Source organism: Scomber scombrus, chromosome 16 (genome assembly GCF_963691925.1).
Source record: "Scomber scombrus chromosome 16, fScoSco1.1, whole genome shotgun sequence".
Classification (NCBI taxonomy): domain Eukaryota; kingdom Metazoa; phylum Chordata; class Actinopteri; order Scombriformes; family Scombridae; genus Scomber; species Scomber scombrus.
The window spans coordinates 5487100-5591649 of record NC_084985.1 but is presented as its reverse complement, the minus strand read 5'-3'; the positions used below and the strand labels follow the sequence as shown (position 1 = coordinate 5591649).

At 39.2% G+C, this 104550-nt stretch overlaps 3 protein-coding genes across 3 annotated transcripts; 2 read left to right on the top strand and 1 right to left on the bottom strand.

Moving 5' to 3' along the window:
* Positions 1-15372: 15372 nt before the first annotated feature.
* brd2a (bromodomain containing 2a) lies at positions 15373-28399 on the top strand. The gene is made up of 12 exons (XM_062436057.1): positions 15373-17547; positions 20831-21137; positions 21464-21601; positions 21996-22146; positions 22286-22485; positions 22617-23147; positions 23488-23616; positions 23806-23997; positions 24171-24433; positions 24638-24957; positions 25257-25385; positions 26075-28399. The coding sequence occupies exons 1-12, from the start codon at positions 17516-17518 to the stop codon at positions 26200-26202; spliced, it is 2520 nt and encodes an 839-aa protein (XP_062292041.1). The 5' UTR covers positions 15373-17515; the 3' UTR covers positions 26203-28399.
* Positions 28400-33129: 4730 nt separating this feature from the next.
* hsd17b8 (hydroxysteroid (17-beta) dehydrogenase 8) lies at positions 33130-38459 on the top strand. Its single transcript, XM_062436092.1, has 9 exons — positions 33130-33183; positions 34926-35128; positions 35218-35334; positions 36130-36225; positions 36713-36798; positions 36920-37004; positions 37397-37439; positions 38031-38105; positions 38194-38459. Exons 1-9 carry the CDS (start codon positions 33141-33143, stop codon positions 38211-38213), a joined length of 768 nt encoding a protein of 255 aa, XP_062292076.1. The 5' UTR covers positions 33130-33140; the 3' UTR covers positions 38214-38459.
* A 3958-nt stretch (positions 38460-42417) lies between these two features.
* Positions 42418-88301, bottom strand: col11a2 (collagen, type XI, alpha 2). Its single transcript, XM_062435386.1, has 68 exons — positions 88184-88301; positions 87180-87213; positions 81884-82016; positions 77676-77780; positions 74181-74346; positions 72506-72716; positions 72143-72305; positions 71747-71869; positions 69533-69646; positions 64396-64515; positions 62551-62754; positions 61676-61729; positions 61072-61113; positions 60825-60887; positions 60568-60642; positions 59327-59413; positions 58850-58906; positions 58396-58449; positions 58208-58261; positions 57762-57815; positions 57477-57530; positions 57197-57250; positions 57024-57068; positions 56326-56379; positions 55691-55735; positions 55468-55521; positions 55227-55271; positions 54798-54851; positions 54641-54685; positions 54350-54403; positions 54114-54158; positions 53827-53880; positions 53608-53715; positions 52620-52673; positions 52461-52514; positions 52179-52223; positions 51850-51903; positions 51355-51399; positions 51178-51231; positions 50914-50967; positions 50276-50329; positions 49836-50033; positions 49659-49712; positions 49258-49365; positions 49042-49149; positions 48693-48746; positions 48503-48556; positions 48130-48237; positions 47949-48002; positions 47713-47766; positions 47575-47628; positions 47398-47451; positions 47170-47277; positions 46937-46990; positions 46748-46801; positions 46599-46652; positions 46179-46232; positions 45795-45902; positions 45624-45677; positions 45349-45510; positions 45194-45247; positions 45013-45048; positions 44846-44899; positions 44462-44747; positions 44075-44187; positions 43644-43712; positions 43265-43498; positions 42418-42564 (listed from the first exon to the last, which is right to left on the bottom strand). The coding sequence occupies exons 1-68, from the start codon at positions 88299-88301 to the stop codon at positions 42418-42420; spliced, it is 5697 nt and encodes a 1898-aa protein (XP_062291370.1).
* Positions 88302-104550: the final 16249 nt, after the last annotated feature.

Here is a 104550-nt window from a genome sequence, read left to right as displayed (position 1 = left end):
AACTGAAAACAAAACTGTTTCTCCTCGTTCCTAAAAATAACTGACAATTCTGAGATTCAATCGGTATGTCTGGCACGCTGACTTATCAGTAAAACTTGGCTTCTTCCCATCAGCAATTGTGAGTTGCAAAGGCAAGAGGAAGAAAAGAAAGGTGGGAAGACAAATACCGAGAGCTGCCGCCATCTTACAGTGAAACCTGCAGCACCTAAACACAAAATGGCTGACAGTGTGCAAAGTAAAGTAGAAAGCGTAGCGCATCAAAGCAAATGAAAGACAACATAGTGACCCTGTGGCTGTATCTATCACTGTGGTGTATAAGGAAAGAACAATGTGCTTCCTCGAACCTCGGTGTGCACCTGTATTCTAAATACTGTATCTGTCTGTGTTTATATTTGGATGTGCTCACTGTAAGTTTTGCATAACCAGTTATGCACCATACCACTGCACCGCCACACTGCCAAGCTGTAAAGTCTCTTCTCCTAAATCAGCACCCTCTGTCAACAAAGATCAAGCTCAGGTTAGGCAATGTGTCAACATTTTGTCTAGACTTCTGTGACCAAAGTCACCTGTTTCAGACAGTGTAGGTGCTCATTGCTGCTGGATTACAAACATTTTTTAAGGTTTTATGTACAAGTATTTTCTTATCAGTGCCCAATGTTATTTTCTTTCTCTTTCTTTAATTCACATTCCACTAAGCAACTGTACTGACATGCAACTGCTCTGCAAGTGCATGTGCAAGTGTCTCTATAGAAATATGGGCATGATATGTTGACCCAAACTGCAGGAAGAAGCAGCATAATTCACACATTGGCATTGAAATATTACACTAACAACATATGCACCAGTGGTTATTCAATTACGAGTGAAATTCAAGAATTATTTGTCCCTTATGTAACTTTCTCTATTTTAGTTTTGCTGCACATATGCACGATACATAAAAGTTTCCAAATTCGGACCAACTCATTTCATGTCTTTACATCAACTGAGGGATCCTCCTCCGTGGGATAAAACTGCTGTTGTGCTTATGAAAGCTTTGCAAATTCCCCCGAATGACCTAATAAAATATGTAGCGGTCAAACTGAAAACAACATTGTTTCTCACTGTTCCTAAAAACCTCCCAGTCTGGATTTAGACGCTGTAGTTCCGGCACAGTGACTCATCAACAAAACTTGGCTGCTTCCCATCAGCCTTTCTAACCACTGCCTGTGTGTTAAAAAGGCAACAGGATGAAGGGAGAAACACTAATGCTGAGAGCTGCCGCCATCTTAGGGTGATACCTGCAGCGTCTAAACACAAAATGGGTGACAGCGTGCATGGTTAAAGGTTAAAAAAAACAAAAAGCACGGCGCACCAAAGCAAGACGTGACCCTGTGTATCTATCACTGTGTGGTGTAACGCCCTCAAACCTCAACCTGTACCTGCACCTATATACTAAATACTGTATCGGTCTAAGTGTATCTTTTGATGTGCAAGTGTTTGCCCAACCGGTTATGCACCATACCACAACACCACCAACACTGCCAGGCTGGAAAGTCCCCTCTCTTCTTTCTTTCTTTCACTTTCTCTAATGTGTTATCCATTGTGTAACCTGACTCAACCAGGCCACAGCCAAGCCCAAAGTCTTGTGACCGAAAGCATTTTGGTTTTTCACTCTCTTTCTCTTTTAGATTTGCAGTCACAAGAATATATTTGATAAGATTCAATACATCTGCCACACATATTGTTATATCACAAAAACAGGAATGTGTGCATGTTTCTTGTAATGTTTTTATGAACATTTAAGACATTTGAATGATAATTATATCCAGAAGACAAACAATCAAACAATCAGTGGTTGGTTTTAGTCTGGCATTCACCAAGAACATTTTGACAACGGATGTTGATGGAGTCCCACTGACTTTACTCACACTTGTGTCTTTTCAATAATAATAATTAACACAAAAATCCAATTAGAAATACCCCTCCCTCAAGAAACGGTGTCAGCAACTCCAAAGCTGGGGTGCCACTACAGAAAAGGCTTAACCTACACTCTGCAACAGCTAACAGGCGTGACCCTGGAGCTCAGATACCCAGGAATGAGTTAAAGGGTATAAATCTTTTTATCTCTAAGTCAGGACAACCATTTTAAAAATTGGTCCAGTTTTGAGGAAGAGAGCTTCACCCACAAGATTTCAAAGCTGGTCTTGAGCAAGACTTCAAGACACAAAAACAAACTGAAGTGAAAGGCAAAGGCATTTGATTTCTCTGTATGGACCGCTCCATAATGTTGTCAGACACTTATAATAACAATCTGAGCCTGTCAGTGGCAAAAACGAGCACTTCTAGTGGACGTATATTGACACTATTGCCCCAAAGGATTACACAGCAGGCTGTTATGCAGCTGCTGTCTGAAATGACCTAGCTGAATAATGGACTAATTCCAAAAATGGTTGTCCACATTAGTCACTTAGGCACAAAAAGTTCCCCTATTAGAGTTCACTATTCACTTTTCCACCTGTCTATATAAAGCTGTATAAGTCATGAGTAAGATTTTTAAATGTATTCCAAAAGAAATTAGTAATCAGTGCAGGGAGGTCTGGCTGCAGAGTTTTGCACAGTCTGAAGCTGAGCTGCAGCTTGGGCCCTGAGGCAGGTAAACAAGGTGTTACAAGAGTCCAGGCATGAGTAAATAAAAGCATGAACAGTAATATCTGTATGGCTGAAAGATAACATTGCTCTTGTTGGTAGAAACATGATTGTACCCGTTTTTTGTCAGTTATCCAAAGCTTAGCTCACTGTCAAAGATAACATCTAGGCTCTTGGCAGTGCAGTATTTGGGACAAGGGGACCGAGCAGTGGCTGGACTTGATTATGGAGGTGTTCAGGGCCGATCATAAGCACCTCTGTTTTGTTAAGTACAAAAGTTTTTTTTCTTTCATAATATCTTTTCCTTCCACCAAATCAGATTTTTCAGTGTCATAGGGCCAGCTATCCTGCAAATATCCACTCCACACACTTACATCTTATTCCCTACAACTGATTCAGTTCATGAGTCATGAAAACAGGCATCCCTTAATTAGGTCAGGTGCAAAAGAATCAAAATAGTGTGTTTTTTTAAACAAACAATAATTAATTACTGTGGATTAGATGCTGCATGTTCACAGCATTAAAATGAAACAGAGGTAAAGTCACGTTGGGAAGAAAAGGAGTCACTTGACCGGTTAGCGTCACTGTAACATCATACTTGCTTCTCTTCTCCTCTCTAAACCAAAAGTAATAAAGTAACTGATGCAGCACAAAGCACAACAGAAATGACACCAATGTAGCTTCTTTTCCACACCTCATCTCTTTTTGTTTGACAGGTGGTTGAAAAATGAACTCAATTAAGGACAAAATGGAAGAGAAGATATACTGTCTTGCTTTTTTTCCTGAGGTGATAGGAGCTGTGTATGTGTCCTCTGTGAGGGCAGTTTTAACTCAGCCAGTGAGAGGTTTTGTATTGTTTTATAGCAAGGTAAACCCCCGATTATTGTTTTGTGAATCCCCTGACTTTCCTTGGGGAGTGAAACATTTGCAACTCTTATTACGGCACAAGATTATTTCAAGTAGTTGATGTGTGGTTTCCTCGGTTAATGACAAAGAAAAAAACATCCCATGATTAGTTGAGGGAAGTCCCGGCTTGTGAACAAAGGTAACTCTAAAACACTGATCTGATGTCAGTTTTTGAGCTCGGAGAGAAAAGTTGCCGAGACAGAAACTGATCCTCTGTCAGTTAAAAAACAACAGGCTTTAAGGCGGTGTACCAGCGCCGCAGTCGGTTGTGTCTGGCATTTTTACCATCAGTCATGTGATTTCTTGGAATGAATCAAACTGGCACATTTGAAATCCCCTCACTGTTGCTAAAGTCCCAGCTAAAGGTGGAATCATTGGGCTTGACTGCCATCTAGAGCAACAAAACAGAAATGAATCCTCTGTGTTGAACCCCCCCCCCCCCCTCACATAGAAACCACAGTGGTTTGGTGAAGTGGTTATCAGCAGCAGTATTATGTAGAAGTGCTTTCAGTGCTTTGAACCCCTTATGTTCTAGGGCCATTTGTGATGTGCGTGACTATAGGAAAACCACAGTGTGTTAACAAAAACCACATGATGCAAAACCACTTACCCTAAGTTACTGGTATGTTGACAGAGACATCAATTCAACTGCACACTGTATTTTATTTTAGATTGCATGAATCACCAGACATATAAGGCATGTATATTTCAGCAGAAGGTTTGAAGAGACCGAAGCAGTGGATAGTAAATAGACAAAGTAACAGTGATTCTGAGATCTGAGCATTCATCAGGACAGTTAGGTGCCTCATGCTGGAGGGTGACATAATCTATTTAAGAGACCAGAGTTGTGATGAAGAATATTAGGGAGAGTAACAGCACTCCAAGTGCTTCTATGAGGCATTTTCACAGTGAAAGCCGGCAATCACGTGATTTCCTGTAATTTCTCAGTCTGGTGAATGGGCAACTGCAGGCTGACTACCATACTTCAACTAATTTCATATACAGGATAGTAAATAGACAAAGTAACAGTGATTCTGATATATAAGCTGTGATATATAAGTGTCTCAGGCAGGGGGGTTGATATCTACTTAAAACAGAGTTGTGATGAAGAGTATAAGGGAGAGCAACAGCACTCCAAGTGCTTCTGTGGGGCACTTTCACTGTGAAAGCCGGCAACCACGTGATTTCCTGTAACTCCTCTGGTCTGGTGAACAGGCAAGTTAGGCTGGCTGCCATAATTCTTGGCAAAAGATATGATAGAGTTCGAGCACCCCCAAGTGGGAGAACATTTTTTTTTTGAATGTGAAGAAACTTACAGACAAAACAACAAAATAAGATGTACTCAAAGACACCAAATATATTGGGAAATGTACATAAACTGATGCTTCATACATCTACAATATGGTATATTGTAAATGTCTTCTGCATTATTTTTTCCCCTCAAAATTCAGTATGACATATTGACTCATGTGATCTTTGGAAACGTTGGCATCTTCACTATATATAAGATAAAGCTGTCTGGTTTTGAGCAAACTTTGGCTGCACAGTCCTGTGAAGTTAAAGGGAAAATCAGTGTTCAAGACAAGTTTTAATAAAAAGCAATATAAACCATTTGATGTGGTACTGTTCCAGTGCCTGTATGCAAATCATGAACTTTTATCCAATTGCAGATTTTGAACGAGCGGTGGAATGTAACAAACTACATTTACTGAAGTACTATACTTAAATACAATTTTGACGCTTTCTGATAATTTATACTTCTACTACACGATATTTCAGAGGGAAGTATTGCACTTTTTGTTTCTCTACATTTTTAAGAGCTATTGTTACTAGTGGCAAAAAGATATGTGGCAGATATAGTGGCAGATAAGACAGGTAGTTTTTGAAAAAGTTTTAAAAGTTAAAACTGTTGACTCCCCACCTTTTTGACCTGTGACCCCTAACAAAAAAAAGCAGTTTAAGACTATTAATTTGCAGTTTCAGCAAAGAGTGATTTCCTCTCTAAACTTTTCATATGGTGCTATTTAAGTAACTGCTAAAGTTGTAAAGTTGTAAAGTTATCAAATCCTAATAAAGAATGTGGCAAAACATTTATGGATGAATCAACCATAAACAAAGTAACCAATTAATTTCAGTTAATTGACACCCATTATGCCACTGTGGCTAGCAGTAATAACAGCATGCATGCACAATCCACTGTTGCATCAGTCTCAGTTGTAGTTTATACCGTAGGCCATCATAATGTATATCTACTATGGGATGCATCCTTAAAATCATACAAAAGCAGATAAGCTGCAGTCCTAGCTCTGATTAACATAGTCCTTTTGTTTGTTGTTTTGTAGTCCAAAGGTGTTAATAGGCACACATTTCACAACAAAACAGCAGCACATTGCTTCTCAGTCACAGCGCACTGCTTCAAAACTATAATGCAAACAAGTGAGAACTCAGAACATAATTTGGACCAAAAGATAAGATTCGCTTTGGAGAAATGGGTGTCAGGTAGCAAAGGGGACACAAAACTTCACTGTTATGATTGTAAAGGTAAGAAACTAAATGTATTCTTTCTTCTTTCATTCATCTTTTTTTCTCCATTCCTTGTTTTAATATGTAGCCAGTACCCAAGGGTCTGAAACTCTATTGTTGCAGCAGCCGTCCACCCACCACTAAGGGGCACAGGCCTAAGGTCCTGAACCTTTGGGGGGGGCACTTCCCCTGGGTGATGGCTGTTTTGTACCACCAGAGGCAAAGAAACCAGCACTTGATGAGCCCAGAAGGGATGGTGTGAATGCTGGGGGTCCCTAGGCCTAAACCTGGAAGCTGTGGATCTGCTGAACATGCACTGCACACAATCTCTCATAAACTGAGACTGTTCAGCCTTACCCAGCACACTTGGAGAATCTGGAAGAGACGTCTGTGCCAACCAAATCTGCCCTCTTGACATCATGGCAGACGACATGACTGCACCAAAACTTGGAATGAGTGAAAAGGGCAGAGTCTGTCAGTCTCATGGTGCCCTGGTCCTCTGGATTAGCTGTCCTCCTGAAGGCTGCATTAGTGCATTCACAGAGCAGCTGCGTTGTAAGTGCGACAGGAACAGAAATGGGGTGCTGAGACTGAGAGTTGCCAGCCCCAACTCCATCCATTGGGGCAAGAGCCTCAACCGGAATATTGAGTCCCACAATCTTCGCTGCACTCATAACTTTGGAAAGGATGTCAAAGGCTGAGGGCTCACTATTACCATTCACCCATATTATTACATCCCCTCAAACTTAGAGGATCTGTGCTAATCTGACTCAGTAGTGCCATCAGACTTCTAAAAGGGGAGAGAGAGAATGTCTGGATTTTCGACATCCCCCTCTTTATAAGCAGGCAGCCTGTAAGGGGATGACTCTTTCGAGTGCCCAGGCTCTGATGTGGCTGTCATAGCAAGCCACTGGGCCTCCATCCTGCCCAATCAACTACTCCCTGTTATAACCTTAACAGTGCTTTGGCTCAGGTTTTAAAAGAAAATATAAGCAGCAGCAATAAACAAATAATGAATTCTTATTATCTGTGCAACTGGTTATTTTTTCTGTTAACTCCAATAATGCCATTGATGGTTATGATGTTGCTCTGAAACTTGACTGTCTGTCAATAATTAATTCTTTTGAATTAAATTGTCTAACCTTTTAATAAACAGTTTTTCCAGAATTTTAGAGAATTTAGCTACAGGCCTGTAATGAAGATATTTTTGTCCCCAGACTGATATATTGGGATAACTTTAGCAGCCACACCTGACACTGTGACCTGGAGGCAGATGTGAAGAAAACTGGCCATATGGGGCGCAGTTTGATGGTTGGAGGTCCTACCTCTACAAGCCGTAGCACCACTTCATACCGCAGCAAAAAAAATAAAAATAAGAAAGGGAAACCAATCTAAAAACAACACAACACACTATAATGTCCCCTGGTTTGTCCCAGTATGGTATCTCAGACCCACAAAGAGAGGAATAAAAAATTATAATTAGACATGATAAAATGCCCATTTCACTCACGTCACCTAAAGATACCAGCAGTTAAAGCAGAGTTACCAAAAAGTTAATATGCTTAAAAAGAGACACCACCTATATTTTAGTTATTGTGTCTTCAGTCGTGATTTCACTGTAATCTGTTAGTTGTTGCAATACCTAAACAAGACAATAGATGGCGCATTAAACACTATACACTGCTGTGATGAAGCATAACTTATTGAACTTCTTATTTTAATAATGAGATGTACTGTAATAGTCAAAATTACTTCCATCATTTCTTATCCTGCATTTATGCATTTTAGTTTTTTTACACTTCATAGTTGCCTTTTATAAAGTATTTTTAACACTTTATTATGTTATGTCTGGTCCAAACCCGAAAGTCTTGTGCACCGAGCTGCGCCCGTGGGAAAACTGAAGGATGCCAATGAGAGAGCAGCTTCAGGTCATGTGCTTGTCAGAAGTTTGAGGGCTTCCATTGATTCCCATTAGGCCAGCACCCCGCACACAGGAAGTACATATAGAAATTAATAAAATACCATTTGGAATCAATTTATAATGAATGCTGACAGGTGCTGAGAGACTAACAGGCGCATTTTACAAGCAAATCCTTTTTATTTCATAATTATTTTTAATTAATTATCTAATTAATTTATATTTAATATGTTTAAGTAGACTTTCTCTAGATATTTGGAGGGGGCGGCGCCCAAGCGCCCCACGCCCCACATTAACCAGCCGCCACTGCTGGTTCCCCATTAGGAGTAGCAGAAAGGGGGGAAATAAGTTCAGCATTTTGCTCATCAGCACTTCAGCAGGAACAGACATGCTGACTATTGCAGGGATTGAGACAGTAGTATTTGTCAGATGGGAGTTGGTTGTTGGAACAAAGTGAAATAGCATGAATACTCACAGTAAAACTGGATTTGGGGAGCATCAGTCTTTATTTTTTATGTACAGTTAGTATTTTTAGTTTAGTTTAGCTTAATTCAGCTTAGTTTAGTTTAGTCACTGAACTCAAAAACACATGTATAAATAAAATAAATAATCATATGTCCTTGTTATATGATATTATATGATATATAATAAAGCTGCCATGTCATGCCTTGCCTTGCCATGCCATGCCTTGCCTTGCCTTGCCTTGCCTCGCCTTGCCTCGCCTTGCCTTGTTCCTTGTTCCTTGTTCTTTATCCCCATTAGAATTAGTGACAAGCCAAAAGGGAAAAATAAAAGGAAAAATAAATTCAAGTAAGTAGAAGTAATAAATTACTTATTTGTGCAATTTATGAGAAAATGTTATTCAATCACATGTAAAACTGAGTACCACGAGGGATCACTTGGGCTTGTTTGTTTTACATAAAGTTAATTAGAAGCATAAGCACAGCACTATAATAGACCAAAATACATTGTTTCCACTAAGTATTACCCTATGGGATGAAATGTAATATGGATGTTGTAAGATTTGACTTTTACACGTCAAATGAACTGTATGTACAGTTATAATTTAATAAAAAACACTGCTGTTGTATGGAATAAAAAAATATTTGGTATTATCAAAGAATTCAATGGTTCAATTGATTCATATACGAGAACACAGAAATTAAATCTTAATCAAGCAATGCTGACTACCAAGATGTAGTAAATAAATATCCACATGAAAATGTGCATTACAGGCTACCATCAATCCAGCTGCTTTGATTACAGTGACCCGAATATAAACAGAGAATGGTTACATTACAGTAGTAATCCCATTAACAGCCCTGAAGCTGACTACAAAACCTTTTACATAACTTACATCAGCTGCATGCTTTACATCTTTTATCCCGTTGCTCCCAATAATATCCCATTAATATATAAACACACTACAAGTGCCATTTACTGTAAAGCATCTCTTCTTTTTCATCGTTTATCCTGCAACTTGATGTCCACCAGATGGCGACATAGCCCAATATATAATATAGTTCAATAACCTGTAGGGCAGTGGAGTGGCCACTAGATGGCACTTTATGCCTCAGTTTTACATCTGATTCGACATACATAACTTCTGCTAAGAATAAAAATTGTGTCCTTCATGTAGGGACATATTAAACAGTCAATGTAATGTGAGATCCTAATCTATACCATCTGGGCAGATGTTCTGTTACTATTTAGAACTAATCCCAAATCATTAGATCAACCCTAATTTATTGCAATCTTAATTCCTGGACAAGATTTCAGATTATCTCAGTTCTGGGAAGTAGTATTTGACACTGTCTGCTAAATCCTGATCCAATCAACAGCTACAACAGCAGGGTTAATGTACCTGGCTCGTAGTTTGTCTTAATGACTTTCAACTATGAGAAAGACAGCTGCATCAATTAGTTCCTCAGTGCTGACAATGAAATGTAATAATATAATAACATTTAATTTCCCAATGATAAGACAGAAGTACAAACCCAAAATTTAACATGTAAAATGTACCCCTAAAACAGAATGGCTTTACATTTCCTTTTTTACACTGTACATCAAAAAACAAGCCAGAAGCCAGTAGCTCTGGCCATTGAGGCCAGTCGATCAGGATAAAAACACACTGTGTCAGTTATGCGATTTGTTTGAGGTGGAAAGTGAGTCCCATTTTCTTTTGTACTGTACAAATTATGACGACTTCAGAGAGTTACTGTTCCATGAAGTCACTCGACAAAAACCTGAAATATTTTAGTATTCAGATGAGCAAAAACTAGAATGACTGTTTAATTTTGATGTATTTATGTCTGCTAACTTTGCTACTAAGCCTGAAAAGGTTTGTTTAATTTGTATTTATTTAGATTTTTCAGTAATACATAATAAATTAGAAGTTCTGTACCACGCAATGATGGTATGTGAAGGATGTTTTAGTTGTTTCCTTATTTTCTTTCTTTATTGTTTGACAATGTATATGCTGTACTCTGATCCTGGCTTGTGTGCATTTGTGTTGTCTTGTAAGCCTCTGCTTACAGACTTACATAATTCATTCATTCATTAATTCTCATTCATTCATATAAAGCTGCAAAAAATTTTAATGTACACAATATGCAACACATAATTGAAAGTGAAGTTTTAGTTTCAAAGGATTTGAGAAAAGGTGGTTTCGGGTCTGACTTCTCACATTATGTAAAATAAGTAATAAAATGGCACTGCATTTACACATGAATATTAAGAAAACTATAAACAGTCATGTTAGAAATGTAATTACATGAAGTATTCTAAATATGTGTAAAGAACAGTCATTTCTTCTTAATGTCATCGACTATAAGCTCTGGTTTCTTTCCAACTGTAAGAATGAATTAACTCACAGATAAGACAGGCTTCCAGTCAGTTACAGCGGTCACAGCCTTTCTAAAGTTTCTTTGATTATTTATTTTCATTGTTTTATGGAAGAGATAAATAGGCGAGGAGGCACAATGGGATGACAGGACAGACTTTCACACCTGAGCCTGGTTGTTTGTCTCGCCGCACTCTCTCTCTCTTCTCTCTCTCTTATCTTGTTGCTGCATTGCACTTGTTTGTGTCTCTTCCCTTTTCCCATACTTTCTTTCTTTTCCTTTCCAGCCTTTGTTGATGCTGTTTTGCTTTGTGTTTGCATATGTTAGTATAAACATGATACACATACAATATTTGTATGTATTTATGTGTTTAATGAACAATGGTAAACAAAAACATCATACTTCACCCCTTCAACAAATCTCGAATGGCTCAGAGACATATGCTACAAAAGAGATTACTTGTTGGATTAGGAAGCATGTTAATCTTATTTAATCTCATTTCATGTCAGTGATCATCTGTGCCAGCATTCAGATTTTCCTCTAGCTGGTTTGTTACACCCACAGTCATAAACACAATCATTTTAGAAATACTTAAAAAAAAACAAAAAAACACATTGTATAGATACAAATTAAAAAGGTCTTTTAGAATCTTAAGATTCTCTCCTTGCACCAAGACAAACTTCAGGAGGTGAAAGTCCATCTCCATTCAGATGGAAATATCTCACCTTGTAGTCCCTGCTCTCTTTGTTAAGAGTATAATGAAGTGTTCCTACTTAGCTTAACGCGTTAACAACTCATTTTGCATGACTGCATAATTAAACAGCTGTTGTTTTCCTAGACTGGGGTAGCTACCTTCTTTGAACCGTGCTGCACATGAGCTTTGGTGGTGAAATGGATCTCCACACTTTAGCTGTACAGTGCTTAAAGGAAGGTATCATTTCAAAATTAGATTAAAAAGTATATTAGAAGTATTGGATAACACATAACTAAAAAAAAGTTTCACTCAGTGTGTTATACTGTAATAAAATAAAAGTTTCAGAGACAATCAATCCCATTTATGATACCAACAAGAGACATGTTTAAATGAATCTACTGTTGTCTTTGATTCAAAACTTAAAGATCTTAGTCTCTCTGTGGCACAAATATCTGATTTATAGAGCAACACAGGAAATTGGCGCTGTTCTGCACATGCTACCACAGCACGCAGCAGTGTCCACTTTGTGAAAGGAAGCGATTCATCTGAATCCCAAAACACAAGCAGCAGTATGGGAGGGGGGCACTGCTGTCTTTATTTGATTGGTGTAAAAATCAAACAAGGTAGGGGAGTCAAATTATGTGACTTTGCATATTTACATTTTGCAATACTGCATGTAGTAAATACATCATGCTGCTTGTTTAATACTAAGTGGGGCTGTATATGCCGCAAATGACCTCATGTTGCTGTGTTGCTCAAGAAATATATTAATAAACTTTCATAAATTATGTTTTTCTCAGACAAAAGACTTGAATTTCTAGATATGTCTTTTACTATGTTAGCAAAATAGAGAGACATATGCAGCAAAAAACCCAACATAAACTAAGACAATACAGGTGTGTGTTTGAATAGAGTCCCAGAAAAAAACCCCACTATAATATATCAAGATGAAAATAACAGGGAATGGAAAGATCAGCATGCTAGTGGCACATACTGTGTTTCTACATACAAAACAGTCTTAAGACCAGCAATAATGGGAGCAGCACTATTGACTTAGTGAGTAAGTGGGTGGGTGGATGTCTGTGTGTGGGTGACATACAAGTGTGTGTGCTGGGAATTTTTTGGAGAGTTGTGTTGCTCGAAAGAAGACAACACAACAACATTACTGTACAGGAACCTTGCATGCACAGTGTTCCTCCACATCTGAAAGCGGCTGCTTGCGTCAGTTGTCAAAGAGACTGTTGTTGCTAAGCAAGGCTTGCCAACCATAGTGAGAGAAAGTGAATGAATGGACTGAGGCAGAATGTTGAATTTACGGAGTTACACAAATATGATAAACAAACAAAGTATGTAGCATAATGTTGATTTTGTTACATGTTCTATTTATCATAACTGGCCACTGCAAACAGCAAAAAATCAAAACCCAAAGTCTGTCCGTCAGTACTGAACTCTTGCTGGTAAAACTGTAGCAGCCAATGACTCAGGACTGAGGCGTTGTGAGGGAGAGAGCTTCCTTGGCAACCGTCTCTTGACTGATTTTCCTCATGTGACAAGCTGATGCAGCCAAGCACTGAGAAAAACAGAGAGAAGGATAAAGAGGGGGAGTGTGTGTGTGTGTGTGTATGCGTGTAAGAGAGAGAGAGAGCACCACTGATGAGTCAGAGGAGGCTGATTCTGACGTAACCACCAACCCCTCCCTCCTTCCACCTTCCCGGCCTACATTGCTGTTCCTCGATATTCAGGTTGGAGTTGGCCTGGGGAATAAAAACTGGTCCTCCACTAAATACAGCAGCTTAACACAACATATTGTGTATGTTATCGGTACAGAGACACTAAGACACTATGTTAAGCACACTGCAAATGCTTTTGTTTTCAGTGACAAAACTCCAACTTTTTAGGAACAATAACAATCAGGCTTTTATGCAGCAATGGTGAGGAGGAATATACATATACACATAGATTTTCCCCATATTCTTATGTTATTTATATTGTTGATATGTGAAATCTTTCCCAGGAAACTTCATCCCAACAACACCAACATGATCCAAAGATGATAGTGCTGAAATCATACAGTATATAACATATACAGAGCCAACCCTGCAATACATATAAAATCATCATGATAATGTACAGCCGTGGATTGCAAGTACAGTTTTTATGGCACACAGGATAAAATCGAATTGATGTTTAATTTCCAAAAAGAAAAAGAAAATTCTGATTGTGGTTTTCTGCAGATGTGCTATGGATTGAGCCCAGTTGTGCAATAAAATGAAGCACATACAAAACAAGATTAAACAAACGTGTCATTAAGCTTGTTTCAATGTGACCTTGCTCATAATCATATGTTTCTCATTCAAGTTATGCAGTTTGAGTCAATAATAATAAATCAATGTCACAGTGAAATCAAACAATAACCATTTGGAAGTATCCACTGTGCTTGAGTTTGGGCATTAAATATATTGTTTTTATTTCACAGTAATAAAACAGTAATAATAAAATCTGATTAAAATGACACATGAAAATGACACTGTATATTTATGCAGATCTCAGCCTAGAGTGGCCATCATTGTTGGTGAAGCTTACTGTCAAAGTGAAAGTGAAAAGAGAAATAAAACCTGGATTCTGCACTCCACATTTTATTTGTTAGTGTTTTGAATAAGATTTTATTTTATATACAAACACATTCAAGACGCTGACAGAATGTTGTCTAAATGAAATTTAATTTAAATAAATCGCCTACATCCACAATTTTGCATTAGTAACTGAACTAAAGCAATAAAGAATATTATTTTAACAGCATAGTTTTAAATTTAATTTGTCAAGGAGCCACAGAACTAGTCTACACCTGCATCTCTGTAAATTAGATTTCAGGGTCTTGATTTACAGTTTCTTGAGTGAACCTAATTAGAAATGTATGCTGCAATTTTGCCTGTCACCTCTAAACACAAAACTTTTTTTTCTTTCTTTGTGGCAGTGGATGATCATCCCAGTGTCTTTCCCTGTTTGAGTAATAATTATTAAAGTGCCCCTCCATTTAAAAAGTATGTTTTTCTTCTTGTTCCATCAGTTGGATTTTGAGCTTCACTGCGCCCAGAGTTTGACACTGCAAGGCTGTTTTAACATTCATCTGCTGAAGGTGGAAATATCCTCTGTGTCAAATGGAAACCTGACTTGAATAAGCTTTTTAAAGAGGATTTGTAACACCACAGTTAGTTTTGAAGACAAACCTGGTCCAAGATTCAATTTATACAAGTGTGATGTGGAAACTTGAAGCCTCCAGTGCACAAACATTGAACATATACTTTATAGTGAAGTTGGAGACATATTGTGTAAGGTAAACTTCTGACAGATTAAATATATTTACATCTTAATATATAAGTTTTTTACATTGTAATTATAGTTTTTTTGTTTGTGAGAAGACTATATCAGACACATATTATTGTTGTTCTAAGCAGTCATTTTAACTGGAAGTTTTTGTTTGATATTAGTAGACTATTTTCAAAAGAAAATATTTTTTTTGGAAATGAATTTTCTAAAATATAGATAGATAGATAGATAGATAGGTAGATAGATAGATAGATAGATAGATAGATAGATAGATAGATAGATAGATAGATAGATAGATAGATAGATAGATAGATAGATAGATAGATAGATAGATAATCATAGGTCCTGTGTGGTGTCAACTTGTTCCTGCTTTAACCTAAAAAACAATTACTCGCCAGTTGAATCCCACCTACTTCCCTCATAACAGTCAGCATTAATCATTGGGAACAAAAACAAACAAACACCGAAACTGCTCTCAGATCAGCCTCTATCACTCCCTGCTGCACAATGCGGTTTCACTGCTGGGACGCATGCGCACTGCTTCATGTTGCAACACAAACGCCAGAGCTTGTGTGTAGTCATCTTTAGGAGAAAACAGACATCTTTTATCTTTTACCCCCCTTTTTCTGAGACAAACTGAACCGCAAAGGATTATTACAAACCACGGACGGATTATAATAGAGGAAATTTGTGTGGGGAAAAAACCACCACAATCAATATAATACTAATAATCGCTTTTGTCACGTGATTGGAGTAGACCAATCGGAGCGAGCTGGAAAGCATGCTTCTTTGTTCGGATATTTTGCCAACTTTACCCCCAAAATCTGCCCCTGTTTTTCTGCAGAAATCACCCGATGTGGAGACAGAGGGGGTGTTTTTTTTTTTTAGGAGAAAAGGACAAACAGTGGATACTTTTCTTATGGCGTTTTGCTGCTCCTTTTTTTGCAGTATGCCACGTGTTCAGGGCTCATTTTCTTTTTCTTTTTTGTAAATCACATGACTATCCCTCCCTTCCCCTCCCCCCTCCACCCCGGCGGCGGGGAATGGGAGAAGAAGGCGGACATGTTTGAGGGGAAATGTGTTGGTGTTAAAAAGTATCGAGGTGGAAGACAAGAAGATTATGTGAAGACAGGTTTCTCGCTTTTTATCTTTTTGGGGATTTACCTTTTTATTTTTATATCTTTTACATTTTGTTTATATGAAGTTTTTTTTTTATGTCGAACATTGGAAATATTTATTTATTTATTTTTTAAATCAAAAAATGTGTTTAAGTGTGTTTTAAAGTTATCACACCCTTTTTTATTTATTAAGATTTAATAATGTTAGGGTGTAATTGTTAGTTTCCATCGTTTTATTTTGAGTGACATTGCAGAGGGGGATTTGTAACCTTGGTGTGGGGGATGGGCGCGTGTGGTTAGGTAACCTATTTTATGTGGTTGTTAAGTTTGTTAAATGTTGATTTTCAAGATAAGAAACCTTTGTTAAGATGTGTTATTTTGGTGGGTTTTTTGATAGGTTTTTATTGCTTTAGTTTTAATCTTATAGTCTCATTGGCTCTTTAGAGGTCAGGTATGATAAATGTAATTTCAAGCTCATAACACACCAACTTTCTTGTGTTTTCTCTTCTTTTTAATTTGTTAGTGTGATGTTTGATTAAGTCATTAAATGTAGTTTCAGGGCAGTGAGGGGGAAAAACTGCTGTGTCATTCAGTGGATTTGTGGATTTTTTTTTTTGAGGCCGTGCATGATGTTTTGATACTTTTGCGTTGTTGGTATAGTTAATTTAATATAGATTACAGTAGATTTAGTGAAAATTGTAAATTGTCTTTTATTCTGTTTGGATCTTTGCTTGTTTGTGAGGCGTGGAGGCCCTCTGGTTAGGACTGGATAGGTCCTCAAAATGTGGCCTTTTTTCCCTGCACTTCTGCATTTAACGTAGTGCATTCCGTGTACAAGCGACTTATGCAGCGTTTTGTAACGTTAGCTTGATGTTTTTTCTTGCGTACTTTAAATTATTCGACGATAACACTTTCGTGTCATTGTACTTAAAGATGGCGCCTCTTCTCAGACACAGAAATGCGGATGTTCGGGTAAGAAGAGAGCTCGTGGGGAGAGGCTCTTGCAGGGGATGCGCGTGACCCAGTGGAAGAACCAATAGGCTTCTTGGTATGCGCCCTGGAAGCCCGCGTTACAGCCCTTCTGGCCAATCACCGCCGTCGCTTAGAACACGTTGACGTAATGTAATATGATAAGGAGGAGGCTGACTCTTGTCCCTTCGTTGTTTGTGGCGGATTACACGGAGCAGCCAATCAGAGAGCGCGTTTCTGTGAGACTTAACAGACTCGGCCAATAGTATTGCGCAGTTTCCTTGACAGACAGCAAGAACTTGCGAATAGGTTGGCCCGAAACACAGTCACTGACGCGTCAGAGCGGCGGGGTGTGGTGACTTTGACGGACAGCGCAAGCAGCCAATAGGAACTCAGAAGGCGTGTACGTTCTGAGGTAGTCTATCCAATAAGGGGGACGGTTGGTGTATAAAAGAACGGGTGTAGTCGCATCGTCGCCATTTCAACGAAGCAGATTGAGGTAGTTTGCTACGGCGGGGAGCGGAGAAACCGGACGAACAGAGTCGGATCCTGGGTTGAGTCTAGCTAAAAAACAGAATCCGGATCCATCCCGATGGATATGGCTGTTAACCCGCTCCTTGACAGGTATCTACCGGTAAAATTGACTCTCAACTTTCCATCGGAGGGAATATTGTGAACAATTCTCATGTTTTTTTTTAAACAACCAAGATAACGTATTACTGGCAGCGGCGGTGTTTCGCTGTAATATTGAGTGACAGAGAGAGAATTGGACATTGAAGCAGTTTTGGTCAAGCGGAATTCATGTTGGTGGAATAATATTAAAATTAAAATATTTTGTGGGTTTGAAGCGAGTTGCGGCTGTTGTTCGTTTATTCGCCGGCGCCATCTTCGGAGCCTCTCAGCCGTTGGCCGCTCTCTCTCTCCCGCTGCCTGGCAGTTGGTGTTAGCCGCGTTAGCATTAGCTCTCCACACCTTCCTTCCTCTGTGTGTTTAGAAAATAGCCACAACACCTTTTCGCGTTTTAAAACTTGGTCTAAAATCTGATCTAAGCTGCCACAGGGTAATGTTATGTTAGCATGTAGCTTGTTGATGAGGAGGCAGCAGCAGATGTGTCCCTGCTTGTGTTTGCCGGGGTTTGTTATTGTAGCCATGTGACGGCCAGAGGAGGGTTGTATTGTGGGACTACATTGCATTACAGCTGCACTAATAATGCATTATTTATATATATCACTTGAGGGCTTCAGGAAAAGTTAAGACATTGCCATTAATTTCGCTCGATATACATCTGTGGTTAGTTTTGGGTTTTCCACGTGTGTTGGTGTTTCATTTGGTTGCTTGGTTACACAGCTCAATGTCACTCAACCTAAGCTAGGTAGCAGCAGGTTTTTACTTAAATCATAAAAACATAACTTCTGTATTTTTTATTTTCTTGCTCATTCATACCATACTTTATTACTTTTACCCCCCAATTTGTTAATCTGATTTACAGCTAATGTTTTTTGTTTTTTAGTGTTGTTAATGTTATGTACATGATTATTTTCCTTTCTTAATAATAAAGTACACTAACTGTCAAATGTGTTTCCAAAGGTTGTATCATTCAAAACAGCTTGCTTTATCATAAACAAGACAAATTGTTTATTACTATTAAATGTTTACAGTATTGTATACATACTTGCATTATGTAACATATTTTAAACTCTAGTAGCTTTAGCAGTAGCTAAGTTTCTTTACTATTATTTCTAAACAATTTTCTTCAGTATGCATGTGTAGAATAAGCCAGTGCTTACATGTAAAATATTAATTAGTGCACATAGTTGTTTAGTGTCTCATGGGACCCCCTTTTTATTAACAGCGTGATGCAAACACAGTAATACACAACACTATTTGCATCAGTTTCTTAAAACTCACAGCTCTGAATGTGCAGCTTTATTTGACTTCTGCTAGATGTAAACTATTTAAAGTTGGAAGGGGACATGAAGTAGCTAGTAGCTTTAGTGTTAGTTTTTCCCTCGTGGTTTTCCAACATATTACCCTAAATGTCCCCCTGTTAAATGTGTCAGTAGGCCAGCTGAGATGACTATGGTGAGTTCATACTGTTGACAAACTCAAAACATTACCTAACACCAGGAGTAGCAGCACCGGTATCTCAGTAGGGCATATCATTAAATCTGTTATTGCACATGATTAGATGCCCCCACCTTCATCAAAACAGCCGGATGACAAACGTGTTTTTGTGTGTCGGGTATCCCTGAGCATTTGTAGCATCGCAGCCATCCGGATCAAGTAACAAATGGTGCACTTCACACTTATGTAAAACAGGAACCTTTTCTCATTAGAAATTTGAACACTTTCGATGGCAAATGCCGCCCGTGAGGACGCATATATAGTTCAGGATAAGTATGAAACCAGTCTCGTCTCGCTGTAGTTCTCACTCAATGGTTTGTGGCTGTTCTACTTGGCTGAGTCCAGCTCGTGTGTTGTTGGAGGGGAGGGGTAGGGGTGCAGACAGACGTGTTGCTTCATAGTTGAAACCGCCCGCCAAGTGTCGCTACAGTGTCACTACAAATGTAGGTACAACAAAGCCGGTGAGATGGTCTGTAGATAAAGTAGAGTTAGTTTATAGTAAAGTTAATGTGGATTTAAACACCTGAGGAGACACCGATAGAAAACACAAGATTTTACTTTATTTTTTTCACCTTTAAAGGCACCAAGAATTTATGTTATATATATTTCTCTCATTAAATTTTAAACTTCTTCCATAATAGACTCAGCAACCTTGCAGTGTTTCCTATTCTTTACCCTGTGGCCTTGAAGGAGCGTTACCATGGCAGGATGGCAGTGACTGAGGTCATAGGGGACTCCCCTCTGCTGAATCAAGCAAATTAAGCCACATTCCTGGTCAGAGCGAGGTTTTAAAGGCCAACAACAGCTCTAGACCGCATAGATTAAAGTCTTTCTCACTCTAGCTGCAGAAATTACCTCTTTTTTATTTATAAGTTGCAGTAAAAGATGTGAAATGTCAAATGTGGATGACATCAAGTGGTGAGAGCATCAGCATGACATGAATATTCTGAAATTCTGAACATGTTGAGGACATTTCTGCTTTAACTCCAGAATAGTCCAGTCATTACTGAAGCATGGCAGCTGAAACTCCACCCACCATCCTTCAGGGAGAGCTACAGAGAAACGGGTGGAGTTTCGTTCTGTGTAAGCGGTGAGATGGACGTTAAAGAGGGAGGAAGTGGTGGTCACGTCCGTTCTCGTGGGAATGCGGAGTGCTGATTCGGCAGGCGTGTGATTTTCAAGTTGCACTGATGCGTGCTTGCTGAGTAATGTTTAGACCTGTCGTGCGTGCCTTGTTTGGGGGATTTACTATGTACTGTGTGTGTGTGTGTGTGTGGGGTAGAGGGATAGACAGGATAACACATAATGTAAGCCAACAAGGAAACACTTTCATATTAGGATGGCACAATAAAATAATAATTAGTTTCATGCAACCTGTAGAGACAGGACTAACATCTACCCCTTTTTAAAAAAATAAACAATGCCTCTTGACCACGCTCCACAGTAGCATCACAATAGTAGAAGCTGGAATAAATTGTAATAGAATAAAGTAATAAAGAGTTGAGCTGAGAGTTTGTGTAAAAGTGGTCATTGATACCTACTTTACTAAAATAGAAACTGAGCAAAACAAAGTGTTGCAATTTCTTCTTCATTCTGATTTGCTGCAGATGAGGTCAATGTACTTGCTTCTGTTGTTTGGGGTGGGTACATTCATGTTAAACAGATGGACAGTATTTTGGCTGTTTTTAAAGTCCATAATCTTACATTTTTATTGTGGTGATATTTTATTTTCTCACCACATGTCCGTCCAAATAGCTCATCATTTCACCTCTGCTCTCTACAGCTCCCATGTCGGGCTTGAGGTCGGGTTAATGGGAGTCTCGACGATGGATCAGGGTTCTGGCGCTGCCGGAAAACGCATCCGGAAACCTTCCCTGCTTTATGAGGGCTTTGAGAGTCCCGGGATGCAAGGCATTAATCAGATGAACCATTCAGGACCTCCGCAGCCCCTGGTGAAAGATCCCAGCCGACAGGGGAGGATGACGAACCAACTCCAGTTCCTACAGAAAGTCCTGCTCAAGTCATTGTGGAGGCACCACTTCGCGTGGCCCTTTCATGAACCCGTAGACACTGTCAAGCTCAGCCTTCCTGTGAGTGTGAATAACAGGAACTCAGATACACCCCCTTCCCCTTAGGGACTGTCCTTATGTCTGGAAACAGCCTCACTTTTCATAAATAGAGATGCCACCTAACTCAGTTTTAATGTGTCACTGCCTAAAGTAAGAGGGAGGGGTTGTCTTAGGTCACATTAAACTGATCAGGTGTTCGTCAAAAGCAAACTGTCAGCTTGTCAGATGTTTATTAGGTAACTTTAGGATGTTTCGTTACTAATAAAATGCTGTAATGAGTCAAAAAATTACCTTTAGGATGTAGTAGCCACTGTTTCTTGTCCTGAGAGTCTCTTGTCTCCTTCCAGGACTATTACAAGATCATCAAAATCCCCATGGACATGGGCACTATTAAGAAGAGACTAGAAAATAACTACTACCGCAGTGCCAGTGAATGCATGCAGGACTTCAACACCATGTTTACCAACTGCTACATTTATAACAAGGTAAGCCTGTGTGTGTCTGTATTTCTGAGATATTTTGAGTCTACTGGTGGCCTGAACACATGGCAAACATGATGCATCGTGTCCACAATACAGCCGATGTAAAAAGAAAAAAGAACAAAAAAAACCTAATGAGTGAAATCCTCGGGGAATCATCAAGAATCATTACGTTTCGTGACAGATGCTTTACTTAAAAATAGTGAAGTTAAATTGAAAATTATGATGAAATTGAAGCCATCATTGTGTGAGTTAAGCACATGAACACATTTGACAAACAAAAATATTCAGAATATTTAAAGTCGTTACTTCTATAAAACAAAATAATTCAGTTTATGCTGATATATCAGGTGATGAGACAAAATGTTTAATCATATTGTCTTACATTTCTCTTCTGCAGCCTACAGATGACATAGTGCTGATGGCGCAGTCTCTGGAGAAGGCGTTTCTGCAGAAAGTGGCTCAGATGCCCCAGGATGAGTTAGAGCTGGGCCCTCCCCCTCCACGGATTAAACCGGGCAAAGTAGGCAAAAAAGGCAGAGGAGGTGCAGGTGAGCACTGGCAGGCACAGACATGCAGAGTCTCTAATCATCATGCATACATGGCTGTTATTAAAAACATACACAAACACAAATCAATAATTTTATGAATGAATATTTATACATTCTATCCACTCCTGCTCTTTCCCAGTCTCTGGTGGAGTGACAACAGCTCATCAGGTCCCAGCAGTCTCCCAGTCAGCATACTCGCCCCCGACCCCAGAAACGCCTGACTCCATCCTCTCCACCCCACCACAGACGCTTCTGAGCAAGAGCCTGCCCATTACCCAAGCAACAGAACAGAGCACACCAACCATTACGGGTCTGCCTCCCACACAGCCCACCGCAAAGGTAAAGGCTGACATTAGGGAGACAAAATAAATTGGACGTTTACTTGGCTAAGAACTGGACAGATTTTGTGTAACTAGTCAGAATTTGTCAGTAAGTTCTCTGACTGACCTTCTTCTTCTCTTCAATCATAGAAAAAAGGTGTGAAGAGGAAAGCAGACACAACCACCCCGATAACCGTAGCCATGCCCATCATGAGTACCATGGGCGTCAGCGGCATCAGCCTGGGGATGGGCGGCGGGCACGACTCCCCACTCACCCTCACTTCTCTGGGGATGGACCACAGCTCCGTCATGGGGATGGGTCAAGGCCTCAGCCTCAGTCAGAGCATGGGGATGGGCATGGGGATGGGCATCGGCATGGGCATGGGCCGTGGGACAGTAATGATGAACACCAACGCAGCAGGAGGGGCCAGGAGAGGAGTGAGTGGACGGCCCATTAAGCCTCCTAAGAAGGATTTACCAGATTCCATTCTGCCCACACCGGTGCGCCGCAGCAAGCTGAGCCCCCAGCTGCGCTACTGCAGCGGCGTCCTGAAGGAGCTGCTGACCAAGAAGCACGCAGCCTACGCCTGGCCGTTCTACAAGCCCGTCGACGCCACAACGCTCGGTCTCCATGACTACCACGACATAATCAAACAGCCCATGGACCTCAGCACCATTAAGGTACATTTGACACAACAAAAGAGCAAAACTAAGCTCGGTGTTATCTGTTTTCTAATCCTGCTTCACAGGATTGTAGCTCCGTAAAATAACTTTTTTTGTAGTTTGAGAATAACACTGAAAACCACAAACAAGACTATAGACAAGTAATTCTTTCGTAAATATAAATATATGTGCAATGCCATCTTTTCACCTTTTATCTAAGGTGAATTATCTCCATCTACTGAGAGGCCTTGTGGCGTCTTCTAGATTTTATCTTGCTATTTAATCAAAACGGGTATTTTTTTTCAAAAAACATTTAAATATTTGACTAAAATCTCTTATTCTATTTTCTCGTCTCCAGCGGAAGATGGACAGCAGAGAGTATCGTGACTCCCAGCAGTTCTCTGCAGATGTCAGACTGATGTTCTCCAACTGCTACAAGTATAACCCCCCCGACCATGATGTCGTTGCCATGGCCCGAAAACTCCAGGTAACTTGTTTACTCCAGTAACTTAGAGTTCTTGTAGTTTTTGGTCAAAGCTAATTTAGTTGTATTGCTCGTTTCTCCTCTTTTCCCCTGAAATGAATCACTTTTTTTTCCAAAGAAGAATGAGCAGCACTGTTCTTGTTTTTTTCCCCATCTGATTCACTCCTGTGCTGTTTTTTTTTTCTCTTACAGGATGTTTTTGAGTTCTGTTTTGCTAAGATGCCAGACGAGCCCCCGGCACCGCCTAGCTCTTCATCCTCATCATCGTCGTCTTCGTCGTCATCCGAGAGTGAGCTAAGCAGCGAGAGCGAGGAGAGCGAGAGCAGCCCAAGCTCTGATTCTGAGGAGGAGAGGGCAAACCGGCTGGCAGAGCTGCAGGAACAGGTGTGTTATCTCTACTGCATGCAAACACAGATCAGGGCAGGAAGACAAAAATAAGAACAGATGCTCAAATATAAGTTAAAAGACATCCAGACCCTAGATGTGTTATCTTGTACCTTAAAGACTTCCCATTTATTCTTCCTCTCTGACCCATTCGTCTCTCTGTTTCCCTGCAGCTAAAAGCCGTACACGAGCAACTCACTGCACTCTCCCAGGGTCCCATCGTCAAACCCAAGAAAAAGAAGGAGAAGAAGGACAAGAAAAAGAAGAAGAAGGTGGAAAAAGAGAAGCACCGGAGGATAGAGGAGGAGATAACACCAGTCCGGCCTCCAAAACCCCCCAAAGTCACCAAGACTCCGAAAACAAAGAGCAACCGAGCAGCGGGCGTTCCTGTGGTGCCGACGAAGAAGGCGCCGAGCAAGAAAAACAACAAGAGCAAGTGAGTGCTGACACCTTCTGGACAGTGTTGGAAAATGCTAGTATGTGGTAGATGGAAGAACTCCTAAAGGTGCCTCAATAGCAAAAGTCAGGCAGATGACTTCAAGTTAAAAGATGTGAAGTATAGAAATTGGTATACCTGCTTATATAATTTGATTATACTTCACTCATTATCTAATTTTCTCTCTCTGTGTCCTTCCATCAGATCCAAAAAGGCCGGCATGATGTTTAACATGCCACAGGCGGTCCCCGAGCCCATAGTGCCTCACTTCGACTCCGACGAGGAGGAGGAAACGGCACCCATGTCTTACGACGAGAAGCGTCAGCTCAGCCTGGATATCAACAAGCTGCCCGGCGAGAAACTGGGCCGCGTCGTTTACATCATCCAGTCCCGTGAGCCGTCGCTACGAGACACCAACCCAGAGGAGATCGAGATAGACTTCGAGACGCTGAAACCCTCGACGCTGCGGGAGCTGGAGAGATACGTCATGACATGTCTGAGGAAGAAACCTCGAAAGCCGTATGGTAAGTAGAGAGTCTGTTGATCAGTGCTGCTTTACATCCATAATGTTTCATGAGTCGTGGTTTGGGGCTTTTGTTGTTACCTAATGTGGTGCCATTAGATTAAAATATAGATTATTTATAAATTCCTAGAAAAAAATAGAACCACACAGTCTGAGTCTTTGTGTAGTTTGGGGCGTCATAACTAATCAAAACACCAGTTACATTTACAGTTTAGTAGTAGGCTTGATGTATTAGGTGTAGGACTTTGACCTTGTTTACAGCACTCCCATCTAATTGATTTTTATGTGTCTGTTTTCAAGCGGCGAGTAAGAACAGTGCAGGCAAGTCCCGTGAAGAGCTCGCTCTGGAGAAACAGATGGAGCTGGAGAGAAGGCTGATGGACGTCAGTGGACAACTCAACTCTGGAAAGAAGCCCACTAAACCCAAACGTAAGTCCTCCACACTGCTCTCCGTACAACCGTTGAAGGAAGTAAGGAAGAAAAAAGGAAGAAAATATGTATATATTGATAGTAAAGCTGCAAGTTAGTATTAGTTGTTAAATGGATGGACAGAAAATTAACGCCCAAATATTTTGATTAATAATGGTTTTTAATAAATATATTTAAAGAAAAAAAAATTCAAAATCCCTCGGTTCAGCTTCTCAGACTCAGCATTTTCTGGTTTATTTAATCCTCTGAGGATTGACTGTGACATTTTACACAACTTTAGACCAAACAACAAATCTATTGACCAAGAAAATAGTCGACAGATTCATTGATTAAATGAAAATAGATGCAGCTCTAATTGACAATGTTCAGTAGTGTGTAGACTTTAAATTTAATGTGGAAGATTTAGATTATATCAGTAACTTGTTTTTTACCAAAGGGGCGATGATTAAACTTTTGTCATAGCATTCAAATCTCAAAATGTCCTTACCATACATTTTATTACATTGTAAGCTGTTAATTTAGTACAGCATCCATGCAGACAATCATTTCACAGTCTTGTAATAATAGTCTTAAAAATCTTTATATCGAACCATATTTAATTTATCTTCATGTTGTTAAATATTAAAAATTGCTTCCCTATCTCTTGTGCATCACATCATCCTAATTCTGTCTGTTTTGTTTCCTTTTAGAAGAGAAACCTGCAACGGAGGCTCACACCCAGCCGTCACGTCTCAGCGCCAGCAGTTCCTCCTCAGACTCCTCTTCGTCATCCTCTTCCTCCTCATCCTCAGACACAAGCGAATCAGACTCCGGCTGAGAGGCAGAGGGGTTTCTACGGAGAGAAAAAAGGGTTGTGTGACGGACCCTGTTGTGTATCGCTTCCCACCAAGTGGACTGAACTGTAGTAGAGCTACTGACGACGGAGCCGCAGGGCGGATCAGACGAGACCAGCGACTAAGCAGAACTGGTCCGACTCTACAATAAGTGTCGAACTAAGAAAGAAAGAAAGAGAGAGAGATGGGGCTTTCCCTGCGCTCTGCTGGCTCATCCATTTGTGTGACGGACATAGAACAGTTGAGGATGAATGGATGGAGAGGAGGAGACTCGTTGCAAAGTCCCGTCGTTCTCTGGAGGACTGTCCTCGTGGGGCGGAGCGAGGGACGCTCCATCTCCTGCAAATTAGAAAATTAAAAAAGGAGAAGAGTGACGCATGTGTTAGAGGGATAAGGGTGCTAGAACCAGAATCTGTCTTATTTCTGGAGATGATTTCCCTTCTTACCATGCTCCCTGTCTTTATGCTGTATAGTTATAAAGGTGTACAGTTATATAAATATCTATTTTCTTTTATAAAGAAGCATTTTATGGAGCAAATTTATTCCCTCATTCTGGGAAAGATTAACTGGTGTGGGCGGAGTTGTGTTTTAGTAGTTTTTTTTTGTTTTTTTTTCTCGAGTGACACAGAAAGTAGAGGGGAAACAAGTGTTCGTGTCTGTGTGTGTGTGTGAGTAAGTGAGTGTCTGTTTGTCTGTCTGTGTGTGTGTGTGTGTGTGTGTGTGTGTGTGTGTGTGTGTGTGTGTGTGTGTGTGTGTGTGTGTGTGTGTGTGTGTGTGTGTGTGTGTGTGTGTGTGTGTGTGTGTGTGTGTGTGTGTGTGTGAATGTGTCACGTACTGTATGTGTGTTTTGCATGCACATGTTGCGAGTGTTAGATCCGGCACCACAAGTGCAGCCTTGTGAGAGTTCCTCAAAAGTCTTGACGCAGGCGTTTTGGAAAAATCGTTCTGCACGCAGAAGCACCTTGGTTGAGTAGAAAACAGAATGCATGCAATACGGAGGAGCTGACGAACATTTGCATACTCGTGTGTACTACTTTACTGCATCCTTGTGTACTCATGTACTTCTATTTTTGAAAAGGGTCGGCCACTGTACAGAAATGTGACATACCGTAGTTCAGTTTCTAAGTTAATATTTCTGTTCCCATGTGTGCTGTCTTTTTTCCCCCCCCTTCCCCCCCCTTTTTTGTTTTGTTTCCATTTCCAATTTCTCTGTAAACATGTGTTGCTTTTTTTTTCTTCTTCTTCTCCTTGTGACCAATCTGCTAATAAATTGTGAGGACGTGTCTTGTCCGCTCACTCGTGCCCAAATAACATCTTGGTTCTTTTGATTTCTTTTGGGTTTTTTGTGTGTGTGTGTGTTCAGGTCTTGGTTTTTCAGTTTTTAGTCACAACACTTTTGACTAGACTTATTTTTAGTAGCGAAAAATTTGCCCGATCACGACTCATCACTTCTTAACACAACATAGTGTCACAATATCAAAAATTTACTTTAAAAGAGTTAAAGAATTTGGCCTTTTGAGATCTACGGCAGCTGAAAGTTGTATTTTCTGTGTTGAGATTAAGTTCATTTATTTGTGTGATTTAAAACATTAGAAGGTTGGGAAGGAAAAAAAAAAAAAGGCTTTTAAACATTTTAAATGGTGGGATCCAGCAGCCAGTTTAACCAGTAAACAGAAAAAGGTGGTTTAATGTAATGTTTGTTCTGGTGGTACTAAACAGATTTGTGGTTTAGAGTAAGGTGTGTATCGGTTGTTTTTAATTATTATTATTTTCTTTATAAATCATCTGTGGCTTGAGATTGGAGTATTGTGTTTTACTTTTGAAAGTGATTATTTATTTAGGAGGAATTTTTGACTGGAGAAACTTTTTTCATGATACTCAAATTAATCAAAAGCTTTCTAAAGTCAAGTCTACTCTTAAGAAATATGCACAGACTAACTGTCAGGATTGTAGTAGTGTACATATTTTACAGTCTCAATTTTCAAGCATGTTTTTTTTCCTTCAGTAATTTAGCACAACTTTTTTTTTTCTTTTCTTTTTTTGAGCTTCTGTTATGAGACAAAATTACTCCACAGAGTTTGTCAGTCTTACCTTTTTCTGAAGTTTGTCAGAAATCTAAATGCCTCTGTACTTGACTCCACTTCATCTGAACAAGTGTACATAAAATAAACTGAGAAATGTTCCATCTTTTCACCATGTGGCTATTTTAATTTACATATTCATTATTTTGGGATCACACAGAGCTCATTGAAGTCTTCAGTGAAAGGGTGAAAATACTACATACAGTAAACTGGAACTTTGTGTAAATAAATCTACAATATATAAATATGCAAAAGTTCCTGAGATTTACATACAGAATATACACATATACACAATTATAAACAATTAATGTTAGAAATTGTTAAAGCTGCAACACACGAGATATTAAGCTAAAAAGAAGTAACTGAGTTTGTGGTTATAATACCTAAACATGAACAGCTGATGCATCAATAACAAACACTGCAAAATGATGTAATGTGGTGATGGAAAACTAGAAGAAAAACATGATAAAATGTGCTAAATACACCCTTAAATAAAAAAAAAATCTGCCTCAGCACTTTCCTGTAGTGAAACAGATTGACAAACTGGTTTTAGGAAACCATGATGAGCATAAATAAATGATAAATATTCACTGCTGGATGAGCTTAAAACAGATCATTTACACTTCTTAGAGAGCGACTCACATGTATTAGAATTTTTGAGGAAACGAGAGGAAAAGATGCCAAATTTTCACTGCTGAGCTGCATCCTGATTCTCTGCTGCTAGTACGATACCAGTATAACCATTACACACATGATCCTTCCTTTAATACTTGCGAAACCTGACCTAACGTTCCTCCGTTTGATTAAAAACAGAACTACAGATGGGAACAGAAAATAGGATCAGCCTCTGTTTTTATGATCTGATGTCACATTTTAAATGAGCATTTAATAATAATTTAAATGTATAAAGATCCTTTGATATAATAATATAATAATAATGAGGTAAGAGACAGTTCTTTTGATCTTTAAGCATTTATATTCATACTTAAAATTTAAGTTTGCTTATATATTATTTTAGTAATATTGCTAAGGATAGGTATTTATGTAAGTGTGTACATATACATATATACACACTCTATGTATATATGTGTATGCTGGAAGTGGTACTGCTGTTCTTATAAGGTCAACAAAATGTCCTACATGGTTCAACTTTGTATCTGTTTGTATTGTTTTTAAAAGCCCCTTGAGGGGACGGGCATTGGATAATTAGCTGTAACTATAGATGCTGTGATGTATTGATTGCATTGGATAATTACTATGCAGTACTCTGTGTGTACTGTATGTGTAGCTACATAACAAATACACATTTTTTAAATGAATGAATGAATTCTGAATATCACATGAATGTAATTGTTAAATGTTTATACTGTTTAAATTGTATAGTTATGATGAAAGATGGATGCATTTTTAGGTATATTTGTGGTTTTACATGTATTCCAACAGGAGGAGTTTAGCTGCTGCAGGTTTTTTATACTTTGGTTGAGTGTGAGCGATCATTTTCCATTTTTTTAGCAAAATCAGACGAAGCAAAGTTAGAAGTTACTAAGCAACGAGATCAGATCAGTACAGTAAGTGAAAGTAAGTTGAAACACTGAGTCCTCCCTGCGCTGCAGATGAATGCAGGAGAGTTTAGCCAGAGGGGTTTTAGTTACAGCTGCAGTAGAAGCTACACAATTTCTGCTCCAGGTACTATTTATTCTTCTTCTTTTTATTCTTACATATATATATAAAAAATAAAAAAATAATCATAATATATATTCAAATATAATACATATACATATATAAAAATGATAATAATAATAATAATATATATACACATATATATAATACATATACATACTTAAAACATAATAATTATATATATTATTATTATTTTTTTTTTTATGTAAAGTTGGTATTTTTACAGCTCAGTATGGACAGTATATAAATATTTATAAGTATAATAAATATATAAATATACAGTAAACGGACTCAGCGGCCCTGCAGGTAAACGGAGGGCTTTGGCGCCGTCTTGTGGACAAACTGAGAACTACAACAAAAACCGTCATGGCAGGCAGCCACAAGATTTATAATAATAATAATAATAATAATAATAATAATAATAATAATAATAATAATAATAATTGTATGATGTAGTAATCATTAAAATGAGCAGTATATAAATATTTATAAGTATAATAAATATATATGAATATACAGTAAACGGCCTCAGTGGCCCTGCAGGTAAATGCAGGTCTTTGGCGCCATCGTGTGGACAAACTGAGAACTACAACAAAACTGAGCGCAACAAGAATTATCATTATTAAAATAATTAATCATAAATATAATGATAATTTATTAATAGTAATACTAAATAATAATAATAATAGTAGTAATATAATATAATAATATTATTACATAATAATAATAATTATTTGGTAAAAATTGAAATAATGATATTTATTAATAAATCTACTGAAAACAAGAATGAAACGAATAGGCTATAAATATAATATCATATTATATAATAAGTAACACATTAGTCATTGAACTCAAGCTAAACAACACAGTATATTACATCAACGGTCAATTCAACGGTCTCTTGAAGCCTGTAATCTACAATAATTAACAATATACATTCTAATAATTATCTATAACATGTTCACTTATTTATATTTCCACTCAAAGGGCTAGAAACAAATATAACTAACTTAATAATTTAATGTATAGACGGAGCATTTTTCCGTTGCCATGACACTACTAAAGTCCTATTGTGGCGCATGTAAACAAGCAACTTCCTGTACATCACTTCCTGTTGCTTGCTATTGGCTGAGGCTGCAATACCAACGCTAAATGAAAGAACTATGCCCCCTAGTGGCCTGGGAGTTCTAGCAGTAAATAAACAGTTCCTAGACAAAGGGTCTCTGGCGCCACCCTGTGGACAAACTGAGAACTGCAACAAAAACCGTCATGGCAGCCACAAGACTTATTATTATTATTATTATCATTATTATTACTATTGTTAGTAGTATTAATACTATTATAATAATAATTATTATTGTTTTATTTTTTAGTAATAACTAAAATGAGCAGCATATAAATATTTATAAATATAATAAATATATTAATATACAGTAAACGGACTCAGCGGCCCTGCAGGTAAACGCAGGTCTTTGGCGCCATCGTGTGGACAAACTGAGAACTACACCAAAACTGATGGCGGCAACAAGAATTATCATTATTAAAATAATGAATCATAAATAAAATGAAAATTAATTAATAGTATTACTAAATAATAATAATAATAATAATAGTAATATAATATACTATAATATAATATAATAATATTATAATATAATAATAATAATTATTTGGTAAAAATAGAAATAATGATATTTATTAATAAATCTACTGAAAACAAGAATGAAACGAATAGGCTATAATATAATATAATGTAATATAATATAATATAAGATAATATAATATATACAATACAGAATAGCTTGTCATACAAGTTAGCTTATCATGGCTAGGAGGACCAATCTAATCTCTATTTGTAGATTTACATGTAAGTATTCACGGGTAAGTATGATTCAAATTATGATACTGAATATGACAGAACTAATCAGGTAAGTGATGAGGTAAGTAACACATTAGTCACTGAACTCAAACTAAACAACACAGTATATTACATCAACGGTCAATTCAACGGTCTCTTGAAGCCTGTAATCTACAATAATTAAGAATATACATTTTAATAATTATCTATAACATGTTCACGTATTTATATTTCCACTCAAAGGGCTGGAAACAAATATAACTAACTTAATAATTTAATGTAAAGACGGAGCATTTTTCCGTTGCCATGACACTACTAAAGTCCTATTGTGGCGCATGTAAACAATCAACTTCCTGTACATCACTTCCTGTTGCTTGCTATTGGCTGAGGCTGCAATACCAACGCTAAATGAGAGAACTATGCCCCCTAGTGGCCTGGGAGTTCTAGCAGTAAATAAACAGTTCCAAGACAAAGGGTCTATGGCGCCACCCTGTGGACAAACTGAGAACTGCAACAAAAACCGTCATGGCAGCCACAAGACTTCTTCTTCTTCTTCTTCTTCTTCTTCTTCTTCTTCTTCTTCTTCTTCTTCTTCTTCTTCTTCTTCTTCTTCTTCTTCTTCTTCTTCTTCTTCTTCTTCTTCTTCTTCTTCTTCTTCTTCTTCTTCTTCTTCTTCTTCTTATTATTATTATTATCATTAGTAGTAGTAGTGGTAGTAATACTATTATAATAATAATAATTATTGTTTTATTTTTTAGTAATAGTTAAAATGAGCAGCATATAAATATTTATAAATATAATAAATATATTAATATACAGTAAACGGACCCAGCGGCCCTGCAGGTAAACGCAGGTCTTTGGCGCCATCGTGTGGAAAAACTGAGAACTACAACAAAAATAAAAACTGATGGCGGCAACAAGACTTATCATTATAAAAATAATTAATCATAAATAAAATGAAAATGAATTTATAGTATTACAAAATAATAATAATAATTATTATAATAATAATAATCACACAATAAAAATAATGATAGTGTTATTCATAATAATTATATAACAATAATAATAATAATAATAATAATAATTATTATTTGGTAAAAATAAAAATAAAAAAACAGAATGAAACGAAATGGGCTATAATACAATATAATATAATATAATATAATATAATATAATATAATATAATATAATATAATATAATATAATATAATATAATATAATATAATATAAAAGGTAAACGCCGTTCTTTGGCGCCCCCCTGTGGACAGACAATGGAACTACAACAACACTAAAAACCATCATGGCGGCCACCAGACTCATATCAAGGTTAACGCTGGTCACCGGTACGTTCATTTAAACACTTAAACACTAACATCTGTCTGGAGGAGGTTTATTTTTTACAGGTTGTGGTGTTTTATGTGACTCTTGTCGTCTTATTTGATCTAATTTTAAGCAACTAGTTAGCTCAGTTTGTTAACAGCTATAGTTTGAGTTCATAGTCCTGAATAACACTTCGGAAGTTTGGAAGTGAGTTTTTCCTAATAATTAACAACTAGTTAATGTTAAATGGGGTTTGGGGTTTGGTTTTAAGCTAGTTAAATCGTATCCTGGTCCGATATTATCAAACACCGTCATGGTCATTAAAATTACTGAGAAAAACAACAGTAAAAGTAACTTAAAGCTGCTGATAACACTTTGGCTCTCAGTCGTGTTAAAGGACAGCTTCACAGTTGTCCATATGAACAGTGAAAGAGATTTTCCTCTCTGTAATCATTCCTCCTGTTCATACGGACTGTTAAAAGATCTCCTTCAAATGTGCTTTCAATGTGAAGTGGCGGAGGACAAAATCCACAGTGTGTCCACACAGTCATTTAAAAGTAGATGTGAAGCTTATATATAGCTTCAGCAGTCTGAGTTAGTCATATCCAGTGATATCTGACACATTTACAATCTTTTTAGCTTCAGATTCCCTCTTTGTGTTTCCCTGATGAGCTGTGGTGGAAGTATAGTAACAAAAAGAGGGACTTTGGTACTAAAAACACTGTAACGTTGAAAGATATCTACTTGATTTGACTCATTTGGACTGCTGAAGATTCATATTAGCTTGAAATAAACCTTTAAATAAATAAATAAATACATTTTGTCCACCATCACTTATATTATAAGTGTATTATGAAGGGATCTTCTAATGGTCAGTATGAACAGGGAAGGGATTACAGGAAAAACTTGTTTCAATGTTCATTTGGGTTTCTGACTGTTGTTTTAAGACAGACTTGTCTCACATCTGAGAAACTGGAATCTCAAAATTTGGCGATTTCTTTCTGGGGCAAAAAAAGATGATTATTCAGTTATCAAAATAGCGTACCAATAATTTTCTATTGATCAGCTAATTGTTGCAGATCTAACTTAAACCTCTGAGCTGATGGGAAAAAACTAATCCCATGAAAATATCTGCAACCCAAGTAAGTGTCCTGTAGATCTGCAACAGTTAGTCCATCATTATTTGACCAGCAGAAAATTAATCACAAAAAACATTTTTTAAAAATAATTTTGAGTCATTTTTTAGTCTTGTGTTTCTGGCTTGTCCCGTTAGCCTGCTGATTAAGATGCACATTATATAACCACAACATCTGCACTTCAAATCCGGCTTCAGACCTTTATTGCATGCCTTCCCCTCCCTCCACCCCCCATCATTCTCTCCCCTAAACTCCTGGCATCTTTCCACTTCCCCCTTTCTCCTCCCCCCCCAAAAAAATATTTAAAAAATAAAAAAAGTCTCCAGTCCCAGCTTCTTAAATGTGGGTTATTTTGTCCTTTATGATAGTAAACTGCCACAAAAGGCCACAATTTTCTGAAATTTTATACACAAAAAAAACAACAACTAATTAATAAAGAAAATATTAATTGCAGCCCTAGTTTGCTTTAAAAAAAAGAAGTTTATCCTCTCTGATTGATCATCATCCCATCAAATATTAAAAGAAAACAAAAAAATATAAAGAAATAAAGCTGCAGCATTGTGGACTACATGTCCTCTTCTCTCTGCTCGGACCCTGCTGTGTCTTTATGCTGCTTTCTTCCCACCCAGGAGGGGGCAGTGGGATTGGACGGGCGGTATGCCAGCGTTTAGCCTCTGAGGGCGCCTCTGTGGTGGTTGCTGACATCAGCGAGGAGTCAGCCAATGAAACCCTGGGGAACCTGTCGACTGACCTCAGAGGGCAGGGTCACATGGCTGCCGTGGTGGACGTGTCGTCAAAAGAGAGTATAAAGAAGCTGGTCACAAGTATACAGGTGTGGTACAGATACTCAAAATGATCGACAGTTATCAATATATCTCTATCTCTTCTTCTAACAGTCATAATCCTCCTCTCCCTCTGCAGGCTCGTTACTTCCAGCCTCCCTCAGTGTGTGTGAATGCAGCGGGCATCACTCAGGACGACTTCCTGCTCAACATGGAGGAGGATCACTTTGACAAAGTCATCCAGGTCAACCTGAAGGTACAGAGCTGCTACACCTGTTTATCTCTGAATCCCCTCAACCCTCAGACCAGATGACTGTGGGAGGGAAACTACAAACTACAGCAAAATTTCTGCCTATTTTTCCACTTTTAACCTGTAACAAAGGAACACTTGCAACTAATGATTATTTTCACTATTGCAACTACGACAACTATTATTATTTTTCAATTAATCTATCAAATATTTTCTTGACTAATCAGTTAGTTGTTTGTTCTATAAAATGTCAAAAAATGGTGAAACACATCGATCTTAGTCGCCCCAAAGTTCAATATGACGTCCACAACAGTGCAAAGCTGTTTACTGTCAAATAAAAAAGCTGGAGAGACCCGAAAATATCAGTCAGAAAATGTGCACTTTTTTTTTTCCTTGACTGAAATGACTGAAACTATGAATCTATTATCAAAATATTCAGAGATTAATTTAATAGTTGCAGCTCTAGTGTAGTAATATCCTCCCTGCTTCAATCTTTACATACAATAGGGATGGAGCTGATTCCAAATATGATATTCAGAAAAGCACGAATTGTATTTCAGAAATGATTTGTTTTTGAGAGGGAAAAAAGAGACAAATATGAGACAAATAGTTTATTGATGAACACTTATTATAACATTTAAATATCCTAAAATTAGAAGCGTAATAAAAACAAAAGCAGGATTCTTACACCTATTTCCACTTTTATTCAAATTCAAATAGAGATAATTTTGCTGTGTCAACAAATACTGTGTGTGACAGTACCTTTTTATTTGCTCTTCTTTCCTCTTGTGTCTCTGTCAGGGTTCCTTTCTGGTCACTCAGGCTGTCGCTCAGGCTCTGGTGGCCTGTGGAGCACCAAAGGGATCCATCATCACTGTGGGGAGCATCGTGGGCAAGGTGAGACAGCAGCAGGCCTGTTTTTACTGTTTTTAAAAATGTAGCTGAGACTTTTAAGTTTTAATCAGAAACACATAACAGTAATACTCTATTGAAGAATAAGTCGTCTTTAGTGATGAGTTTGCTCAGATGGAGAGTTTTACTTCAGTGTAGTCCACATCCAAAAGCTTCATTTTCTTTTATAAATATTAGTGGTGAATAAAGTTAGTGGTGGCATTAAAGGACAATATTTATATATATTTTTAAGCTCACTGATTATTGTTTTCCAAGGAATCACATAAAAGATACACAGACATTCATCAAAACTTTATTCTTAAACAGATTATAAATATAAAAGCTGGTTTAAAAAAAAAATCTCAGGACGTAGTGAAGGATTTGTGGAGTTTTTAAAGCATCTGATGGTTTTGAGTTCTTGCTGTTGATTGAACTAAACATTTTCCTTGTTTATACGGTCTTATCCTTGTATCTGTGTCGTTAATGTTTGTAGGTGGGAAACGTCGGGCAGGTAAATTACGCCGCCTCTAAATCTGGAGTGGAGGGTTTAACTAGGACGGCAGCCAAAGAGCTCAGCAGGTCAGAAGATCCTGATGCACAAAAAAGACATGAAGACACATGGAGTTCATTTGATATTAATTACTCAGAAGGAGAAGAAAAAAGAGCAAACCCTTTCCTTGTTCCTTCTCTTGGCTTTCAGGTTTGGGATTCGGTGTAACTGTGTGCTGCCAGGTTTTATATCGACTCCGATGACGGATAAAGTACCGGAGAAGGTTATATACAAGGTACACACACACACACACACACACACACACACACACACACACACACACACACACACACACACACACACACACACACACACACACACACACACACACACACCTAATATTCTGCCCACTGAACACATTACAGTTTATATAATTTTTCAACTTTTCTTTGCTCTCATTTAAATAAAGTTTAAAATTTACAAACCACAATTTGTTATATTCTAGAAATTGTGACCTTGTTTTGTAGAAGGAAACATTAAAGGGTCTTTTCACCCAAAAAATAGAGTAGTTACTCTGTTGTTTCACTGGTAAACAAACGTGTGAGCGAGGAGAAAGAGCAGAGAGTTCAGGTATTTAATACTATAATAAAACTGTATTTTTCTTGTCATGTTGTGTGTATGTTTCAGATGAAGTCTTTAGTGCCTATGGGGAGGATGGGTGAGCCTGCAGGTCAGTAAAGACACATCATCATCACAGTTTACTGGAAATCTTTATTCTCTTTTTTCCCCCTCTGCTTTTATATCTTCTCTCTCTTTGTATCAGCTGCAGCCAAACCAGTTCCAAAAGATTTTCCTATCTCCTTTGATCATCTTTATGTCACTAAAGGATGGATTCACAATTCTGTCCTATAACAACAGTCTGGTGCCCAAATGAACACTGTTCTTCTTTCTGTAATCATTCCTCCTGTTCATACTGACAATTAACAGATCCCTCCTTAATGCACTGACAATGTAAGTGGTGGGATACAAAATCCACAGTCCTCCATCTGTGCAAAAATGCATTTAAAGGTTTATTTTAAGCTTATATGAGGCTTCAGCTGTCCAAAAAAGTATTTATTTAGTACTGCTGCAGTTGAACAGGATGTCCGAACAGACACAAAGAGGGTTTTTCTTTTTTCATACTTAAGCACATTTGGAGGAGATCTCAGTGTTCATTTGTGCACCTGACTCTTCGAGGCAGACTTGAAAAACAGGCTGTTAAGTAAAATATGGGGAAAGATGCATGTCTGACATTCTTGTTTCTTTTGGTGTTTTCCTCCAGAGGTCGCTGATGTCTGTGCCTTTCTAGCTTCAGATGATTCTCGATACATCACAGGAGTCAGTTTGGAAGTGACAGGTAAAAGAAAAACACTCCCTCACTTTTTGACCAAAACATATTTGTCTTCTCAGTACATATGAATGTGTAATCCGTCTCTTTCTACCAGGTGGACTTTTCATGGGCTGAATCAACGCCTGTCTCTTTGATAAAGACCAACAGGAGGCCAGTTTCTGCATTTAATTATTGAAGTGATTCTACTTTTTGTAGCTCCTCAGTCATGATTATGTTTTATAAATGTGGTTGTGAATATGTACCGTACAGCATGAAGCTAGGTTTTGTGCCAATAAACACCACAAGTGTTTGTAATTTTTATATACAGAATTTATTTTAATTTGTATCTATAAAACTAAATAAAAATCATGTTTACTTCTTCATTCTTCCATGATACCAGTGTCTCTCTTATCCATGTTTGGGGGAAGCAGGGAGTTGAACCACCTGCTCCAGATTAACAGACACTTTCAGAGATTTATGTTGACCACTCTGCCACATCACCACCAGAGCTGCTTCACCTTCTTGTTTGTTCTCTGAGAGCTTTTCATTGTTTTCTCTCTTATATTTAAAACCCAGCTTAAAAATGTAAAGACATAACCAGGATTTAAATCACCAAACTCCTGATCTCCAGATGTTACAGGTGCTTAACTCACCGAGCCACTGATTGTTTGACATTCAACAAACATTTCAATATTTCAAAATTCATCATTCTTGCTTTGTAAGTGCCGAGCTTTCTTCTGGCTGCTATGTAAAAACCAAAGTCATAAACACAGCAGCTTGTGTTTGTGCATTTCATGATAAACTGTAGGTTTGTGGTTACTGGTTGGTTTAAAATCCCGAAAACTGTGCAATAGATTATTTTTGCTGAGCCACCAAGTAAAACAACAGCTCAGTTTGTCATGTGTCACTTTTTCAAATAGTTTTAGGTTTTAAAAACAATCATTTAAAGTTGAAGGGGAAAAAACAACAATGTCACAGATGCCAAAATTCATAATTTAAACATGTTGAGGCGCTGCAAATAGCCAAACTAATGCCTCCCTAACACGTACAGCACCTGCTCATATACAACAGCAAACCTTTGTGTCTGTGCTATGAAACAAAAAAATACCATTAATCACTCCTTAATTTACTTTTGAAAACATAGTGAAACTCCAAGTGCTACAATATTAATGACATAGACCCAACACAGAAGCACTGGTGACTTTAACATTTAACTTTACTAGACAATTTTAGAGGGACAATTAATGGACTATGTCTTAAAAGGATTTTTTATTAATTATTCATTTACTTCTTTATACATTTTATCAAGCCATTGTAAACTACTTTTATTACTGCGAGTCTGGTCAATTTATTAAATATTTTTCTATAACTTAATTACTGCTCTTCTTTACACTGTGTAGCTTCTATTTTTGTATATTTTTTGTGCTGTGATGGACGAGTGAGAAACAAAAAATGTTTTTTATGTATGCAACTACAAAAATGACAAATAAATAAATCTTGAATCTTTACCACACAACATAAAGAAAATAAAAAGTAATGAGAAAGTAATAAGTAATAAGATGAAAAAGCCTTCTTGAATAGAAAGGTTTTAAGGCGTCTGTGCTGCGTTCAGGTGGTTACTGTAAAAGAGAGAAACAGCACCACTTTGTGGCCATTTAGAGTATTGCAAGGAGGATTCATGGGGTTTGGAAAAAAAACAAGAGTCAAGCAGCTCTTTAAAAAGATTATATATTACAGAAACAAGGATTTAAAAAAAATACTTACACACATCATAAAATAATACTTTTTTCTTTTTATCAGCACCATATTCTTATGTTGAAATGTTCGTCTTCAACACAATTAGAAACAAATATTTGAGGTCATTCTCTCGCTGAAGAATCTCAAGGGCAGATTTTTTTTATTTGAGGTTTTTGGCCATCCCGCCCAGTTTCCCTGCTATTTTTTTTTTGGAAAAAGAAAAAGAAATAAAAATAAACAAATAAATCCAGAGCCCTAGAATGACATCACCCCTTAATCTAATTGATTATTTCTAATCCCAAAGGTGGTTGATAGATTTCTTTCTTCCCTCTCACAACCTTTCTCCTCCCCGCTGTAGTCTCATAGATTTTTAGAAGATCAGATGTGTTAATACTTTTTTTAAAGCACCGTAATCTAGATGAACGCAGTAAAAAAAAAAAAATTTCTGTGATGCATTTCAAAGCCCGGCGAAGCAATGAAACCAACACACGCCAAGTCAAACAGTAGCAATGACAAGGAAGTGTGACAAAACTGGAGAGTCACCATTTAATCATTACAGTGGAAGCAAAATTTAACAGCACAGTACAGTTGGTGAAAACACTAAAAAAACAAAAAAAAGGGATATTACAAATAAAATATGGCCACAGATTCTTTGGTTGTACAAAAAGAGTTTGGACAGGGCGTAACTCAAGGCTGGCAGGTTGAGTTTAACATGCAAGCCTTCAAATGATAGCTACAGGAAATAAATACAAATGAAATATACCACATTTGAATGGAATATTTGGTGGTTGTTTTTTTTTTTAAAATCTCAAAGCACCCTGTTTGTTTTAAATAAATACAATAGAATATCACTATTTCTGTACAAATGAAATGTAATGCACATTTTCCCCAGTAAAAAGCTGTATGAAATTGTAAAAGAGACTAAAGAAAATGGAGGACTCTAAGTTAATACTAAAAATTTTTTTTATGCTTTGGTATAATTAGCACCTTGCCACACAGTTTTTATTTCAGTAACGCATGCATTTTTATTCACTGCTGCAAGAAAAAAAAAGGAGGAGGGAACTTTGAAACTCATATACATATTTAAACCCTGATGATGATGTTCTGTGCTTGGATGAAAAATCAGAAAATGTGTTCTGGATGGAAAACAAAAAGTACCCAAAAGAGAAAATACTGGACTGGTGTGTGTGGTAACGAGCCTGGCAGCACCAATTTCATAAGCACCAATAACATGCAAGTAGAATAACACAAAGTTCAGCATAGTTTACAACAACAATGGCTTATTCACGGGTCTAGGTTTAAACACGTCTTCTATCTTGCATCACTTGCAGGTTTTGTCCCAACATTCAGACTCCATTACCCTCAATTCAAAACACCAGATAGATTTTCATCATCAGTTTGAGCTGTTTATCACATTTTTAGATGGTTTTATTATAAGGTGGTCATGAAGAGGACATGACAAAGTAGAAAATTCACTCATAAAAAAAGACAAAAATAGATCAATGTATCAAGCAAGACCCAGCTGGTTTGGTCATTTCCCTCTTTTTATTCTGGGTATAAACTGGTGGCTTTAATTCTTTGGTTCCTTTTAATGTAATAAGAGCTGATAGCTACTCCGCGTTTACAATGTGAACAATGTGATCGACGGGTCACTACAAGTTCGTCCACTTCTTACAGAACAAGACGACCAGAGAAGTTAACCGTTAGGCCGCCATTTTCCAGTCTGATTTTGATGTTTGCTGTTTACTTCCTCAATCTATTCATGAAAAGAAGCTCTGTCTAGAAGGGATACGAAGTTGATTCAAACCTTCCAGTTCTCCAAAAAAACCTTTTTATCAGAGTGACTAAAGCTATAAACACCTTCCAGACACCAAAGCTTTGAACCAAAACTCATGATTGCAGGTAGCTATGCAGGAGCGTCTTGCACCTCTTGTCGGTCATAAAAGAGTGACCGCCAATCACGTTGCTCGCAGTGTAAACGTGTAATGAAAGAAATGGGAAACATATCAAAGTGTGACCCTTTGTTTAGGAGTAGGATGGAGCGGGAGGTAGAGCAGGTGAGATGAGTGGAAATAAAAGAGAGACAGCAGGGAGGAGTGAAGAGTGAGAGGGGGGGGGATCAGAGACGGGGGGGCTTCAGGCCTCAAGTTGCAGACTTGCTCTCTTTCTTAGGCCGGCCCCTTTAATGCTGGTAAAGAAAACACTGTTTTATTTTCCGAAGAACACTCTCTTCTGTTTTTTTTTTCTTCCTTTGTTGCGGTTGTGCGCCCAGTCGATGGTCTCCTCTCCGCGAGTTTTAAAAAAACAATTTCTCTCCTCTTTACTTTTTTTGACGTCCATGAATTGTCGGGAGGATGTTGCTTTCCCCAGGCACGTACTTGAGTGTGAGTGCGTGTTTGTCTCACAACAGCATCTGTGTGTGGAGGTGTGTGTGTCTGTGTGTGGGTATGTGTGTGTATGTGTGTGTTTCATATCATTTACAAGTTAATTTACAAATTACCGGGCTTGTATGTTTATCATGTGTGAGTGTGTCTCTAAGTGCATGTGTGTGAGTATTTGCATGTGTTGTTCTCTGCATGTTGTGTGTGTATGAGTGTGTTTTTTAGCCTTGGAAACAGACAGGTCCCACTTCAAAGCCAAACTGCTGGTTGCTCTCCCCAAAGTCTGACACCTTGATATCCAGCAGAGGAAGATGCTCCACTTGTGGTGAGTTGATCTCCAGGACTGTCCTGTCAAAGCCCTTACGATACTGCAGAGACACAGAGAGAAAAAAGACGTGTCAGATAATGGCATCAAGATAATTACAGGTGGAATGATTGAAAAAAGGTAGTTTAGAAGTAAAGTTAGTGTACAGGTAAAGTAGGGATTTCTTCACCCATTTCTAAGGTGAGTGAAGAAAGAAAAAAAGCCTGAAGAGATCAAAACTCCTGCATGATTGTCTCACAACAATGTATCCACTGTTTTACAGCCATAATAGTAGTGACAGAGTAGGCAACACCTGTCAATGTTTTTGTAATTACTCTCACTGCCAGAAGGGGGAGACAGAAGTCCCACACTGCAGTAAGCAACAACACGGGTAAAAATTAAAAGGTAGCTTCAGTGACAAAAAAACAGTGAGTTTTCAAGGGACCCAATCTAGGGTCAAAAATATTAACAATCAGTATACAAAGACTGAAGTTGCAGTGGTGTGGTTCCTGTGATTTGCAGCAAAAGGGGAGATGGCATTATATAGTTGTATATTTTGTCTACTTTAGAGCTGCAGCAATTAGTTAATTAATTTAAGTGAACAGATAGTTAATCTGCAACTATTTTAATAATCGATTAATCATGTCATTTTGAAGCAATTGATTACATTTTAAGATGACGATCTGCATGGGCTTAATATTAAATTTCCAGCTTTCCAGAGAGACTAATAACATAGGGTCTTCAGTTCATGTGTGTTAACTCACAGAGCAGCCGTCGACCAGGGCTTTGATGTAAGGGTTGGTCTCGTAGCTCAGCTCCTCATCGTTGGCACCCTGGAGGTGCAGCGCCCTCTCGTAGTTGTTGGCGCTTCGGTCGGACCAGGCCACTGAGCGGTGGCAGTGGTAGGTGAGGTTTTGACGGGCCTGGACGCTCAGGAGACGCAGGAAGCCCAGCTGAACCACGCCCACGGGATCGCCGTTAGAGTCCACATAGGAGAACTGGGAGGAGGAGGTGATAGAATGGGGTTTGGAGGGTTTTCAAAGCAAAAGGGGATGAGGAGGGAAAATAATGTGTGAATAAAAATAGAGGGTCCTCAACTAAAAACAGAAGATTGGCAACAACACATCACAGAGTGTTACTGACCTTACTGCCAGTGGCAAACTGACTGTACCAGGATCCTGGAGTCTCTTTGTCCCACGAGCTCATCTTCACCTGCCACCAGAATAGTCAAAATCAGATATTAAGGTCATATACATATGGTAAAGTAGGTTTATCACTGCACTATAAATAAATACTAGTGAAAAATAGTCTAAATTTCTCACAATAAGATCATTTGGAGATCTCTTCCAAAATTAGTTTCTAGAAAGAGAGCATTTGGAGAAAACAAACTTCCAATTATGCTGATCAATACTCCCATTTTTTTTTTACACCCAAATGCATCATTCCTATCTTATTACCTAACATATTTAATTTTTTCGCGTTTTTTCCAGATTATTGGCAGTTAGTGTTGGGAGAAGTTAATTAAAAATGGCTCTTAAGGAGCTTCTTGATGGTTGCTAAGTCACTGGACTGACCGTGTTGATTCTCTCGCTTGGGTACAGGCACGTCTCTGCTCCATTAGTGAAGTTACAGAAGACCTTGAAGGAGTCTCTGGAGCAGCCCTGGTTGGGGTCAATCCAGTACTCTCCTGCAGGGGGTGACAGAGAGAGGAAAATTGGAGAAAATTGGCAGAAATCTCTTAGTATTTTCTTAGATTTTTACAAACAATTTAATGAATTCCTCATTGTTACATTGGCAATGAAATACCTTTGCTTTGCATTAATGCATTACTTTATTAAAATCTTGCATCATGCACGTAATGAAATGACCATGAGAGTCACATTAACAGGAGACAAAACCTGATGGAGAAATCCTGACTCATTGGGGTCAACAAGATAACATTTTTAGGGGCATTTCCTCACCATCTTTAAGGTCTGGCTGGCTGAGGTGCAGGTCCTGGCAGGTACGGGCGGGGCTGTCCTGGGTGCCCAGAGGGAAACGCATGGTCTCAATCTCCTGTCGTAGTGAGTTCAGTGAGCCGAAGATCTCCTCCATGCCTTCACTGCCCATCAGGAACTCAGTGCCAGTAGCGTCAGATGCAGGCATGTCAGCGTCGGACTCTGGGAGCAGCTGGCTGGCGTCGATGGATCTCTTGGACTTAGGACTCCTCTGGATGGGCAGGGGCTGGATGACCTCACCTGGTGGGCCCTTGAGAAACAAGTTCACATTGTAATCAGTTAATTCACAATAAAATGATAAAGCCTTCTTTTCCTGAAGTTTTCACAATGAGAAGAAAAAGTCCTTACAGGAGGTCCAGCAGGTCCTTGTACACCCTTCTCTCCCTTGGGACCAGCTCCTCCCTAAACAAATCCAGAGCAGATATAAGAAGCATTATAGCATCAGATCATTGTCAAATTATTTTTCAAGAACAATGTTCATGTGTGGGGTACAAGTACTCTTAAGGTATACTCACAGAAGAACCTTTAGCTCCTTTGACACCTTGAGGACCCTGTAGACGAAATGAGACTTTAGTTTTATGACGGTCACCATCCTTCAATGTTTTCTTGCTGTCTTTAATTAATATGACCCTCAAAAACATCTTGGGAACAGTGTGTGATGACATGTTTATGGGATGAAACAGTAAAGTGACTCACAGGCAGACCAGGAGGACCAGCAGGACCGATGGGTCCCGTGCCTCCAGACATTCCCTGTAAAAACACAAGACGTTCAACATACATTATTATCAAAGCCAATGAAAAGAAATGGTAGACTGGACCTTTCCAGTACATATGATACAAGTCAGACTTACATTCTCTCCTTTGGGTCCGTTGGATCCATGAGGGCCAGGCATACCTCGGTCTCCCTTCTCTCCCTGTTCTCCTGGGGGTCCAATGAGACCGATAAGACCTGGGTGTCCCTTCTCTCCCTTGGAACCGGGGTCTCCACGCAGACCGAGCAAACCAGGAGGTCCCTGCAGGAGGAGAGGAAGAGGAGAGGATGAGGACAGCAGTTTGTGTTCTAATGATTGTAATGTCCGTCAAAGTACAGAGTAGATGTGTAAATAAAAATAAAAAGTTGTCTTACCATAGGTCCAGGTGGTCCTTTCTGTCCGGCAGGTCCTGGAGATCCTTGCTCACCCTGAAACATAGAAACACATTAATTCAATTCACATAAAGTGTATTGTTACTAGCAGAATATTTTATTGTTTAGTGGTCACATTTACAAATACGAAAATTATTCTGAATGTTTACTGACCACTGATCCTGGGAGTCCTCTGAGACCTTCTGTTCCTGGTTTTCCTGCTAGACCCTGTGGGCCAACGGGGCCAGTCTTTCCTGGGGGGCCAACAGCACCTGAGTCTCCCTGAGATGGAAATGAAGAATAGAAGAAACATTAGTTATTCCTCGCATTACATTGATTGCATAAATAACATCTCTGAGGAAGAGAATTACACATTATTATTGTTTGTCAGCATAAAAGCAGAGTTAATGATTTATCCTGGGGTAATAGCCATCTGATGTCAATGTCAGCATCTTAGCGCCTTTTTTATTGTATGCCAGGGGTTTAGGCTTTAAATGATCAATCCAGACCCAGCTGATGTGCACTTCATGAAAATGTACAAAAAATCTCCGGACTCACCTTGGTTCCTTTTTCTCCTTGACGTCCTTCTGGTCCTCTTGTTCCAGCAGGTCCCTGGCAAATACAACATGATTAAAATATATTTTTATCATACATTAAATTAAATTAAATCTATAATTTGATCATATCTACAGCAAGAGAGATGCCTTTTAAATGGATTATGTGATGTATGTCAAATATAGACCTTTCAGAGCATTTCAGGGCATTCTTCTTACACTGGACAGACTACATATTGCAGACAACATCACTGATTGCACTTATTAATGGAAGCTGATTGAACTACTGCTGCACTGGTGCTCCACCATCAAGCATTTTCTACTAAAGAGTTCCTTTTTTTTTCACGTCTTAAAGTATACAATGAAGGTTGTTTGGATATATGATGGGCAGGGGGGTTTATTGATGACCAGAGTGTGATCTTACCCTCTTTCCTGGTGGGCCAGGAGGTCCGTTCTCACCAGAGGGTCCAGGAGAACCCTGCAGTGAGACAAAGAGAAGACAAGATCATAATGGAGACTGACACTTTATAATATTTAATTTACACATCTGCATAATGATATATTTTGACTTACAGATTCTCCTTGTTCACCATCTTCTCCCCTCTCTCCCTTGGCACCATCTTGACCCTGTAGGTAGACCAGAACAGGGTTACTGAAGGCAGCCATGCAGCCACATACAACATAGCTTATCATCTGAATATATTTGTGCTATGGTGTATAAATGAGATCCTGATGTCTATCCTTAAGGGAGAGTATACTTACTCTGGGTCCGACCTCACCAGGGGGACCAGGATCACCAGGGAAACCAACGGGACCCTGATGATGGTGACAAAAATGCAATTCAGAGATTAGAAGGCAAAGATTGAAATGTCATCTGAATATATGGAAAAAGCTGAAGTGACAGAGGAAATCCCCATTCATTGTGCAGTAGAATCTAAAGTAATTGATCTGTGTGTTTATGTCAGTATGTGTGTGTTTGACTGTCAGTGTCATACAGGGTTTCCTTTTGGTCCGTCATCTCCAGGTCGTCCTCTTCCTCCGGCAGGTCCAGCGGTTCCAGGTTGTCCTGACTCTCCCTTCTCTCCACGCTCTCCACGAGGACCCTGCCGATGGGAACACAGAACACTTTCTTAACTCATGGATGGTATTAAATCGTCAGTGAAGGCAAAGTTTCTCAACATCTTGATGGACAAGGTCTCAGGATCTGATACTGAGCCACTCACCTTCTTCCCTGGCTCTCCTCCGATTCCAGGTGGTCCAGACTCACCAGGCTCTCCCTGTGGAGTGAACAATATTTCTGTTAGTGCTCATACATTCATTTTGTTTTTATTACATTGAAAGCCATCACCCATAGGCAGAAATACTGCGTTCATGTTAGAGTAAATCCTTTATCTCTGCACCTTCTCCCCAGCTGGTCCAGAATTACCCAAACCACCAGGAGGACCTTGAGGACCCTGAAAAACAAAAACAATAGTTATATATACTGTAGCACATATTAAATTATATTGTAATTTTTAAATAAAAGCTGTAACACTCACATCAGCACCGCTGGGTCCGGCGGGGCCACGGGGTCCAGGAGGGCCTGGAGGACCCTGAAACCCAGACAGATTCATGCTTTTATTGTTGATCAGTTATCATGATGGAAGTCAATGGACCCCCTTAGTGAACATTAAGGCAGATAATGAACTCCCTATCAGTCTGACTTTATGGTCAATAGCATTATTAAGTTATAAATTAATAAACATTTTGAAACCAATGTATTCCTGAAACTCACCAGAGGTCCAACATCGCCAGTCTCTCCCTTCTCGCCTGATGGTCCTGGCAATCCCTGCAGGACAAAGGCATTTGTTTAACATTTCAACATAAGAGTGTGGCTCAGAACATCATCTCATAATTTGCAGTCTAAAATAAAGACATAATAAAGATTTGAGTGAATTTGCTAATGTTAACATTACCTGCAGTCCGATGGGTCCTGGGGCTCCTGGGAATCCTCTGGATCCTTCATCACCTTTAGCTCCAAATGGCCCCTGTTGGCCCCTAGGTCCAAGCTCTCCATCAGCACCCTACACCACAAAACAAGAAGAGAAAAAAAGATTTTCAGATAAAAAATTACTTAGCTGACAACACTGTCAACACAACTGTAATCACCCACAGTGGTTATTAATGTATCCTGTCTTAATTAGTGTTTCATGCTCTGGGTTGTTTGAAACAAGGATGACCTGTAACTACTGCATCAAACTACAGGTTCATACAATCAGGAACAAGTACAGCCAATTGCAACTGCTAACTGTCTGATTGTGTACTCAGAGATATAAAGTTTGTACTTACAGCAGGACCAGGCTGACCGACAGGACCCATTGGCCCGGGTGGACCAGGAGGACCCTACCAAAGAACAAGCAAACAGCAATAATTATAATTTGATTAATAGTAAGAATTTAACCTGAATTTAAATTTTAATTCAGATTATTTCCACTCAGAAACAAAATTTAGGGTTTGATGATATTTCAGTTTCACTCACATGTTCTCCTTTACCTCCCTTGGCGCCCTTCTGGCCGTGTTCTCCAACCTCACCCTGTGATGACAAACACAAATCAAGTTACAGGAAAGAAGAGTCTGAAAGGAAACCCTAAAATTAATAAGATATGAATGGATGCACCACTCAAAAACCAGATCTAGGCCAACTAGACTATCCGACTCATTATTCTGAGTGATATCTTTCACAAGTCAGAACCTTGAGGATGATATAACAAAGCATGTCATGGTATACTGTTAAACATGACTCAAGTTAATAATGCACCACATTTCGAGATGCAACATTTCCCCAACACAACTTTTGGTTGTGCAGATTGTTATTCAGTGTTACTGGCCTTGTCTCCATCCTCTCCAGGTACTCCTGGTGATCCGGCAGGGCCAGGAAGACCCACGGGACCCTGGACGCCATCTCGACCTGCAGGGCCAATAGGACCTTTCTCACCCTAAGACAGAAAAAAAGACAAGAACAGCGATAAGAACACTTTGCATTTATGATTGGTTGGATGTACAACACCTTACTGTACATTGAACAAACATCTACAGATACTCACAGGAACTCCTTTCTCTCCAGCAGGTCCTGGAGGTCCCTGAGGACCTGGTCTGCCAGGAGGTCCAACAGGACCAGCAGTACCAGCTGATCCCCTCTCACCAGGAGACCCCTAAAGAGGTACAATAGCATTAAGACAGTTCTGATACAGCAGGTATATGTCCATGAAGTGAGATATACTGTGATTACCAACTGGATCAAATTTATAAAGACATGTCATAATGAAATATTCAAATATTTAAAAAAAAGTAAACTCATAAAATTAATCATAGCCAGAGACAAATGACAGGACCTAACGTATAGTAACATAAATTCTTTGTTGACAAACTATACCATAAACTAGCTAGATATGAATTTGTTCCAAAGTATTTGAAATTTAGGGCATAAAAATGTATTCAAACATACAGCAGGTCCAGGAGGTCCGGCAGGTCCTTCACTTCCCTTCAGTCCTCCGCCTCCCTAAAAAAGTAGACAAGAAAGAGTTCAGTTAGTCATTTTTTACTTCACCTAAGGTCGATATTTTTATCCAGAGATCAATTTATTAGTATTTAAGTGATCAGTATAAGCTTTAAAATGACTTACAGGGGTTCCGGGCAGTCCTCTCTCTCCAGGGAAGCCTCTCAGTCCTGGGGGCCCATCTTTACCTGGGCCGCCTGGGGGTCCAGGGTCTCCCTTAGTGCCCTCCTTTCCTGAGGGACCAGAAAGTCCCTGCTCTCCAGGTGGACCTGGGGGTCCGGGGTGGCCACGCTCGCCCATTGGTCCAGTTTCTCCTGATGGACCCTGGGAGGATGGGGAGATAGATGAAGAAGGAGACAATGTTGGGAGAAAAGATGACAAATTGAAAACTGCTGTCACTCATTGTCAAGTCAATTTTTATTTAAATAGCCCAGTATCACAAATCTCAAATTTCCCTCTGGGGGCTTTAAAATCTATACAGCATTACAAAATCTTCTGTCTTAAGTGCTGAAATAATATATTTTGTTATCAGTGAGAAAATTCTGCACAACCAAGAAGAAACTCACCTGAGGTCCAACGACTCCGGGAGGCCCAGGTGGACCCATCTTACCTTGGAAACCCTGAAGAAGAGAAATTCAGTTAAGACACTGAAAATATACAACATGTTTGACAACCTTCCTATTGTTGAGCTGCATCATAATGTGTGTAAGCCATGTCTAAACTATCAGAACATCTCAGCCCTTCTCATCCTCTTAACCACTATCTCAGCTTTATAGAAGTGAAGTGAGGATGAAACAACCGATCTGTGTAGAGAGTTTGTAATGATTTGTCCACTCAATGAACAGAAAATATTGCTCCAGTCTACATTAAGTAATAATCGCCTCTAACATATGAAAAACTATTCAGCAGGTGCATAGATAGCCAAATGTTTCTTTTACAGGATGCCACCTGGATCAGGAACAACGTAGAAACACTGATTCAAAAGCATTCAATGATTACTTCAATTAATTTAATTAGTCGTAAAGATATGACACATTTCACATGACTGGCAACAGGTGTTTGCTTAAGTGCTTATTGTAAATGTGCAGCTATGTAGATGCCTGGATTGGATATTTAAAGAAAGCTTGTATTGGTACATTATTGGAGATAACAATGATAAAAGAATAACATTTTAACATCAAGGGGAGTGAAAAATAAGACTTACAACTTCTCCTCTCTGCCCAGGGTGTCCGGGCAGCCCATCCTTTCCTGGTGGTCCCTGTAAAGAAACATCAATTAACCATCAAGTACTCATTAAATCACCACCTTAAAGAGCGCTTTCCCTAAAAGCATGAGGGGGAAAAAAAACCCAAATCCCCAAACATGCTGGAACAATGTACTAGAATTCTGTTATAAACAGCCAAATGATATCACTTTCATTATATCTGTTTCAGTCTGTAAGAAACTGGTATTAAAACATTGTACTTACAGGAGGTCCCTTTGGTCCGGGGAAACCGTTTGCTCCTTGAGGTCCGGGCAATCCCTGATGTGACAACAACATATGATATGATAAGAACATGCAGGCACAGATTTGAATGTGAAACTCTGACCAAGTGCATCATCACTTGTATTTGGTGTTTTGCTGTAATGAAAAATAAGAGCTCACCCTCTCTCCAAGAGGACCAGGAGGGCCATCACTTCCTGAAGTTCCCTAATAGGCAACAATAAAAAAAAAAACAACAACAACACAGAAAAGTTAATATATGTTGCTTCTTGACATAGCCTCCACTGCCATTTTGAGGCAGTTCGTTTTAAGGCAAAGCTTTAAAGAAACATGTAAACAAATGAAAGAAAACAGGTGGCAGGTATGTAGTAAGCTGAAGTGTTGAACCTGAAATATCATTAGAAAAACTGTCCTGGGCTTGATTTAAATTGCTGGTTTTCCAAATTCAAATTCAGTTAGTAAAGACCAAAATCTAACTATCCAGTTTAAGGTGTTTAAATTCCAACCAATATAAATATATAATGATAATAATGGGGATAATAGTATTAACAATGATGACAACTGTCAACATCAAAATCAACACAATGGCATTTGTCTAACATTTTTGCGGACAAAGATTCAAAGTTTAATTAGGATCAATCCAATGCGTAGACAAACCTTAGCTCCTGCTTTTCCGGTTGCGCCCCTCGGTCCTCTCTGCCCTCTGGGACCCTGATGGACACAAACAGTAAACTTGCTTAGTGAAAAACCTCCAGCAGTTAAACAACAATGCAAAAGTGATGCTATCTTTTAATTGAATCAGTGCTTAATACCATAAACTCAAAAGAGTGAGTTCATATCCATCTGTGCTCAATAGTTTAAATGGAAGGAAAGATCAAAAATAATCTTTCTGAACATCTTTATCCTCTGAGCAGAATGACTTTTACAAACTGACTGAAAGAATGAATGAATGACTGTGAATGAATGAATAAATGAACAAACAGTACCGTTGGTCCTCTTTGTCCTCTTGGCCCAGATTTGCCTGACAGACCCTGAAGAAAAAATCATGATCACAATCTCATACAGACAGAGGTGAACTGTCCACAGGTGTTCACTCCAACTTAATGTACTCATCAATCTATTTTATCTGTGCGGACAATGAATCAGCAACATTATTTGACACAGCAACTCGCGCTTTGATCATGGCTTTGATCACAAATCAGTTACAGCCTCAAGAAGCTGGACATCTTGATTTAAGAGCTTAATCTTCTGCAGAACTGTCAACTTACCCTTGTTCCCTTTTCGCCGTTTGAGCCGGGGAATCCTGGGAATCCAAGAGATCCCTAAAAAACAAAGCAACATTTCAACATCAGCACTGTTTCTCACCTGGATGAATGAATGAGTAATTAATTCAATAATGGGATATACTATGTGTGTGTTGCTCTCACCTTGGGTCCTTGTCTTCCAGGATATCCAGGAAGTCCAGGTACACCAAGTTTACCCTGAAATTAAATGTTGACTCCATTAATCATTAAACCTGTACAGTCATATTAGTTGTTTAAATATCACCAACCTGTTACCCAACAACTGTGATTCATACTTGACATGAAATATACAACTATTGTTTGGTAAATTAACAGGAATATATTCCACATATCTGATACTTTGCTCAGATTTACTACAATCACATGATTCTCATGCAGTGAAGTTCATGGCAAAAATGTATTGCAGCAACTCAAACTAGTAAAATAAAAAGGGAAAACTGTTAAATGATGTTAAATATAATTATGAAACAAAATCCATATGCAAATATTATTGTTTATTTGTTTATCTATAGGTACCAGTGCATATTAATCAATACTGACATTTTAACAACATCAGTGGAAATGTGCCAGCATTAGTTCAAAAGCCAATTTGCACCTGAAGTCCTGACTTAACTTCATACATAACAGAATTACAATCAAAATAAGAAAATGCAACCAACAACAATCAGAATAGTATAAATCACTACAAACAAATTAGAGTTAATAAGTGAAAAGATGTCATTCGGTGTAGCATCTGTGTAGATGCTGAGTAAAAATGCAGTATGGAGCACAGCCTTAAGTTACAGGTAGAGTATTTCAAATATTTGTTGCTCCCACAGAAAAAGCAGACTGTCCAGTTTTGCTGCATCTAAATGGGATCACAAGATTGCCTCTGTCAGCTGCCCTTAAGTGGTTTTCACTTAAAAGCATATATCACCACAAGAGGGCAGCATGATAATCGTTTCTCCCCTAATGTCTGAAAAAGGATGGGGCCCATCCACTAAGGATAAAAAACTAGGAAAATATCTATATGTCAACTTTAAAACCCCTTTAAACATAATAATATCAACAGATAAACCAAGAATATATGTAACCTGTTACATGTTACTAAGAGCCAATCATCAGGTCGTACCTTCTCTCCAACTACTCCAATAGGTCCGAGCTCACCAGGGGGTCCGACACGACCCTTTGGCCCCTCTGGACCATCCTCTCCTCTAGGGCCTGACACTCCGAGCTCACCCTGTCAGCAAGGACAACAAACGAAAATGAAAATACAGAAAATATATAAAATACAGATGACAATCCCCCCTCCATTTATCCATCCATCTTTTTCTCTGTCATCCCATCTTACCCTCTCTCCCTTGGAACCAAAATCTCCCTTAATTCCAGGAAAGCCATCTTCTCCCTAGAAACACAAACAAACAAATACATCAAGCATGTTTTTTGGATTTTAGAGCAAAATGCTTTTAGAAAAATTAACGTCCTAATTTTCTTACATTTTACGAATGTGTATCAGCTAGCTCATGTACCTATTAGCATGCTTAAACTATGCTCCATTAAGAGAAGCTATTTCCTGAGTGAGTAATGTGCGTTTTTTCATTATTAAGTATTAAACTGAACTAATTAAACTCAACGTACCTTCTCTCCCTTGTGGCCTTTCAGTCCACGGATTCCTTGACCTCCCTGCAATCAAAGCATTAAATAATCAAATCATTGATGAGCTGAGGAACATTTGTGGCACCAAAGGTCTTATGTCAGCACAGTTTATGTGCACATGCTATGCAGAATTCAAAAGAGAGAAAAATCATCCATACTGAGCAGGTGATACAAATTGACCACAGTCTTCTGGGTTAAAAGCTGGTTACTGTACTAACCTTGATGCCACGAGGGCCAGGATAGCCAATAGCTCCCTGAGGACCGCTGGGTCCCTGAAGAAAGTCAAAGAGAGAAGGACAAGTTTAAAACAAACTAAATGTTTTTACATAGACAACTACAATCACAATGACATAAGTAACTGCAACAGAAAAATGACTATAAATGCCTTTTTAATGAAACTCTTTTAGATGTAATATGTTTCTCTTGAAATGTGTCTTCATGTGTAATAGGTGAATTGATACTTTAGGACAGAGGGGATGCAGTGATATAGAGTTATAACTGATACCCACCTGGTTTCCTTTGGTGCCAGTAGGCCCCTCCTTTCCTGGGTGACCCTGATAAGAGAGGACAGAAAGTCAAACTCCAGAAAGGACATCCACACTCAACATAATTCAGATTTTAAGATATAGATATAAACAAAGAAAGAAAAAGAGGAGACAAACTTACTGGAGGGCCATCGGCTCCAGGCATTCCTGGCAGACCTGGTTTTCCTGTGGGACCCTGGATGAGAAAACAAGGTGGTCGTGAGCTGAAGTGAATAAATCAGTGGACTGGGAGGTAAAAATAAGGCTCCATTTACACATCTGGGTGAACTCCAGATGCAATTTAGCAGATGTCAACAATTTACACCTCGTAATTCTGACTGTATTAGTCTTATGAGCTTGATGCAAATATCTGTCTCAAATGTGCCCTACTCTTGTCTGGTTGGTTGGTTGTAATGCACCTGAAACTGTTATGTAACTGCCACAAAACAAGTTAAAAACTGTGTGTATTCACCTTAACTTGATGCTTATTGAATAATTTTCTTTGGAGAAATTAACTTCCTGTATCACAATGTGCTTTTGATACAGACAGTATGTATATTTGGCTTCTTACTTTCTCTCCTGGGGGTCCGATGGCTCCCTGAGGTCCTGGCATACCCTGAAAAAAGGAAACAACAAATTAACACATGAAACTATATGTTCACTTTATGCAACCCCTACACACTCAGCGTTACTTTCATTTTCATGTGCATGCTTGAACATGTCTATGTTCTTTACTGATTACTGATGAGAATTTATTGGTGAGTGGGGTTCATATCACAAGTCCGATCCTGACCAGTGGTCCTCTGTCTTACCTGAGTTCCTGAGGTTCCCTGCTGACCTGGAGGTCCTGGCTCTCCTTGGGGACCCTGAGAGACAGAAAGGAAAAATAGATAAAGTGATGAGACAAGGAAGGGCAAATCACATCATAGAAATACTAGTAAGAAAGGAAATTTTAGGTAGCGATGCTAAATATCCGCCATTTAAAAGAACAAGGTTATGTGAAAACATGTTAGAAAACAGAACAACCAAACTAACCAAATTTCCCTTGGGACCTTGGTGTCCATCATTTCCTCGCACACCCTGTGGAGAGGAGAATAAACAGAGAAAAAAATCTAAATCAGGATGAATTCTGAGCAAAATGAATGTCAACCATCAACAGCATGGATATAAAACATTCAAACACTGTTTAAATGTGTGATTATTATAATGTATGTCATTCTAACAAGAAACAGCTTCAGGAAGTGAATTCCTGACTGCAGTAGAAACAAAATATCATTTCTTGTGCCGGGCTCTGTGCCATTGGCAGCAAATTACAGACTTTGTTGATGATGCAAGTGTGTATCTTTATATTTGTGTGAATCAGCAGGGACTTGAACCCTGCTGCTAAAGGGGAGCGCTTCACTTCAGCCAAACAACTCTACTATATATAATGTATGATTTCCAAATGGATACTTGGGGACTTGGCCACGTACAAGTGTTTTGGTGCAGTTTTGAGATGATTGTGTGTACAATGCATGTTCATTTTTAGATGACTGGATATCCCCGTCTTTATATCAGGTCATGGGGTGTTGTTTCAGGAGGTGCTGTGGCTGTTCAGTGGCCACAAAGAAATATAACAATGCTGCTAAAAGCTCAGCAGCACAATGTGGTTTTAAATTGTTTTTACTCACAGGAGGTCCAGAGATTCCAGGAGGACCTTTAGGTCCAAGCAAACCACGAGGTCCCTAGAGGCAAACACACACAAAAAGACACATAGGTAGAGATACAAACATATATGCAGGCAGACAATGATATTATAATGATTATTGTAATGATTGTTATTGTTTGCTTTGATATATACAAGCTATACATTTATAACTATTTTAGCTTTGTAACATGTTTAATATTTATTTTCTAATCATCTTCTATTATTATCAGTTATTGCTAATTTATAAGAGATATATTATATAGATATATTTTAATGGAAATTAAATAGATTACAAATGACATCTGAAACCGTGTGAATAAAGAAAAGAAAACTTGTGGGTAAGCAAAAAACTGTGGTTGCTGTACTTACTCTTGAGTTTATCAGATGCTAATAAGTGATGTGACTTTCTCTTGTTTACGAAAGGTGTTAATTTTCAGAAGGCTTTTCAGTCTGTACATGTGTTGGTAATTATTGTGTATAAACCATTATTCACTACACCTGTGATCCCTACAGCACATGGCTACACCTTCTACCTCTCCATTACTGCCCTGCATGTAATTACAGTGAAGAAGCTCTAAAGTATCTCAGTCATTATTGATAGGGTGAGAAACAACAGGTGTGGAGGTAGTAGTGGAAACAGAGAGAATCAAATATCAACTGTGTTGTCATGGAAACACTCACTGGTTCACCTGGGAGACCCCTGGGACCAATGTCTCCGTCGTCTCCCTGAAAACAAGCACAGAAACAGCACGTCATGGATGGAAAGACGCTTATTACTGACAGACATCGAGAGACATGAAGATGTTTGAAAAGTGATTGGGATCATTTCAGATTCTTTTCTCATGTCTTCGTACCCTCTCTCCGTCCTCTCCTTGAGATCCTGGGGTTCCCATTCCTCCAGTGTCACCCTGCGAAGATGATGAGGGTTTAAAATTAAGACATAATTCTTAAACTCTGATTATTTTATGTAATTAAATATCTGATCAACATTCAACACATATTATAACTATTACGACCACTCCTACTAATAATAATAACTACAATAATGGAGACAGTTTGTCAACTTGTGGACTTGAAACTGCCACACAGCCCCTTTGCACTGGATGTTACACGTATGTTTTGCTTTTGACTCACTCTGTGTCCTTTCTCGCCGGGCAAACCAGGAAGACCATCAAAACCACGGTCACCCTGACAGAGAGACACAAGACATGCAAGGTGTTATTAGTGAAGATGATGCATTAATACTGAGTTCAACTCTTGAGATTTGCAGATAGCAGTGATTTTGAGACAGCAAAGAAACCATGTGATCCTTAAGTGGACTTTATCGTTCCAGCAAGACCAACACCAAGTAAGAGATGCTGTGAAGCCTACCAGGTTTATCATTTTACAAATTCATCAACAAAATACATGCAAGGTTACCTTAGTTCCAAGCTCTCCTGGCATTCCCCTGGCACCATCAGCTCCAGCACGACCCTGTGGGAGACGAGCAGAGGAAGAACATGTTTCAGTTCTGCCACTTTACAATACCAATGTTTTGTTTTTGACAGGACGTACTCGGCTAAGATAGAGAGAATTTAAACAGGAATATAGGAGCTTTGCGAGTATGGAAGAAGATTCCTCGTGTGTTGCAGGGAGAACCATTGGGTTGACAAAATCCAATCTGGACATTTCCGAAGGTGCAACTGGTAAAGCTTTCTGATGAGAGACTTATTCATCTACGATATTTACCACAGAATTTATTCAAACCTGTAGCAGGGCTTGAGCCTCTTAGAGATACAGTTACTCCCTACCTGTGTTCTTTGGGTTGAACAAATAATGAACAATTTAACAAAAAAGCAATGACAAAGCATGTTTTTAATACTCACTCTTCTTCCTGATTTGCCTGGAGGTCCCATCATACCCTGGGGTCCCCTGGGGCCCTGAAAAATAAATTAGGTTCAATTATTATATAATACTGTACTATAAAGAGGTGTGTTCATTACATTATTTGAAATACAAGTAGTTAAAAAAACTTGACTTTGTGTGGTGTGAAGTGAGGTTTATATGTATTTACCTGAGGACCTGGGTCTCCACCCTCTCCCTTCAGACCAGAACTTCCTGGATTTCCCTGAAACAGACACAATCACCATCATCATCTGACCTATTTATCCTCTCATGCTTAACGATGTGTCCCTTAATGATGATGTCACATAAAATGACAGGAAAGAAGAAAAACAAAAGCTGTTTTTTGCTGTTGAGAGACTAACCCAAGAAACGAGGGTTAGTCATCTAATATTACCAGAAGAGAAATGACCTCGCAGCTGGATAGATATGTAGCATCAACATTTATGTGAAACGCCATGCATTTATCTTCTGAGATGCTTGGCTGCCAGTCTTAGGTGTCTTATTTTAAAACCAACAGCATACAACTATAAAATACAGTGAAATGAAATATCATAAGATAAAAATCCTTTCTGATGACAACAACAAACTCTTAATATGTACAAGAAAATATGCAGGTTACATACCAGTGGCCCAGGGCGTCCAGTGAATCCCATTGGTCCAGGAGGTCCCTTCAGTGCCATCTAGAGACAACAAATCACAAGATAAATTATGATGAATGCACATCGCTGCTTGTAATAATTAAGATGTAGGAAGTACAGGTTGCACAGTTTAGTCACTTGAGCCCATTTGAGCAAATATAACTGGACTGTAGTAGACCTATACATTAGTTTTAGTGAATGTAAATATCGAATTAATAGTGAATTAATTCAGCCAAGCAGTTTTAAAGTCCCATGAAGTGTCTTTTTCGACATCTGTAGTAATAAATTACATTTTCTAAGTTAGACCAAGATCCACAAAAAGGTATTACGTGTCTACAAACACTACGTTTATGACAGACAGTGAAGATCTCAGGGAAATTGTGAGAGTCAAAGCTATAAAGATGTGCTCCTTGAAGCAAACTAACAGCACAGAGGCAAAGTGAAGTAAAAGTAATAACTCACCCTGGCCTGAGACAAGATGGCTGCTGCCTGAGCTTCCTGTGCAGAAACAGAGGGACCCTTATCTCCTCCACTCTGACCGAAACGGAACTGCAAAAAGAAAAGGAAAAAGGATTTAGACTATGTTAGGAAATAATGTAATACCTCAAAGTTAGAAGCTCTTTAAGAGGTGGAGTCATACTGTGTCTATGGACAGGTAGAGGATAAAATAAATGTACAGTTATATACAGGTATGTATGTGTTGCACCCATTGATCACACCAAATTGTTGGTGAACATATTCTGCAATAAATAAATAAAACAAACAATGATCTGCGCTCCTCAGTATTTTACTGTAACTGTCAACTCATGCGAACAATGTACAATATATAAAATAACAACAATCACACTATGAATCACAGAATCACAAAAATCACAAAATAATATATATATATATATATATATATATATATATATATATATATATATATATATATATATATATATATATATATATATATAGCCTATTCTCTGTAATCCTATTTAAAATAAATAAACTCAGAAATCACACATACAATAAATATAAAATAAGCTTATACAATAAAGTATAAGAAATTATCATTTTAATAAATTGAAATGTATTTAAATTGAATCAAATTGATTATTTCCTATACATTTACAAGTAGACAAAATCATAAAAATAACAGCTTTAATCTGCGGAGCCACGTCACCGTTACTGACGGTTATATTCACTTATACAGGGTTATATTCACTTAGTTATTTTATATGACACTTTCCCTAAACAATGAAACAATAACAACAATACAAACATGAAAAGAAATGATCTATTAACATTATAGTGGTGCTTAGGTGACATTTACTCTCCTGAAATAAATAAATAAAACAAACAATGATTTGCGCTGCGTTCCTCAGTATTTTACTCTGTAACTGTCAACTGAAGAACGCAGCGCAAACCTCAGTTTTTAACGCATACCTGCTGACGTGCATCTGTTCAAATGGAGAATTACATGGAGGGATAAATATTTATAAATAATATTATAAGCGAGTGGACCAATATGGATACCCTATATGCAACATATGTATATTGTACATGCAGAACTATACAGAAGGGTGATCATCTTATGTTTGTGTAATAAATATGTGCATAAAACATTTCCCCAAGTTGGAACAAATGTCACCCACATGTATGACCAATTCAGACAGTAGTCATGCAAAGTAAAGGATCAGAGATTAAGGGTTACTCACAGGCAGCATGACTGAGGTTCCAGGAGGTCCAGGGACTCCATCAGCTCCAGACAAACCAGCCCTACCAGGAGGGCCCTAAAGGATGCAGAGAGGGAGACCAGAAGGTTTAAGGTAGTGTGGAAATGAAATGTGCTTTTTTTTTTTTGGCAAAGTGCATCTTCAGTGACTGGTACTTATGTAGGAATAGTATCTGTGCAAAGATTTAACACTAATGTTTCGACAAATCTGCACATCTTCAGATAAAGTAAAAGACTCACCCTCTCGCCAGGGTCACCGACAGAGCCAGGAGGTCCAGAATGGCCAGGGGGCCCAGTAGGTCCCTGAAAGAAGTAGGAGGAGAGTGCATGAATATTCTGATTACAGTCACAATAAGCAAGGCATTTTCCATATATTGTGATGAAGTTTGATCAGTACTTAGTAATGGCACCAAAGAAATTACACTCCCACCATGAATGTAATTTATAGCTCACAGAAGGCTAAGCGGAATAACCATGATTTACTTACACTAGGTCCCTCAGGTCCTGGGGGTCCTTCAATCAGCATACCCTACAAAACACCAAATAAAGTTAAAAACGGAACACAGCATTGACATTTGAATTTGAATTTAAAGAATATATTTCAGCATTTTGGGACTGAATTATGCACTGCAGAAGGGATAAATCACGAGGTAAAAATTCAGTTTAGATCAAATATGAAAACATGCTCAGCTCTTCAACTTGTTTGTAGTACAATAAACTAAAGTTGTTCCAAGATCCCCATTTGGAAAATTAATAGCAGGTCAATTAGATCACAGATTTTGATAATGACTCCCAGTTTACCAGTTTAAAATAATAGGGAACAGTGTGAGTTACCATTCATAGATCAGTCATATCCCAAAAGGTTAAGTTAAATCTAAGTTAAATCTTTCTATCTATGTGGTCAATATATCTTGGATTACCTTGAATATAGTATATGAATGATGTGCGACTGCCTTATGGTGCTTTCACACATATTGAGTTAGAAAAGCAAAATTATGACAGGTGCAAATCCCTTGGAGAAAAGTGACAGAGCAATGCGGTTTAGCTCTACCTGCTCAGGTAAAGCTGCTTAAAAATAATCATTAACTCACAGGCTCCAGGACAGCAGGCTCTCCTTTCTCTCCTTTCTGGCCTCTGACGGCAGCCTGAGGAAAACACACATGTAGCCAACAACAAGCCCAGTCAGTACAGAGGTACTCACACACACATTAAAAGGAAAATGACAGACAAACACACAAATAAAATCAATGTGACAGACAATAGTGGTTGGCTGCAAGCATTTAGATAACAGGTAGATGTACACTTACATAGAAACACCCCACATACTGTCACATGTCACATTATATTAAACACTAATATGCCAATGTAGAAAATACCGTTGATTCAATGGTTCTCCAAACTGTGGGTCCATTACTTAATTTTTTTTTTGCATTGGTACAGAGAGTCATCTGGGCTTAGCGGCGCTAAATGAAGCCACACACTGAGATAAATGGCATTCAAAACAAAAGATGCAGCAATTTGGTTATTTGCTGCACTTTGAAATGCCCCTTTATGCACCGTATGCATGGTTATGTGAGGATCCCCATTAGCTTCTACCACAGTAGTAGCTATTCTTCCAGGGGTCCCGAGTTGCTGACTGTACACTGTGTAAAATAAATCTCATTTCAACCAATGATGTGGGAACTAGGTCATGGAAATGCATTCAAATATTAGTTCCTCTATGACTAATTGAGCTTGCCGGCATAAAATAGAACCTATGAAAAGACCTTAGGATGGCGGCCTTTGGGTGAGAAAAGGTAAGAATGTCTAGGATGGTAAAAACTCTACAATATGGCCCTTGAGAGACGGCAAACTCAAACAAGTCATTTGAAAGGACATTGAATACAATTTAACTAGGTTTCAGAGATGGTTGAAATGATCTGATTTAGTTTTGGGTTTTTTTTGCCTCTGAAGCAAAATTACTTACGCCTCCCTCGTCTGTCACAGCGGACAGGGCGGGGCCCATGTTGGCATCTCTGGTGTCTGTTAACGGCTCATTGTAGTCCCTGTAGGAATAGTCGTATTCCCTCATTCCTACGTCCCCAGGCACATATTCCTCGGTGAAGGTCTCCTCACCCACACCGCCTGCCTTGGTGGCATCAAACTCCTCTACCACCAGCGTTGGCTCCTCCTCGGGCTGGTTTGAGGTTTATCAGAGCCACAATGGGATAGTAGAAGGGACAGGAGAGGATGAATGGAGCAAAGGAGAGGAAAAATGCAAGAGGAAGAAGATGAACAGTGAAAGGAGGAGGGTGAGATATGTATGAAAAGGAAATGTTAGTAAAGGAAAGAAAATACAGCATGAAGCAACAAGGAGAGTGAAAGAGGAGGGCATATATAGAAAGAAGTGAGTCTTACCTTTTGCAAATAAACAGTAACACAGGGTCAACAAAACAAAAAGGCATCTGACAAACAGACTGTAGGGACTCTACCAGTCCTCAAGCTGTAACTTCAGTCTGACTTTTCAGGTGAATTACCACTGTCAGGTTTATTCTGCAACCTTAAATATGTCTTCTGTTAATATTCTATTGTTGAGCTCATAATAGTATGTTTCCATCAAAGCGTATCCTCATCAGCCTGTGTGTTATGAACTGTACCTGTTCTCTAAATTTGCTAAAATATGTTTGAAATGTGAAATACTAAAAGCTAAAAAAGTGAATATTTAAACTCTGAAAGTCAAGGTGATGTCTGCAAAACAAAACCCCACACATGGCTGATATAAAACACTTTGTGTAAACAAGCTACTGCTATGTGCTATTCTATGCAAAGCAATTACTACCATGTTATTTTTCTAGTTTACTTACCATGGATGTTTGAAAAACAAATATGAATCCAGTGGGAATTACGCTGGACTGGTGTGTTATATTAAAAAAGTGATAATAAAACAATATTGAATAGTGGATAATATTTGTTCATAGGATAAACCTTATTACATATAACACATTCCTCTCAAAAACAGAACATAAACATTAATTGCATCAACATTGGAAAACATAACAAAGTCATCAAAGTCAGCTAATACAGATGAAATGTTAATGATGACAATAAACATTATTGCCAAAAGAAGTGAACTATGAGAAACAGTTTAGGGGGCTGCAAAGTCAGCTGCAACATTTCCTGTATTCTCTAGTTCATTTCGTTTTTCAGTCAAACAAGAATGCATTATATTCATCCCTTTGTTACTCTGGTTAAAATTGCATATCAAATATTACTGTGTGAATCCCTTTTTTTCACAAGATTTTTGTTCTTATTTCAAGATCACAACCTGATCATCCAAGGATCTTGAGATGAGGACAAAACACCAATCTTGCTGTTAAGGAAAAGGGGAGCCACATAGAAATGTTTGATGATACAAGTAGATGAATGTGGTGCATTCTTCTTTGAAAGAGGGGTTGGTTTTTTTCATTATTATGTCTCTTGGCATCGGTGCCAACAAAACAGTGATTTGTGGTTAGAAAAGTGTAAAGACAGACACAGTTAAAACTAGTTAGTTAAACTACAAAGACTGGGCTCACCACCACACAGGTATTTGACCGTCTTCTTCCTTTGGTGATGAAAGCCTCGTATTGAGATGATGATTTATTCTTGTTTTTGTCCCTATGTCCTAATTACTATTCTCTTCTCACTCAATTTTATTTTCCTCTGATTCTGCAAATCTATCAGACAATTTGGTGTTTAATTTCCGTCCTTTATAAGTCTTATCTGCTTTCCCTTTTTTCCTGGGATTTCCTCTTTGACCTGTGTCACTGATCAGTGTTTTTTTTTTTTTTACCTGTGCAGGGATCTCTTCTTGTCCAAACACCTCACCCTCTGGCAGCTGGGCCGTCTCCTCATAGTAATAATCAGTCTCTGTAGGGGTGTGGCCAGCCTCGGAATATTCAGTGTCTACATCCTGATTGGTCAAGTTGACAGGAAGTGGGAGCAGGGAGGAAGTAAGCAGATTTGATTGGAAGAGCGCGGTTAGTTCAAAGTCTGCTTGTAAGTGATGATGAGTTAAAAGAAGAGAACGAAACACATTTTAAATTGTGGTTGCCAAAGGCAAAGTCATTTTTACTGGCAACTCACATTTTTAAAGTTGTAAAGATCCATTATAGAAAAGAAATTTCAGGTAGTCTCAAAGTCTCGATGACTATAAATTTTGCCAGGTGCAAGATTTAGGGAGTCATTGAGACCACTTTGCTGAGATTTCTTTTCATTGTATTGTTGAGCAATTTTTGCTTTTTGAAGCTCCCAAAGCCAAGATTCATGAAAGGGTTAAGTCTGCTCTTACTGGAAATAGGGTTGAGAGCCTCTATCCATCCCTGGAGATGAAAACATCATGACTTGATGCTTTGGGATGTCTAGTTTCACCCAAGACCAGAAAACAGAGAGACAACCCAATCAACAGCCTCACAGAACCGAAATCAGTTAATTTGATGTAAAAGTCAAAACATGGTCTGAATTTTCTAGAACCCACTAATGAATATAAACCTCCCAACGTTTCTCTACCTTGAAGCAAGTTAGCTTCATAGAAGATAACCGCACACATTGAATGAAATGTAAGCTCTGATTTAAAAGCTTGCTTTTTGGTTTCTGTGAAGCTGCTTTATTCATATTTGATACAAAATATGACCGGAGACAGGTATCGCAGAGAAAACACAGGTACTTCAAGAAAAACAACAAAACAAAGAGAGAATGACAGAGTGACAGGGAAATATAATTGTGTGCATGTGTGTAGAATGTGATAGTATTTGTGTTTTCTCAGGTTTAGTTTCTGTACCATAACAATCCATGCTCATTCATTTGACTGATTCGTTAATGGTTTCCCGAAAAAAGAAAAGAGACGAAGTGCTGGAGTGTATTCAGGTTCTGAGATCCAGTTTCAGCAGCTTTAAGGTAGGAGTATGAAGTGAAGTAAAGAACAATGAAACTGTACATTTAGCCATGCTACAATGTGCTCCGCTGTATCATATCATATGGAGAAGTTTGGACGATCGTGAAGATCATATGATATATAAACAGAGGAGAGGGTGCCCAGCTTGGTATGAACCAACTTCCATTCTGAAGTCCAGACTGTCCACCATCAAGGATTTGCCTCAAAATTTGCACAGACTACCTCATATAAAGAGACCAAACTGTTTATAAAAAGAGATTCACAAAATGTTGTTGCAGACCCTGAATGGTGGAAGGACCTGGCAACCAGATGGGACAGATGGCACATACAGCTCTGGACACTCTGACCATGGGCCCTCCTGTTGTACCTGTTGATAACTGTTGGTAATTTTCTTCGCTGGGACACCAGTTCCACTCAGCGCAGTCTTTCCGAAGGGTGGGAAAGGTTTGTGTTGGGATTTGACATTAATGTCCACCACCTTGGATTTCGTGGGTCTGGGTGGAGTTGGCCGGACAGGGGCTGATGTTGAAACTACTTTCTTCGAGAAGGGAACCTTTTGGACAACAGTCTTCACGACTTTGTTCACCGTCGATTTGACCAGGGGGACCTTGCTGACCACAGTTTTAACTTTGGTGACTTCTTTGACCTCTGCCTTCACTTGAGTTTTTGCTGCTGGAGCTTTGGTGGCAACAGCCTTTGCAACTTTTGTAGGTTGAGGTTTTGGTGCTTTTGTGGATTTCAGTACCTTGGTAGCTTCTACTTTGACAGCTGATTTAGCTGCACTGACCACAGTCTTTTCTATCTTCTCAACTTTAACGACTTTCTCAGTCTTTGATTTTGTAGTGGTTTCAATTTTTGCCTGATTTGCAGCTTTCTTTTCTACCACAGTAGTAACTTTGCCATTGCCATTAGCCTTAGCCTCACCATTAACTTTGTTCTCTGCTTTTCCATTAACTTTGACTTTAACCTCTTTAACCTCAATGGTCGTTTTTCCATTTCCATTAGCTTTCTTCTCTGCAGCAGCTTTTCCATTGCCATTTCCATTAGTCTTAGACACAATGGTGACCTTTCCATTGGCTTTCTTATCTGCAGAGGATTTCCCATTACCATTGACTTTCTTCTCAGCTACAACCTTGCCATTGCCATTTCCATTTACTTTGGCCTGAGCTGTAGGTTTGGCCTCAGCTGTAGGTTTGCCATTGCCGTTAGCTTTTGCTGCAGCAGCTTTGCCATTGCCATTGGCTTTAGCTGTGCCATTTTCTTTCTTCTCAGCTGGTTTACCATTGCTGTTCTTTGCTGGGGCAGCGGTGGGCTTAGATTTAGCTGCCGCAGTTGGCTTGATCTTAGACAAGAGGATCTGTACTGCAGTGGGCTTTGCTTTGGATGGCTTGGAAGTGGAAGACTTGGCGGCTTTGGTGGGCATAGGTGGCTTGACTACAAGTTTGTATGGTCCAGCCTTGGCTGCTTTTACTGGAGAGGGTTTGGCTTTGACAGGGGCAGATTTAGTGGGGGCTGCCTTTCCATTGAGCGCCTTCTTCTAATATCAGTGTTTATTTTGTTTGGATGATATGTTATTTAATGTGTAAAAGTGCATATTGACAAAGACACGGAGAGAGAGTGAAGGAAGACAAAGATACGTGGAGGGGTTGGGAGGGGGATGAAAAGCACAAACAAGGGATGGACAGGAGAGAGAAAGACAAGAATGGATGTTTTGAGAAACAATGACATAAAGATGGCTATGGCTTGGATGATTTACTGAGACTGTACAGGCATTACTGGATACAGCAGATGATGATTTCTGTTTTTAAAATAATTAAAAAATGTTCAACTCAAAAGTATCAGTACTCAAACAAATTGTCAAATCAAATCCACATAAGATAATTGAGAAATTTCACGTCTTTGACTTAGAGTTATTTTTGCTGATCTCTCCAGTAATGCCATTCTCAATATTAAATGACAAAGCAGCGTCTTTGTGCTAATAAGATCTGGAGCCTGTGGGTCGGCAGAGGCACTGAGGGTGTGACTGGTGAGGTAAAGCTGTTGCTGAACACACACAAACTGTACAGACACACAAACGAAAATACACACAACGGATACGCTGACCTGCTATGTGCACAAACACACACACAAACACACAGTTGATGACTTCACTGAGTGCTCATACTACTAGTAAGAGAAGGCTGCTGCTTATCAGCCGTGCAGAAGCAGGAGCATTGATGCCAGGCTGACATGCAAATTCATGTTAGTCACGTAAAAACAACAACATGAATATTATTGTACATGATTGTCATTACACATGCTGCTATCAATAAAAGAAGTGCAAACTGAAAACTGAAAAAAAAAAATACCCAGATAATACTATGTGAAGGAAATACAGGCCATCAAAGTGAATGTAAACTTCTCAAATATGCAATAAGAAACACAAAACAGACCTAAAGGAGAGAGACTATGGCATACATTTATGCTATGTATGCAGTGAGATGTACAACAATGAATGCATATACCAAGAAATTAAAAAAACATGTGCATTGATATTCCCATGTTGACTGAAAATTGGAATGTAAACTGATGCAGAGGTCCAGTAGGTGCATGCGGTGACATCCTCCAAGACAATTAAGAAATCATGCAAGTAACAAGACAACACAAACACATGCCCTGGTCAAACAGTGTTGCAAACCTGTCTGTTGTTTTTTTGTAATCCACTTTGAAGCCATATAGGTGGGTTTTGTCAAAAAAGACCATGCAACAAGTGCCGGGAAATTCAGACATCACAGGGAAGCATTTGACAGTCAGTTTAATTATGCTTTACTGTGATGATCAACTTATCCAACACTGTCTACATTTTCTGTCTCACCACTGTGTGACAAACCCCACCTATCATGTACTCAATAGGAATTAAAGCAAAACTTATGTACAAAGACCCAAGTCAGATAAAGAAAAAGCTGCTCTGACACACCCACTCTTTCTATTGCTAATTGGTCCTAGCATTTCTTCAGTTTAACCTTAAAAAGCAAAAACACCCAATCATCAAGTAATCTATTGGTTTGAAATGATGTAAGTAGACCCACAAATTAAAACCAAAGACAATAGTATGTACATAGCAAGGCTTTTAATCCCTGTTACTTTTACCTGCCATTTTTTAGATCCTCTGCAGTTAGTCTGAACAAAACCTTTACAAATGAACTAAAACAAAAATGATATAAACAAATTGTCCTTCTCAGGCTATTTGCTTTTTGTTTTACTACAAATCAGCTTGCAAGATACACTTGCACTGGTGATGTAAAGTGTTCACCATGCAATTACTTTGTTATTGTCATGTCTATTGCTTTCTTTTGTTTAAACTTATTTATTTTTTTATATTTATTATTTTGATATTTTAAGCTTGTTCAGCACTTTGGTCAACTGTGTTTTTTATGTTTTAAATCAGCTGTACAAATAACATGACATGACTATTTGGGAGAATATATTTTGGCTTTGCTTATGATGAAACAGGATGGGATGTATGAGGTAGAAATGATGATTGGAGAAGTGAGTAGAAAAGAATAAGAGAAAATATATGTGCACGTGTGTACATCAACACAGCTGCATCTACGTCACCCTAGTGCCCCCACCATGAGAACATAGACTCTATCTAGACACACAAACATATACGACATCATGTAAATGACATGAGGACAAAAAAATTACAAGGAGCAGCGTTAAATCAGTGTGACGATTAGATGGATGTGTGAGAGGTCAATAAAGGTGAGATGTAAATAAAATAAGTGAGGTATGGAGTGATGAGGATTGAGGGATGAAGGATGAGAGGCATATAGAGTAATAAAGGTGAAAATGTACTGTACATTTTCAAATAAAGATGCATTTTATAATAGTAAAACACACTGCGGGATGTGCACAATTTATGGGAAATGTAATCGTTAAATTTTGTTATTTTGTTGAGTATGCCCTCTCTTATTTCCTTCATACCTCTCTCTCATTCTCCTTCCCTTATCTCAAACCCCGCTCATGTTTTCCCTCTTTCTTGCTCCCTCTTTACCTGTTGAGTGGGGGCCCCAGGTTGGGGAGAGGGGAACGGAGAGGAGGCGGGAATGCCTGTTGTTTCCTCATAATAATAGGGGTATTCATGGTCATCCTGCTCCTCATCAAAGTACTGAGAGCGATGGAAGGATTGAAAGATGGGAGAATGGAGGGAGGGAAAGAAAGTAGATGAAAGCAAGAGGAATGGAAGGAGAAGAATGCATGATAGAGGGGGTGGGGAGTGGATTTCCAAGGGGAGGTGAAGAAGTTTTGCAGAGGCCACAGAGGGATAAATAAAGGTAAAGCAGAAAAGGGGTGAATTTGGGTTGAAGCAGCAAGATGGGGAATAAAATAAAACATAGTGATAGACAGCGAGAGATAGCAAAGATCATTTTATTTTCCATTCATCAGAAGGAGTCTGTGCTTCTGGTTTAAATGGTGTTAAAATTAAAAATGTCCATACATACACAGACAACCTTGATGAATAAGAAAACAGCAAATAATAAAGCAATGGGTGAAGCCAATGAATAAAACCACACTGATTTGTATTCATTCAGAGAGCAGTCATCTCAATAGCATCAACATGACAGGGTTTGGGACGAATTGCTGGAGCTCTGTACAGTGACTGATACGATTTATAATGACTAAAGATCCAGCATGCAGGCTTGTAAAACAGAGAACGTGTACTTTGGATGGATGAATGCGGATGAAAATCACTTGCTACTGTAGCTCTGTGATTGCAGCTGGTGTCGGGGGGGGGACTGTGGGCTCCCAAATATCAATATATGGGTTTTTTTGTTTTTTTTTTTTTTTTGAGAGACAAAGAATGAGGGAGAGCTAGCAAAGCTTGCAATGCATGTAATGTGCACAACCAGTCTCAGTAAGCAGAGAGGCTCCACCTTAAGCCATCTTCATGCCAGATCCTGATATATTTCAATTTAACCAGAAAACCAATCAAAATTTAACTTAATCTTTTTAAGTTTTCTCTCTTTCAATCCATAAGGAAATAATCAGAGAAAGACGTTGATAATTGGCTTGTATCATCCTCTTTCCCCTACCTTTCTGTGTTTCATTTCAGTAAAGCAGAAAAAGTGACAACTAACCCACTGCTGTAACAATTCAAACGTATCTTTCTGCAACGCAAAGTGTACAAAATTATGGAAATGTACCCTTTTTTTTTTAGTGGTGTGGTTATGGCAGGGTATGATATGACAGCGCCTCTGGTTTTATTTATTTACCTCAGCGACACACAGACTGAGGAGGTGAGGAGGAAAGTGGATGGATACAAACAGTTGCTGATGACAGTGATGATGAGTGAGGAAGACAGAAAGGGAGAGCAGCACTTTGATGACTTTATCAGACGACCCAAACTGAACCTGAGGACTTTTCTTTCATTTTCAGAGGACTACTGCTTTAAAGTGGCTTTTGTTTTAAACTATCAGTAACTCATTTATTTAATTTTTGGACATAAGTGTATTTTATCATCCCTTTGTGGGAAGAAACCAGGTGGATCCAGAGGAACTTCAAGCAAACATGGAAAAAAACCTACAAACTCCAGACAGCGGGAATATGAGGGATCTTTTTCCTAAAAGGTGACAGTGCTGACCACTTAAAAAAAAGTTAGTAAGTGGAAAAAATGAAAAGAGCTGGAGGAACTTTTTAAAAACTCTGTAAAAAGGTGCCTCAGTCCACACACACACACGACCATCATTCATAAAAGGATAACAAATCTTGTCATTCAGTTATATCTTAGTCCAGGAATTGAATGAAAAAATGTCTAGGAAAGGGAAAACAAATCTAGACTATTCAGGTCCAGTGAACATTTATTTTTGTTTATGATTACTGGAAGTAACTTAATTAAAAAAACAAAAAAGAGCCATAGAAAAGGAAAACAAAGTCCTCAGCTTCTGTTTGGGCCTGCTTTATCGGAGCTACAGATGAGCCTACAGAGTTTTTAATCAGTTGTCTTAGCATAGTGCTGACACTGCAATTTACACTGGTCAGAAGTTTGTAAGAGCCATGGGAATTATGTGGCTGTGTGTTCACTTTGTGTGAAAGGCCTCTTACACTGAGACGACACTGCAAAGTAAACTTTATGAGATATATAACAGGGTGTGTGATGTTATTCTTCCCTGCCGGAAGATGAATCAAACATAATTCTTCACTGATAAGGTTATTTGTTTAATGTCTCCGTAAGAACTCATGTTGTGGTTGTGGTTGTGGTGTTACTCACGTATGTGTTGGGGTCCTGAGCTTGGGTCTTGGGCAGAGGGGAGTCACAGTCGGGGCTGTAGTGTTCACAGAAGTCATAGGCAGCCTGGGGGTTGGAGGCAATCAGCAGTTGCTGGATGTCTCCCTATGAAGGAACAACAAAGAAACAAGCAAACAGATGAACAAAGCTGTAGAGTTGCACCATCTATTAAAGTGCTTAATAAAACATTTTAAGTATATTGAGTATCTTTAATTTCAATCAATTATACCTTTAAGACTAAATTGCTACCTGTGAACTTGCTCCCTGTGTTAAATTAACAAAACTTCAACAGTAACCTCATGGAAAAGTTCATACTCACTGTCACTGCCAAACAACCAACAACAGCATACCTTTTGCCTTAGGAATCAATATCCTCACCTGGAAAACTTCCTCATCGAGCAGACGTGCACCAAACACTGTGATGCCATTGGTGTCGACCTCTGCATGGTTGCCACGAGGCAATGGACGGGTCATCTTCTTCTTGCAGTCCAACAGCAGTGTCACATTTTTCTTGGAAACAGAGATTGCAATGCGATGCCACCTAGAGACAAGGAGGAGGAACCGAAGGCGAATAAATGTGTAATGTAACTACAGGTCTGATTAAAAAGGCATCAAACCATCACCTAAACAACTTCCAACACACACTCACACTCATACTATTCCCAGCCACTCACTCACACCCACATGACCCCAATTGTGTCATCTCAACCAGTCACAAACTGGTTGTTGCTGGTTACTGACTTGCCATCAGCCAGGTTGATGCCTCTGAACAATGGGTAGTCCTCGGGGGCAGGTTTGCCATTCTGGTCCTCGTACAGGAACACAGGTGAACGACCCAGTTCAACGCCCAGCTGCTGGACACCCTGCTCACTGTAGATAGAGAGAAGGAAGGCCTGGAGACCAGACTGGACTTTTATCAGAGTCATGATGGAGAAGTTCTCCGGGAAACGACCTATGATGATAAGATGAGGGAAGGGAGGGATAGGAGGAAGGAGACAACAAAAAAAAGGACAGGATTAAATAACATAACCCAAACATAAACACTGGTCACTGTTAGACTGGGTTGTGGGCTCGATGGAAAGGAAACAGGAGAAAGAGGCAACCTTTCACTTCAATATTTATTTATTGTGCAGACGAAGGCAGGCAGAAGACGGAGGTGAAAGTGAAGAAAGTTTCAAGGGGTATGGATAAAAAAGAAGTGGCTAGGAAAGACTAAGAAAGGAAGGGAGACATGAATGAAGAAGATTAGAGCAGGAGATGGAGCAGAACATGGGAAAATAACGTGAACTTAAAGTAATTAAAGAAAGAGACATGTGTCAGGACCGCCTGATTATGGAATATCAGAATAAAGTCACACATGAAATTGGCATAAATGGTTGAGGACACATAATAACAGGTGGGAACAGTTGGAGAGAGGAGCCTCGAAAGCCTCAGAAAACGAGTTGAAAATTAACTTTGACTTTTGAGCATTTCTTCACGACCACATAAATACTACTTTCTCTTTTCTTTCCTCACGCCGGGGTGTCAGACAGCAGTCTAAAGTTAATTTGTTTTGGTTCTCCCACACTGTTTAAGTCAGCTTTCTGCACTGAAGCACATAATTATACTTTATGCCCCCGAGGAGTCTAGCAAAGGGCATAACAGCCACATTTAAAATACACCCAAACATAAATAGCAACCTGTAGTGATAATTGTAGGTTTCTGCACTCAGGAATGCATCGTAAATATTTAATATGCGGGCTTAATGTTTAATGACTTTGGTGCACTGTTGTAATGAATACAATGGCAGTTAGTTGGCTCTTGTGCACTGATTTAAATCATGAACATTTGGTATGTGGTTCAGACACCTGCAACATAATCAGAAAAGAATATTTTCTAGCATATTTACCCCAACTAAAGAGGTAATTAAAATTGTGTTGTGCATTGAAAACCATTAAAGAACTTTTTTTTTTAGTAGGGATCATGCTCAAATACTAGTAATTTATTATAACTATCGGACCAAAAGAAAAGTCCATTTATGCTTGAGGAAAAACGGATGGAACGGAATGAAGCAGCAAAATATCACAAAATATAAGCATGACAGACACAGCGTGAGGGAAAACCAGCAGAAAGAAACTCATCTTATCAAATCACCTTTATATTCTTTTTTAAATTATTTGTATTATTCTGTTGTTGTTAATGACCATAACCTGCTTTGACACAACTGGAGTTACTTATGGTTAAGACATTAAAAACAATTTGAATTTGAACACTAAAAAGGAAACAAAATGTATGACACACAAAATTTCAAGGCTTAGCTATACTGTAAAACCATTTTTCTGAACCTATTTTGGCATTTATGGTAAGAGAGATCAGTACTGGTCAAACACCCTTGTGGTAATTTACAGAACAGTCTCTCTAAACACTTTGACCCTACCTGAGAAGAGCTGCTTGGTGGGGGCAGAGATCTGGGCCTTCTTGGTGATGCGGTAGGCATGATCAGGGGTGCCTGCACGACGGGATGTGCAGAAGCCGGGGACTTTCTTCACACCCTCGGGGAGAGAGGGAAGCTGCAGAGCCCGCAAAACGTCCACTGGGTCTGAGGATTAACAGAAAGAGAAACAAGACAAGAACATTTTATTAAATTGCCATTAGACTTATTAACAAGCTCTTAATTAGACTTATTGCTCGGCATGTGACGGACAGAGCATATATAATTTTGTAATTTAATTACTAAAAACAGGTGAAATCGAAACAACTAGAAAAATGGACGATGTCAAAGAGCTGAGAAATTCTGTTATGTTACATCTATAAATTACACACACACACACACACACACACACACACACACACACACACACACACACACACACACACACACACACACACACACACACACACACACACACACACACAGTTGGCAAGTTGACAGTTGGCAACAGTCCAAACCACATATATGAACCATTGCAGGTACACAGTAAAGTTCAGTTTAAACCAGAGTGGAGACAGTGTCTTTTCTATTCTGCTTACATTTATCAAGCAAATGAAACAACTGGCTGTTGATAGTGCTGAGTCAGGTTAATGTTTGTCTGAGGACACACAAGCATTTCACAGTCTCACCTGACATGCACAACACACACAAAAAATGCAGGTATGCACACACACACACACACACACACACACACACACACACACACACACACACACACACACACACACACACACACACACACACACACACACACACACACACACACACACACACACACACACACACAGACAGACAGTGCCACCAGTCTCACATCCTGTCTCCATTTTCACACGCTGAGGTCAACCAGTCTGTTTCTCCACCCTCAGTCTGCACTGCGGTTAAACTTGTTCATTGCTCAAAGGCACTGTTGCAGTCTGTGCATCTCCTATCAGATGCACGGCTGTAACTTCTGGAATTTGAAGTTTGATACCCTTCAGGGGTAAGGGGTGCAAAAATAAATACTGTAGCTACCTGCACCTGTATGTACCTACAAAACAGCTAGAAATCAAAAGTGGTAATACCACAGAGGCATAACATAATTAACAGTAGGTTTTACATTCATGCCAACACTTATTTCATCACTGTAAGTGTAACATCTTAAAAAGGGGGGATGACTAATTTCTCATCCATTCATACACCAGACATTGACGTGTACTGTCTTGCAGTTGGTGTAATATTTGATGCCTGTTAAAATAGCAGCACACTGTTCACACTGTTTCCTTCATAGGAAAATTATCAGTGACAGAAGACAAAGCTTAAGCTCAGTGTTGCTGTACATTCTTTTACACATGTCCACATCATGTTTATTGTGATAACTGGCTATTCAAAAATTAGTTGTTTAATGTGTTCTTAGTAAAAAATGCAAACTTTAAGCAACTTACTAATAAGACTATCTTCATATTTTGTGCTATAATCTTAACTTCTTCAGTGTAATTTCACCATGATGCGTGACACAAATCCTGGTACGAGGTATTGCATTCACATGTAATATTTCACAATATGAGAACCCAGATGTAATTGTAAAGTCCACCTTAGACAATTACAGCACATTAAAAGGTTCCATTGTTATTGAAGCTTAAGTTTTCAACAACACCCAGTATTCACATTTTTCTGAACTCAATTATCCTCCCTCAGTCTTGGCGAGCGTCCCTGTGTTTGAGGTACACCAGAAGGCTAACTTTGCTGTTAACAGCCAATTAAAATCACTTACAGTCATCCCCGCTGTGGCACCTCTCATAATAAACTTATGGTGGCAGTGATGCATTGCTCTGGTAAAAACTACAACACTGATGAAAGATTAAAACTAATCCCCTCCTGTGATGAAGCAGATTAAAGTTACACATTCGTTTTTATCTTTTATTCGCCAGCCACATTAATAAACTGTCAAAAGAAACATGTTTATGTAGAAGTTGAACACCTCAGCATGTTTATGCAGAAGTTGAGTAATCATGAACACCTCAGCATGTTTGATAAGCACAACAGAGCATGAAAAAAGCATAAGGCACCAACTCTAACAACATGAGACTATTACTAAACGTGACCTGCTAGTACACTACAGTACAGTTGTCCTGAAGTGCAAAGCCATCAAAATATACAGTTTATGTGTCACCTGTATTTAAAAAAAATAGATTAGGGCTCAATTTTAAAATTCACAGTGTTACGGAGAGAAAACAATATACAGTTTCAGGGGTAAAAGATAAAAATGTTCAGTTTGAGGTCAAAATCCAGCACCAAAAAGTTGAAATCCAATCCACATTTATGAAACCTAACACAATGGATGGATACTATTTATTAGTGAGGGAGATATGCAGGCTTAAATCTGCATTGTTCAGTATCCATCACCTTTAAATCAGCAATACACAAGGAAACACTTTGACAAAACTTTTCCTGGCAAATGATATGGCCGAGTCATCAATGCCTACAGCTGCCCATCTTCATTTATGAATAGAAGCTGGCAGACATACTGTACATTACATTACCTAGCTTTTGTTACACTCATAGACTCACAGTCACTGACTAATCTCACGTCATGTACTTATGATGCTTTATAACTGCCACAAATGAGGGATACTGTTTTACTTTCTGTCCAAAAATTGCTCTGATCGCATCTGTGGTGCGCGTGTTTAGGTGACACCCAGAGTTAACGGTCACTCAAAGTGGTCAACAGATGGTAATATTTATTCAGACAGAGCAAATGGCGCGTTAATATTGCCTCAGGGTGTCTAGACCACAGTCCATTAACGTCACTCTACCCCAGAGAGGAAGAGGAGGGGAGAAAGAGGAAGAGAATGGTGGGAATGAGAGGGAGGAAGGAATCGGTAATATGTAAATAGGAAGGAAAGTGAGGGTTAGATTGAGTGGTACTGTGATGCTACATTAACCATCGAAAAAACAGAAACTTCCCTAAAAACAACTGCGTGAAGAGGGAAATGAACAGAGGAGAGATTAGTTTCTAAAAGCGGAAAAGTGAGAAAGATCAAAACAGAGATGAGGAGTTATATATAGAGCAGGTTGATAAAATGAGAGAGAGAGAGAGAGAGAGCGATAGAGAGAGAGAGAGAGAGAGAGCGCAATGAATTCACTCATTAAATCTTTTTTTACTATTTTCTGTACTTTGGTGCCTTGACTGGACATTCATAAATTATCTTGTTTTTAACTTTTTCAGACCTTTTCTGCAATTTTGAAACTTTTAAACCTTATATAAACAGTAGAGCCTTGAATTTATTTTTCATACTTTTCAAGTTTCCAAATCTGCACAGGAATGCTGGGAATGAGAAAGAGAGTGATGAGAGGAAGATGGAGAGAGAGAGAGGTTCAGACAGAGGTGGAGTGTGTGTGTGTGTTTTGGTGGGGGGATCAGGCAGTGACAGTAGACAGCATGGTTCTGTGATGGCAGGATACTGGATCATATTGCAGCCCGTGCTCCCCCAGTACGCCCAGTACAATGTGCCGCTCTGTTCCCCCGCTGCCTGCCCAGCTCACATCTGCAGCAGGGGCCCTTCCTGCCTGGAGGACCACAATCACGACAAAAACACACCCACAAAAATAACACATGGGGCCTCAGAGGTACACACTCACACAGCCCGGGCAGGGAAACCTGCACCCATACACCTCGTGAGATGAGGATTGGCAAATATGAAACCAGACAAGGTAGGAAAACAGACAGCCGGGGGGCACAACTCTCTCTCTTTACTTTCTTTCTTCTACTGCTTCTCGCTCCATCGGCCTTTCTTACCATAAGCGCTCACAGATGGCTGCAGCCTTTTGAAGTAAATGCAGGCCAATTACAATGCTGTCATTAAGACAGGAAACAGGGCTCCCAGGCACGAGAGGGCAGTTAGAACCAGCGCTGTAGGTAAAGATTACAGTAGCTGGTACAGTTATCCCTCCTGACAAGTGCACTGGCTCAAGTCCAAATGAAAAAGGCCATTTTGTGCCATATATGAAACTGTGTACCACAATGTATTAATGACTAAAACTTAGATGATGTTGATTATTGCAAGTTGGTAAGGATCTTGTTTAAGCCTCCTCGTGTTCATTTGTTCATCTTCCTTATTATTTTACCACTTTACTTAATCTACACAAAGCAGGCAAATATGAGTTTGTTATCTTATCAATTAACTATTATGAAAATGGCAGTTCAGTTATGTAACAATAAACTGCTGATCCTCAGTGAAAACCTTCTACTATTTTTTAGAAATGTAGAAAAAGAGACTCCATTTCACCTTGACCCCCAAATGATGATTAATCAATTCACGAATTTCCATTAATCCAAGATAATTTAATCAGTTAAATGCAAATCAGATGTAGATTTAACTTCGAATCAGCTGATATGAAGATATGCTTTTTTGTGTTTATTGGGGTACTGCATTATGAAAAGGATATATTTTTTTCAACAGGTGCCCCAAGTCTGAAACAATCCTGTAACTGTTCCAGTCTAACCTGCTCGGTTCCTCAAAACCACAACTGACCAAACATGCAGACCACCAACTTAATACGACCTGATAGAAAACATATGTGATACCCAGGTTAGCAGTCACACTGTAAAATGAGGTGTGCTGCTACTAAAACTGCTGAGTGTCTCAGCGGTGTGTTCGTATTACTGTAGTTCCCCTCAGCCGCCACTAGATGGAGCTGAAGGGGACTTAATTAACTTTCTGACAGGCGTCGCTTTTAACAGTCGATCTCTGTTGTAGGGCTGGAGCCACACGATGTTACACACACATGCACGCACGCACGCACGCACACACACACACACACACACACACACACACACACACACACACACACACACACACACACACACAGGTGTTTACTTGTACACACACTATGCAAACAAACACACACTCACAGGGGTGAGAGATAAACAATGGCAATGCTTACTGAACAAGCAACTATTACCCAGTGTTGAAGCTTTAATGCAGTGAGTGTGTATGTCCTGTCGGCCTACACTGTAACAGAAAACACACAGCACTCCTGTCTGAGCACATACTGTAGCAGCTGGACACACAGATTAGACCCTGTATACACACAACGCATCAGAGAATGAATCAGTTTGCACTTAAAGGGGGTTTACTGAGTTTTCCACAAAATTAAACAACCCAAAAGACGAATGAATAGAAATAATGGACACCAATGAGTGGTTGTATGTGAAAGAGAGTAGTATATAAGTAGTATCAGATATAAAACAGCCCCATACTTTTTCAAATGTTATTTCCAGATTAAAATATCATATTTGAGTCAATACAGTAATTTCATCCAATTTCTACACTCATTCAGTACTTGTTCAATAGCCTGGAGCAATTAAGGCAGTAAGTTAAAAATGTCAAATAAAACAGTATGTGGTATACAGTAATGGGTGATATTTGAATATTTTGCATGTTTGTGTGTGTTGAAACCTGTCCGATCACAGTGACAGCACTGTGTAGTCACTGATCATACTGTTCATACTGTCACTGCAGACGTGTGCGATTCTTTGGTCATTTTAAACCTTTATTTCCTCCCCTGGTGAATCTGCCTTCAATGCTCTTTTTTCTGTGTGTGTATATGTATGTGTGTGTGTGTGTGTGTGTGTGTGTTTACGCGCCCCTTCCCTCTACTGGTACAGCTGTGTCAAATACCAGACACACACTCCAGCTGACATGTTGACCCCTCGCCTCTCACCTTTACACAACGACCACATTGTTAGAGACACAGAGTGAAAAGGACTTTCAATAAAGGCCACAGGTTAACACACACACACACACACACACACACACACACACACACACACACACACACACACACACACACACACACACACACACACACACACACACACACACACACACACACACACACACACACACACACACACACAAATTAATCTGTACACTAATTTACCTCCATGCATTTCCAAGAATACACAAAGATGTCAGGGTTTTTCAGGGAAAAAAGCATCATAACTTACAAACAGTTAAATATAAAAGTAATTTCCTGAAAAACTAAACTCCAGTTGCTCCTCCATCATGGGCCGCACTCCATCCACCCAGCTGACCATGATGGCTAGGCGTTTGGGCACAACTCTGACTGCAGGTTATAATTTACTACATAATGCTCTATAGTTACAATTTATTTATAATTCTTAGTGTAAACAGACAGAAAATCCATTATGTGGAGCATTGCTGTAAAAACAGGTTATTAGATTTCACATTATTTATATGATTTAAAATGTGACCAGTGTATAACTGGCCGGCACAAACGCTCCAAAAGGGCATCCTATATATATGAATGTTATATGAATGTCAATAAATCTTCACAAACATTTCACTTCAATTCCTCCAAAACATCAGAAAAGTCAAAAGCAAGTTGCAAACGAGATTTAGATAAAAGTTGAAACAGTTGAGGAGGGAAAGGATGATAAAAGTACAAAACTATCATGAGCCTGGAAAGCAGCAGCATTTTAGAGACTGTATTTGAACAGCATATGTGGATTTAAACATACATCTGAAAGTCACAGTCACTTATGCTCTTCAAACAGGTGCTGGCACTGATCTCTTACCCAACTAAAGAACACAGAGAGGAGATGGCACATTTTTAAGTCTTACAAACTTATTAAACTAATCAAACTGGCGGGATGATTGAACAGTCTATGCACTGTCTTTAGACTTCTGCGTGAAACCTGGTGACGTCTTAAAGACAAAAGTGACTTAGAAAGGCATTTATGTTATTTTGAGGTACAATATAACATCACTGTTGTTCCCACACAGTGAATTGAAAAGCAGGTTACAGGTTTGTTTTATACAGCAACAGAGACCTTCACTATCATTAAAAAGTCAAACAATTCTGTTTAAGGTGGAGTGTGTGGAGCAAGGACATGGGACTATAAGGGGAACTGGAAAATCATTTGCCTTAATGTAAAATGTCACTTACTAATGCACCTGGCATATAAACACTGAAAGGCGACCAAGAGTTCAAATACTTGAATAACATTGATTATATCTTACTGAATAAGTTGAAGTCCTGCAGTGAGAGGAAATGTCCTTTATCATTTAGTCAAATAACTGCAACTTCATCCTTTTTTGTGTTTTTTTCTTTTTCTAGTTTCATGCTTATAAACCTTTATTAAACAATTGTACTATGACATCAAAAAACTCTATAAGACCAAATGAAGGAAAAGGTGTTCTTTGCTTTGCTACTCTAGCTTATTGTTGTTTTTTTTAGATACTTGCACTTTCCTTTATCAGCACAAATTTAGAGTGTTAGTACAGATGACTCTCACAGTCCATGTGGTGTATACGTCACTACAGAGCAGCGCCAGATTTTAGTGTGTTGCAGCCAGTGTTCACAATTAACTTTTTTGTCCACTGGCCAAGTAAATATTCAAATTTGACCAGCCTCTGAATAGATTACCATTGTTTTTTTGGCTAATGAGTGAAGCAAATCTACTAGACACTTGCATATTTCAACAGCATTTGGCTGCAGCTTTCTGTGCTTTCTCACATATCACTATATTCCATAAAAGAGCTGCTGCCAACATGTGCCCAAGTCCTCTACTGTCCCCTGTGTACCATTATGTGGTTTATGCCTGTCTGTGTGTGCTGCACTGATGTTGCCAACGTGTATCTTACTGGAGCCACGTGTGGTTTCAGAGCCTGAGGCCACAGTCTCAGTTTGGAACTGAGGGTGGATACTGACACCACAGGGCCTGAATGGGACCACAGGACCCTGACCAGCAGACAGACAGTGGCTCCTTGAAACGTACTATCACATGGGACAGACAGTGAGCAAGGGCACAAATTAGAAACCAGTCGTAAGCCTGCACTGACTGACATGTCTGTGCTGAATGATAAGTTTCACAACTCAGCTCTGACTGTGCTCAATTTACAGTCCAAAAACACAGTCTGCATATGTTACTTTTAAAGGAAAAGCAGCTGTTACACTAAACTATTTCACCTCTGAGATTAAACAGAAGAGTCACTGGAACTTTATTTACCAGCATTAGGTTTCAACTCATGTTAAACATCACTGCCGACAATATAATTGGTTTTAAGCTGCCGATAGCTGAGATTCTGCATCTCTTAATTGGATTATTTTCATAGCAAAACTGTGCAAAAATGTATATTCTGCTGTATGGTGACTGGTCAGTGCAAATGCAAATTATAGATAATTGTTTAAAACATGCAAAAAGATACTTTGGTCTCTTAAGGATTTTGATACTAACCAAAATCATACACTGAATCACCACTTTCCAAATCTACTGCTTTAACACTAATAGATAAACTTACATATTTATAATGAATCACATACAGTCACTAGTAGTGGCATAAGAATACCTTCATTTACTCCAGAGTCTAGCCAGAAGTGACAAGTGAGACTTATATTAAAGAGAACAGCGGTGAAGCTGGCGTTGCATTATAAACTATCATCATCACTGTTTACACTAACATCTTTTCAGGGTGGAAATCCCCACATCAGAAATCTTCCCTTCATTCTGAGGATCCTTATAGGTGTAATTTAGTTGTAAAAAACCTGTGAAGAGATGATGAATAGAGAGAGCTGCAGAGGGGACCGCAGGAGGACATCGAATGGTTGTTATGTGCTGCGTTGCGGCTCTTTACTAAAACACTGAGACGCATCCCTGAAATGCCCTGCAAATGGAACATTTCATACCTTCAACTAATTAAAAACTTAAACTGTGCATCATTTTTTGTTCCTGCACTACTGCCACTAACACAAAAACACTGCACTCAATTGTATTTGGTTGTTAAAATGATTGATGCATTGTGTAGAGTTGGCTTGGCCTTCCTTAAATTACAGAATGCAATGACTGGGCTGTTTCTTCTACACCAATGACGGTGTGTTAGAAAATAATTATTGCTATTTATTTGAACCTGTTTATCTACATGTGTAGTCTATCTAGGAAGTTTCTCTGACCCTCCCAGTGCATGCTGCAAAAGAAACTGGTGTGAGAATGAATGAAAGAAAGCTGTATCCGCATTATATTAGTAGATCATTTTGGTTTACTGCATTATGACACTTTAAATAGTTAAAATTGCAGGAAAGAGTGTATAAAATAGGTTTTCAGGTCATATTTGAACACTTTTAAGCTGTAATCTGTCTTTTAACATACCAGAGAGAAACACTTTCCACTCAAGTCTAAATAAGCAACCAGCTAAAACAACATTTAAAACTATTTTCAAATTGGTTAGACTCTATAGATGTCTGGAAAAGAGATATGCATTAACATTATATGGAAAAGCACACAGCTGGTCTCCACGCCCTCCTACATTGACTTCCTAGAAGCAGCAAAATAACAGTGACTAGGAATAGCATCCTATAGTCTGTCATTATAAAGCTGGCACGCTCTCCTGCCTTCCTTGTACATCTTCTGCTAAAACAGAGGAATGACTAACTATCCACACACACACACACACACACACACACACACACACACACACACACACACACACACACACACACACACACACACATACACACACACACACACACACACACACATACACACACACACACACACACACACACACACACACACACACACACACACACACACACACACACACACACACACAAACCACTAAATCATCACCTATGAAACTGCGGATGAAGGAAGAACTGTCTTATGCTCATGCCGCTCCCTCATGTCTGCAGCGTTATGGTGGTTTTGTCTGAGAGGCTTTTATGAGTTCACAGTTTGAGGAGATGTCATGGTTTAGAATTGAGGTCCTTGAGTACATCACTCACGTTTACAGGCATCAGAAGTGTTGTATGTTTAACTGAGCTTTGACTTTATGAGTTTTAGTCAAGAACTGCCACAGTCTGAGCCTTATCCCTGCATACAGTACCATGTCATTTTGCAGAAGTACACCTGAGTCACTTGACAGTCCTGAGTAACTTTTTATAGGCTTCAAATCAGCTTTTTTGTGAGAGATTAAGAGTTACACAGTGAAGTGTGTCAAATAAGGAAAGGAAATCCCACACTAATGTAAGTAATGGGAGTTTCCACCCAAAATAATCTATGATAAAAATCACTGATAAACTGAGCCTTAAGGTGCCACAGTGCCAGTGTTCAGATATCCAATTTGTTGGTTGTCTGTAAACTGGTGAACATTAAAAACTTGCCAACAGTCATTGACTTTGAGTAACAGGGAAGTTGTGTGGCCTCCTGGCAAGCCCAGACTTCTTTTCTAAAAAAAACAATATTATAATCTTACAAAAAACATTGTAAAGTTCAGGGTTGTGCTCTGGGTGATGTGTGTTAGTCTTGGAGAAGGAGGTGGAAGTTGAATGCAGAATGAGACTGAGGTCTGCCTGAGAGGCTAAACTCAGGGCAAAAAGATTCAATGTGCTTAGGACATCTGTGTGTTTAAGTTTGGTGCATCACAGGGTCTTTTTTGAACAAATTAAACCTAATTTTTCAGAGGAATTGTGGCTTGCTGATTGGCAAAATAGTCATCTACCAACTCCTATCAACTAAATAATTAGATGATGCTCTGGGTGATATTACAGATTACTGGAAATTTCAATTTGGTGATGGCCCATGATAGCTGTAGAGAAATGGATACAGTGCTGATGTCTGTTTGGGATCCTCCAAAATTAACTGGACACATCATCCTGGATGTCTAACATCAATACAAAAGTATGAATATTTAAAAGAAAGGAGGAGAGAGGATGGGTGTGGATTACCAGAGCCATGAAGGCCCATATGAAAATGATGACAAGACAGAGAAAAATCAAAGGGAGGAGGTTACAGCTGCCAGAGTGAGTCACATGTGTCCAACAGAAGCCTGAAATACCACACACTTCCATACAGTCACAGGAATGAACTGTCAAAACCCTGCTCTGCCTCCACATATAGTAGCTCTATTCAGCAGCAGAGAGGGAGAGAGAGCGCAGGGTTATGTTATGTTTAGCCAAACTGAGACAGACTTCTCTTTGAGGAGTGCTCTGCTTTGAAATGAAGCTGAGGAACATCCATGTCAAGAAAATATTGCCCTCCGATTTTCTCCTCCTTCAAACAAAACCCGGCTTTCATGCCTTCCTGGGCCCACTGCATTCTGGGTGATGGCTGTGCCTCATCCGTTCCTCCTCCTCTTTTCCAAATGTCTTCACTCTCCCAGGGCAGAGAGAATAAACATGAAAGAATCTGACCACTTTCTTCTCTAAATCCGTCTTTCACAGCCTGGGTGGGGCGCTGTTATAGTTTACACTAACATCTGCTGCTGCACCACACTGTGAGCACAGGGACGCGCACAGATACGTGCACGCCACGGTCCAACGCGTAAGCCCAACTACAGGCGTGCCATCCATTAGGCGCGTGCAGGAACGCCATGTGCACACGCCCGCACTTATCAGGCACGAGCGTACAGGTAAAGGGAGTGTCTTATCTTCGTCACTCAGACATTGTCACAGGATCAGATAATCTAAAAACTAACTTTCTTATATACTCAACATGTACGCGCACGGCGCCTGTAAGCATCGTTTATGATGAAAAACACAGCCTGGCCGAGGTGTTGCTCACACAGAGGCACATTCACCTCGATGTGGCATACATTTCCACACCCTGAACTGAGAAAAAACATCCATAGCTTACAGACGCATATACACACACAGAACTGTACAAAGCGCGCATAGACACGGAGACACTAAACGCTTTCACTCCCAAACCCCTGCGACCGAGGTGCTCCGCCGCATAATAACCTATTCATAAAAAGCAAAAATGTCTCAGGCTTCCGCCTCCAAAATACACACGGGAGACGACGGGAAGGTGCAATCGCCTCTCGCAATCTGAAATTGGAAACGGGGCCAAAGAATACACTGAAGGAGGGCAGTTTAAGGCACAAAAGCCCCTTTGGTCCATAAACTGCAGCAAGTGTCCCCGCAAACTATCCAAACTTGAAATAAAGAGGCATTGATCCATCTGTCCACTGAAAGTGCTAAAGTAAATTTATTTCTCCAAAAGTCTGTGTAAACTAAACCTGTTTCTGCACATAAACCTGCATGACGCGTCAAAGCAGCCAAACTTCACTTCTACTTCTGACAAGTTGTAAAACGATGCCAAAAGCTAAGAAACCAAAATATTAAAAAAAAGATGAAGTTCCAACTAACTTCAGAGGCACAGTGGTTTAACCAAACTCCCTAATTTATCATTTAAACAAACATATATTAGGTCATTCAAGCAACACCATTGTAATTTTGTGCCTACACCCTTTTATCTTTCATGTCATTTCTTCAGTGCCATTCTGCATCAAACGTCTTCAATTAGATGTGAGCTGATCCGGACTCAGGTGAATCAATGGATTCTCTGTGTTAAAAATAACTAAAGGCAAGTAGGTCAGTCAGGGAACTGCAGCACATACAGATCATTCCTTTATGAAGGTTGACTGATCTTTAACTGCGGAGAGTGAGGGGGGAACTTTACAGAAACTTAGTCCATACTTTAAAAATGTCATCACAGGTACCATGTAGTACTAAGAATTGTAAAGTGGAAAAAGTCCTCTAGACTAAAAAGGTATCAATATCATTTAACATCTGTTCTATGCTTCTTGTTAATGCCATTGTCATAAAACTAATACAAATATAATCTTCCGTTCTTCACAAAGGGGAAAAAGCTGAAAATCAACTTTCCATAGGCTCTTTGTCACATCCTACAAACTAGATGTAGAAATCCCTCCCTGGAGGCAGTGATGGATGGACTGGTGCACAGGCTGAACTGGTAAACACCCAGCCAACTTCCCACAGTCCCTGCTTCAGCCTCTATGTGCAAAGACCAGTTCACTTACAGGCCAACATTCAGTTTCGAGGAATAATAATAATAATAATAATAAAAACCCTACAGATTTCCTGAGTGGGTTCATTAGATCGCAAATCTTCTCAAAAATCAACTGAAGCACCTTTACGCACCGTCCTATCCCATGGCCCCCTCTGGATGGGGGTGCTGCAGGAGGGCGTAAATGAGCACTATATCATGTCAAAATTGAACGAGATTCTTAATAGTGGAATTTAGTTTATAGGAGGATAAGGTGGAAAGGAAAATGTCAGGAAAAATGTTTACAAATCATGCCTGCAATAGTTGAGCTCAGTGGATAATCGCCACATCTGGTGAGATGACACCTGTCAGCAGGGTGCAGGCACTGACGGAGTGAGACTGGGTGCAAAAGGGCATCAACAACTTTAATTCGGATCACAATAACGCGTTTATTCGTTTCCTGGAACAAAAAAGTGACTATAAAGCTTCTTTACCCTCTCAGCTTTATCTGTGACCATTGTTTTTTTTAAATTTACCGTGCGTAAAATCTATTATCGGACATGGTGTGTTATCCTGACGAGATTTCTGTATTCCCGATAAGAAAAAAAAAGTCCTACAAAAAGTAACAAATATCACAAAGGTTAACTGTATTGTTGTCATTACTTTCTGCGTAAGAACTTTAGGGGATTGACATTTACAGACGCTGCGACGAAAATTCCCTAAAAGTCCTAAATCAATACTCGGACACACAGCTTTCCTCAGCATCACTTCTTCATATTTCTGATTAATGATCCGCAGCATTGTTCAGTCACATAAGGCCTTTGGGAGTCATGTAGAAAGCACAAGTAGCAGAGGGATGCTCCATGGACGATGAATTTGACCCAGTGCAGAAACTGGAGATAAACTTCTAAATATGACAAATAAAAACACATATTAACACATTTGAATTCCAGGGGTTGATAGTTGGTGGGGAAACTGCTGGCCCCGTTTTCTGGGGAAAATGTAAAGAAGCATGTCAGTTGCCCAAGTGTCCGATGATAGATGAAGTGTGTGTTTAATACACACGTTAAACACCGAAGAAACATGAAGATGTTTTAAACAGGAAAACACTAAAGGTGGCCAAAAACATCGCAAACATTTACAAGACAAACTGTCTTACCTGCCCGAGCCACGGTAGTTTGGCACACGGCGAACGCCACGGCAACCAAGGCGAAGGATGAGAAGTCCATGCGCCAAGGTCTCCGTTTCTTCCGTAGGGAACAATTTCCAATATCCATAGTGTTGCAGTAGTTTGCCGGCCTGGTTCAGCTGTAAATGTAGGATATGGTGGAAGTTATCCTCTCACAGAAAGCCAGCCGACGAGAGGGACCCGACTGAACCTTCTGCGAGGCAACAGACAAAAAAGGCACGCCTCTGGAGACGTCTCTACCTCTCTCCCGAAGACTTTCCTTGATGAGTTACCTATGTCTGTCTATGTTAATGCACAAAACCTAAACACTAAAAGAGGTTTGGGGTGAATAAATATCTTTTATTTTAACGTTTAACCCCTTAGTGCTAAAGCCCCATTGACTCAGACTGGGTACAAGTACCCAAAGTGGAGAGAGCAGCAGAGAGAGACCTGGAATCACACTCTCTCTCCCTTCTCTCTCTTTCCCTCTCCCCTTCTTTACTTTCTCCAAACGAAGAGTGAGAGTGTGTGTGTATGTGTGTGTGGAGAGAGAGGGTGAATGCGTGAATGGCAAAGGAGGAGAGGGAGAGAGAGAGGGCGTGCGTAATTGCGCGCTTGGCGCACGTATATCTACGTGTACGGAGGAGAGCCTTAGAGTGCGAACTGAAGTTACTTAATGATAGGCTTACACGAATATTTAACCTCACACACACACACACACACACACACACACACACACACACACACACACACACACACACACACACACACACACACACACACACACACACACACACACAAACACACACACACACACACACACACACACACACACACACACACACACACACACACACACACACACACACACAACAATTGAGTCTTTCTTTGCAACCATGAGAAGGTGACTAAATGTTACATGTTGGGCACACAGTCACTGTTTGTCTCTGATTCTCTCTTAACAATTCAGATTAACAGAAAACAGACTGACAGAGTATTGCTCTTCGAATTTTTCCACTTCCCTCTTTATTGTCTTCATACCTGTGGCTTAAAAACGCTGTTTTGTGATGGTTTGTCCAGGTAAACGGTAGATCAGACAGCAGGACAGCGCACCGAGGTGGGCAGCAGAGGAGAGTGAGCGTACAGACAGCCAATCAGGCTTCTGTCCGCGCTATTCGCCACGCCCCTTTAGCCCAATCCGTGTAGCCCTCCTCTCGTGCTGATTGGTCAGTCCCACGTGGCCTTGTTTTGCAACTTCAGCTCAGGTGGGGAGACAGAGATGAGTAATAATTATTTGTAAATCCATGTAATGTCTAATAAACTTGTGCATGCCATCATCATCTCCCTCTCTCTCTGTCTCAAAAAGATTTGCATTTTAGAGATACAATATTTTCACCTGATATAACATTCTGTTTAAAGGGATAATAAAGCCTAAATTAACAAGACTAACAGTCTACAGCCATGCTAACAGCTCTGTGAGGATGTACTTGAAGACACTGTGGTGCTTTGAGCCTAAAGTTCATTTCAACATACCGACATACTTACAATCAAGCTACTGCTGACAATAACCCAGATAAAGTCCTAACACGTTAATCATTTTAAATACATACTGCCATGTACAATAAAGACATTTTCATGTTGCATAAACCCTACAGTGTTTCTTGGATTGTTTTGAAGGAGACTCACATTTTATGGTTTTGACTGAGATTATATTCTACCCACACAATGAGCCCCTCACAAGATGGAAGAAGCACAGCAAGTATCCAAAGAGCACCTGTGAGACCACCAAAAAGACCCTGCAGTGCTTCTACCCCACTGTCTTGCGATGTCATGCAAACATTTGTTAATTAGGGCTAAACACAGAGTACAGGTGAGGTTGATGGGAATGCCATCAACTCTGCAGGAATTTGATCATAAACTTGACGACCTGATGATGGTGCTGTCAACCTCATTGTGGTGGTAGAGAAAAAGTCAGATAATCCCTAAAGGTGGTGGGGTTCATCCCTTTGGAACGATGACAATCTGCACCAAATTCAATGCATATCCATCCAATAGCTGTGGACCAGCTGATCGACATTGTCAACCCTAGACAGCATGAACAGAGTATAGCCTAAATCACTTATTTACATTGACACGTGATATCTAACAAACCATGTTTCATGATGATCTAACAATAAGCATTGGTGGCTGTGTATGTGGAATGTAATATTTAGTTTTCTCAACATTTTCCGACCTACAACAGCATCTTTAGATCCCAAAATGAACATGACCAACACTAAATTTAGTGAAACTCCTGAGTCATGACAATGAGTCACAAGTTAAAAAAGGTTGGGAAACACTGTTTGAATGTCATAGTTTTATGAGTTTGTCATATTAGTTTTTAAGCATAATCTTATCTGAAAGTAAGTAGTAACGCAGTATATATCTTAGAACAAACTGAATGAAGAAGAAAGTAAAATATTTCCATCTGAAATGAAGGAAAGTACAAATACCTGATCATTTGTACAGAAGTGTGATAACCAAGCACCATTCAGGTTCATATAAGGCAGGCCATTCTTCACAGTGACCTCTGGGTGGTCAGCAGACATGCATCGCTCTGGTTGGCTGAAAGAAATTGTGATATAATCGAAACCTATTTAATATTGCAAACTAAAAACATACGAAAAAAATAATAATTTGACAACCCAATCTACATATTGAGCAACCACATGTAGTGTCCTGCCTCACAAGACACTCCAACAACACAACAAGCCATAATCTCAGAAATGACCAGTGTTGAATCAACGATAACTGAACATTTTGAACACAACTATAGTGTTTTTGACATCCTGTTTGCCATGTCTAAAATAAACCACACTCTTTCTGCACTAAATCTGGTCACTATAAGTTTTAAAACCCCTGTTTCTTTTGGGTACTCTAAGATATGAAGCCACTGGGACATAAACTTCAAACCAACTTAACGTTAAAAGAGACATTCCTTTTATAATTTCAAAGCAGCTTTCATATCCCTACCTGCCCCTTAACAGCATCTTCCATATTTCAAAGCTATCACATGTACCCAGCCGTCTGCCTTGTAAATTTTTCTAAAGTCACACCGCCCATGGTTAGTCACTTTCTTTGAATACAGACTCCACAACCTGAAAGCAGTAATTAACCATCATTATCCCTTGATGCTCTATACCACTCGCTCTTCCTCGCTACCTTTCATTTCTTCACCCTGATTTCTGTCTGATTCTCTGAGGGGAAAAGAAGGGGGGATGTGGCATTACTATGATAACATTAATCTCATTCTCTCTGAGGGCTTTAGTAGCAAGTATAAAACATTATAAATGCAAACAAAGGCTAAAACTTAACTTAACTCAATGATGATGCCACTGATTATGGATGAGTACCAGGTTTTGACAGGATCAAGTATGGTTGAAATGTTGGTTATATGATAAAAGAATTTGAGCTCAGTGTACGGTCGTCTTCCCTTCGATATCTGCCATGACCAGCACCTAGTTACTGGTGTGCATTTACCAGACAACTCCTGATGATTCTGTGTCTATGGTATAGGCCATGTGTAGAATGGTTCATAAAGTAAGCTCATTTTGTGATAAGGCATCTCAACTCTGGCTGGACGTGCCTGACGAACTCAGGGTTGCAAAATCAGTATCTTCTTTTGATTCACTTATACATACGTATTTGTTTATCAAATGGGTTTTTAAAGGAGACATTTTAAGCACATTTCCAGCTCCTGTCTCTGATTGGTCAGCTCCCAGAAGCTACCCTTCGATTAACTTCCAGAGTCTATGTAAACTAACTATAGTAGCAGAATTTCACTTCTTTTTCTTGTTCTTTACTCAAAATGTCAACTTCTCAAATACATCCGTACATATTTGAGCCAAAATCTGATCTGGAATATGTGAGTGGACATGCAAACAACACGCACAAAAACCTTTGCAACGACCTGAGGAACCAAGACTTCAGAACGGACAACTATTTATGGGAATGCAGCGTCAGCTCGTCTGCAAGGTAGAAATAACATTGCAAACGAAGCGTTTAAAGCAGGCAGAATTTCTGGCTTCTGAGTTGCTTGCAGCATTATTACACGTTAAGCTCATGTTTTAGGCACTTAGGCCAAGTTTATCAAAGATATCTGACATTGTAACAGTATATAAATAACAGAAAATCACAGAAAGCACAATACGTCCCCTTTAAAAACCTCTTTAGAATTGCTTTTCCTATTTTGAGTTAATTTGCAACCTAATGCAGTTTATCTCATGTGTGAAATTCAAATGTAACAAGTTTGTTTTTCTTTCTTATCTTCCTTCTTCTTTTTTTAATGTTTGTTCTTGTAACTAATAAACTTATTATTCAGCCAAAGTTCTTATCTACACTGACTTGCTACTGGTAGGTTTCGCTCCACAGGACCCATAATGTTCCATCATCATCAGTATGGTGGCCTAAGCTTCTCTTTGAGTGTCTAACATAATTGAGTTACTTCTTCTGAACACATTGTAAGTCCCATACAGAGATAAATCAGAGAAGGACCCCACTTACAGTGTAGATAAGAGGTAGATTGTGACAGCAGACTAAACATAAACATGTGACAAGTATACATTGGAAACTAAACATTTGTGTGACTGTAATATCTGTGTTGTTGATGTTGAGTGGAATAAATGTCTGGTAGGACAGACGTTTTCAATCAGAGGCTTTAACACTACAACTCATTATTGTAAAATAAAGCAACAGGAATCAGTCAGGGTGGTGCATCAGGTTGATAAGATATGTATACATTATATATATGACACAATAAATAGATGGAAAGGTGGCTTATGTTAATTTGATTTAGCAGATTTGGATGTTTAGATGGACGCTAGTTAAAGTGTGTAAAACATGCTGTGTTATATAATATATATAATATCACTAATCAATTGTTTAATCATGGTTTCGGTGAATTAAGTCATCAATTAAAAGCGTATCTTATCCTAAGGTTTACCTAATGTTGGCTTAGAGAGATTGGGATTTTAACGGAGAGTCCAAATGCTTTTTTGGGCGCTTTTCTAACCTGAAATTTAAATCTAAAAAAATGTATGTAAATTAGCACATCCAATATATTTTAAACTGGTTTAACTATAGTATATACCATAAGCCTCAGCATGGACACACTCCAAGTTTCTGCCAGTTTTAGATGCATTTTGAGATCTTTTTGGACCTATAATTTGCCCAGAATACACATATACTGGATGTTAAATTCCAGACATGGAGAAAAAGGGACACGCTTTAAGTATCTCAGCATGTTTTAGGGTCTGTTTGGCGTACTGTCCGTGAGTTTGCATACGATGTTGCCAAATGAAGAAAAACTTCACCATATCATAAGAAAGTATAGGGGGTGAGCTTTCATGTATGCAGAATGAGAAGGAGCGGCCGTCGTGTGATCATTCTCTCAAACCATCAAATAGGCTGCTGCATCCCGCAATTATCCATCAGAAATCATAAAAGAAAAAACCAGGGCTCGAGAAGATTTATATACCTATATTTTACTATTTGAAAATATAGAATTTCATGTACTTAGATAGAAAAACCAAAAGAAAAGGAGGATGTAGCAGGTCAACGCGACAGCAGGAAAGTGGAAAAGATCCGAAACTAGGGGGTAGAAAACCAAACACTGCTGCATTCAATTTAATAAACAATATAAAAATAGAAACAATAGAAACCAAAAAATGTGTCAGTTGCCTAAACGCCTAGTTATGAGTGTTTTTAAACACACTGTATGCTCTTCACAAACTGAAATGTTATTTTCACTGGAAGAGTGTTCGTCCAGGAAACGCTCCCTCAGTGTGGCATCTCTGGGTTTTTATTTTGGCTTCCTGAACACAGTGAGCTGAGTGTGTTTGTAAGACAGACTGTTTGGTTCTGGCCTCCTTGTGCTCTGAAAGTAGATGCCACAGAGAGTAAAAAGAGACACCCCAAGAGACAGCTGCGGTATGTGTTTTTGCTAGCCTTTGCACGTGTGTGTGTGTGTGTGTGCGTGTGTGTGTGTGTACTGTATGCACATTTTTAAAAAAAAAATCATTCAAACCAAAGGATTTTGGTTTTTATTGTATTCATGGTTTTATGACGGACACAACAGGCAGCGGTAGTCTGGTTGGAGTTTCTCTCGACTGTTGTTGTTTGGATCAGAATCACTACAGACTGCGATCATGTGATTGGAGTTTATCAAAAGTTATTGAATGACTCATTAAGGCATTTAGTAATTTCATTTTTCATTTAAAAAGGTAGTGACGTTGCCAGTTCTCTCTCTAAGAAGTGTGGTGAGTCATTCTGCCTGAAAGAGCTGCTGATGCTGAAATGATTTCATCTGTCTGTTCCCACCCAGGTTTCAGTGGATTTGGGACAGCTGTGTTTGAAGTACGAGCTACAAATTTAGACCTGAAGCACCCTGATTCAGATACCCAAGAGCGTGGTTTGTATGAACATGCAAACATACAATAAAATAGTCAAATATAGTCACAGGGGGCAAATTTGAACAGAATGTTAAATATGAAAAGCCAATATTATTCACTTGTTTGTTTGTTTATTTATCTTTTTTTTTCTCTACATGGTTTTTTACAACCTCATGATCAACTTTGCTCTCACCCACATAAAAAAACAAGACCGCCTGTGTATCTCTATCTCAGATACATTGAGCTTTGTATTAAACCTGTATTATCAAATTTCTTATTCATACTACTTAATTTCCTCCCTAAATGCAGTAATTGTACATATAATGGAGATCTGAACAATGGCCAATTCTCCTTTTAAAGTTTAAAGTTTTAAATTGTGACTTGAAGTAGCCTTAATTTATCCCTCCATCAATGTAATCTTTTTCTTTCTACTTTATTTATTTTTTCATCTATTGATGAACAACTCTGGGAAGAAGAGGAAGACCTTTTTTTTTCTTAACTTTTTTGTTTGTTATGTTTAATTAGGATGTACTGTGTACTTGTTTCTCATGTGGAATATGGGAAACTAACCCTTAACATTACCCAACAATGTTAACTTGTGTGTTTCCTCTGGAGACCTGGTTTGTTGTGTTAGTCTAAAACTTTTTGATGTACCCGTATTTATTTTTGCAAGAACCAATATAACTGTGGTTGTGTTGAGCTAAACTGAAATGTGAATACAAAAAAAAAAAAGCACTTTTGTTTTTCACAAATGACCAGTGGAGGTGCGGCTGGTGCAGGGAAACAAGTGTTTGTTTGACATTTCAGTCGTGAAGTGTAAAAGTGTTAAATTTGAACTCCAGGGAAACAGTGAGAGCTTATCTTCATGTATAAGTAAAGTCTTGCTGGAGTCACATGATGCCCAGTTTTACTATATGACTTTGGTACAAGGGACAGTTGCCTCCGATCCTGTGCTCATTTAAATTTCCAGGTGAAATAAAGGTACTTGTATATTAAAGCTTTTATATTATATTGTATATCAAATGGTAACAAAAGCTGCACATACAGTACATCCACATTTGGCTTAATATGGCCTATGGCATCCTCTCAAGATTATTCTGCTGTTACAGCATGTAGGATGGAAGCATTTGGCTTTAAAATGTGGCCACGTGAAGTTTTTTCATCTAGTGTGTCGAGTGAGTGCCACTTTATCCACACCCTTAACCAAATACAGCATGCAGCACCCTGCCTTAGCAACAGTATACTCCACACAGTCTGTGGAACATCTACATTGTGGAGGTACCACAAATTCCTTGAGTTGCATGAATGCCCTCACCAGCAGTGTGACTTCATCATCCTTTAAACAGACAATCCCAGTAACCGCTTCCCCGAGAGGTGAGGCTGCAAAAACGTTACGGTGGGCTAAAACATCCTGACATCAAAAGGCAGGTGCGTCCACTTGTTCAGTGCAGCTGGAAATCTGTCTGAAAGGTTAATGTCAACCCTTCAATTACACATTTTAGCTTCAATGTCAGCCATATAGGAATTAATAAACCCTTATAATTTGCTGGGTAGTAATTTAAAGGTTATAAGAACCCCAAGACCATGAGGTTTCCCTGCAGGGAAGCTCCATCAGACTCGGCCACCCACCTAAGTGATTTCTGACACTTCATCCAGTCAGACGGCACTGGCTGTAATGCCAAAGGGTGACTAATTTCCAGCTGGCACTGGTTTGGCAAGATGTGGGTCAGAGCAAGAAAGGAGTTTCCAAGAATGGGTGAGACTGAGACAAAGACGCTTTTGCATAAGAAAATCAAGAGATGGCATCAGCTTTTGGAGTCAGATTCAGCAAGTGCCTGTGGGCAGCTCTCTCTCAGTGCGCTATTTCCAAAAGGAGAACCTTGTAATTACAATAAAGCGGCCATATTATACTGCTGACTTCCTTGAAATGTCTGTATTTTACTGGGCAGGGCCGCAAACGCACACACACCCTGCTAGCCACAACACACTGAAATAGATCAGAGCAAGGGCTGGCCTGGGAGGAAACGGAGAAAGGGAGTGGGAGCGCTAACAGTGGGGGTCAAAGAGTGTGTGTATGTGTGTGTGTGTGTGTGTGTGATGAATGCACACTCAGCTCGGCCTGGTGAAGCTGCTGGAGGTGTGTAGCAGGTAAAAAAAAAAAAGAGAAAAAAAAGGGAATTTAGACAGAGAATGGGTCAGTGATTTTGAATCTGGCCACTGAGCACACCCAGTTAACCACATACCTCGAAATAGGCAGGCGAGGAGGAGGGAGGAGGAGGAGGAGGAGGTGGAGGGAGGAGGAGGGAGGAGGAGGAGGACGACAAGAGGTGATGACGGGCAAAGAGGGAGAGAGTGAAGGGTGGAGAGGGAGGGGGGTTGGAGGTAGAGCAAGGGTACACAGAAGTGGGTGTGTTCTGAGCTCTGAAGTTTGCATGCCAACTGATGTATAACAGTGTGTGTCTGTGTGAGACAGTTTATATATGAACACAGAGTATATTTTGCCAAAGTATACTAGTCATTTGATGTTATTTGATAAACTGAACTTTAAAAAAAAAAAAAAAGCAATGTGTGTGTTCCCCTTCTCTCTCATTTTCAGCATATTTCTCGTGTGCCAGTGTTTCAGTAGCAGCTTTCAACACTTTGTAATTCTGTTTCTTGGAGTTTGAAGGCAGCTCCCTTAGTCTTTGACGTTAAATATAGCAGTAGGTGAACTCCAAGAAGATTTGCTCAATTTAGTACAATTATTCACTGCTAGAAGGCAATTTACCCAGATGACGCATAATTGCTGTATTAATAAAAGGCTATTAAAGGGGGACTGGTGATACAGCATGAACCAGAAAGAGGAAAAGAAAAAACTATACTGAATCATGCAGTTAATACTTTTTTAATATAAATGTGATGAGCATATTTCATATTGAGTATATTGATGTGTCCACTAAAAGCTTCATTGTGCTACACAGAGGCAGTGACAGAAGAGATCTCTATCAACAAACACTGGAATACCTGAAATTGTAACAAGCATGCCCCAAAGTAATGGCCATTCATTTTTTTTTACCCTCATAAATGCCAATGCATATTACCTAAGCCTTAAATAACCACATCTAGATCTACATCTAAATAACAAAATCCCTGAAATGAAACAGAGCCAAAAGATGGAGGAGAGCGATAGGACACATATGAAGTTTTGAGGAAAGTGCAATTTGGGAGGGGACGTTAAGGCCGTGGAAAGGTACAGGCAGGGAAAAATCACAGGAATGAATAGAGAGAGAGAGAGAGAGGGAGAAAGAGAGGGAATGGGGAGGAGGGTATGGGCAGAGTTGCTGGTGGTGGGGGGCACACAGGCATGCAGAGGGTGAGAGGGAATGAATGAGGGCCATTGATAAAGAGGGAGAGAGCGGACGGAGGTGAGGGGAGGGAGAACGAGAGAAAGAGCAAGAGGGAGAGAGGAGGGATCAAAAGGTATTTACACATGGAGACTCCAGGAGAACATTAAGGTGGGGAGGGAAAAGGTGGATGGACAAATGGATGGATGGATGGAGAGAAGCATCTCTACCTGACCTACTGACTAAAACACTGGGTGGGAATTTGGCGACTTTGACACAGTTGCATATTTGTGTCTTCAGAGTCACAGGCTTTTCCACAAGTGAAGTCACCTAAACAGCTGTGAGAGCAGCAGACAGTAGACTACAGTAAAGTTTAGAGCAGAGTTTTCCTTAGGATGACTGTGCAAAGGTCAGCTAAGTTTAAGAGAGGCCCTGAAGGTCCCATGAAATTAAAAAAGCCCTTTCTGTGTTGTTAACTCAGATTGTACTGTTTCAAAATGGATAACCTCTCTGATAATGCTTTTTTTGGGCACTTTTGGGGCTAAAAACAAATATTTTAACCCAAGATGTGATCAACAAGATAGTTTCTTAAAGGTAAAGGGTGTTGACTCTTTCCGTCTGCAACATAAGCACAGTCATCAGCTGTCTCGACTATGAAAGGCACACACATATTTAACTAGATGACCAAGATTTAAAACAGTTCTTTATCTCTGTCCTGCACCGTTAAACTGGGACAAAATAAGGGGACAACTCAACACCTCAGGCAAGTTTCACTGTTTCAATGTTTGTCCAAATGTCTTTCCTGAACAAGACCTGCACAATGTTACTGCAGGTTCTGCCTCATTCACCTTTTTAATGTTACAACAACAAGCTAAGTAAGGAAACGGTGATCTCAACACCGTTTCTTGGGACCTTTAAATTATACTTAAAAGTACTCCACTGACCGATTTAACATAACATTGTCTGACTCACGAGGGAAAGTTTTAAAGGTAAAAAAAGATTGAAATCGCTGGAGCAGAATCAGAAATATTGTCTTTTTTTATTCCAAAACCTGAGGCCTACATCACCCACAATGCAACTTGCCTGCTAGATTTACATTGGAGATTTTGGTGTGTTATATATCAGGAGCTGCTGCTGTACCCTGAAGCTGCAAGCCTCAAGCAGAAATGAGGAGCTGGCTAGAGATCTGATGAATATTTTAATAACACTGTCTATTATACCGCTTCTGCTTTGAAACAATAAAACTGCTCTACAAGGTCTTTGTTGGCTTAGTTGCCACTAATGAGAGTCATTTGGCACATAAGCATATTTTGGGTTGAAGGAAAGGAAACATCCTGGACAGACTGTGACCCACATAAGAGGTCCAGTCCTCACAAACAGACACTTTGATTCTTCAAATCACCTAAACAGGGATCAGTGTGTTGCGGCAAAATCTGATCTTTGAAGAAAACACAGTTAAACACAGTTAAACACAGAGAGGGCATGAAATCTCCATGCACAGGAGAGATCAATAAGCCTGCTCTGATAATCCTGGACACAAATAAAATCTCCGATGCTCAAAGGATCCATGAGAAACTTTGTGATGTTGAATGCTTCCAACACACATTACAAGCTGCAGTTTCCTGTACAAATAGCATATTGTTTTGGTAAAAGACGACCCTGCCAGGACAGGAAAGCATTTTTTTTTTTTTTTAAATAGATGATTCTGACTGAAAAACAAGGCTCTGTTGTGGGTTTTCTTCATTGTAAGGGATGAAAGAGGAGAAGCAGCAAGTATGTGAAGTATTGAAAGTATTCGGTCGGTTGAACGGTGAATGGACAGAGGGCAGCGAAGCCCAGCTGTAACCCAGACTAGTCAGCTGGATGCTGAGAGGTCGAGGCGAAGGTCAGGTGGGTCATCTTGGCGCTGGTGTGACACCTTGCTATACCTGAACAAGCTAACCACTACAAACGACCCGGAGCAGCACATCAGGGGCTCTGAGACCTTTTTCTCACCAGCTGCTGAACTGGGCTTCTTCAGGCTGAGGTGACCTGAGGTTTTGTATTCAGTTTCTCTGTTGATCGTGAGGAATTGATTATATAACAACAGTGCAGAGAGAGAAAAGCATTACTTTATTACAAAATGAGATATTCACCAGCAAGAAAAGATGTGCATTTGTATAAAAATGAATAGCAACAGACGACTAAATGTCAAGAAATTGACATTTTATTTGCTTTTTGCGGGAGATCTGGAAAATCAAGCAACATATAAGCTACAGCACACAGAAATAAATAGCTGAAATCATAGATGAACAATAGACCTTAGCAAAAGTCAACAACATACATATTTTTCTACAGCAGACATTTTAACATGTCATGCACACACTGATGGCGTTGGCATGACCATCGGGGGTTCCTTGGGGTTCCGCGTCTTGCTCAAGATCACTTTGACATATGGACAAGATGAGCCAGGGATTGATAGACCAGCGACTGGTTGATTACTGGATAGTGATATTTATCTCCTGAGCCGCAGCCTCCCCCAACAAGAAGTGTTTAGCATTTGGTAAAGTAAAAGCAATAGTGAATGAAAGGCTGATTTCGTGTCGAGTTCCTGCATTTATGGAAGGAGACAATTACTCATCCACGTTTCGGGATTCAGTGGCTGCTAACAATATTTTGCATTTCCTGTCAACACTTCTTTTGTATGTGGCCAAGTTAAAAGTGTGACTGTGCTCTCTGAGGGGTCTCAAAGAAGAAAATAACAAATACAGCAGAGGAAAGGCTGAAAACATCAAACTCATCCATTGGATTATACTCTGCACTTAATGAAATGACGAGTTCCTTTCCTGATTCATACTGGGATCTGTCTGACACTGTGATAACTGTATTACAAATCTGAGTACATTAGCTAAATCAAAAGCTTTTACCTGCAAGAACTTTATTGATTATTAGTCAAAATCCAACATTTTATTCAGATTAATGGCTACGACTCACCAGCATTTTGGAGCTTTGTGTTGTAACATGAGTGACTGAACTGATGCCCACTCAACTTTACCTTAGGTACCTTACATGAACACAGCCAGTGCCCCAACAGACCTCCATGTTGAAAAGTTACAATTTATGTTTTAATGTGATGCAACTTAAACCTTTTGACAAACACGTCCTCGACAAAAAAACCTTAAAGCTGCTTCTACAGATCAGTGGAGGCTCAGTTCCAGTTTCAGAGACCCGCTGACAGAGGAACTCCTCAGCCGGCCGAGGTCAATAAGGAATGCACCAGGGGAGAGGGAGGGAATGTACCACAGGGGTGTTGAGGAAGGGGGTGGGGTGGCAGCGGAGGAAACACAGGAGGGGGGGAGACAGAGGGGTCTTTTGTGAGACAGGAAGCTGCTGAGACCAGGGCCCTCTCTCTGGGTACAGTAGCGCAGCGGAGAGAAACCTGGGATACGATGAAGATGGTGAGGGAGAAAGAAGTGACTGAGGGGATGAGGACAAAGTGCACCGAGGAGGGAAGAGAGCTCAGTGAGTGGAGGAAATGACACCTGGGGGGTGGTAGAAAGGGCAGTGAGGGACAAAAAGTGAACAAATGGAGTGTAGGAGTGGGAAGGGTTTTATTGAGCATCCAGATACTATATTATATTATTTATTTCGCCATTGGCCATTTGAGTCTTTATAACACATCTAAAGGCTTAAAAATGTTGGTCACTGATTGCTCAATCATTAAGGTTAAATATTTGCGACAGTATCAGTGGTTTTGTTAAGTTACAGACTGTCTTTGTTGTACTTTTTTTGAATAAACTGAAAGATTTTTATCAGCTCAGTTTTATATTTCAATAGAAACTTGTATCAACTCAGCAACCTTGGTTTGTTCATGAAAATGTAAACCCTTTATTTGGGCTAAATCTGGAATTCAGTACAAAACTCATCAAAAAGATACTTGAGGACTGGAGAATAAATATTAAAGGAGGTATCACAATTTTAATCCGGCATCTTACTTGGGCCATGGTGGTTTAAAGGTTGTTGAAGTGGGTGTGTTGCCTTTTTCAATCCTCAAGCTCACAGGTTAAATCTGGGTGGACGTAGCGCAAAATCAGCATTTCCAAATATGCCAACTCAATGCCCTTGAGCAAAGCCGTTAAAGGGCCAGTATACTCAGTCAGAACTGCATGTCAGTCGAGTGAATAACTTCAGAAAACCCTTCTACCGAAACCTTTCGGCTGTTGAATGCGAGTGGGTTGTGTCCGACCAGTTCTCTAACTTTCCAAAACTGACTATCCAGCATTCATACCCACCTTGTGTCGTGACCTGCCGGCTGTCCAGAGGCAAGAAAGGAGCCATGGTTTGAACTTCTCTCTCTCTCGCATTCTTTTTTTCATTCTTGACACAACTATTTCTGTCACTTTTCTATCTGAAAATTATTAGAGTAAATGATATCACGTCTTCCCGTCTCTCTATGTCGGCTGACTTTTCACTCCTTTAACTCTTAGACGTTCAGACTGACTATGAACACGTTGATTTCTAACGTGGTTGGACAACACGTCGAACAAACTAGTCCTGTCCGAGCACAAACCGACCTTTTAGCCTCCGAATGCTGCCAACAAATCTGACTGGAGACTTCCAGGTATAAATGTTTGACAGTGTGAGAGTAAACTGGGTGTTCTTAAAACTTCCCTGCATGAATTAAAGTAAAGAAATGAATCAAGAAAGAATTATTAGAAAGAGAAAGAGACAATACAACCGTGGAAACTGTACTGACTACACTAAAGAGAAAAGGAGGCGATGTGAAGGAGATTCTTGAGGATGGAGTCACAGAAGATTAAAAACAGTAAAAACAAATGATTGATTTCCAAAGCGGGAGACTTAACATGCAGGCCGACAGTGTTTGTACACAGATGCAGCAGCCGGTTAATGAGGTCAGGGAAAACTAGCAATAAACACAATCAGAGCTGTTTGTGGCATCGAGGCTCATTCCAGTATGTCTGTCTGTCCTCTGAAGAGCCATCAAAGAGCTTTTCATCTCAGTTCAGTCCCATCCGGGGGTCATTAAGGCACCAACAAAACATACACATCCTAAGGCGGCGGGATAAATCACTGTGATACTGCAGAATAAAAAAATATTACCCTCCCTCTTCCTTTTTCTGTTCTTCTGTCTACACTTGTTTCCCCTCGCTGACACATTTCAGCCCTCTCACGTTCACCCCTGGCACACAGACAGGAGCTCGTTAATCCTCCCACACACAGTCTGCCCTGGCTCTCTTGTCATGACAGTGAAATTAAGAGTTGGTGGTTTGCAATCTTACCAGGAAAAATTATTTTAACCCTCACCTCTCTTGTTTACAAGACATCATTAACGAGGTTTATGGATGCTTAGCGTTTTTCTTTTCTCCCCTATCTCCTCCACAAGTGTTAAAGTTGTTGATTGTGGTTTTCTTCTAAACCACATCACTTTATAACTGAAGCTCATTTCACAGTCAGTGATGCAGTTAAATGTTAGTGGGTTAACTATTGCTAAAAGTATATTATATACTTCATGATTTAGAGAAAAATTCACCACAGACCTTTGGATGCAGACTGTAATCTTTTTGTAAGATTTAACAGACTCTTCTTTATATCTTCCAGTCAATATGGGTCAGTGTAATAGCAGGGTTTCTGCAGTGTTCAACAAATTCAATGGACTTTTTAAGAACTTTTTAATCCCACATAAAATGCAATCTAATACCCTTTCCATTATCATATATATTATAATATAATACGTTCATTTATTGACATTTATCTGACATTTTTCCAGTATTTCCCTGCTGTAAATAATTCCAATTAATATTACATTAAGGTAACTTGAACACAGATACGGAGCAGAAAACTGAAGGATGAATTTAACCAATTACACAATAATCAATCAATCTTCAATGAGCTTCTTCTCTACTGTGGCTAGTAGTGATGACAGTGTTGTTACAGGTCCGCAAATGGGATGAAACAGCTTCCTGCAGCACAATCCACTGTCAGTCTCACCTGTAGTTCATAGGTAAAGGTGTGTACTGTCGCCCAACAAGCCGCAACAACACAGAAAAGCTACAACTAATGTGTTCAAGACTTTTGCATGTGAAATTTAAACGTTTTAATACCCTTTAAGGCCCTTAAGGAAACTGATTTAAGCCTTTTTAAGTCCTGCAGATATCCTAAATATTATATTATCTAACCGTATGGTGACTCTTAGCGTTTTTGGTGGTAGGGTAAATTAAAGAGTTCATGCAATATGAAAAGGCAGGCTGTTATTATCAGAAATGAGACTTGGACATACAAAGAAGCAGCATGTACAATCAGCTACTTGACCTGGAACGGACAAGGCAAACACACGATGTACTTGTGACACCATGTTTGAATCTGGCTCATGATTGAAGCCTATAATTCTGCATTTTCCATATGTAACTGTTCTCTAATTTTGCATTAAGTTTTGGAGCATGTCCCTGATGTTTCTGGCACCGTGATATCTTCCTGAAACATCTCTGCCGGCGTCTCTGTCCGTCTGACATATTTTTGTATCTACCATCTTCCCCTTGATTAGAAAGCAAGACCAACAACCCTCAGATGTAGAATTATATACTTTATGTGGGAACCATTATGAGTTTCA

Coding starts and splice junctions, on each gene's coding strand:
- brd2a (XM_062436057.1), top strand. CDS start 17,516: ATGGATATGGCTGTTAACCCGCTCCTTGACAG. Junction 23,998..24,170: donor TGGCAGAGCTGCAGGAACAG/GTGTGTTATCTC, acceptor GTTTCCCTGCAG/CTAAAAGCCGTACACGAGCA. Junction 25,386..26,074: donor GAAGCCCACTAAACCCAAAC/GTAAGTCCTCCA, acceptor GTTTCCTTTTAG/AAGAGAAACCTGCAACGGAG.
- hsd17b8 (XM_062436092.1), top strand. CDS start 33,141: ATGGCGGCCACCAGACTCATATCAAGGTTAACGCTGGTCACCG. Junction 35,335..36,129: donor TCATCCAGGTCAACCTGAAG/GTACAGAGCTGC, acceptor TGTCTCTGTCAG/GGTTCCTTTCTGGTCACTCA. Junction 37,440..38,030: donor GAGGATGGGTGAGCCTGCAG/GTCAGTAAAGAC, acceptor GTTTTCCTCCAG/AGGTCGCTGATGTCTGTGCC.
- col11a2 (XM_062435386.1), bottom strand. CDS start 88,301: ATGGATATTGGAAATTGTTCCCTACGGAAGAAACGGAGACCTTGGCGC. Junction 55,736..56,325: donor CTGGAATCTCTGGACCTCCT/GTGAGTAAAAAC, acceptor TCCTCTCCACAG/GGTGTGCGAGGAAATGATGG. Junction 54,686..54,797: donor CTGGAGCCGATGGCCCTCCA/GTAAGTTTGTCT, acceptor CTCTCTTATCAG/GGTCACCCAGGAAAGGAGGG.